Raw genomic sequence first — 144,179 nt, forward strand, 5'->3', positions numbered from 1 at the left:
AGTAAATACTATAAAATGACAAAAAAGTTAACTCATCTGCTTGTTGCCTCCCACATGGTGATGACAGCACATTGCTGTTGTTCACAAAGAAATAGTTCCAGCATTTACTGTACATACACTCAGCGGCCACTTTATTAGGTACACCTTGCTAGTGCCGGGTTAGACCCCCTTTTGCCTTCAGAATTCCCTTAATTCTTCATGGCATAGATTCAACAAGGTGCTGGAAACATTCCTCAGAGATTTTGGTCCACCACATCCCAAAGGTGCTCTTTTGGAGTGAGATCTGGTGACTGTTGAGGCCATTTGAGTACAATGAACTCACTGTCATGTTCTAAAAAACCCCACCCCATAACACCTCCACCACCAGCCTGAACTGTTGATACAAGGCAGGATGGATCCATGCTTTCATGTTTTTTATGCCGAATTCTGACCCTTCTGAATCTGAATGTTGCAGAAGAAATCAGAACTTATCGTCGACATTTTTCCAGTCTTCTACGGTCCAATTTTGGTGAGCCTGTGCGAATTGTAGCCTCAGTTTCCTGTTCTTAGCTGACAGGAGTGGCACCCGGTGTGGTCTTCTGCTGCTATAGGTTAGCTTCAAGGTTCATCGGTTCAGAGATGCTCTTCAGCATACCTCGGTTGTAACAAGTGGTTATTTGAGTTACTGTTGGCCCTTCTCCTCTGACCTCTGCCATCAACAAGGCATTTTCGCCCAGAGAACTGCTGGTCACTGGATATTTTCTGGACCATTCTCTGTAAACCCTAGAGATGGCTGTGTGTGAAAATCCTAGTAGATCAGCAGTTTACTCAGACCAGCCTGCCTGGCGCCAACAACCACGCCATGTTCAAAGTCACTTAAATCACCTTTCTTCCCCATTCTGATGCTCGCTTTGAACTTCAGCAGATCGTCTTGACCATGCCTAAATGCTGCCTTGTGATTGGCTGATTAGATATTTGCATTAATGAGCTGTTGAACAGGTGTACCTAATAAAGAGGCCGGTAAATGGACTGTACTTATATAGAGCTTTTCTAGTCTTTGCGACCACTCAAAGCTGCTTTTACATTACATGTCACATGTCACATTCACCCATTCACGCACACGTTCATACGCTGATGGCAGAGGCTGCTACGTAAAGTGCCCAACTGTCAATCAAATTCATACCCGCTGGCAGCCGTTGGCACTGGGAGCAATTTGGGGTTCAGTGTCTCGCCCAAGGACACTTTGACCTGTAGCCTGAGGGAACTGGGGATCGAACCTCCGACCTTCCGATTGAAAGCCGACACGACTCTACCACTGAGCCACAGCCGCCGGTGAGTGCGCACACACGATCGTTGCATATTAGATTACAGAAGTAATCTGCACTGCTGTCATGGCCAGTGAAGATGTGCATACTGGTATATTTATTTACAAACGTACCTGTAGAGAGGTAAACTGAGGTTGGTACAGCCACTTATAAAAAACAATTTCAATATAAAATACCTTGGTTCAACGGGTTCATTTAGAAACATTTACATAAGCAAACTCATCTAATTTCTCCACATTATAATTGTGTCTGAGGCCTGTATCATCCCTCCCTGCCATTTAACCTTGACAAATGACTTGAAACAGTATGGAGCAGATGCTCGATTTACGACAGACTGATTTCATTCGCTTCACGCGCTCTTCTGACAGAGTGTATGTGAAGGAGAGAGAACATAACTCCCCTGTTGTGTTTGGATAGCGGTGGATGAAATATTAATGCGTCAGTCCTCCAGCATACTTCACATACCTTATATGTTGGAATTTCCAAGCTATAGGCAGAGAGGTTTTGGTATCTTTTGTAACAAATGATACAACAGAGCAGGCCTTTGTGCTCCTCTGCAGCTTTCAGAGGAAATACATTATTAACAGATACAGTGGCTGAGTATTATTTGTTGTTGGATCAGACGCTTCAACAATGAGTCTGATTAAAAAGTCAAATCCCGTCTTTCAGAGCTGAAGTCGTGCGTTTGCTGTATTTAGATTCCAGGTGAATGCTGAGCTGGGCTCGTGTCTCGCTGCAGTTTGTGAACACACAGAAAAAACACATTGTTGGTTGTGGTATTGCTTCTTTTATATTTCATGAAATATGCATCCTGTTGAGTTCTTTCCTTTTTAAATTCCTGGCAGTTTTACAGAGTCAAACAGTGATGATGCAAACACAAGGACAACACTGAACCAGCATACAAACCATAGACAGTTTGGTGAGAGGAATCAAACATGATGTAGCTGAAGAACACAATATGAGTGACCTTAGAGTTATTATAATGACAGAAATCCATCTTCGCTGATTGGACAGACTGCTCCAGTCTGTCTGAGGGTTACATACTCAGAACAGCTGATTAGTTCAGCTACACTCCGTAACACTGCAACTATCACATGGAAAGACAGGAGAAATGAGCGTCCTGCTAAAAATACTGTTGCTCCTGGCCTCCAAAGGGCTGCCAAGTTAGTAGAACAACATGACAGCTCGTTGTCACGCCCAACTCATCAAAAACTGCAGCTTGGTCAGCGGCCCAGCGCTTCCAGCATCATTTCTGAATGCGGCCCTGTAGCTTAATGTTTTGATGTGCCATTGAAGTAGGGTGACAGAGTATACGTACAGAGCGAGGAAGTCAGCCAAGGATGGGGGATAAACAAATAAAATTCTATTATGTAGTCGACCACGGTTTGATTCCCATGTGAAACCAATCATCAAGGTTCGCTATGTTTTGAACAGTTGATTTCTTTTTATCTAATATCATACATTTTATTTCCTCTGTTTTCCCCTGATTAAACTTTCATTTCCAGTTGTTTTCTCAAGATCTCCACTTATTTTTCTCATTATCCGGAGATAACAAAGCTGGTTTTCTCATGATGAATTTTCAACAGGCCATGCTGCCATTGCCCACACTAATGAGGTAAGTTAAGCCTATTTCTTTGTTAGTTTTGTGCTTTTGCAACTCTGGAGATATGAGTTATGATCATCTCGAGCTATCTCAAGATAACGAAATAATAATAATAATAATAATAACGAAATAATACGTCGAGATCTCAAGAAAACAAGCGGAAACTATTCGTTAACACCGGAAAACGGAGTAAATATAATGAATGTCAGTAACTTAACTACGTAACTAGCGTATGCAAGTAAATACTGATTAATACTACACTGATTTGGTGCCTAAACATAACAAACTCGATAACTTAATATTAAAACTGGACATTGCTTATTTATAATCACTAACTTGACAGCTTCGTTTGAAAGCAGTATTGCTAACTTAACCACCAGGCCCTGCACGACTAAGAGTGATGCTAGGTGGTATTTGTGCACCGAGCATCACTATTAGTTGAAATGTTCGGCCACTGACCAAGCTGTCGTATGTCACAAGTAAGTTGTTAGAGTAAACATGTTGCAGCCAAAAGAAGAACTATCAAAATATAAGAAAAGTTATGGGGACAAATTAGCTGATTGGTTTTTGAGAACTAAATGAGAAGATCAAGCTCATGCCTAAATATGGAGCTGGAGTCAGGGCACGGTTAGCTTAGCATTTATAGCTTCTCATCTTTAGAAATGGATTTTTCCCCACATGTTGGACTTTTCTTTTAGCTGAGAAATAATTCATCAGGAGCAGTTTGAGCACTTTCATCTTTCGTTTTCTCTTCGTATGTGACATGAAATCAAATCAAACACTGAAGACGTACAAATTCTCGTAGAATAATCGTGTTGGCTCCATTAGACACAAACATAACAATAATATTTAAAATAATAATCATAATAAAAATAATAATTATAATAATACAAATAGTAATAGATGGAGGAGCCGTGGTGAAGGTTCCCTGCTACAGAGCTGCCTAGCACAGTAATACTGTTAGAGACGGGGACAGGGTGTGCTGTACAGGCAGATAGACAAACACACAGACGGGACAACACACACTATAATACATTCTGGAGTAAAAACACTTCATAATTGTCATCATGCAATAAAAGAATAAAAAAACATGGCACATAGGTGATCATTATCTCAATCAGATACATATCAAATATAGAGACATTTCTTAACAAATATAAAGTTATTGCATTTTCATTATTACTTCATATAAGACACTATATGCAAGGCATACTGTGGAAATCTTCTCTACCCAAAGAGGATTGTGGGTAGTGACTATGTGATTGTCCTTTTCTTATTAAATGGCTTCTAGTTCAAATGTACAGACAGGAAGCATCCCTTTTAATGCTGTGCAGAGCTGCTGTCTCACACAGAGGGAGGCTGATCCAGGGTTTACTAATGTTTTATTACAGAATGCACCGTTCACCTGCTGCTGGTGGCACTTTGTTACATGTGGTGCACATAAGAGACTCCCTGACACTCACTACACGGGGACACTTAAGCTGAGGTCACTGTGATGCATTTACTGCAGGTCTTTATTTATTCACAATTCAGCCTGTGAAACAGTTTAACGTTATCTCACCTTGAATTAAGAGATTATAAATGTATAACAGAGCGTGTGCTTCATAATGCGGGGTGATTACATTGGAAAGATCATGGGTTTATTTATGAGGAAAATCAAATAAACACTTCTTTTAAGGGGCATTATGGGGATTAAAGGCTCTAAATAAAAGTCAGCATATCTTTGTCAGCTTGTCTCTTTCTTTCAAAAGTTCTTTAACTTGATTGAAATGCAGTACTCAATTGGAGGAACACCGATTTAAATACAAATAACTCTTACTTTGCTTTTTTCCAAATCAGATTTTAAATGGCTTCTCCCTTAGGCATCTATGTGCTTCAGCTTATTTCATTACACCATAAAAACAACTTGTACAGTTATAAAGATGGCTGATGCATTGCGATGAACACTTTAATTTTTGCCTTGAAGCTGAATTATCATGGTTTATGCAGTAGCAATCTGACTCTTTAAGGTTTGGCTGCTAACGTTAAAACGTTAAAAGACAGCATCAAGGGCCGTGCTACTTTTTGGCATGTGGTTACAGGTTGCACATGTATTAATTGTGAGCAATTAAATCAATAGTGATGTTCCCCTTTCAATTTTTTTTCCCAGTTGGATAGTTTTCAAATTCTGTAGCGGTGTTAGCATCCTTTTTTTTAATTTTTATAAAAGAGCAATTAGAGAATAGCAAGAAAAACTGAAAACAATTGCTGTAGCCATGATGTCCTATTTTTTAGCTTCTTATCTTGTCAACCTCTGCTGTTTTTCCCTTTCCCAGAATAAACTAATTAGTCGATATATGAAAAAAATGATTAGATAAATTAAAAAAAAAGATTTTAGGTTGAAATGTGGTTTTGAAATGAGCTGAACATAGTGATGATGATTTAATGAGCTCGAATTAATAATGCAGTTGCACCATTAAGTGTTTATCCCTTTAAATTTTCGGTAACAAATTATTCACATTATAAATAATTCACCATGTTCTGATATTTGTTTTTATGTACTTGGAATGTACTTATGTATAATATATTAAAGATGTCTTATGAGCACCACATCAGACAAAGTGCTGCCAGGTATGTTTGTGAGAAAGGTGTCATGTGATCAGGTGAGAGTGACATCAGTTTTGTATCCTAAGTCCCCAATTTCAGCTCCGATCTGCTTCATTCGATCTCTGTGTGAACACAGACTCTGGGCTCCCTTCATATCTGAATCTTTTGATTGACATGCAGGCACTTTGTTTGGTCAGTTTGTAGCTACGGCCCACTTTGGAGGTGGGATTTGTTTCATCTGAGCTGGCTCCGTATATGAGCATGGCGCTAACACTGCTGAGGTTAGAGGTTCAAACACTAGGTCCATAAACACCTCACATGTATATACATCATGCACTGTGCTACAGACGGCGCATGTTTCTAAACTGGAGGCTTAAAAGTGTCACTAAATGCTGATCAGACTCCATCTAAAGTCTGGATGTAGTCACACCAATATGTGGTGTGAGTGTGTGTGGAAGTGTGTGTGGCCGAGGGAATTTCGGGTAATTTGTCAGGCAGATGTGCAGCCAGACTGGGATGTTTTGTCCTTGTCTGTCTCCGTAACGCAGTCGGACACACACACATGCACAAACACACAAATATACACACACACACACACACACACACACAGAATGCCTCTAAATAAGACAGAGTGAGTCATGAAATTTACATTCCCACATAACAGCTTTCAGTGGAGAGAGCTTGCTGCTGGAACTAATGGATAAACACTGCTGGTATGAAGTCAAATGCTTCTTAAAGGTCACACTCACACACACACGTACACACACTCATACACTTCACCGGAGGGAAACCCAGTGAGTAACTCATCCACTGAATAACACTGTTCATACAAAAGCTTTCCACATTAATAGCTTTTCCACCATCTTGATTGTTTGACACGCAGGTGAGCTGATAGGAATGATTGTCGAAAGACGTTGCCGCTGCTTATTCCTGGTTCGCAGCTGCCAGAGCACACTCACCTCCTGACACCCCCGTCATCCCAGGAGAAGGGGGAGAATCTTTGGAACACTCGAGAGTTAGAAACGGAAGGGGTAGATAGACACTCAGAGCTGGTGGAAGACAGGGGCTGCTGCTGCAGCGAGGAGGCCCAGGAGGAAGCACATGCTGGGGGACAGAGGTGAAGGCAGAGAGCCCGCAGAAGAGTGGATGGAGGAGGTTTTGATCTCGGAGGTGAGGAAGGCGGAGAGGGGAACGTGGGAGACCAGAGTGGGGCTGGCATAGTTGATGAGGGAATCGATTTTCTCGGCCTCCTTGCTGCAAGCTTCGATCTGAAAAATACAAGAGAAAACGCAACACTCAGATTTCCAAAATCCCAATCTGACTCAGCACAGGAGACTCGGTTTCTCCACTGATCTTTCATTAGATTTTTAAAGTTTGGTTTTATTATACTTTCATAGACTAAATTAATGTCATCCACCTTTTAAGATGTAAACGAATAGAATAATTTACATATTTCTAATATAAGATGTTATTTTGTGTTAAGAAAAACAATTCCATCCCACACGGCTACACACACCTTTAGTTTGAAATTGCAGTCTGGACAGCAGGCAAATGCAATCCCTGAACTTTCTGGGCCTCTCAGCAAAATATGTTCTCTTTTCCAAGTGAAAAACCTGCACTGACCCAGGACTGCATTGTGTGTATTCCAGAAAGTTTACTTTTATTAGGAACTGTTGTTGTGCAAGAACACAACCAAATTGTGTTACTCTAGTCCTACAGATTTAACATACAACAACTAACAGCCTAACAGCACGGATAAACTACTGCAAAAACATTTTTTCTCTCAAGTGAATTTTGACAGTTAATTAATGCTTTAAGTGCAACAAAAAAATGTGTAAAGCCATGTGGAAATCTGAGTCTGCTGCTGCTGTCTGTGTCTGCCTGCCAGACATACAGAGTGCCCCTAACCCCCAATGATAGTGTGTGATAGTTAAATGAGGACCCATGGCAGACATCAGCTCAATAATTAGTCCCGCCTATTAAAAAATACATCAAAGCAGAATTGAGTGTTGTTGACTGGGGCCCTCAGGACCTCGATACACTGGTATTTTTTAAAAAGCACTACTTAATAAAGAAACAGGAAACAATGATATAAAGCTATTAGGAAAAAGATATATGACAGAATAAAGGATATTTGAGATATGGATAAAGAGTACCTCTTTGGTCTGCAGGGAGCCCAGTAGGAATAGAGTTAATGCAAGTCTAATCCCCTCAGATTAATTTATACAAATTATGGACATTTGTTCTCTTTGGCCATCAGAAATATTAATAGTGGAAAGTGTCAGCATCCCTGTCTAAGAAATGTGTGAGATATCTGTGTAATTATTTGAGTCATTAAACACAGTGCTCAGATGTGATTAGAAAGTAGAAACTTTTTTTTTTGGCACCGCTTTTGTCAACCTGGGGACGAATATTACTTTTCTTCTCAAACACATGGAAGAAGCTGTTGCCTAGTAACAGCTTAACTAAAAGCCCACCAGAAGAGGCTTCCCTCAGCCACCCAGATGAGAGTTTGCTCTGTGCCTTTTTCATGTTTATGCCCATCTTTTTCTTTTGCTCCTTTGAGAGATTCTTTCTGCCTCTCCCTACATTTATCCTGTTTTTCTTGAAATCTTTTCCTTTAAAAAAGGTCGTCATGTTTAATAAGTTTCAAGAATCGTTATTTCAATTTAATATTTTTCAAAAATTAAAAGGGTCCCTTGTGACTTTAGTACAGCAGCTAAATGAGTTTTAATTGACATTATTTTCTTCTTCATATCAGGGATAAATGTTTTTCTTCTCATCCTAACTGAAAAACTAAAATAAATCCCTGGAAAACAAATGACATCCCCCTGTTTAAATAACTTTCATATTGAGGCAGCGAGACAGCGAGGAGCAAACCTGTGGAAGCAAAACTGTGAAATTCATTTTGCACTCCTCCAAAATGTTTTTTTTTGCTCCAAAATGTTTTCATTAGCACACTGATGGAGGCAATGTACCTGAAAACATCTGGGAGAATAAACCTGGCATACGGAAGAGAAACGTTTCCACAAAATATGAACCAATCAAATCAACCGGCTGCCAATTCCACACAGTGTTCTTGGAGACAATTCCTCAAATTAACATCAGATCAGCAATCAGATCAGCCAAACAACTCGGTAAAAAAATCTGGCTCACATTGTTATCGTGTCTCAGCCTGGTGTAAATGAAGTCCGTACAGAGTGACCACATTCTTAAGAAACCAAATCTGACAAAAAAGTTCAAAGGGCACCAAACTCCACCCCTTTTTGCTAGCTGAGCAAGCCGTGCAAATGATACAAGTAGTTGCACTAGCTTGAAAGTCTGTTAAAAAATGAACAGCGTTGCCTTGACCTGACCTGGGATCCACCCATCCATCCATCCATAATCCATCCATCCATTCATAATCCATAATACATAATCCATAATCCATAATCCATAATCCATAATCCATAATCCATCCATCATCCATTCATCATCCATCCATCCATTAATCCATAATCCATTCATCCATCCATCCATGAGGCCAGGTCGCGGTGGCAGCAGGCTAAGCAAGTTAACCCAGACGTCCCTCTCCCCAGCAACGTTCCTCTCCCCAGCAACGTTCCAGCATCTCCTGGGTGGCCCTACACCTACATAATCCCTCCAGTGAGCTCTGGGTCTGCCCCAGGGTCTCTTCCCAGTTGGTTGCGCCTGGAAAACCTCCAGCGGGAGGTACCCAGGAGGCATCTTTATCAGATGCCCAAACCACCCCAACTGGCTCCTTTCGATGCGAAAGAGTAGCAGCTCTAGTTCAAGCTCCCCCCGGATGCCTGAGCTCCTTACCCTAATCTGTAAGGCTGAGCCCGGCCACCCTGCAGAGGAAACTCATTGCCGCTTGTATCTGCAATCTCATTCTTTCGGTCACTACCCAAAGCTTACACCACAGGTGAGAGTTGGAACATAGATCGACTGGGAAATCGAAAGCTTTGCCTTACGGCTCATCTACCTACACCACAATGGTCCAGTACAATGCCTGCATAAGAATTGTGGGAAAGCTTTTTTATACCAAGTGTATCAGCAAAGGTCTAGGGATCAGATGTTGCTATGCTGACACAGATTACATATTAATATCAGTTGTACTGAAAGCTTGGCCAGCAGGCGCAGCAGAATACAATGCTTGCAAAATTGCTGCAGTTTCCAAGCATTTCCATTGCTTTCAAGCTAAAGTTAACCGCAAAAGTGTGTTCTGTTTGCAGTGGCACAAGAAATAAGAACATTACATTTAGCATCTCAAGTGAACAATAATTTTCACCTAAGCTTTTAAGCAGTTAATCGTGCTGTCTTGCTAATTAGCTATTTCAAATATGCTCCAGGACGCCTGTTTTAGGAACTGAACTGAGTTTTAAGGCTCATTAAATGATAAAACGTGCCACAGCTTACCTTATACTTCTAAAAGACATTATCACAAAAGTTGAGCCAAGACCTCTTTTTAGTTTGCCAGCCACAATACTTTCATTGACATTGCGTATGCTGGTCTAAAGCCCTGAGTTGTCAGGGACAAGGGAGACATCATCGAAACAGACTATCTGCCCTTGACTTACAAACACAAACTGAACACGTCATAGATGCAAGAGAAGTCGTCAGGGTATCACTGAAGTGTTGACACAAGTGAAGACTGGGATCTAAAACAGGAGCCTATCCTGTGTCTGGGTTCATGTGTGTTTTTGGACGTAAATGAATGTCAAGACATCTAGTTTGCAAGAGCCCTGAGGGCTAAAGATGCTGACCCTACATCTCGTCCTGCTGCTGACTTTTGTTGCATATCATCCTGTCTCTGGTGATCTCTCTTTGACAGGGCACAGTATGTACAGTGGTAACTTGCTACTATCAGCAGAGTTCACTCCTAACAGCAACATCAGGATCTCTACTGTCCATTGAGGATACTTGTTGAGATCCATACAGATACATGTTTTGTGGGATTGATATTGATGCAGATTTTAGAGTCAGCATTTTCATCCATAAATATCATGAATGCTTGAGCTGGAATTAAATTAGAGCTTCTAAATTTGTAGAACTTGAATTCTCATAATTATGGCAATGCAAAGGTACCAAAGCTGCCTGAACAAAAGACTTTATTCAATTCATCATTATTACACATTGTAAACCAATTCTAGTGCGGCCTACCGGCTGCTCAGCAGCGATACTCTGTAGTTTTTTTTTTTTTAATAACCATTTGTCCTGAACCGTACAACACGTAAACTGCTGTAATCTCGGATTCTCACATTCAGCTGCAAATTCGGCATGACGACGTCATAACGACGTCATAATCTGTGTAGACCTGGCGGTTGTTATCAAGCTGCTCTGCTCCTCAAGCTTGCGTTTAGCTAGCTAGCGCAAAATGGACAGGTTTTTGACAACAAATAGACCGAAGGAGCAGACCAACAGCCCTGCCATGGAGGACTCTGCTGCAAAAAAACCTTAGAACTCATGGCCAACTAAAATCCGAAAATATGAGGCAGCATACATTAAGTATGGCTTTACAGCAATACAGAAAAATGGCCATGATTGTAGAAATGCATCCTCTGTCTAGAGACCCTCTCAAACGAGTGTTTAAAACCTTCGAAACTTCAGCGTCACTTGATGCAAAAACATCCGGCAGAGGCCGATAAAACAGTAGACTAGGTAGGCTCAAGTTTAGGTTCAAATCTTGTTTCAATACAGTAAAAAACACTAAGTATCTGTAAAGTTTGGGCCTTAATGGAATCATTGACAAACCTCTGAGCATCCTGTCCTAATGTCTAATTAATTGCACCCTTAGCTTTGTGAGTTGGTATGTGTTTCAATCTTTCTTAATCACCAATGTCAGTCAATTCATTTCTTTTCATTTGCTCTTCACGGCACATTTATACCTCTTTTCAACAGAACTTTCTTCTTTTAAAATACTGTTGCTGTGAGATCACAGTGTGCCTTGCTTTGTGCGATGGGACAGGAAGACCTTGAGCTAAAAAAAGACGCGGACACTAACAAAAACCGAAACGTCATACCTGCGCAGGCCTCAGACAGGCTCTGTTGGTACCTGTAGAAAGAAGATTCATCTCCTATCGTGAGCTGATTCACAATCCCTGCAGAAACGTCATGACTAATAAATAGCTTTCTTGGTGATACATTTTCTCTTTAATGATCTTGTGAGAATTTAGTATTCTGCTGCCGTTTCTGCTGTTAATAAAAGCTGTTTATGTTTTTGATAGGGGGCTCGAGTGTATGTTTTTCTAAAAAGCTGCCAATTATAAATAAATTGGGTAGAAAATTGTTGAGATGGCTGAGACGGGATGATCAGATGCAGTTGGTTTAGAACTCTGATCAAGTGAATGTTTTTCTTTAAGATGTAGAAGCAGAACATGTGAACACAGAGAGCGACTTGGGAAACCGAGCGGATGTACTGACTGTCTCTAAATGTTTAACTAGTCTAACTCTTTTCTTTTTCATTTCAAAGAGACTCAAGTACACCAAAATTATATAAAAAATAAAGCTTTGAAAGGGGTGAAAAATTGCCTTGATGTTGAAATGTATTGATTTCTGTGTGATGTTGAGTGTTTTTTTTATGATTCCCTCTTTCAAACCAAAACTCAGTTTTATTCTGTCAATATCCTTATTTCTTTGTTACTGTTCTTCTTTATATCCTTCAGCTCTTTCAGCACAGTAACAGTCTATCGGCAGCTTTTGTGTGAAGCGTGTTCAATGCTTTTGGGCATGAACTGATTCGGATCTAAGATTAGATTATATTGCTACCAGCAGCAGCAGAAAAACACCAGCCTGAAGACGTCTCAGCTCCAGATAGATGTAACTTCAGTGTTTTTAACCCACTTACTGGGTGACACATATAGACCTTTTCCAATTAGAATAACCTAACATGATCCCCTGTCAGGACCTGAGGGTACAATAAGGGCGGAAAGGGTTTTTAATTTACAATTAAATCAATTATGAGATTATACCTTCAAGATCACAGATAAAGCATCGACAAGTAGAACATAGTCAAGCTGCTTTCGGTACAGGTGCGGTCTCAGCATAGTGTGTGTTGCTGTGCCTGTGACACAGGTGTGTTTATTTTCCACAACACAGCTTGACACAGCTCATTATTACACTTCATACATTTCATTTTGCACTAGATTAGACTCACTAATTAAAAATTCTTAACCATCAAACTTGTATAGTTGTGTTGTGGAGGTTCACTAATGAAGTTTTTTGTGGCGCTGGAACTGGAAGCAACTGCTTTAACATTCACAAGTGTTTGAAGGATGTTTAGACTTTGCTGGCAGAGTCAAAACATCCTGATGTACAACAAAAGCATTGTTACATAACTGTGATGCAATTATACGTGTTGGTCTTATGTCTGAAAAGGCGCCCAGTCACTCTAACTCAACAGCACAAGATTAAATACAAAAAGGAGACAGAGATGTAAATGCATGTCTGGTTCCTCTGTCTAAAGAGCACTGCGATGCATTTAAAATGAATTCATTATTAACCTTATGCATAAAGAATTAAATCCATTAAAACCAGGAAGTGTAATTGATGAGAAAGCTTTAAATGGTTAATGAGATTCTCGTCACATCAGCATGTTAAACGTTTTTTTCCTCGCACAGGGCGAAAGAGGTGACAGGACATCCTGCACATCCACAGGTAAAATACATTTCCATTCAAAAAGAAACCTAGAGACCAATCACCTTAAAACTAAACACAGATCCATCCAGGATCCAAAATCCATAGTCACATAGTCACACACACCAATAAAATGTTGTGCAGTAAGAGTATCAGAAATCAGTGTCAGCTGTACAAATATGTTCAAAGAAATTTCTGGCAATTGTTTTGGATTATTAAAGGTAACATTGTTACGATAGAGATCCCTATTGATAAAACACCAGTAAATCGCAGCAAATAGATATTGCAATTGCAAGACATATCCAAGAGCTAAAAGGGGGGTGGTTGGTTGGGTGGGTGGTTGGGATGTGTTTAGGCCTACAAATATTTGGCAACCACTTAACGGAAAATATATTAAAGATAAATAAATCTATAAGTTTATAAGTTTTAAAATCAGCAAGAAAATGTAAAAACTGGGTTTTGTAAAAAATGGTGGAATTATAAATGATCATTACTTAAAAAGGTTGAAAAATATTATTATTATTTAACGGGGTGCAATTGGATTGGTGCATACAGATAGAATACAAAAAAAGAACTTTGCTTCTGTACCTTCATTAGTTTAAGTCAGATTGCTTTTGTCCCTTTGTGATGGTTGCACTACTGATAAAGTGTGTCTGTATTTTACACAAATGCCCAGGGGTCACCTGTGTAGTAATATCTATTTACAGATTCTACATAGAAACATAGAACCTAGGCAGGGGCGTGGATTTCTGGGACAAATTTAAATTTGTAGTAGGCTTGTAGTCCAAGTAATATTGACCAATCACGTATCAGCAGGCCGCGGTGTATGCAGGAAAAACAGTCCGTGTGGAGAGCAAAAGCGCAATCCACTGTAATGACATCCCAGCTCCCATCAGCGGCTATCTGACGATGATTTTGCTTCTTATTAATCTTTATAAACAGACATCTGCATGCTCACAGTTAACAATCCGTTCCAGATCTAAAATACGACTTGAGATAAATTCCCTAATGCTGTGTCACGTAAGCCATTCAGCGTTCAGATTTCCCAACTTCCTCGAATGCATCAGATTGATCCGACCTTCATTCAACAAACGAGCATTTTAAAAGTTGTTTTCTTCTCCTCTTGAGGACAGACCTGACAAAGCATCATTTTGACTTTTTACAAATCTGCATCATGATGTTTAAATTTCGACAGAGGTAAGACCCGTTAATTAAAGTAAATCACGAGAACAACAGTTTTTTTTTCTGTAAACAATGCAGCACGTGGAAAAGGAAGTAGTTTATCGCTAACCGTCGGCTACACGCCCTGGCATTTCGTCGTCAGACTATAGCCGATGGTATCCGAGATTGCCTGTGTAGTAAGTATGATTTTTTAACATATGGTGGTATCTGAGATATTTGGTGCTTTTATACACAACTCCAAAGACTACAGTGAATTCAAATGTATAGAAAATTAGATGATGGATTATACTTACATTAAAGTAATTTATGCTTTGTTGCATTAAGGGAATGCATGCACCCTAATAATCATGACAGAGGGGAAAAGAAAAAAAGAATGATCATAAATGGTATATAAATATATAATCATACATTTTTAGGATTGGTGTATGATATTTGTACATACAAGTTGTGCTTTTACATTTTTTAAAACGTATATGCATTATTTATCAACACTATTTAGAATGAGCAACACTAACAATAAAAGAATTCAAATGAAGTTGAAACAGTGAAGTGAGACGTTGAGGGAGACAGATGCGTCCTCCCCCTCAGTTTACCACTGTAATCACTGTAGGCATGAATATTTATGTCCAGAAGGAGGGAGCTGGGTAATTAGCAGAGCTAAACACGGCTGTGTCTGGGAGCTGCTCGCGCCTGTGTGTTTATTTGTGTGTGCATGTGTCAAAAAAAAAGGGAAGATAAAAGAGCTCCTGTTGTAAGACAGACACTGTGCAAAAACTAACTTCTTTGATTATAAATGAATAATATTTATGGTAATGACGTGTATAGCAGATCTCACAGAGTAGCTTGCAGAAAGATTTAAGAGCCAGGGGATCTCCATACATACTCCTAAATTTTTTGTAAATAGAATGGAGGTGACAATTGGAGTCTATCATAGCTGGTAACATCATCTTGTCTTATGCAATCAGTTATGAACACATGTGTGATACTAGTCCAAAATAGTCTTCAGGGCTCCTTAAAACGTTTTTACTGGGAAAATATACTGTATACTCATGTGCACATCAATCTTGGATCCCATCAGCTTTAGTCTGACCAGGATATAGCTTCAGGGGACACCTGTGAACATGCTTGTAGCCAGCGGTTAGCGATAAAAAACGTCTTTTTCTGCGTGTGGCATGGTTTACAGAAAAATAACCTGTTTTTCTTGTGTTTGGCTTTAATTAACGGGTCTTAAGTTTGCCGAAATTTCATCGTAATTATGCAGATTTGTAAAAAGTAAAAATAACTCTTTGTCAGGTCTGTCCTCAAGAGGAGAAGAAAACTACTTTTAAAATGCTTGTTTGTTGAACGGAGGTCGGATGGAGGAAGTTGGGAAATCTGAACACTGAAAGGCTTTCATGACACCACATCAGGGAATCCATATCAAGTTGAATTTAAGATCTAGAACGATTGTTAGCGGTAAGCATGCAGATGCCTACAGATTCTACATTTATATGTAGAATCTGTTAATAGAGATCATGTGCACATTAATCCTAAAGTTAAAGCCAAAGTCACAATAGAATGCAGACCAATCTAAAGATTTTGTGACATCATGTAAAGGGTTTGGATTTGACTGCATTTAGTTGATTAAAGAAAAGTTTTGAAGATGTAAAACCTTTTTTTTTAAACCTAAAGAATATAAACTTTCAAAAGGCTCTATAGTTTTCAACAGCAGTGGTGTGCATTTGTATGTATGCACACACCTGGAAAATAACAACACCTACATCAGATGTTGTTGTTGATTCCAGCTCAGCATTCAACACAATCTCCCCCAAAAAGCTAATCAAATTTATCACTGTGGGCTTCAGTTTCTTACTCTGCAATTGGATATTTGAATTCCTCACAAACCGAGAACAGACCGTTTGGATTACCGGATCCGTCTCCTCAAGTCTAGTGCTCCACACAGGAGCCCCCATAAGCTGTGTGCTGTTTGTTAGTCTCTTTACAGCAGGATTACTAAAACTACAGGCACCATTTTCATAGAACTTGGTGGACGGGTGTAGCAAGAGCTAAGGAAGAATTGAATCAGTTTTGGAACAGATTCATATGCAACTCATGAAAGCAATAATACTGCATTAGACTCATAAACAAGTAAAAATACTCGATCCAACTTATGAAAAAGTCAACACAGATGTTCTTAATGAACTGCCATGTTCATGATTTTATTTTAGTTTGACCATGTGATATTTGAAGATATGTACATGATCATTAAGTGTTTTCTGGTTTCCACAGATGGGTAAAATATTTCTAATTCGGAAAAACTAGTAAATAAACAGCTTAGATGAGGACTATTGGGCTAATAACAACCTGATGATGACATACTTTTCAGGGCTCGACATAAGCACTGGCCCAGTGGCCCCACGGTATGTCCGTAACCCCCGGGCCAGTAGATTTTACATTTAACTGGCCCGGTGTGCCAGTAGGATCCACAAGCAGAGTATATGTAACACAGTAATCTCCATCCGATGTCAGCATCTATGCAGGCACTTTGACTACCGCTGTCAACAACACATTACAGCTAGTTGCTGCACTTGCGACAGAGCAATTGTCATTCTAGAATGCACAAAGTGATGTTAGCAATCTATCGCTGACTAGTAAAATGTTTTAAAAACCCTATACTCCTGGTCAAATGCCAGGAAAAAGGGCAACATTTGGAAAAAAAAGCAGAGTGCACTGGACTATGAAAAAAAGAGGTTTCAATACCGCCACCGGTGTCACGTTCTGCCCCGACATGGATTTTGCTATACCGGAATAAACAGACAAGTTTTCTTTTTTTTTTCTTTTTTCCAACACTTATGACCCATGTATCACCCATAGCACTGTTTCCTACAAATAGAAAAACAGGAAAAGTCCATCTGATATCACATAAGTGCAGCTTTTTATGACAGCACAGAGCTGACTGCTGAACTGACCGCTGTGCATGCAGAGTCTGTATGTCACCTGCCTAAACTGTAAACATGCGCCCGCAGCTGCTGCCACCACAGATGTACCTGTGGGATGATCTAGGCAGACATGCAATTACGTGAGGTGGCTGTAAGTGTGTGTATTCACGTTAACAGCAGTACCTCGTCCTGCTGCAAGTTAACGCTGTTGCTACACAAACGGACCGTTCACGGAGCGGATGTGCTGTGGACTGTTTACTTCTAATGGCAATACCTGCAGCACACACGCACAGCGTGAGGTTAAGATAATCCTTTATTTGTCCCACAATGGGGAAATTTACAGGTTGTGTGTGCTGACAGAAAGTAGGAGACAGTAAGCTTTCATTTAAAAAATTAGTTATTGATGAGCCTCTTTAGCCTATGATTATTTTGGTCCATTTTTAGGGGTTTATTATAGTTACACAATTTTGCACATATTCAGTAAGAAGAACCCTTACATAAGGAGAAACAAAATGTTAAAATAACTGAAATATCAATAATAGCAAATTATTTCAGGGCCAGTAGTTGTAATGGCAGTGAATATGGAAAGTTACTGGCCCAGTGGAAAATTATGCTCATTGTCAACCCCTGCTTTTGTATTATAAAATCAATCCACATATAAAGTGGTTGAACTTGCACGTTTTATGAAAGAAGACTGGACAGTTGACCCTGGTGGAAATCTGTGCTGTGATTGTGCTTCTAGTTTATATACTGTGCGTTTCATTTGAGGGCTACAACTTGGCCTTTGATTCTATAATGCAACCCTGTGTTGTAAAATGATAAATAAACAAGCCTCGAGATTACATAATGCATATTTGGTGCTCTGGTGAGTACCTGGGACAGCAGGAAGTGTAGTTTCAGACAAAATAAACTTCTCTTTAACACACAGGGATGAAATTTGCCTTTACACGATTTTAGTCAACAGGAAACGTACTTAGTATTGCCAGCCTCATGATTTACTGTCCTACAGAGACGACGCAGGTGGACTCGGTTATTTATTTTATCACATATATGACTTACACCAATATAAAGGCACAAACTTCAACTTATTTTTATTAAAAGATGCTACTAAAAACAATTAGCTGGTCTTAGTCTATTATAATATAGTTAATGTGACATTCTGACCAAATACACAACATTGATAATTAATTTAGTCGAGTGACATTTTGCTCAACCGTCCGTTTTTTTGAAACTAATAATTTTTTGTCAAGGTAACTTCAAATAGAACGTCGCCTATTCGCAGTTATTAGTCCCTACTAAATAAATGACCATGAAGGCAAGTATTTTTTACACACACTCATCTTGGTTATAGAAGTGTTAACACACTGCAGTGAAAAAATGATAAAAGCAGACATGACCACGCAAAGTAACAGCTAAATTTATTGTAATGTTGTGTGTGTGTGTGTAAATGTTGTGTGTGTGTTACCTGCAGTGGTGTTGGCTGCTGGTCCACCGGAGCGATGAGGACTACTAGCTCATGGTCGATGCTCAGGTATCCAAAGACGTCACACTGCGGCACTGAGACATGAAGCCGCAGGCTCTGCAGCACGTCATGGACCGTCACTGGCTTGTTCTTATTCAGCTGCGCACAGGGGTTAAAGGTCAAACACAGGGAGGGATCAGACAATATTTCCAAACATTGCTTTCAAATTCTCAAAAAATACAAAAACTTCAAGTTTTCAGCAAATAAATATTTTATGTGAGTTGCCTTTCAATGAGTTATGAAACAAAAAAAGAAATCCTGAATGTAGAGCCGTGCTTCAGAACACACTTCCACCAGGAAACAACCTTTAAAGGCTTCATTTATTATAGTTTTGAAATGTCAACAACTTTTTGGACAAAATTATTTTAATTACAGCCACATAATCGACACAACAACAACAGAAACATTTTTGAAAGAAATTTAAAAAAATAAATAAATCAACATTTAAGAAAAGAAAACTCCACCAGTGCTCCTCTAAAAATGTCAGCATGTTTGGTAATTGAACAACAGAATAAAAGAACATGAGAGACTGTCCGTCTTTATTGACACATTTTTCTTCCTTGTAACAACAACGTACCTACGTTACCCACAGTGCAACCCAAACTGTAAGTTCAGTCAGAGATTTTGATGAATTTTGATGAGTTATGCCTCTTTCTAGCAGGTGTTATTTTGTCTGCCAATTGAGTACCGTCTAATCCTGCTGTACTGTGATGTGATTGGCTGGCACAACTGTGATTTAATTGGCCTGCACTCATTGCCTTTTAAGGTTTTAACCTTTGAGGCTTGCTATCAGTTTAGCTTCTTCTCCCAGGAATCGTGAGATTCCTGGGAGAATGGGTACCAAAACTTCTTAGTTAGGTGTCGGAAATAACCTTGGTTGATGTAAAATATTAAGTCAATGTTGAAGGTTGGGACAGGAAAGTTCTGTGTTTTTGACCTATTGGCTTTCCGAGCAAATCACAGCACAGTGGTACAAGCCAATCACAGCACACAGGGTGGGAATAGGCAGAACTCTACGACACAAAAAAACACATCTTGCAGCAGAGATGAACAGCGACCTATCTAGGTCTGGTGGACAGACTTCTTTCTAACCCCCTACTCATATTGTTTCCAAGTACCAAACTTATGGTCTTCAGTCTCAACCACCTGACTCAAGTGAGTAACTTAAGGCTTTCTACAAGTATCTCACGAATACTGTCATAACTCCCACCTTGGAACCTCCCCTTGACGTGTGAGCTCCAATTCAAACAGCTGAATCATAAAGCTATAATTTGTGACTATATCAATGAATGAATAAAAGACAAATGAATAAGCTGGTGTTATAAAAACACCCTGTTGCAGCATGGACAGGGCAGTGGGCCTCTCACCGGGCCCGAGCTGAAGCTTAAGTGGAGTTAAACTCATACTCTCATGTATCTTAGCAGCTGCAGATCAAATCAGCTCTGCTTGTGTTTGGTATTAACAGGCTTAATGCTGAGTCTTACTATGATGTGCCTGTGCGGAGGATTATAGCCAACTTGACTAACAGCCAAGGGGGCTTTGTTGTTGTATGATTAAGCTGATCAGAATGAGATGCCGAAGGGACTTATTAGCTGCTAACATGTCAGCGTTTAGGCATCAGCGGGCTTCAGGCTTTCCTGCTGTTCAACAGGCTGGGCACACATCCAGTGAGGCTCAGGGGAGGCATGTGAGAGGGAAAATGCAGCCAAAGGTGGAAGGAAGTTAAGACCTGTGTTTATTGTCTAATGAATGTTGAGTCAAACCTTTTTCTTGGGTTATACCTATGGAACTGCAGTACACTGACCTGTAGTCGAAAGTATGCCAGCATACATGCTTTGCAGAGTAAACGCACTTGAATGTTCTCTGCAGCATTCTACTAGTGTTTTTTTCTGCAGAGTAAAAGCATCTTAGCTTGATTTAGGGTAAACTTTACATGTGTAATGCATTCATTCTTCTTTAAACTAATGATGCAGTGATGTAGAGATGAAGTGGAGTAGAAGTACAAAGTATCAGAAAAAAGAAATACTTGAGTAACTCGCATTAAAACTGTACATAAAGACAGTGTTCATGTAATGGTAAATGGACTTAATAGTCTTTGCGACCACTCAGGGCTGCTTTTACACTATGTGTCATATTCACCCATTCACACACACATTCATACACTGATGCTATTTAAAGTGCCTAACTGTCAATCACTTATCACATCCATACCAATTGGCTATGCCACCAGGAGCAATTTGGGGTTTAGTGTCTTGCCCAAGGACACTTCGACACGTAGCCTGGGGGAGCTGGGGATCGAGCGTCCAACCTTCCGATTGAAAGACGACCGACTCTACCACTGAGACACAGCCGCCCTATGTAATGACTCTTGAGTCACTTTACACCATTGCATTCAATTAAAAGAAAAACAACTTGTATAACATTGTAAATGGTCTGCACTAATATAGCACCTTTCTGGTTTTCCAACCGTTTAAAGCACTTTACATTTTACATTCCATGCACCCCACTGACACTCACATTCATACATTTATTCACACACACTTCAACATGGATGGATGACCTGCCCTACATCCTGAGCCACAGCCAACCACTCACTTTCAAACTCTCATTCTTTTGATAGAGTGGGACACCTTGTGATAAAATCTAAATAGAAAAAAGCCTTCATTTAAAGTGTGACCTCCTTTTGATTGTAGACTTAGCATTATGGCAACTCTGTGTGACACTGAACGCTATTAATGTCCAGCCCTTGGCTCAAGGTATTTGTTTGCTTTCATTTTCGACATAGTGTGTGGGATACTTCCAAACTATACACAGCCTACAGTTTAGGTCACGGTAGAAATAAACTGTTTTGCAACCGCATCAACTCCTCTACAGTAGACTGAACAAAAACTTAAGTAACTGCACTATGGCTATACAGAAGTTCACTGTGTGCTTTGGAGTAGATCAGCATGTTGCTGCAGTAGGGGACTGTTTGGATTTATAGCTCTCCCAAGTGGCCAACACCTGTAATTACATCGCATACAGCTGCAGCGTCCAGATGGAGAACACCAATAATCACCATTTAACCAAAATCTGCTTTAATGTTACTGCAGTTAACTATTATTCTGGTACTGAAACTGTAAATAGTGAATGGACTGTACTTATATAGTGCTTTTCTAGTCTTCCGACCACTCAAAGCTGCTTAAACAGTACATGTCACATTCACCCATTCACACACTGATGGCAATGACCTAAGTGCCACTCTCCAATCAGATCTATGCCAATTTATACCGATGGCTGTGCCACCGGGAGTTATTTGGGGTTCAGTGTCTTGCCTAAGGACACTTCGACAACCAACCAACTCTACCACTAAGCCACAGCCACCTCTGCCACTGTACCTGTATACAATTTAAACAATAAAATAATGGAAGACCCCAGTATCTTAGGTGATTTCTTAAATTAACACATTCATCAATACCATGGACAGTGATTAAGGGGCATCTTTGACACATAAGTACCACTACAGCCATACCTTAGAGAAAGTGTTCATCTGCTCTTTGTTCCAGAGGATCTGCAGCATGCTGGCACATATTGGACAACAGGCTCCTGTGAAGAGGTCAGAGGATTATTTCAATTCAACGTTCAGAAATCAACGCAGTTTACACGTGAACACCCAAGTGAGGTGAACATTGCTGTTCTCTGCCAAAATACTCATCCATGACTATCAAGTCTTGAAAAGGTGCTTTTGTCTGTCAGCAGTACACTCACCAGGTGGGGTGACAGGCTGGCAGCCAGGAGCGGACAGAGGTGGGCAGGGAATCCCGCTGCATGCAGAGTCAGAGGCCATGTCCAACACGGCCCCCACAGCGTGGCAGGGGCCCTCGTAATCCAGAGCAACGCGGTCAGAGAAGGCGTCACACACTGTGTTGTAGGTCTCACCATTGTGGCCACAGACTTGTTGAGGCTTCCTACAGGCATCCTGAGAACAGTACACACAAACAATGAATAACCTGCACACATATTTAGCATATTTACGCGATGCATGTTTCTGACAATGTCCTTTCCAATGTTCCTCTTGTGCCTGGAATCTCAAACCTAAGAGGTCCTCGACATTTTTGACCCATCACTTTACAGCCCATTGAGAGTTGAAAAACCTGAGTCTGAAAAACCTTTCAGGCTTCTCAGTAGATTGATGAGCTAAATTTCTCATGTACTGTGGAGGAACTGTCTTCTTTTAATGTTCAATTTTCCAGCATAAGAGTCTAGATCCCTGTTGACTTCATGACACAGTGCATATATCCCAGTCAGATTTACTAAGAATGCATAGTGGCATGGAATTGCTGAAAACGATATGCAGCTGTGGCTCAGAGCGGGCCTTCTCTTAATTGGAATATTAATGGTTAGATTCCAAGTGTCCTTGAAAAAGACACTGCCTTGCTCCAGAAAGCATAGCCATTAGTGTGTGAATGTATTTGAATGTGATTACTTAGGCAGATTGGCACTTTGCATAGCAGCCTCTGCCATCAGTGTTTGAATGTGTGCGTGAAAGGGTGAATATGACATGTAGTGTAAATGTGTGGTCAGAAGAGTAGGAATGCGCTCAATAAGTGCAGTCCATTAACCATTTAAAATGTATCATAGCATTGATTGATCCAGTAGAGAACTGGGTAGGCACGACAGTGACTTATTAAGACTAGTTTGACGTCTTACCTTTGTTAACAGAACCTTCTTTTTATAATTAGGAATGTCTTCTGTAGCTATGCGAACATCACTAATATCAACGTTCCTTTTGCATCTATTCTTTTATTCTACACTAAAAACAGGATTTAACCTACAGTTTCAATTTGCAACCCTTTCTTCTTGTGAAATGAAGTCATTACTTTTGCTATCTGTCACTTCTCTTTTGTCTATCTCACACTGAATTGACTCTGAAGGTAACAGCTAACTGAGGGGATTATCAATCAGTGATGAAGGACTGCGCTCTGTTGAGTGCTTCTGAGATTTAACAACACTGAAGGCAGCAAAGAATGATACAGCAACAGCTACAAGATGAAGACATCAGTCCCTGACCCTCGCTGCCGCCTGCTCCCCTGTGTAACCTACCTGGCAGTGGCCCATGTAGGCCAGGGTTTTCCCGGCTTGCTGCAGCTGGCACAGATTGGCGTGGACCATGCCGTCTGTATCACAGGCCGGATCCACACTGTTCTTATCACAGGATCCTGGCCTGCCAACACACTCGTACTGCGGGCAGTCTGATGAGTCACTCAGACACACACGGTACTTCGGAATGCACCTGAAACACAAACAATATGGTTTTATATATCCCCTCAATACTACTCTCCCTACTTACTTAAAGAGCCAAGTATGAAGTACATACATTCAATAAATAGCATGCATGTTTCCTATGTGCATGACATACACAGCACCTACTATTCACACCCTGAAAATCATCTTTCGGTAAAAATTCTCCAATAAAAGAGCAAAGCAATTAGAGCAAACTCTTTTCATCAAACAAAGAAAGCCTGCCCTATCACCATAGCAACCACCAAGGCTCCACACATACCTCTACTCATTATTGTGTTTGGTCTTTGAACAGAGAGCCAGGAAAAGAGTTTATGAAAGTTTATGCTGTAGGATAACAGACGTCATCATGAGGTGCGAGTGCAGGTGGTAAATCTGCCTGTGTGTGTTTATGTGTGGGAGACAAATGTCTTCCAGATCACATCACCTAGTGGAAAAATAAATTAAACTCTTACTGGAACATTTAAAAAAGGAGGATAAAAGATCATTGTAGTTTAAACATCTAGCTGTATCCAATGCAACCTCTAGTGCAACAGCATGAAAACATAAACATTTACTAATAAATGCCTGCAAGCTAGGAAGCATGGATGTAAACAACGAAGGAATTAAAAATTGTAAATGAGCCGAGGAATCTAACGCATGAAACGTGTTTGTAGGTGATACACACAATATGTCTTCATGACAAACAGTGAATGTAAACATGACTGTATTTGCTAATAAGGAAACTGAGGGTACAAAGCGTACTCTTAATAGACAACCATAAGTGGCTGTCTGGAATTAGTCACTGATTAATGTTTCTATTAAGGTAAGTCTGAGATTTCGTAGTTATTCTAATGATGGTATTAGTGCTGTGGAAATATACATTTTACCATATTTGAGTAAATATGGAGGAAGTGAGTTTGCATTAATAACACAATCAAACAGTAGCATATGATTTTGCAGGAGGTATCTTAGTTATTATGTCTTTAAAAAAAACTCCAGTGAAAATGAAGTGTTTAACCTTGTAAACATTCCATGTGGTGTTTGTCAGGTGCTACAAGACCAAGGACAGGCTGAACAACACGTTTTCAGATTGGCAGGTTTGAGACGTCACAAACCTAAGGAGCCAATCCCGTTAATGGACGGGGTGACGCTATGTATATCATTATGTGCAACCTATGGCAACCACTTCGTTGATGCCCGAGCCCGCTGTAACCTCCGTCGTAATTTTTGCAAACTCACTACTGACTGCTAACGTTGACGTTACTACCACTAATTACTAAATTTCAAGCTAGCTTAGTGTCATCAAGTTGCCACCAAACAAAGGCAGGGACGTGTTTTGTTTTCGCGACGGAGGGGGTGGTTGGAAATGTGCATAGTGGGCGGAGACTATTTAGATTCAGAAATTTTACATGACTGCAGCTGGTCTTTAAATGATGATTTAAAAACGGTAAAAGCTATCAAATAGAGTAAAATGACACAATTACACTTAAGGAAACGTCAACTTAATATATTAAAATGTTTTCTTAGATTTATTTTCCTATCAGGGTGTAAAAGCCCCAGAAACAGCATTCAGACCATAGGTGAGGGGTTAAAAGCTTATGTGGATTGTGGGGGGTGATGATGAACTGTGAATGAAATGAGATAACAAACACATCAGTGATAACAGCTTTGTGGTCAGTCAACCCCCTCTTAGTACAACCCCAGCCACCTGAAACAAAAACCTGGCAGTCAGTCAGATAGAGGAAAAATGGGGCAAAGATGAAAGGGAGGAAATATGCCGTGATAAGTTTTTACACTGACTGTAAAGCTGAGCCTACCTCTGGTTTCTCTGACAGGGTTTGTTGGCACAGGGGTTACTGAGGCGGCACAAGCCAAAGACAAACTGATGGTCCTTGAATCCCATACAGCGAGCCACACAGGCACTGGGGTATGTCCGTCCGTTGGAGGCACACACTGGGACAAAACGGTCTGGACAGCTACAGGGAAGACCTGCAGGAGGATGAGCAAGAGAAAGTGTTCATGTTATCAAATGTGGTTGAATAAATACTCACAGGAGGACTGGGGTACAATGTGAGCTCTGACGTATGGTGTATCAGCCACTAGTAAAGCTACAATATACGCCCTTTAGCTTTATAGGACAATTACCGTTACAATCTGGGTTTTGTATTGTATGACTGTTTTCTGATCCTAGCAAATGCCAATACATCCTGAGTGACATTAATTTTATCAACAAAAACTATGACCAAATATTCGTTACTATATTCTTAAATCTAGCCGCTAAACATGTTGCACCAACGTTGATAAAAAGCACCTTTTATTGAGTAACCTTCTGTCTCTGTCGGTAATGTCATCTGACATATATCACACAATGAGAAATGGACTATATTCATCTATAACTAATTGGAAAAGACACAACAAAAAAAACAGCAACTAAATAACTTTAGCAACTGCTGTGGATGTAACGTTAATGTTGGATTAGTCTACCTTTCACAGGATAAATGTTGACAGTAAGACATCTTAATCTTACTCTACATTTTCAACAAATATCACTTTGTCTGACATTTTAGTTTCTATTCTGAAGATAAACACAGACAAAGAGCAGTATTTAAGTGAATCAGCCTCTGAATGAGTCGCTCCTCTAAAGTGGAGAGAACAGCTATCTGTGGTAATGCTAGGTGAGCAGGAACAAAGAGGTAGATAGAGCAGGTCTGTTCAAATAGACGGAGTTTATAATAATAAATGGATTTACTGTAGAGAGTCAGTCTGAACTCCAGGGCAGATTCAAATCGACACTGTTTCTGTGTGTACAAGTAAACACTGCCTTTTTGTCTAACCTTGAAATATACAAAAAGGGCAACTGTGATCATGGTATTTGTACACAACAAAGAAAGAAGTAATAATCTCGAAGATTTTAATTTAAATAAATGTCTGTTAAGTCACTATCTATCGCCGAATGAAGTAACACAATGGTGATTGAGCCTATGGCCCACTGATGAAAGCCTTTGCTTTTCCTGTATTATGGACTGGGTGTCTCTGGTGACTTTCATGGAAAAAATCACAAGCAGTGCCCAGTTAGTGACACGTTTTCCATCACCCAGCAGTGGTTGGCCTGCCAGAGAGGGTAGGCGGAGCTAATGCAATAAACACACTTCCGGCCTCTGCAAGTGTTGTGAGTAAACAGTAATCTACAATGGCTGAAGAAACAAATAAAAGATGAGACAACTTGGGAAAAAAAATGTGATTCGGTTGGTCCCAGGCTGACTGCCTTAAGTGATACATAATCTGTCCGAATTTCAGGCTAGTTTAAGCCATCAAGTTAACACCCCCATTTTAGCAATTTTCAAATCAGCTCTTACCGGTAAAGTGTCGGCGGTCATCTGAGCCGTCGTAGCTGAGACATTCTCTTGTGGAGCAGATGGTGTCACCAGCGAAGCAGGAGCAGGTGTGGCAGTCTATCATGAAAGACGTCCCGTGGCCTGGTGGAAACACACAACAGCACACATAAAACAACAGAAGAACACATGGACAATATGTTACTGTATGTTGATGATGCAGTGATTTACATCCCAAAATACAGCTTGAAACAAAAGCAGATTGAGAGACATTTGTGGGGATAAAATCAATATTGTTTGTTATCATGAAGGCTGATGAGAAATGGTAATATGGGAAAACATTGGACTTTTTATGAGAAAGCTTTATGGTACATTTTTATTTGCAATTTAATGATGAAGTTACCACACACTGCTACTAGAGAGGATTAATATAGTTCGATCGTTATAGTTTCTATCAGCCCTCTAAAGTGGAATGATTGGGACCATCAGTTGAGGAGACCCAGAGACTTTTACTTCAGCTGCGAGCAAAACAAGAAGTAACACCAAAGCAAGGTTGTAAACTTTAAAACAAAATCTAGTCTCAATGACCTCCACCACAGGATACCTGTGAAGAAAATAAAGAAGGGCAGTATGAGGCTGGACTGCACAAGGCAGGGCAGCTCCCGTGCTGACTGCCAATGAAGTCAGCTTAGCTGCTTTTGAACCCGATGCTGCTACAACTCTGTTTCAGTGTTACTGAGCTTTGTCTAACATCACTGTCAGCAGCCAGGCAGCAGAGATGCAACGATTTTTTATCTGCACCACTATGACCTAGTTTTAATCTGATTGTGCGTAGATATGATAAATAGATAAATATGGGTCCTACAGGTATGATATCATCAAAAGTGAAGTAAAAAAAAAATGCTATGTGGAATGACACCCGTCCACACACCTCGTGTATTGCACATTTAGTGAACCACTATTACATGACTTATTACTAGTTATTGGTGTTTGAGTGATTATTAATTCACTCGCTCCTACACGATAGCAGTGATTTATTACTACCATTAGTGCCCTGGAGGATGGATTTATTTTTTTCACATTAGAAATTCATTCATTTTAAATTCTCTTGGAGCTTTGGGAAAATCTGCTCTCGGAGGAGACAACCTTACTACTAATTCTCCTGTTTGATAAGACAAAGTTTTCTTCTTAAAAACTCCTACTTGTCCTTTGGATACCTTGTGTCTGAAACAAGACAATATGTGATAAAAAAAAAAGGTAGTATTTGTAAATTTTAAATGTACATTTACATTATATTTCTAAATGTAAATTACAAATGAATTTCCCTTTAGGGATCAATAAAGTTATTGTTATTGCTATTGTTATTTAAACAAGTACATTAGGTTAACCGTACAAAAATAAGAGCTCTGTTTGACATGCCCTCTGGTAGAATTACCATTTATTATTTGCATGGTCTAAAATAAGTGAAAACGTGCTTTTACATCTTTTTTATTTCTTATTTGTTGTTGCTAGAAAAAGCAGTCTTGTCAGCTTTTGATGCAAGTTGTTATGCTAACTTACATTATGTGCACTTAGACTTTATGCAATCAAAAGCCCCATTTGTACAGAGAAATAGAATAACACTCTTGATGCCATTTATAGACCACAGTTTTTGTTAATTCCCATCCAGCTATTTAAGCATTGCATTGTTATTGATCTTAATATACATATTGTATGGATGCAGGAAATCTCTGCCTCTTGGCATCATGAAAGACTTTGACATAGCATTTGTAAAGACACACACTAAAGAATTTCAGCCTGGAGGTGATAAGCTTAGAACACAGTAATTCTATAAATACTCATTCTCCTTGAACTTTACTACATTTAAAGTGTTTCAAACTCAAATTCAAATAGACATATTTTGGGCTCATTACAATTTGATTAACAAAAAAGAGCAGTCCAAAAACAGACATCTGTCGGATTAAATGTATTGCACCTGATTTCAGTCAGGGCTTTCACAGCAAAGCACTCAAAGCTTTTCATGATTTTTTTTTCAATACCATGTAACAATTTCTAAACTATTTTTTTTAGTGGATTTTATACAACCCCAATAAAATCCATTTTAGTTTGCAGTTGTTACAAGACAATCTATGGAAAAAATCAAGGTAGGTGATTTCTTATGCAAGGCAATGTAAATATTGAGAGCAGGTGGAAAGTGGAAGCCTGGGTCAGGTGAGCCACAGCTGCGTGCTGTGACTTCACAAAATCTTATCAATGTGAGGTACCCAGGCCACAGGCGGAGACTCTGCCCACAAGTTTCGGGCAGATGGTTTAACAGATGTTCGGCAAGGATTAGTTCCAGTACAGAACTCCCACTAAAACCACAGATTCTGTTTGTGTACTTATTGAACAAATAGATACAAAGTGTGAGCTGGTGAGCTTAAGAGGCGTTTGTGGGTCTATTTTTTTTATTTCAGACTGAGCCAGGCTAGTTGTTGCCCCCTTACAGTTTATGCTAAAGTAATCTACTATGTCCCGTATCCAACTCCATATTTAACACACAAAAACAGTTAACATCAATATAAAAACTCGCTCTTCGCAAAACGCATGTTTCCAAAAACTGCTGTTGTGAGGAGATGCTCCGTCTAAATGTAATAAGCATACATATCTGCAAAAAAAACAAAATCTTACCACACTTATCAGTCATAAATACTATCAGTGATCAGCACCCAACCAATCATTTTACTTCTATTCTAAAATCTTTGCACTATTATTTAACATAAACAAGATTTCTCGAGATCTCGTCAAAAACAAAGCTGGTTTTCCTATTATAACGGATTAATTTGTCCCACTATCTCGAGATAACTAAGCTTGTTTTCTTGTGATAACAGGATAGAAAACAAAACAACAGGCTGGTCACTGTGATATTACAGACCAGGACATGCTATGCTGCCATTGCCCACACTAATGAGGTAAGTTAAGCCTGTTTTTTATGTTCCTTTTGTGCTTTTACAACTCTGGGGTTACGAGTTATGACCATCTGACATTACAGTGGTGCAGCGTTGTAATCTCGAGATAACGTGATTAATGAGTGGAGATCTCAAGAAAACGACCAGAAGTAACTCGCTATCACAGAATAAATGCAGTAAGTAATAAGTATGGATGCATGTCCGCTTCCGTCGGGCTTCCTTAGCTGAGAATGTTTAGAATAATTTAAAATGTTCTTGTTTGGTTAGCCTTGATTTGTGAAGCCTGGTCTTTCAGCAATGTGATACCAGGTACTGCGACAAAATAAGTTTGACTAAAAAATGTCTTACTAAGCCTTTTGACTTCTTACAACATAATTTAAATACTTTAATTAGTTAAAGGGTAATGCTCAGTTGTCATGGAGTAGGTTCATTTGTTATATTAAGCTATTTCTTGCCTTTAAATGGTAGCTAACAGCAGAGCTGTGAGGTATTCATTTGCAAGAAAAAGATTCCAAGATGCAACAAACCAAGAGGCAGAACGTGTCCAGGGATTTATGCTTTATAGGACTTAACCAACAGACCACATTGATTCCACAAGAATAAACGTTTTACTAAATATTCACAGTTATTAAAATTTGCACTTCAGTTCAGCTCACGCCTCCTCCACCAGGCTGCAGTTTAATGAACAAGAATTGTTTCTAACCTTCTGCTACCACATACCATGATGTTTCTTGTTGAAAAAAGTGATGTGGTAATAAAAGCTACAAATCCCTCAAAAACAAATATGTGCTCCTCACAACATGTGTTTTTAGCCCTAAAAGATCAACAACATGTCTGCAAAGCAATATGAATCACATGAACTAGACAGAGGCTTTTATGGATTCTGAAAAGGTAAGTTATATTCTGTGATGTGTCTCTCCCTGCTGTTAGACAACAGGACATTACATTGCCAGACTTTTCAAATGAGTTTGGCTCTACAGAAAACAGAACAGCATGTGTCCAATCCAAACCAAACATCTGTCTTCATTCAGAGTGGAGAAGCTCACTCCTCCTTAGAAGTCCGGGTGAAAACAAACATAAAAGAACAAGGGTGGAAGAGCCATAAACTTGAGAGGGTGAGGGGATCGGGGAGGGGGTGACACACACAGTGAAAGTACAAAGAAGTGTATTCGTCTTTGTAAACAGAGAGAAATACAAATAATTAAATGGAAAATATATGTTAAAGCTATTTTGTTAAATTTTTTGAAGTTTTCACTGTGCTGTCCCTCACTAGCTGTATCAGAAAGAACACTGCATTGACTGACTGCAATGCAGGATGACATCCCAGTCCATATTAACCAGGATTACCGCATTTTTCTGCTGACAAAAACTTTCCCTCTTATAATTATTAAAATTATTACCATGCTAATATATTGCACATGATGGCTTTAATGTTAATTCCAACATTACTTAAAGGTAATAAATCTGAATGAGGTAACACAATGGTGACTGAGCCTATGGCCCATTGATGAAGCCTTTGCATTTGCAGAATTATGGACAGGGTTTCTGGTGTGACTTTGGCGGAAAAAATCCCAAGCGGCGCCCAGTTAGTGACGCGTTTTCCATCAGCCAGCAGTGGTTGGTCTGCCAGAGAGGGTAGGCGGAGCAAAGCGGCTGCTTTTCCGGTCTTTGCAAGTGTTGCGAGTAAACAGTAATCTACTATGGCTGAACAAACAAAGAAAGATCGATGACTACAGATACAACTTCAAAAATAACTGAAAATCCAAAGAAAAAGAAACAAATTGGATGCTCAGAAGAAGGCAAACAGTCTAAAATGGAAGCGAGGAAAATCAAGGTTTACAGCCAACCATGGACATCACACATGCGACACTGTCTGGATATTTGGGAAGCGTGCTCCCGTAATTACCGTTTATCGCGATAGGTGCCGCCAAAGAGAACGAAACTCAGATCATTGAGATTACCACTTTATAGCTTCTGTGAGGAACTTTCGGTTTGTGACGATTTTGGCGCCCCCTGTGGAGAAAGCTGTACGACTTATCTCTTTGCTGATTTTGTCCTGTACATGCTTAAGTGGTGATTTTTAACAAAAAATCGTATCATGCTTTCTTTAACAGTCACTTTAAATTTTTGCTCTGGAAAATGTAAACAAAGGCAGCTACCCCCTGCCAGCGGTTTCAGGAATTCATAATTAATAATCAATGTTGACGCTGATGGTCTGGTTTGCTTTTGTATGCTATATCAAAGTCATCAGAATTAATTTCAGCCTGTTTCATAACTAGTGAAAAACTCCTCACAGGAGCTTTAGGTTGGTATGGAATACTTCTGCCGATTTACATATCTTCTTCAAAAGTAAAAAATCTAAAATTAGAAGTTATGCAGTGGTTTTATAAAATGCACTAAGGATGGTGAAGATAAGAGGATCCAGCAATAAGTGATGACAGCAATGATTCCCCTGTTTGAGGGTATAGGAAATTGGCTGGAGCCTCAGGGTTCTTTCTCAAAAATATTCTGCACACATTCCATATGTCTGCCATGCTACCATAAATCATTGTGCTGTAATGTAAAAAAGAAAACGTCTGATGGAAAAGACAGAAATAATCCAAAAGCTGATATGTGCAGAGCAGCAGGAAGTGTGTCCGACTCTTTATTCTATGACAGGTATTGTATTAAAAAAATGATCCTTTTGTCACACTTTCCGCAGAAGCATAAATGTGCCTGACCAAATATTATGAGATGTCACAAGGTGTCATGTCATTCTTTAACAGCATTTTACCCCAACCATCTGCTGTCTCCAAGTTACGCGGAGTACACAGGTAATACAAATTATTCTTGGGTTCAGGAACGAGGACTTAAGAGTGATGCTGCGTTCATGTCTAATCAAAATTATCTTTTTTTTTTTTGCTTTTATTTATAGGATAGCTGAAGAGAGACAGGAAATATGAGGAATAGAGAGTGGGGGATGACATGAACCAAATGAACAACAGACCGGGAGTCGAAGGACTGTAGCCTCCATACATGGGGCGCCTGCTGTACCAACTGAGCTAAACCAGCGCCCGATTCAAAATTATCTTTACCTCTAAATAGCTTCCTATCAACCTCCAAATCGATATTATGAGTGGTACATTGGACATATGATACCTCTGATAAATGTAATTAATTTAAAGGTATCCACAAAAAAAGAATAATGTAAATGTTCACAAGTCTCCTCTTTACCATCCCACATGACCTGCTCCAGATATTTTAGCCGTTTTCACATATGAACTCCAGGAGTTGAAATCTTATGTTTTGTACAACTAACGGTTCACCCAGACCTCTTAACTTATAATGAAACAACATTAAGAGAGCAGTAGGGGGCTGCTCAACTTGAAATGCATAATTTTTGTCCTAATTTAATTCTAATCTCTACACTAAGTAATGACTAACGACTTACTTACTGCAATGGGTGTCATCAAGGGACTTCATATTACCCGTGGTGGCAAATCCCTCTCATAATTTTTATTCTAGTCACACACTCATTCAATGAAAAATTGAAAAATCTTCTACCGCAGCATTTAAAGTAATAATCTCAAAGATTTTCCTTTTAAATAAATGTCTGTTAAGTCACTATCGCAGAATGAGGTAACACAATGGTGATTGAGCCTAAAAACTCGGCGCCCAGTTAGTTACATTACCGAGCAGTGGTTGGTCTGCCAGATAGGGTAGGTGGAGCTAACGCAACAAACACACTTGCGAGTAAACAAACAATGGCTGAACAAACAAAGAAAAGGTCGACCACTACAGATACAACTTCAAAAATAAGTGAAAATCCTTTGCTCAGATGAAGGCAAATAGTCTAAAAAGGAAAGCGAACGTCAGTGAGGAAAATACAAAAAACAGTTACAACTGGAGCCAACTGTCAAAGTTGGACACGAGCAACACTGTTTGGATATCTGGGAAGTGTGCTCCCACAATTACTGTTTATCGCCATGGGTGCCGCCAAAGAGAATGAAACTGAGATCTTCGAGATTATCACTTCAAGATTTTTTGTCTGCCTTAGAGCAACCTATGGAAAATTTTAACACAGACAGACATAAGGGGGGCCTTACTCTTCCTCTGTCCTCCTACGATGCAGGGCTTGTTGGTGTCCACACAGGGCATCTCCACGCAGTTCTCCAGACGCCCACTGGGACCACAGCTGCAGACCTCAAAGCACCCAGCAGGACCAGTTCGAGTCGGCACCTGGATTCGAGCATCCTGCTGTACCAGAAACTCTGAGGCCTCGCCCAGTTTACAGCCTGAAGACACACACACATGCACACAAACTCAGGATGATTGGCATGCTGCAGTTTTAAGACTCCACAGCAAACATGTACTGAAAAGTGTAGCAAGAGTTAGTCGTACCTGGCACACAGAGGTACGGCTGGCAGTTAAGCTCATCAAGGCACCCCTTCCTGTTGACCTGGCATAGGTGGTTGCTGGGGCAGGGGTTGGGGTTGCATGGATGGATGACCTCCTCGACGATGTTGTTGCCGAGGGAACTGGGGGCTGGAGGGATTGTGTGAAGAGAAAGAGATAGAGAAGATTTAAACCTAATCGTTGTCCTCAATGAAAAGCTGAGGGATGATCAAAATGATTACATCCTGAGCGGGGCGTGTACCAAATCTTTTCACCCTCGATCACAGTTGCTAAGATATATAGAAAAAAGACATATTTGCCTCATGGTGGCCATATGGGAAAAGTCGTCGAAGTCATTAAGGTTCATCCTCTGGTGAACACAAATTTCACATTCTGTCCATTCGACTGTTAAGATATTTACGTCCTGACCAAAGTGTTGGAGCTGTGCTGCTGTGTAACAAAAAATAATTTGATGCAAACATCACCATCATTGTCTGAGCAGAAGAGAGAGCAAATTGTCCCTCTTATCATCACATTCATTGGTAAACACTCTGCTGTAGTATGCAAATCAAAATACATTTAATATAGAAAACATAAAACATTTACCTCAATGATCTTAAATGGTTGTTACTGTCTCACGGTAATAAAGAAGCACCAACAATGCGTTTTGAGTTTCAGAAAAGTTTCTTTGAAAGTGATAAACACAAATAAAGAACTAATCATTTCTCTAAATGTTTTATGCTTTCTCATCTTGATGGCATTATATTTGTTGAAAGGCACATAATAACTTAAATCAGACTCTGCACTTACTTGTGAGTAGTGAAAATATCCTTATTCCACCTCTGCTTTTTGGCCTGTTTTAGCTCATTGTTTTGGTTTATAGGCATATAGGCACTCATGCCTCATGTTGAACTCAACGCATTTAACCGGACCCTCCCTACTCCCACTCTGTCGCGGAGTGAACTCTGTTTGACGTCACACTCAAAGCTGAATACAACGCCAAGCTTTCAGACAAACTCCTCTCACTTTGGCCAAGACAGGAAATGTGTGTAACCATTTACAATAATAATAATAAAAGCTATGTAAATACCAGCGAGGCAGCGTCATTAAACTCACTCCGCATCATGAGGAAAATACATTTCATCCCAAGCTTCCTTTGTGGCTTTTCTTATTTGTAAATATATTTTTCAAACTCAAGTTAATGACCTGATGAGTTTTTACAATGGTCCCTGTTAATATAAACACTTTAAACTTTTCACTTGTTTTTTTTTATAGACGAGAAAACACTTATTAAATCCTGAATGTAACGTTAATTGTAAGACACTGACGTCAGTTAATTATTCCAATGTATCTTAATTAAAGCAGTTCTCGTTTGTACGGGTGATAACACAGAACTTTCACAGCACTGCACCTGGTCAGTAAGTCAGCATCGGTGCAGGCTTGCGCACGAAGTGGAAGTGCGTATGGAGAGGGTGTAGGGAAAGGCCCCTCAAGTAGTAGTCATTGTACTCTTTCTACACCATTAACCAACACGTAGACATGGTTGGGTAAAAGATTTGTGACTGTTGGTCTTAAACTTGTACTAAAGTTTGAGACCAAGAAAAGATAGCAAGGAACTCTGATCGGATTCTTATCTTGCTCTGCGGCTACTAAATATACAAAGACCCAACTGTTAAATTGTCAGTCATAACAGCTTTATTGTCAGTGCTTTGTCTGTCAGCTTCTGAGTGTCTGTGTTCCTCTGCCCCCTGGTGGCCACGGGCGGATTCACCAGCAGATTTGGCTGCATGAACTGTTGAAGGACTGAAAGCAGTACGGATACAAAATTTTACATGGAAGCTGAGTTGTTGTTTTTTTTCACTGTAGCTTGTTGTTATTTCCATCTGAAATGGAGCATCTTTACATCTCACAACAGAAAAAAGCAAATGCTAACTAACAATAAACCTTCAAAGATACTGTAGTCTCTCTGAGGAATATGTACTGTTTGCTGTGACTCACTGAGGTATCTGTGGAGGGGGATGCAGCGTTCAGGGTCATCAATGGGCGACAGCAGCTCACAGATCCTCTCTGGAGTTTGTCCTTCATGGAAACGTTTCCTGTCCCCACACTGGGTCAGGATGTCCACACAATCTGACCTGAGGACAGATAAGAGATAACGGATTCTAAAACACTGCTTAAAACAAATCTTTAAGAATAAATGAACATAAAGCGGTCTTGTGTAACTTCTGTTCATGGCCAACTTCAAGGTGAAGTGGGTTGTTAGCCAGGCAGGGTGCAGAGTGAGAGGTTCTGCACACACACACAGAGCCTGAGGCTGGATGTGGACGACATGTCAGGGTGTAATGTCATCCAAGACAAGTGGGAGATTAAAACCTCAGAGGAAGGCTGTAGTTGACAAACTGCTGAACAAGATTTATAGCCCGGGGGGATGAAGTGCTCTTATGCACACATACACACACACACACACACACACACACACACACACACACACGCCGAACATGACACAGCAGATCCTGGGAGAAGGGCATGGCCTCCGCTTGTCCATCAAATCCCAGGCACATGAATTTATGTTCTCATTGCTCATCACTGACTGCTCAGTTTCATTCTGTGCAGCCGGAGAACAGAGAGGAGGAAAATAATGAGAAAACTATATAAATGAGACATGAACACATGCCAATACAAAATTGAGTCTCAAAAGTTATGCAGAAGATGAATATTTAAAAGTCTTTGCATTCATCCATAAAATGAGTCCCATAGGGGGTGTAGGAGCGCACAAGGTAAAGGCACTGCAATAAAGGCACTGCAATAAAAACACACAGACACAGAACACGTATTGATATCTCTCAGTGTGAATTCAGACCCAACAAGCCGACATGTTCGCGTTTGCATGTTTCCACTTCTTGGATTAACAGATATATTTTAGATTTACTCATTTATTTTCACATCAGAAGTCAAATTTCACATGCTGAGCTGATACCAAAAAAAAGAATACAAATGCAACAATGTCACTGCAGGTGCTATTTAAATTACAGGAGGAAAAATGAGGTCACAAATAAAACAGCAGGTAATTGCAGCTGTAATTATTACTGGTGTGGGAGTAAAAATTACCCACATACGCCCTCCAGTTGGCAATAACATTACTGACCAGTGCAGGTTATGTTAGAGAAATAAATCCAGCCTGCATGGGGCATCTTGTACAGTAAATCTTGTTAAGTGGAATCCTAATAACCATGTGAACCAGCGTGTTTGTCTCTTCCCCTAATCATTCCCTAATGAATTCCCTGACATTTTCACTGAAGCAAGAGACAAGGCGGAACTAAGAACATTAGTAAAGTCCTCATCCCAATAACTTCTTGAGTACAACAACAAATGAAGACATTAACCCCTGTAATGGATGAGTAAGAATGTGTGTTAAGAAAAAATTCAGTGTTGGTTTTAGGTCAACTTTCTTTCATTTCACATTTTATTCTGATTTTGTATTTCTAGTTGCTTAAAGTTCAGCTCCAGTCTAGTTTTAAGACATACAAAATGCTCTGCTTGAAATAATAAATTGTGTCTGATATGTTTTTTCTGCAAAATACATTTAATTAACTTGTAAAAATCGCCCGCCCCCTATGCAAATTTAAAACCAGCCCCTCCGTCGCGACAACAAAACACTCTCGCATACTCACACCATTGTTTAGTGGCCATTTGTTGAAACTTAGCTAGCTTGAAATTTAGTAATTAGTAGTATTAACGTTAACCTTAGTAGTCAGTCGTGAGCAAAAATTACGATTTCAGTTACAGCTGGCTCACGCATCGCCAAAGTGGTTGCCATAGGTTGCACCTAATGATATGCATAACGTCAACCCGTCCATTAATGGGATTGGCTCCATAAATTTGTGACGTCTCAAACCTTGCCAATCTGAAAATGTGTTGTTCAGCCTGTCCTTGGTACACTGCAGCTTAAAATCAGACAGGCCCAGCCCTGGAGATGACTGCTTATGTTGTCCCTGATATGTCTTGTAGCACATGAAAAACACCACATGGAGATGTTAAACACTTGATTTTCACTGGAGGGGGTCTTTAATAAGTTGTCACTTGTATTGTGGTAAGGGACATACTTGCATATGACGCTCCCTCTGGACTTGCTGTGGCAGGGTTTGATCTGCAGGGAACAGGCCACAGCCTTCCACATGTCCGGGAGACACTTCCTGATGTCCAGCACGGGGATGTTCATGAACGGCATCTTGATCGTCCCATTGGACCACAGCTTGATGTCATTCATGGCGCCCTGGTCTGACTGGACGTTACAGCTGCGGAACAGCTCTGTTGGCCTGTGGATAGAGACAGACAGACAAAGGTGACTTTACATGAAGTCAAAGTGAAACAAAAGTTCCTTTGTACCTAAAAGTAAAATCTAAAACATCATATAACACTAGCAACTGGCTGATGGCAGGAAACGTTCTGCTTGCAACGTTAGCCGTGAAACTGTCTGCTCTGCAGACCTTACAGAGCCCCTCTGGGTAATGTGAGGAGTGTTTTCTTCTTCCTCTGCACCAGGAAGTGTCTTTGATGTCTGATTGGTGGGTTTGGTCTCAAGTGAGTCATCTAATTGGTGGTTTGAAGGGAGAAGGTTCCAGGCAGAAGTTATGGGTGTGGTTCCATCATTCCTTTCGCTGCTGATGAGTGGATACTTTGTTTATCTTGCTGAAATTGTTGTGTGTGTGTGTGTGTGTGTGTGTGTGACACTGGAACCTAAACTTAATTTAACCCTAGATTTTCAACAGTGGTTTCTCTCGCAAACCAAAACTAAATGGAGTCATCAGCTGATTCTTATTTAGTTCAGCTCACATCAACGTTCTCGTTCGATTAGTAACGGAGAAAGGATGTCCCAGCAGTTATTTCAGGGCTGCTTCTTCTTTTTTTTGTACTTTACCATACCATACCTTTACCTTAAACTGTATGTTAAGCAGATAACTACACTATGAGTACCTTAAAAGAGAGACTAAAAGTCAACATTATTATCTGCATTTGTATGATTCATTTCATCAAGACCTTAACCTGTACAAACGCAGTAAAACCATTCCAGGCAGCGCTATTAATGTTTTGTATTTTCCAGACCTTGAACTTTTTCCACCTGTGTGAGGCGGCACAAAGTAAGTGGTTGGTACTTTGGTTAACATTGTCTCAGAAGCCCCTTATACACTGCCAGTTAAAGGCGGGATTATTATGCCTCTGTTATGTTTCGTCTTCTATGTAAAACACACAGAGGCGGAATGGTGGGGCGAATTCGTTCCACCTCTGAGATGGCATTGGAGGTTGTAGCAGAGGCGTAACAGAGGCGAAACGGCGACTGTGGAAACAGCGGAGCCGGCAAGGTAGAACCTCGGCGTATGTGTATGTGAAGCACACGCTGTTTGTTAACACCTTGCAAACGCTTTGTAAAAACACGATGGGGCGGCTTTATGCTGGGTGTTGCTTGGTCCAATGTAAAATGGCAAAGGTTGCATAAAAATTGAGTTTCGTTACGCCGCTGAGGCATAAACCGCAGCCTAAAATGAGCTTTAGACTTGAGAATAGAGGTCTGAGAACCTTGTCTGTTCGAATCAGCTGCAGGTTATGCCTTAAATGAGAGAAAGCTAAATATAAATACAGGAATACAAACAATTCTTACAACTTAAATAAGCAATTTTAATGAAACAGTCCCCAGGCAGTAGATGCATTATTACGGTAATTCAAATGCAACAGCACCAGGCTGCAAAAGAATTACCACACACACTTCTAGACACAAAAGAATGGTTGCTTCTAACTTCTGCCTGCTTATGGGGGAGACGTCAGATGAATAGAGCTTATTAACACTGTGTAGCACAGCCTCCTTTCCCTGCTGTGTCACATTTTAAGATATGACAGGATAACTTACAATGTGTAAAACAGTATAATCATGACTGATGCGATCATATTAACAGCTTCCCCTAACTTTTTTTAAAATGACTTGTCACAATCATCATTGTACTAATTAACTGTTTAAAAACCCTCACACCATCTGCCTCTGGCTGGAGATTTTCAGCGCTGTGTGTTAGCATCAATCTGCTCTGACAACACTGTGATTTCCCAAAGAAGCCGATTTGTCATTTGTTGAGTCAGTGTGAAGATGTGTCCCTGTGATAGACTGTTTAAAACAGATGAGACAGTGATGTGACCCGTTGAGAGCAGGCACGCTTGGAGTCACTCACACAGTCTGTGAACACGAGACAGACAGCTATGCACTTTGCACGATTAAGATACAGAGCAGAGAGATCCAGGAGGCAGTGATAGCAGCATGAGAGGCGAGGATGCCAGGCTGTGCACCGTACCTCTAAGTGTGGGCGTTATGAAAGGTAGAAACATTTATAGTTTTATATTTGTGTGCACAATATGTCATTCAAACATATTCAAAAGTGTATGCTTAATTGAAAAGGTGATAAATGATCAATACTGCCCAAATACACCATTAATTTGCTCTATTTGTTACTATTTGCTGTTGTCCTATGAACGACCTAATTTTGAGGGATCCTTAATAAAACCAGCCCCTGAATTGGGACACAGCTGGATTCATTTCTGCAATGAATCTACCTAATAATAGCCTCTAGGTAACAGATAGGCCATCACGTAGTATGTGAAGAATTATCGGCCGGGCCGATTATCTACGCCGATATTCGGCATTTTGACGCATATCGGCATCGCCCTTTTTTTTTATTTTTTATTTTTTAAATCTGACGGGCGATAAGAGTTCATTTCTTTGCTAATTTTATTTAACTTTGTTTTATTTACTTTATAAAACTTCAGGAAGTTATTTATTTATTTATTTCAATTTTCAGATAACTTTATAAGAGATGCTGCTGACCCTGGGAACTCCCTGCGCTTTTTGTTTGTTTGTTTAATAAACATATGCTTAAAGGCATTTAAACAAAGTTAAGTGTTGGAGTTTGTATTATCCAAAATTTTGACGCCAATATTTTAACTTTTACTGCAAATGAATATCGGCTCCAAATATCGGTTATATCCTTGACTAATAATAATCGGTATCGGTATCGACCCTGAAAAACCATATTGGTCTATCTCTAGTGAAGAATCACTGACTGAATGAATGAAAGAATGAATGAATGAATGAATGAATGAGTGATCGAGGTACTTTCAGAACCTGTGAGCTGTGAAAACCATGCAATTTTGGATACAGTACCCATGATAAGAGTTGCCATGATAGATTCAGGTATTCGTTTCTAATTTAAGGTTCAAGGATGTTTGCTTTACACCCACACAGACACAGTAAGACACACGCACACACACAGCTATAAGCCCCATGCACCATCACATTGAAACACCACCTCCACGTCAGTGTTTGTGTTCCATGCTGCTCCCGGCTACACAGCTCAGCGTTTGAACCCCTCAGGGGAGAAGAAATTCATACACGGCTCTCCTGGAGCCCATCAAAGGAAACTCGAAGAGCCTTTTACACAGTTTGTTTGCCTGAACTTCAAATCCCACAATGCCACAGCATGAACTCCATACACCACGATCTGAAACCACAGTTTGTCAAATTATTTTCTTTGTGAGTAACAACAGAAGGCTTTGGGTCCACTTGCAATTTAAACAACACATTCAAATACTTGAGAGGGACACTGCTGCTCGCTCAGAGAGAGGGCTGTTGTTTGAGCTCAGCTCATTTTCAGAAGAGTATGAAAGAGTAAGAAATCACTTAGACATATCTGGTAACAAGAGGATAAATTCTAATGACGTTGTTTATCCTTTGACTTTCTCATCTAGCAAATGCTTAGGTCAAAATGACCCCAAACTAGCAGTTGGTTGTACTGATGTGCCTGAGTGCAGCATTCTAGAGCTGATGGAATGGCTATAGTCTTCTTATACTGGTTTCTTACACGGCTATATTTCTGTTTAGTAGGCCGCTGTTATGAATAACAGAGCGTTGCTACAAATGCAGATCTGAACAAATACTTTGAAGCACTACTCTGCAATTCGCAGAAAGAAGTCTGGTTAATGTTGGTGCCAAAAAAGAATAGAAAAAGAGAACAAAAGTAAGAGAGAGTAAAAGGCAAAAAGAGGACAGAGAAATCAACAAAATTGAAAAAGGCACAATGTCTTTAGATTTTGACAGTAAAAACGGGCTCAGAACCTTTTTTTCTTTGATTGCCGCCTCCACCTAGAGGTGAATTAAATTTTGTTTGTTGTGCTCACGGCAGTAAAAAAAAAAGGAACAGGAAGTGGACAACCAAAACAAAGAACCATTACCAAATTCATCCTGCATCAATTTTATTGTGGTGGACAGACAAAGCTTTGGGGGAAGATTTCTTAATACTTTAAATGTGTATTTTAATGTCGGTACTTGTTATAGGTAAAACTTTTATTTCAGTATTAACATGTCACTTGTATTGTGGTAGTAGTCATACTTAATGAGTATATAAAAACTCACACTATTTGAAGGTGTGGACTCTTTTGCTTGTTTCATGTGTGAGCATATCATACAGCATTTTAATGTAAAACAGCTTCAGTGGTTACATTCTGTATATAGCCTATAAAATGTATAAAATCATACTACCTTATATCGCATGTTTCAACAAACTACACGGTAAAAGTTCACATCTCATCTCATCAGGCCGCTCTATAGTCTCAAGAGGCTGTGAGCGTTTGTGGTTGCCTCACTCACCAAGTGACCTGCAGACTGCTGTGTGTATGTGTGAAGTATATTTCAGTTTGTTTTGATGTGTGCGTGTGTGTGTGTGTGTGTGTGTGTGTGTGTGTGTTAGTGTGACTTCCTATGCAGCCTTTGAAGCCGCTCCATTTGGCCTATGGCCCCATCTGCAGACAGTGTGTAAAACATGCTGCGGTTCTTATAAGTCTAGGGTCACACTGGGTTCAACATAAGTCTGCCTCTTGTTTACCTCTCTGACTGCTTCTTTCCTTCAGGCTATAAAATATGCATTTTCACACAGGAAACAAAAACTCGTTGTAAACACACAGGAAATGCGTGTTCAGAGGCACAGTCAGAGGACTAGGGATTTAATTTCATGATACGAGTAAACTAAGAAAAAATATTTTCTTATATAGACTAAGAGTCAGAGTTTGTGCTGACTGGAATATTATTAGCACAATTTGCTTTGTGAACTTTAAGATGGAGCAGACAGCGGTGGCAAAGTATGCACAATTTATGGTGCTACCACAGTCACAATAACCCTTTGAGCATAGTACTATTAAACTTACTATTAAACTGATGTGTAAAAAAACAAAAGCAGTTAAACCATCAGTTTAAGAGAAAGAGATTAAAGCAGAATCTAGACATAAACAGTGTAATGTCAGTTAAACTGTATAAAATGAAGGTAAGTGAAATTTCATTCAACTATGTGAAATATCTGCACTCTAAATAGTTGAAGCGTCAATCGCCAGTAAAAGGAGATAGCAGTTAAGCTGTAAGTTCTATTTTTAGCTAAGAGACTGAACAAACAGGTCAGTTGAAGTTGAAACAATGGGAGCAGCAGAAAAATCCTTTGTCTTACAAAACAAAAGCAATTCAAATTTAAAAATACTGTGAGTAAATCTGGAAGTTTGTGAAGATTTTGGCGCCCCCTGTGGTACCTCTTATTTCTTGCTGATTTTGTACTGTACATGCTGAAGTGGTAGTTTTTTTTACAAACAACTTCTTTAACAGTCCCATGTATCACTAACTTCAGATTTTTGCCCTGGAAAATGTAAACAAATGGAGTGTGCAGTTAATCGCGTCGTCTGACACCTACTCCCCACCAGCAGTTTCAGGCATTAAAAATAACTACATAGAAATAATCAATCTTGTTGCTGATGCTCTGGTTTGCTTTTGTAGGCCATTAAGAGTAACTGGATGAGTAATTTCAGTCTGTTTCATAACCAGCGAAAAACTCCTCACAGGAGCTTTAATTTCATTTGAAAATTAAAAGTTATATTATAATGTGCTATATCAATAGTAGCACACCTAAAGTTTCTGGTAATTCTCTGCAGCAGTATGATAGATGTAAGATGTGACTCTGAAACTCTGTGGTTGGAGTGCATGTAATTTGTACAGTAGTTGTGTGAATATATTCTTTGTAATTATTTGCTCTTAAAAGCTTCTAGTAAAAAACATGAAATTTGTTGTTGCTGAAGAGGGTATACAACAGGTTGTATTGGTGATTGATAGGCTGAGAAGCAGTAGCCTCCGAAGGCAGCAATAGAAAAGTTTCGAAAAAGCATCTCATAGTGTTGTTTTGGAGAAGGCTGCTATCAGATAATGTCAACATATCATTATTGGATGAAACACTCCTCACAAAGAGATAGGAGCTGGGGAGGAAGCAGGCCAGTATGAAAAACTCCTTTGATTTGAACCCTGCTGAGTATCCAGGAGTCTGACCTGTTGTTGAAGTTGGTGCAGTAGCCGAGATCCTTGCAGCCAAGCTGACACGGTTCTCTGACATCAGCCAGGCAGTTGATGAGCTCCGTCTCCACAGGGTTGTACTCACAGAGCTGGTCAAAGTCCTGCCACGTCTGACTGCCCCAGTTAGTGCTGATCTCCTGACACATGTCCCTGTCAGAGAAGAACAAAGTCTGGGTTAGTACAAGAAAAAAACATTTCACCTCAACCTGTACTCTGTCTCTGAATATCACAGCATTGGATGTCATGTTCTAAGCAGTGTGATACCTGCAGAGCGAGGTGTTAGCCTTGGAGCAGCAGTGCAGCTTGGCACAGTCCATCTTCGCGGGGTGGGGGGTTTCTTCTTCAGGTGGGGAAGGAGGGTGTGCGCTGCCCAGAAAGCACTGCCACATGGGTTCCTGGGGGAGAGGCTGGGAGCCGCACTCCTCGATCAGACCCTCCATGATCTCGTGCTCTGTGCTCATGGTGCGAAGGATGCGCCGGCAAGCCACCTGGCAGTGGGTAGCCTCTGCCCGGTCACAGCAATACAGACCTGGATGGAAAGGACAAATGCACCGTTGAGTGCTGGAAACTGGTACAATATCTAGAAATATATGGCTCAAAAAACATACTTACATATACTGAAATAGACAACTGTATGCAGATTGAAAATATAAATCTATTAAGAGATTACACAGTCCTTTTTCAGTTCCTGATCAGGACAGTCAAATTAAGGATGTAGATGTAGCCTTACATTTTCAGAGGTTGAGTGATCAGTGTGATGGAACATATCTGTGCTTTCTTTTGTCACATTTATAATAGGGGACAACTTGATTTTGATGTCACAGCTCAGGAAGTTGAGAAGTTTCCATGAAATAGTCCCATCCAGAGAGCTGGGGTAAACAGTATTTTCCAGTAGGAGGCTCCAATCTACTGTCTTACACAAGTTAATTTATCATCAGGTTTGATTTATGGAGTGTGGATGGAGTGAGAAATGAAGAAATCAGGAAGGAAAAGTTTCCCATAAGCCTACGAGGTGGTATCAAAAACCCTCATGATTGATTCTCAGTGTATTGCTCCTTCCCAGCTACCACTCCTAATGGGTTTGCATAATGGTTTATGAACTGTTCCATAATAAGTTTTCAATGGAGGCAAATAGTCCCTATGAAACATGGTATATTTTGTAAAACATCTACACTACCAGTCAAAAGTTTGGACACACTTTCCCATTCACTTGTATGAGAAAATATGTCCAAACTTTTTCCTGGTAGTGTAAAATAGAAGCATATCTATTTAGAAAGAAATGTTGATTTTATCTGTCATTTTTTATTCTTAGAGCACAACAAAAACAATTCCATTCACATCAAAAGTATTGTATAAAGGCAGAGGTCACAGACACTCATCTCTAAACGAGGACAAGATTAGCAAAACCTTTGCATGACAAGATACTACTATGTAAAAGTAAAGCCTCTAAACTAATAGCATGATAAACAATGCATCTGTGTTTGACTAATAGATTCACTGCTCCTGTAGTACACAGATTGTGGGGTGTATTAAGTATAGATGGACTTACTGTCTATAGGGCTGCGTATGGGGTAGGACTTGGTGAAGTTGCTGACACAGCTGAGCAGCTGGGCGCTGTGACTCTGACAGTACTCTTTGACAGCGTTGATCTGGGACACGGTGGGGGTCGAGTCCGTCCTGAAGATGGCCTGACAGTACTCCCTACAGGTGGTGTGACGGCCTGCATAGCTGCAGCATGTCGAGCCCACTGGAGGAACATGCACAAAGGTTAAATAGTCTTACATACACACCAGTGCTTTGGAGAGCCTTAAAGTCGATAGGAGGATTCAAAGGTTTAGTTTCCATGTTTAGTTTCCAAAAGGCAACTGGACTTGGATGAAGTTGCCTTTTGGATTAAGCCTTTGAATCACCATGACAAGGATGACCTTTAATGACACATAGATAGGAGCAGATAGGAGGAGTGTTTTGTCATTTGGCCTAATCTAAATATATGCCTAATAATATGACGCTCTGGTGCATAACTCACTCATAATGATGCCTATGAAATGATAATTTTAATGTTGTCGAGTCAGGCAGGCACAACGATATTTTTGGTATGTATAAAGGTGGGCATCTTGTGATTTGGAAGTTGAAAATGGGGATGCATTTGGATGCAAACTAAAAATATACAACCATAAATTTTACTTTTTTGTGCCTACTATATTTCGCTGACAATGACTTGATCCATGTATTGTCGATCCAATTCAAATAAATTGGCATATAAACTCATATTTCATCATTCTTTCGCATCTGCATGAGCAACATTAGACCTCTCAACAGGAAGTTACTGACCTATCATCCCATCAGGCAAATAACAAGGCTCTGCTGTATGTGTGTGTGCATCTGTGAATGTTGTGTATTTACAGTATGTGTGACACGGTGCAAGAATGGGACAGATGGAAAAGGAGAAACAGAGGAAGAATACAAACATGCTCATCTAGTGGTCCAATATTGGTGTGCTTGAGGGTTTTATTTATTTATTTGCCGGAGGGAAAGATGAGTTCAGAGTTTGCAATTGTTGGCTTCTTCACTGTTTACCTTGTGAATGTGTGTGTGTGAGTTGGAACTTACTCTCATTTTTGGTGATGCAGCTGTAGAGGGAGGTCTAAAATGAGAAGAGAAAAAATGTGGTTGACATTGAACCCAGCTATCAGTCATACCTATATTTTAATATACAATCAAGGAAGAAACATAGCAGCCCTGTCAGGATGTTTCATAGAAGTGGCAGAAGAAGCAGAACCACAACTAATGCAATTTGTTTTAGAGGAACTTCATGTATTCAGAGTACTGTTATTAACATTATACCCCTACTCAGTCAGTCAGTTATGTTGGGACTATGATCATTCTGTTCTTTCAGTAAAAAATAAGAACAGTTACAAAATACACATAACAACAGTAGCCTTCAGCTACTAAATCCAGCTTACTTCTCTGAAACTCTTGGGCTTACCTCTGTGACTTTTTTGCATACTTTTGTTATGTCATTTTTAGACGATGCCTGTAAGGGAACAGGAAATGAAATCAAACCAGGTTTCATGAAAACACAGACAGACCTTACTTAAGCATGAGTGAGGTCAAAGCAAAACTTCGGATAGAGCAGTCATTCTTAGGGAAAAGGCTGGGTATCTCACCTGTCTGCATTCCCTGCGACACTCAGCTGAGATAGCCAGCTCACAGCAGCCCAGCCCCACCCAACCGTCTGACTTCCTGGATACACCTAGAGGCAAAACAAACATCACAGAATGGACCTGTTATGTGTGATCATTTGATAGAGGTGAGCTTGTAGAGAAGTGCAATACAAATGTATTTATTGGGAACGATGCTTTTGTCATTTCCAAAGCCTTAAACAAATCCAGTTAAATGTCAAGGACGTATTAAGGCATGGGTAAGTGCTGACAGTCAGCATCAGTACCACTCCTGCTGGTCAATGTAATATTGTTTGAAGTTAACTGCCCTTCATTGACTACATAGTTAATGATAATAAGTAGGATGTTTCCTTGCATTTAGTCAACAACACATTCAAACTGAGCCCCTCCTCCTGGGCTCTTCATCAACAGAAGCTCACTCTCACTCTCTCGTGCGAGAACACGCTCACCCCGCCGAGCTAACACCGACAGCATCACGGTTACCTTTGCGCTAGCATGCTAACTGCCAGTTAGCTTGCCCTACCCGGTTTGAGGCACCTATCTGTCCAACAGAAAGAAGGACAACTCTGCATCACTCTTTCACCATGTTCGCTGGTCTAAATGGGGCCCAGTTGCTAATTTGAACCACTCCATGAAAAGCAAAACAACAGAATAGATGCAGAGGGAAGGGTCTCACAAGGGTCTGCACACACACTCACCAAGACACATACAGAATGTATAGAGGCCCATAAGCGATGATTTCTATTACATCATATTTGAAAAAGTCTATATTTTATTTTTCTAGGAAAATCCTACTTATTATACCTTTAACAAAGTGTTTTCCACTTTGGCCTGCCTGCAGTTGGTATTGTTAAAGTGGCATTGTTACTTAATGGTAGACGTTTGCCATTTTACCCAGTTTACCCATGGAGATAAGAAAACAAGACTATGACCAAAAGCATGTGGTCCTCTTGTGCTCATGTGAGAAGCCAAAACAATTTCTTCCCAGCATCTTGTATTTCTGCTGCACCTATCAACAGCACTTGGATTGTTTGGTAGTTTGTATGTCTCAATGCTGCAGGTAACTAACTAAACAAACAGTGATAAAGATTGAGGGTATTTCGAGCAAATTGTTAGCCTTTTTTATCTTTGTAAATGTTTGTAGTTGTATCAATCTTCTTTGCAGTTTGTTGTATGATAGCTCCAATAAAGGTCAAAAGCTGAGGAGAGTTGGTTTCGCAAGGCAGTTGTTTTTGAGACTTCATCATTGGTAAAGTTATGAACTCTTCATTAAAGTCAGGCTGATATTGGAAAGCAAATTAGAATTCTGACTCAAAGAGCCTCCAGTGTCAATAGGATCTATTGTTTGGAAGTGTTATGATTTGTCACTAAGATACAGATGTGAAACACTGGGTTGGCTCACTAAAGATGGGTGGACATCCAGGACTGGATGTCGTCATGGACATTTAACAAGTAGATTTGTTTTTGCTAAAACACAGGTTGGAAAGTTTTAGAATAATGATTAGGCGTAACTGACACATCAAATTTATTAACTTTCATATTTTACATATGCCAACAACTCTGTGTTTCACTTACAGGAACTGCCAAATTGCAGGTCCAAGTCTGGGATATATGAATGAAAGTCCAGCCAAGTGCTACAGTTTAATTTGTACATGTTATCTGTTAAGTTTCAACAAATTCCACTATATTTTGCAAGAGTTGCCAAAAGGCGCTCTGAGAAGTTAAGGAAATCATTAATTGTGGTTGGCATGTTGGGAGAAGTGGTTACACAAACAGAGTAAATCTCTTAAGGCTGCTGGAATGCAGTGAACTCCAGAGAATCGATGATATCTCAGAGTGTGAGAGCATCTGAGGGAGGATTGTTCCTTAACAGGTTAAATCTTCACAGACTCCTGAGGCTGTCTGGACGCCAGTGTTTAGTGGGTACAGAGAGGTAAGAATAACAATACTTCTTGATCTGGAGGCTATTAGGCTTTTGACAGGTACATTTGTTCCAAGCGCAGACAGCAGGATTTAGGCCTTTGATCCACTGCCTGCTTTCTGCTCTGGTCAGGGCCAGCTCTCCTCACAGCTTTAACAGCTTCACTTGCTTCCATCTTTCCACAACCACACACACACACACACACACACACACACACACACAAGAAGATACAACTTTGTTTGAAAGTCATTTTTCAGGTCAGCTGTAGAGTCAAGGTGTCTCCTTTTGACTTATCGTGTGTGCATTCTGCTTGATATGTCCAGAACTCAGTCAGGAATGTCTTTTAGCTTTGAAGTTAGACTCCAATGTCATTTTTACGACCTTTATATTGCAATATTAAACATTTCACTGCTAAATTCCTGACTATTTCCACCAGCTGTCCTCTAAAGGTGTGTTTCTCTGTTGCAGTCTGTTAAACCAGGTAGAAGTGGTATATTTATTCATTTTTATCTTCTAATTGATTCTCTATTTCCTTGTAAAAGTTAAAGTTAATTTGGATTAAAGATTCTGAATAATCATCTTGAACATCTTGGCTCAGCATCTGACAGAGCTTTGGAAAAATCAAACCCATACGTTTTCTGCAAGTAATAGTTTCATTGACGTGAATAACATTGTCTCTATGCTTAGTGGGACAATATCACAGCATATTTATCCATTTAACACAAAGATATTATCTTTAATTTCACAATCCAAATTATTTCTATTATGTTAACTGTTCTCATGGAGCACAGAGTAAGCTTTTAGTGTGAGGCAAATAAAGAGCAGAGATGCGGGGAGGCGGATCAATGAAAGTAAGATGGTAAACTGGTTTGTATTTAAGGATTTGAAATCCCTTCGTCACTCTCTGATTTACGTGGCTAAGCTCGAGGACATGTCACTCCAACAGAAACATCTCCATATGCACAGTGGGGCACAGATTTTTAGACATGATTTTATTTTAGTGGCGATAGTGAGTTCAATCTCTTAACATCTGTCCAAGAAAAAACAATCAACAATCATCCCTATAATCAATGATGTAGAATCAGTTTACCAATTGGCACAAGCCTAATGCCAAAGCCAGACACGTGTCTCTTACCTGGAAGTGTAGAGTTGATGCACAGCCAAAGTTCATTCTAGAAGACAAGAGATAAAAAAAAGTCAATTACTGTCAAATGTTGAATTAAAGCTTTTACTGTTCTGAAATATAATATATGACACTATAATACCAAATAGTTCTAATTTCTTCTCCACTCTTCTTCTAAAGAATAAAGCAATGCTACTTTCCAGTCAAACCAGTTCTAGTGTATGGATGCGATTAGCTATAAGGCAAAAGTGGTTGAATCAAATTGGGTTTGCAAATGATCACGTGATGCACTGTAACGACATTAAAAGCTTGAGGCATACTTTGTGTGTTCCACCCACTCGCAAAATGGACTGTGGCTTTAATATGTAAGCCATAGTTCCAGGATGGGGCTTTTGAGAATTGAACAGGCTCACCACTAACTATCCGATCAACCACAAATGTTCAAATTAGAGGAAGTCTGGTTGGAGCTGAGGTGGGACAAAGAACTGGAGGACACCATAGCTGAGGCTGAAATTAAAGTGATTCAAGCAACGAAGCTTCTAAATGTTCTGTACCACAATTCAAGCCTCTATCATTTTGAGATCAGATCATTTTAAATCCCAACCAAGACGCACATAGAAGAAGTGACACAATACTTGAAATTAGAAAGTTATACCATAATGTCATTGACATATCGACATAAATTACTCAAAATTGTATTTGGAGGGAAAAGTTAATATGGAGTTTAATATATATTATATGTATAATATATTTAATATAGGACATCTATAAAGTCACAGATGTGGTTAATAGAATTGCATCCTAAAGGCAGCTTCACAATCTGACACACATCTACAAACCTCTGCAATTATGTAACGGTGCACAACTGACCACCTGGTCTTCAAATTTCAAACACCACAACCCATGGTAGTATCATTGTTGCATCTCCCTTTTACCATTGCCTGATGGCGTGTGTGAACAACAGCTGTAATCAGCTGGTGGTCACAGAGAAGAATATTCTTTTGTCTAGGGAAATTGTCACACATCCATCTGTAAATGCTTCTCAATGAAAGGCAGTTTGAAAGTTCAAACAACCAGATGTGTGCCATGCCATGCTGTCACGATATGTTATGACACCAAACAATCACCATTGTACTAAAGAATCTGCTTTTATACCCCCAGCCCCTCCCTTTTACCAAAAACAAGTGCATGTAAGAATATGTTGCATGCACCACAGTACTTAATAATCGAACTTTTGGTGAAGAACAACTTTAAAACATATATCAGAGATTTGGGGAAGTCTAGTGCGCTTGTTCTCGCTCCTTACTGTTGGTACTACTTTTTAAACATTTCTATAACATAAGCACAAACGTTCAGTTATTTTTACATTACATTGTTTACACTTAACAAAACATTATAGGGTTTGAAACTTTACAGTTAATTACTTTTTGATATCACTTTGATGTCCATACTATGGATACACTTGAGAGAAGTACACTGGGTTTGTAGTTTGAGGTAAACTTTTGAATTGATTTTCTTAATTGTCTTTGCACACTTACAGATGATAGACTTTACTTGAACTTTGACTAACATGATAATTTTACATTTAGTAAGTATTCAACAAATTCACTTTGAGTATAGATATAGTTTACTGAACTGTTAATTAAAACAAATATACTTATTCATGGAAATGTTCTTAATATTTTGTATTCAGAAGGTTTTTCTCTGTGTAGATTTGTCCTCAGGCAAACTACACTGCTGGAGTTCAATGGAAACTCCAGCCTGGACAAGAGCACTGGTATGTACAAATTCATCGCTATTGACAGTGCACACACACCCCATTGGCTTCCACATTCAGCCATGGTCGTAAAAACTTTATGGAGTATCACTTCATAACATGAAGGTCCTATGTAAGTAAAGATATCAAATGAATGTACTCAGGGTTACTGTTAGGAGGATATAGTTTTCCGGTATATGATGAGAAACATTCTGTAATGTCACACAAAACAAACATTACATTCCTCGGCTCAAAACAGTGTTGGAAAACAGAAAAACATATGAATCCCATGAAACTTCCGTTGGGTTTGTGGTGAAATGTTGTGGGATTAATCATCACAAACACGCTCTTCTGTCTCCTCTGACTAAGAGACACAGAGACATAGATTGGGACATTGGAAGACACAGAAATAGAAGAGTGGTAGAAAAGAAATCCCTTTCATGCTCTTTTGAAAGTCATTTGTATAAACACACGTCACAGTTAACACCCTGAACCCATGTCTCCTGGCTGGGGAACAAAGGTTCCAGTCAGCGGGCGTCTGCATCATTTATGAGGCAGGCTGAGGAGTAACAGTTTCTTTACATGAAGCATAAACATGATTTGTGACGGAGCAGGGGCCTATAAACTATGAACATCACAGGAAGAATAATGTAGCAGTTTAGACGAGCCCTGTTATCCTCGCAGAGAGCTGGGCCTTTGTTTGTACGTGTCATAAAAGTTTACATTTTTCAATTTTGCTACGGCTGATGAGAATTTAATATCTTTTCTCACAGTTTGAAGTTTTCATCAGGTCAGAAAAGACCTGAATGAAAGTCGTGTGAATAAAGTTAAAACACTATTCAGTATCTGTCCATACTTATAAGGACGTATGGTATGAAATCTTGGTGCCTCACTATCAAAGTGGTTGTTGGATTTAACATTAGGATACTGGCATTGGGGTTTTCTGTTCATTGTTGTATTATGTTCCTGTCAGGCTGCACTAAGGCCACATGATGACACCCAAACCATCTCTGTGACAAATGAGCAAACAAAGTTCAGATTTTATATTCTTTTGTCAAACTACTCTTTTTAGAGTCAAGAAGAAAAATAGAAAAATAAAATATAGACGTTTACAAATATAATATAATATAAATCATCACTTATGGGCCTCTATGCATGTGTGTTGGTGAGTTTGTGTGTAGACCCTTGTGAGCCCCTTCCCTCTGCATCTATTCTGTTGTTTTGCTTTGCACGGGACCTTCTCAGGACGGGCTGTTGTGGTTCCCTGAGCCAATCACAGCGTATAGGTGAGTGTGGGAGTGGTTCAAATTAGCATCTGGGCCCCATTCAGACAGGCAGTTGGCCTTCTTTCTGTTGGACTGGTAAGTGCCTCAAACCAGTTAGGACAAGCTAACCGGCGGTTAGCAGGCTAGCACAACGGTAATCGTGATGTTGTTGGCATGTTCTCGTATGACAGAGTGAGAGTGAGCTTCTGGTGATGTAGAGCCCAGGAGAAGGGGCCCAGTTTGAATGTGTTGTTGACAAAACGCATGGAAGATTTCTACTTATTGTACTTTAAGTAATCATGTGTTGTGTGCTTTTGTTCGGGTTAACACCTTTAGGTAAATGAGTGACATAGTTTCAATGCTTTTCTCAGATTTGTTTGCCTTCCTGTTCTCCTAAGTGTGCAGACATTAGCCTTGTGTTTTCCTTTAAACCTGTAAGAATGACTATTGGCGAGATTTTCAAAAAAAAATGGTGTCGTGCAAATATGCACTGCAGCTTTGGTTTGGTTTGTGGTCACAATCTGTGTGTTAACCTGGCGCAAAATATGGGACCAAAACCAACAACAACTAGTCCTAAACATATGATAAAGTAAATACAGACTAAACTGTACAATCAATTTTTATTAATGTTGAGAATGTTTTGCCTAAAATTCGCTTTTACAAATGAAAATTTTCAATTTGAAGCACCACTTTGTTGATTTACTCTTTAGCAGCAAAGAATGTTAATGGGCAACATACAAACAACAGATAATAATACATGCATGTGTGACTTTATTGGCATGCATGTGCGTCGAGTTTGTACTTAAAATGCATGTAATAACAGCTGAATAAGAATCACGTTCAAATGAGGGCACACATGTAAGACTGCATAACTAATTACTGATGTGTTTCTAATATGCTGCTTGGAGGGAGATGAGACGAGCACCAAACCAACCTCTGCTTTGTAATTAACCATGGTGGGAGGAAGGATTAAGCAACTCTGTGTTTGTGTGTGTGAGACTGCGTGGTTTAACCAGGTGCTCCAGTGTTCCTGTAACCACAACCACTAACCCACTTCCTGTATAAGTCTAATAAGAGAGTTGATACGAATTTTGACTTAACACAGGCCAAGAGCTTAAAAACAGCAACACAACAACAGATATAAAAAACATATTTGCTCAAATGTTTTATTTTTTACCATAATCGCATTAATATCATAAAAACGAATTCATACTGCCAGACATTTTAAAGCACATTCAGTGTTTTCAACTGTGTTGTTTCAGTTTGGATTTTTATAACATGCAGCAATGGAAAAAACAATTTCATCCAGCCAATATAAGAAATTCCTGCATGTTTGAAATAATTAGCTATTAGAAATAGCAACAAAAACTCAGCTCACGATCAAGTTACTAGCTCGTCCTTGAGTTTTCCATCATACAATAGGGCTGTCAACGAATTTGAATATATAACCGAATTGGAATAAGTTATTAACATTCGATGTGAAAAAAATGAGCACTACCGCAGCTGTCTCGCGTGTTCTCACGACTGTCTGCCGTGTTCTCGCGACTGTCTGCCGTGTTCTTGCGACTGTCTCGCGTGTTCTCGTATGCCCGTGCACTCTCTTGGTTACGGAGCATCTTTGAATGCACACAATGTCACTTTATACGATGATACGTTAATAATGAACTTTAGTCTGGCTGAAACGAGCTAAAACAACAACCGTGTGGCGTGTGGTAATGATGGCGGAGAATTTAAATCCCAGCCCTGCCAGAGAGAGAGAGAGAGATTCTCACCCTGAGCATAGCAGACAGGTATAGGTACGTTGATTTTTTCTAAAAGACGTGTATGTTTAAATAACACAGCACAGCTCGCTCGCCGCACTGGATGTCCGTTCTACCGTAATCAAATTATTTTGTTCATTTTGCACGGTGTAGGAAGATGTTGATCTTTTAAAAGGCATGTTTATGTTTAAGTTAATATATCTTTGCAAGTTAGTTTGTCTCTCGTTGTATTGGTATGCCCCCTTGTGGACACATTGCGCAAAAACAGATATTCAAATAGTGTTTTTTTTAAGGAAAAATCGAACGTCTTTTTTGGCCAATTTTGACAGCACTATCATACAATATGGCTTTCGTCAGTGCATGCTGTTTGCTCAATTGTCACAGACCAGTAGATGTTCAATCGTCCTATTACAGGACTTAAAGGATACAGCTGAAGGCTCAGAAACAAGCCAGTTAGCAGAACTTAAGTTGAAACTGTTTTGTAAAATCACTGTTTCCAACATCAAGAAGGGTTGTTCCACTTACATGACCTTTCATTTGTATAGCCTGTGACAGATTCTCCTTGTTACCATGAATCAAATGGTACTCAGCATATGGCAATGAGCCGTTCTCTGTATGTATTCTATAACTGTAATGCTCAGCTTTGTGCACGTTTAAATGCCATGGGAGGGATGTTTCATTGGCGCATTTAACGAAGATTTTTGTGCTCAGAGTAGAAGTTTATCCCTATTTAGTTTTTTAAACCACTTACTAGATGATTAAGAGAGATAAACTTCTAAAGAATTTACCACTCTAGCAGGACCAAAACACCAGAGTTAACCCCTCAGCATATCTAATCATATTTTAACAAGCCAAAGATTGCATATGATTCCATTTAGAGCTTTCTTGACGCACAAATAACAACTTTGAGGAGCAATTTTGGTTGTTTTATTCTCTTGATCCATTTTACTTTGTGAATAATAGCAAAAACATGTTAAGAAGGGAGTAGTCTTGTGTGAATAAAGCTGGTGTTGTTGTAATAGAGGGAGTGGACTCACCATGGACTCTGGACAGTAACCAGGTAACCTCTGGAGGAGATGCTTTAGACGAGACTCACTCTTTATAGTAGCGAGCTGAAAGAAAGGAGCAACATAAGGAATTAACAAACATAGTTTAAATACATGTATGTGTTCCGTGAGCAGGACTTATGAACATGAAAAAGTGTAAAAAAAAAAAAAAAATGATTGAAGGATAGGGTTGGATATTTTATTGTCTTTAAATTCAGATGAGTACCGAACAGAAAGTGAGCTTTATAAAACTGAAGTGAGATGAAATGTCTTGGGTTTTCACGGCTACTCAAGAAAAAATGCTATTTTCTGCATTGCATTTGGGCGTTATGCAAGAACCACTTGTAAACCACAAGCAAATTCCTTCTTAAATGGCAGGTATAAACGATTATGAAAAAGCTTTTCTGCAAATTGCAGGACTCCCGGCTCCTGCCCTTTAGAAAACGTCTTATGACTTCTGTCAATGAAATTTTACACAAGCAAAACAAGCAGCCCCAAACCAGCAGTTTGTTGGTATTGCTTTTGCTAATCATCAAATCTTATGAACAGACAATTCTCATGTGGTATTCATTACGTTTAAGCTATAAGCTAAATTTGTGTGCTGTCATCAGGGTTGGTGGAACTGGATTAACAAACTTCCACCATGTTGCCTGATGATTGCAATTCAAGGCTTGAATGGACATGAAATTCTCCTGGTTGAAGTCCGGGGCAGCTGTGGCTCAGTGGTAGAGTCGGTCGTCTTTCAATCAGAAGGTCGGAGGTTTGATCCCCAGTCTACATGTCGAAGTGTCCTTAGGCAAGACACTTCAACACTGAACCCCAAATTGCTATGCCACCGGGATAATTGACAGTTGTGCACTTTTCGTAGCAGCCTCTGCCATCAGTGTATGAATGTGTGTGTGAATGGGTGAATCTGACATGTAGTGTAAAAGCAGTTTTGAGAGGTCGCAAGACCGGAAAAGCGCTGTACAAGTACAGTCCATTTACCATTTCAACCACCAATACGAGCAATGACAAACTAAACTAAAGACCCAAAGTGCATTTTGTTCAATACACCCAATCAAACTCCAGCACAACCCAATTTGTATCAAAAAATGCACCAAAAAACCAAAATCCTTCACATTGCATGTAAAAAAGTACCGTAGTTTCCAGGAAAAGATACGACTACAAGTGTATTTTATTCTGAAAATTAGCCATTATATAACTATCAGACCTGTATTGACAGCTATGAACCGGGAAATTGTTGGTAAAAAAATGTGGGTAAAAACTAAGCAGAAATATACAGCAATCAATATACAGCATATTTACACATTTAGATTCTAGGTCTATTTTGCCTCTCCTGTGTTTCTAAGACAAGAACATTGCAGATACCTCTTTGAAATTTTAATTTGTAGTGGGGAAAAATACTTAAAGAACCAGCAGCTCCCAACACATCCCTAGGTACGGTGTTTGATGTTCACTTTGATTCATGAGACGGTAAAAAATGTACGTGTTGCACCTTTCCCTGTGTGTTATGTTGTTTTCTCAGAGGAATGTGTTCAGGCCATGGGAAAGTTTTGGATAGTGGAGTCAATCCCAACACTTCTGAGATATGCTCACTTAGACGTCAATAAGGCATCCAAGTTTGTGGTGTGGAATCACACACACACACACACACACACACACACACACGCACACACCAAACCATAACCCATCCAAGTGTTGTGTGAACATACAAGGCGAGAGCCTGGGAGAACGCAGCCACTGCCAACAGTCTCTGGCTGAAGTGTGAAGTCATGAAACCAAGTGAGTGAGATTTACAGCCTCACACACTCAATGGAAGGACTCGATGTTTTTGTGGATCGTGTATTTTCTTCCACAGCTATTAGACATTATGGTGATTCCATTGTATTGTTTGGTGTAGCGCAAAGCAGCTGTTTAACTGAAAAGGCTCCAATAATCCTGTTGTGCACTGCCTTCTCAGAGCCAAACAGCTAAAAGGCACGGTTAGAGATTAGCTGGGGAACATAGTGGAGCATTTACCAGGTTACAGAGACTGATTTATTTTCTAAAAGCACGTAAATATTCAATTTAAATTCATCAGGCAGCGAAAAAACATGACTAAGAAGAATTCTTATATTGCTCTGTAATGCTCTGTCTGCTAGTAATGCTCTGTCTGCTAGTGATTTCTAAAAGAAATAAAGAGGTAATGCAGTTGAAACTTTGTCAGCATCTTAGTCTGCTGGTCTATTGTTTTATCTTGTGACCATATTAAGGTTGGTTGTATTTTGCTTACCATTTCTTATTTGCACCATTTCTCTTTTTTGCTACACATTTGCTTCTGTAACCATCCACTGTCCCCACTAGTTGAATTTAGTTTCTTCTTATCGTTCACCTTTAAATGAAGCTTTGAGGATGTTTAATTTTAGCAGCTATAAAATTAAGTTCTTTCTGTCCCCCCTGTTGATTTGGAGCTAATTCATTTACAGGGACCTCTGCAGGTGCTTGTAATGTGTCTGTAATCAGGTGTTTAAGGACGGTTCTTTGTCTGAGCACACTGAATCAGAGGAATCCAATGCAGATTGACAGTAACTTTATCCAGTCCTTTTCCAAATGCCCTTACATCCCTGCTGAACCGACGGAAAACACAACACCAACCCGAGCGACAGTGATTCGTTGGCAGATAATCAAAGAAGAAATCTCTCTGATGCAACAAAAGACCAACTCTGAAAACCAGCGAGCCAGGCCGGCCATTTGTACGTCTCTCTCAGTCTGCATGAAAGGTGAATAAGTGCTGGCTGGCAGACTGGTGGGCTCTTTCAACAGTGCGAGACTTTTCAAGCAGTGCAAGCTTAGAAAAATTGTTTAAAGCAGCAGTTTCCAAATGTGTGCCATGAAGGCCTTAGAGTTGGCAGCTTTTGAATTATAACAAAGGTTTCTGTGTATGAAGGTATGTCAGACAGGATTAAGTTGGAATGAAATGTCAATTGTATAGAATATTTTAGGAAATGTACAATAAACTAGCATAGTGGTTCTTAAACTGGGGGATGTAGCGCTACTGCAGTGTGGCAGGGACACTCAAAGGGGAGGAATATTAGACAGGCCTGAAGTCGCATGAATTGGATTAATGTTGGGACACAAACAAACAAAAGTACTCTGATGCTTGCAAGAATATCTCCCTAACTTAAATCCTGTGTTTTTTCAATCAAATTTAACACAGTCATAAATACTTTCAAATATATTGTTTGTCATAGGTAAAAGTGAAATTTTTTGAAGGTGCGTAACAACAATAACAAAAGACGTCACACCTGCTGACATTAGTTTTCCATAAAACATGGATGGCTCTCGGGCGTCGGGACTTTGGATGTGCATAAACTTTTGTGCAAGTAAGCGACATCGCCATCAGAGACAGCGAAAACGGACAGAGCTGCAAATTTCTGTTCTGTTTCTCTTGAATATTTTTAAACATACTTCGGTTGTGATAATAGCAATTTGGGTATTTGGCCATCTCTTCACTGCTGCGTGACGTTGTCCTCCATGGTCAAGTGGAAAAAGGAAGTCATCTCCTTCTTCTGCTTCTTTGGAATTACTCCTGGAAATGTTCATATTACCAAGGCAACGACGACCAATTCTGGTTCGAGTGTTCAAATACAAGTCGCATGTTTTGGATTCCGATTTAGTACCACATATTCAAGTAGCCCAGTTCTGAATTTAAAAAATGCGACATCATGCAACTTTTTGCTGTTCACACTGTTTTGAAAAAATCAGATCTGTGTCACATGGGCGGGAAATTGGGACACTTTTAGCTGCAGTATGAATGCAGCCTATGTCATGGCAGAAAGGCAGTCACGGTTAAAGAAACCACTTTAATGCCGGTAGGGAAGAGAAACAAAAAAGGTTCTCAAGTGTTAAAGTCACACACTTTGTTGACCTGTTCATCCACCCAAACCGCCTCCCTACAAGGTATTGTTATTCTACGTTTATAACTATACACTTCTACCACTTCTGCTTCTGACAAAGATATTTAATTTTTTTAAATTGCAATAAGGGATGGAAAAGGGTCACATTAGGCATTATAACTCATGTACCTATGAAGGACTGTCTCTTAAAATCATTGCAAACAACAATGGTCTGGGCTGAACTAAATACAAAAGCAGTCATTTTAAATTCTTGGTGACATCAATTTTGGAGTATCAAGATAAGTAGTTCTAAGACTTTCCTAAAGAATTAACAGTCTCAGTATGCTTCATTTAGCAGGGTCTGAAACCTCTCTTTTTTTCATTATCCAAACTGTCAATCTGACTGTCAAATCAGGCAGCAAATGAGCAGATGTTCAGAAGTGAAAGACTCGACAGATCTCGCTCTCTCTCATTGTGCGCATGACTACTTCTGTCACTTTGCATGTGCAAAACCCTGAATGCATTTGAGAAGCATCTGTCTGACACAACACATCCACACAGAACACTCAGAGATGTGAGGTAGAGTTCATGCAGGAAGTGGGATGCAGCCAGGAAGCTTTGATGACTTTGAGTGGCCACTCAAAGAACAGGTATAAGCCCTTTTAACCTTAACCTTGACGGGGAACTCCATCATCTTACACATCAAAGAGTGTTTCCAGGTGTCGAGCAGTACTACTGCTTATGTGGTGAAAAAAAGTTGTATAACGTCTTTTTTTTTTCTTCAGAGAGCTGAGTGAAATCTGATAATTGTCCTCAAATGATGTCACTTGAGTAAGCATCATTTCATCTGAAGACTACATGTTAAAAAAGTGACCAAACAGTCTAGTCAGAAAGATTGAGTATAGCAGAACTCTGTTGCCTTCTCCTCAACAGTGATGCAGGCTAAAGGCTACATTAGCCGCTACTAGCATGACACACTTCAATCTATGACTTAACTGTCCATTCTCAGGGTTTGGATGCATAATATATGCACCAGATTTGTGTGACAATGGTGTCGTAGTGCAATGCTAAATTATTGGAAACTCTCTTAAGAAAGCTTTGTTTAGCAGTCTGTCCATATTCTTTTTAGGGCTGCATGATAATGGTAAAAACTGTTATTGCGATAACCTTTTGTTCTGCGATTACATTAACATTAGAAAATGGCAAATTTTCCTTTTGCACCAAGCAACACAAAAGTAGCAGCTTGAAAGTGTTAACTTACCTCATTATCTAGCACATCCTGCGATGTGACAATTGCACATGTGCACATCACAATTGCGATGGTTAAACGATTTATCGTTAAGCTCTAATTGTTTTATTTATGGAGCGAAGACTGTGAAGGAATTCAATAAAAGTTGTATATTGGATTTTTTTGGCGACTAGTAACTGAATTGGTATGAGAATAATTTCCATTGAGTAACATGCTGTCTTTCTCTTTTTTACAGAGGAGTACAGAGAGCTGGTTGAATGTACCAGGCCAGCAGTATCAAAGAGCTTGGAACCACATTAGGATCTTTTTCAAGATTCATTAATTTATTCAAATAAGGAAAAAAAATGTTCTTGGAGCCATTATAGTTCTATTTTCAACCACAAGAACCTTTGAAGACCCGCTCATTTTCTGGGTGTAACCAGGCACGAGGCTGCGTCCATTAGAGCTAAAACGGTCCTGGTGATTACAACGTATGCCTGACACCCATCCCCTACACCCCAACACCAAAACACCCACCCACACGCTCAACTTAACTACAACCTTTGAAGGGTATTTTTGGAGCCATTACACTTCTAAAAGGCCATTATCATCTCTTCACCATCTTTTTCATCTCAATCACTCTCATCTCTTCATATTTCTCCCACTTTTTTTATCTTTTGGGATGTCCCTCCCATTTCTCCACTACTTTTTATCCATCTTTATCTTTCATGTCATGTCTTTTCCTGTCTGTTTTCTTCTTTCTTTGGCTAGCAGTGACGTCAACCAATAAGAGCACAATAAGTTCTGTCCAACCTCCCTCTTCAGTGTCCCCCCACTTCAAAAGCAGGAGTAAGGTTTGAACTCTGCCTGTTTGCTTGCAGAGAAAAGCTTCTTTTACGTCTCCTTTATGTCTCTCTGCCGCAAAGAAGGACATGGGGGCTTCAGAGAGAGAGAGGGAGGGAGAGAGAGTGAGAGAGAGAGAGAGAGCATCACCTGCTCCCAATTGAAGCAGGGTGAGACCAAACTTTTATTCTGCACTTCAAAGAGCCAAGAGACAAAAAACTTAACACCACTCCCCTTCAAAAACCTCTATTCATAGGCCGACCATAATGGGCCGAGCAGTTGGCCTGTGTGTGTGTGTGTAAGTGTTTGTGTATTTCTTTGTGTGTGCACGTGGGTTTATACCTGGTCACAAGCTTCTTTGCAAGGCGAGAATTCGGCAGCATGGTGGCAACAGGAGGGATCTGCAGAAAGATGCACCAGGTTAGTTGTGACATTCTAATCAGTGTGTTACCATCAGAGTTTAGAGCATCATCAATAGTGCAAGCTGAAGTTTGTCCTGGGAATCTTATTTATGTTACATAAATTGACCTTCTGTTGTACAAGTCAGATTTTTGCCCAATGCTGGTAAAAGAAGAAATATCTACAGGTCACCAGGCATTTAAGACCCAAATACTTTACATGAAATGTGTCAACTACTTGTCGAGATGCCTTTCCACCCAAAAAACAGAACTATTTTGATCACCAAGGGATCATGTGAGGAAAACAACCGTCAGCAAGTCCACTGAGAATAGCCGGTGTACGTACTAACTTGCACACCGAGAGCTCAGGATGTAAAGACTGACAACTACACCTTGAGGTGGACAGACAGTCCACGCCTTTACTTGAAAAGTTTACCAACTTTTTGTCTGTAAACAGTGTCACGGCTCCTGTTAATCAGATTTAACTGGTCTTTTTAATTTCTTAAACAGTTGCTAGCTACATTACATTTTCAACACAGGTCCGTACGAAACTTCTTGTGGGGATAATAATAATAATAATGAAGTTTATTTGTATAGCACTTATCAAAACACTTTACAAAACATAAAAGCCCAACAATAAAATACATAACAGTGAAGGAATAAAACAGGAAGACACAATAAGACAGGAAGTTATACCGAATAAAACAGGAACTTAAAACCAGTGATTGAGTAAAAAGTTAAGAGGATCAACTTTAAGCAATGGTTGAATACAAAAGCAACACATCAATAAATAAAACACCCAGAATAAAACCTAAAAAAGAAAAGTTACAAGGCCTTTTGATAAAAATATGTCTTCAAAAGTGATTTAAAATAAGATACTGATGTAACAAGTCAGAGTTCCTCAGGCAGGTCATTCCACAGCCGCGGAGCCCGAATGGTTCGCTCGGTCTCCTTTAGTTTTTAAGTGCATGGTGGGAACGTTACCTGCTTGAGGATCTCAGGCAATTAACTCTATCTGTAACATGCTAGGAAGATGAGAACATGACAATACTAGCCAGCCACAATAGGTTGCCAGGCTAACTTTTTTGCTCCATGAGAGCAGGGCTGTTTAAAAATCCATGAAGCAACATAACTAATACGAAGTCAGCAGTGTTTAGATTGTTTGCAACTGGCAGGATTCATGTGCCCAAGTTCACCAATGTGGAACTAAATGCAAACGTGAGTTTACGTGAATGGCCCTTTGAATGTTGAAATGTAAGGTAGCGGACTGATAAAATAGTGTTGACAGTTTATTGGATGACATTTTCTTTCAAAATTACAGAATGCGATAGAAAAAAAGCTATTTGTCTGCAGGGGATCCAGTCCAACTGAGGTGTATATTAGATGCTGCCTTAATCTTTTTGAAGACACGTAAGCATAAACTTCTATTAACTATCCCAACACCCTATGTATGGAATGTTAATCTTGCATATCCAAATGTTGTAGAAGAAGAAACAGCAAGGTTATGCTCCACAAATGGTACACCCCAAAAGTATGTCTCAGGCCAAAACATTGTTAAAGTTAGCTGTAGCTGTATGTACCAGACTCTGTCTCAGAGGTGGCACCAGGGGGAAACATTCACCAAAAATTGCAAAAACTGTGACTGTGTCAAACTGTGGCATATATTTTATCATCCTCTGTTCACACAGAGATCCAGGGCAACATTTACATCATCCATATAAATAATATCTACATGTCTCACAGCTAAGCTACAGTAATAAACACTCACACAGACAGGGGATGTTGGCTAGCAGCTATGCTCCAAACCACAGCCCTGCCCAGGGTTCCAGTAAGTGACTTGGCTCAGTTTGCTGTCAAAAACGGCTTTCACCTCCTCGTAAGTGGACTTTAAAACCAGACACTTTAACACGTTGATACTGAGCCAAAGTCTTCCAGCGAGAAATGGAAAGATTACTCAGACATGCAAGTAGTGGGACAGCGGAAAATCATTGTCTTGTTCATGAATCTCAGTCTCTTCCCCTATCTTTTATTCATGTTAGGCGTAAAAACACAATTCATCCCACAAGTGAAAAAGTTCTCCAATGATTTAGCATCGCACTAATATAACAAGGTTTACCTCATGGACTACTGTGACAAAAAACTGGTGACACTCTGCTGGAAGCACCGCAGACTCCTTCTGATCACTGTCATATTGTTTAAGCAAAAGACACATGAAAGATGTGGTCATTGAATTATCTTGGAGATCACAAATTACTGATCACTTAGAATATAGTCTATGTGGAACTGATATCTTTGCGTTTCTGTTGTCAGAAAAATAGGCCAGTATTAAGTACCTTGTGTAAACTGTCAACAAGTCACACAAGGCGAAGGGTAATTCCAGGGCTACAGCATAAGGACCCTCACTAGAAAGTAGATCTGTGATCTGTAACACTGATTTAAAATAATAGTTTGAAATTATTAACACAGGTCACTGGCTTGAGCCTCTTACTACAGATGACCTTGTGCCAAACCATTTAGAGTAGACTTCCAAATTACTCATAAATATGCCCACTGGTGTTGATAAAAGTCAGTGCCTGACTGAAAAGAAAAGGCAGAGGAAGAATGTGGGATTTTTCTGCGTTTGTTACCTGCATTCATTTGGAAATATACCCACTTTAACGTCTACTACCAAGTATAACCAAATAAAGCATGAAAGAGTGAAGAGTTCAGTTCAGTTCACTTTTGAATGGAAAGCCGAAGTTTCAAACTGTGATGTGGATGGGGGATTGGAAAATAGAAAAAGAAAACAGAGTGCTTCATTTTATTGTTACTAAGTTTTGTCAACCTTTTACCACCCTGGAAAACACTCTCTGTGCTGCAGCATTACTACCTGTGAAGCCTATCTACAATGTTCTGTAGCTGCAGGGCTTTTAAAATTGAACAGACTATCAAGTTAATTACTTTCCTTATCAGGGAGGACATAAATTCTGTGAGGACTTGCAATGCATGTCGGTCAGTTTACTGGAGTTACATAGCAATTACTCCAAACAGGTAGGGCTTTTAATTGTTTTCTATTCCTGTCCTTGTTTGGAGATCTCTCCTGCAGTCACTGCAGCCCCTACAAACCCAGCCAGCAGCCCCTTTGTTACTCTCCTCATATTGATCGTCGCTGGCAGGCTTTATATGAGACTTAAAGGATAGTGATGTACTTGTTGTCAGGCCTGACACAGTCTGACAGAAACCATGACACCCTCTTATCAGTGTCTTCGTGTGTGTGTGTGTGTGTGTGTGTGTGTGTGTGTGTCCAGAAACCCCTCCAGTGCTCTGTCTGCCTGACACAGGGGTTTCTGGATTTCATCACTGAGTCTGTTACACTCATCTTTGATGCTCCAAAGAAGAGCAGGCTTCCCTTTAGTGTGTGTGTGTGTTTGTGTGTGTGTGTGTGTGTGTGTGTGTAATGTAGAGAGTGTGCACAATGAATGGAGTGAGTTTAGATTAAAGTATTGAGATTTATATGGCTGAAAGACTTCTTCGTGTGGTCATACAAGAGTTTCTATCTGCAGATCGTCATGCATGCTGGTTCTCAGTTATTTTGATTTGTCCTCCTTTTTCTGTCTTAAATGTTTAAATCAAAACAAAAATCGGAGTTCTACAAATGGCCACTTAAGGCAGGCTCCAAAAGCAAGACAGCCTGCATAGACACTCTTAAAAAATGCTTTATGTTTCAACTTTACAGCAGAGTTTTAAATGATTACAGCTTTAACCAACAAATTGTTATCTTCTCGTAGCTCATTCCCCCATTAACAGTAACTTTAGGGGTGATTGGGGTTCATCTTTTTGTTACCCATCAAAATTACTCATTTTAAGGTTTAAAGTTATGCATAATAAGTGGAGTAGCTGCTTTAAGTGCCAGTTGGTGCCGCTAGCTGTCCGCTGGCTTTCAGCTAATTTGAGCATCTGCACTTGTAGTGCTAAACTTATCAAACCTGGCTTGTTTCCCATACTTTGGTTACTTTCTGGCGGCCCATCCATGGGAGGTAGGATTGTTTAAAGGTATAATCTTGAAGATTTTCATTTAAACAAATGTCTGTTAAGTCATTATCTATCGCTGAATGTGGTAACACAATGGTGATTGAAGCTATGGCCCATTGATGAAAGCCTACAGCATTTGCAGTATATAGTACTGTATTATTATGGATTGGGTGTCTTTGGCGACATTTGTGGAAAAAATCACAAGCGGCGCCCAGTGAGTGACGCATTTTCCATCACCCAGCAGTGGTTGGTCTGCCAGAGAGGGTAGGCGGAGCAAAGCGGCTGCTTTTCCGCTCTCTGCAAGTGTTGCGAGTAAACAGTAATCTACTATGGCTGAACAAACAAAGAACAGATCAATGACTACAGATACAACTTCAAAAGTAAGTGCAAATCCAAAGAAAAAGAAACAAATTCGACGCTCAGATGAAGGCAAACAGTCTGAAAAGGAAAGCAACCATCAGCGAGGAAAATCAAGAGTTACAACCTTAACAAAGGGAGACAATTGTAGCCGTCTTGTTAAATTGAAAAGTGTACTCTCTCAATTACTGGTTACCGTCAAAAGGTCCGTCAAAGAGAACGAAACTGAATTCTTCGAGATTGAAAAAGACAGTTCATTGAATTCACCCATTGTAGTGCTAAAAAGAACTCCAGTCAGCAACAACCACAAAAGGAATGTAATTCTTTAAGAAACAATGCCCTTAAAAAGCTAATTAACCTTAGCATGGTAATAAATTAGCTTAGGGCATGGGCTGTATAACTTTGATAACTAAGCACTACTTACTCCACTCTAAAAACAAAACAATATAGCGACCGCCACAAAACCAAAGTCCAGGCTGTCAAACGGTAGTCGGCACACCAATGGGTGTTGTCACAGTGGTTACATTTGCTTCTTATATAACATCTATGAGATTTATTTAGCAAGGTCTTGTCTACTTAGACATCCATCAGACACATAACATCTTATTCTTTTGGACTGATTATTGTGTCAACAGGTTAAATAAAAGTCCTTTATCACCCTGGGCTGGCTCTGTTTTGGTCTCCACTGACTCTGAAGATATTTGGCATTTTAGCTGCTAAATGCTTTATTCTGTTCCCCAGGTATCGTTTGATGTTAATGTGGCTAGATAAAAAGAACAGGGCATTTGTGTCTCACAATGAGCAGTAAAAACCGTAGTGATCCTCCAACAAATTTCTTGGCAACCCATCTAACAGCTGTTCAGGCATTTCAACAAAGGGGATCACCAAAAGGGCTGACTGACAAACCCACCTTTCGCATCCCTTGAGCCACGCCGCTAGCATGGCTAAAAATCAAGTTTTGTTGACCTTATTTTGCTGATTTAGTTAATCTGTCGGTGTACTTTCTGGCCCGAATGAACCCATTACAAAAGAACTCCCGCTCTCTCCCTGTCTTTCTCTCCCTCCCTCACACACAGAGAAACAGCTTATTCAAACAATGGCAGGTGACATAATAATTTGAGGGAGGGCGGGGGGATGATGGAGGCCATTCAGTCATGTACAGTATGAGGCCCCTGGCTGGCTGCTAATGAGCGCTGGCCCCATTCTGCCTCAGCATACACACAACAGGAACAAGAACTCCCCCTCAGCTACATTGTTACATTCAGTGGCTGGAATGAAGCACAGCGTAGTCAACCTCTCAGCTGCATTGTTCAACTTCATTCAGCCATTCAAATTGCATTTTATAGTTTCTTGTATAGTACTATATTAAAACCTGTCTGGATACTCTGTGCACAGAGGTGTTACTCATCACTGGGGACTAAAGGGATTTTATATTCTGAAGGTTTTAAAATGACTTTATTGACAGTGCGTCTATACTTGGAGGCACATTGAACTTATCTCAGTGTTGTTCAACACAGGTCTTGTTCGTAGCTTTTTCTACTGGTGATATTGGGTCTTGAATCCTTAGTAACCAGACAGCATACATATTATGTTGTAATTATAGTTTAGTGGAAAGAGGAACGTTAAGACTGTTTCAACTTAGTGGTAAACCTCCATCATGGTATAAACACTAAATACCTAGTTCAGCTTTGACCAACAATACTTCCCACAGTCATGAGGTGTCAAAACAGAAACTTCTTCAAACCAGCTTTCAATTTCAACCATCAAAATCTTGCAGATTTCCCAAGGAAAAAAATTCAAAGAATACACAACATGGCATACTGAGCTCCTCTTTGAGAATGCTATGGTAGCTGCTGGAGTATGGAGAAACAGAATAACCAGTGTGGCACATTTGCCCGCCTCATGAGACTTGATATTTTAACAACTTATAATAATAATAATAATAATAAATGATCCTGGATTTGGTGCATATTCATACAAAACTCCAATTTATACGTAGCTGTACATACAGCCATAAACCCCAGCCTTGTTGTAATGAACTTAAATGACCATTTAAGTAATGAGAATGCAGTCGTAGTACTGCTGCTACATTCAATAGGCATCTTGGTCCTCTTTGCATACACGTGTTTGTTATTGATGAATGTTGGTCTCATGCCTGAAGTTACAACAGCCATCTGACTAGATCAGGCTGGGTAACATTTCCAGAAAACTTCCAACATGAGTCAAGTCTCAACTGCGTGTCATCACAACATCAAGTAAAGAATAATTGGAGAGAAAGTAAATGCATGCTTAAAAATCTGTTATAAATGTATCACTTTTTGTCCACGAACAAAAGCAGCATCAATGTGATGAATTACCGAGCTATTTAACGTTGGGATGATATTTTGTCCTTGCATGCTGCTGACTTTTTGAATAGTGTTGTTTATCCAGAGGTCAACCAGCCCTTAGAATTATCTAATTGAAAAATGTACCAGTAAATACCTGAATGAAATGCCAGCATGAAATGAAATATGCTTTTGTAACCTGAACTATCTCCCTTTGACAATAAATAAACACACAAACCCACTTTGCTCCCAGAGATAAGAGATGTGTCAGCATGAGGTCTCTCCAGGGGGAACATGTGGCACACCTGTGGGGGGTTACTCATAACACCAGGGGGTAAATTGTGTGTTTTGTGTCGGTGTTCAAAGTCCCACCTGCAAATCAGATCAGCAGTGTTTTTCCTTTTAGCACCTCATGGTCGAATTTCAAACCACAAATAACAGCATCAGTCTCACTGTTATCTGGATACACACGGGCCTGCATCACTGCCATGTGTGAAGAGAATCTAACTTCACATCCAAACCATAAACCATCTACAAGACAGAAGAGAGAAACCGGCAACGACAATCGACAATCATGCATGAGAACTCCACATTAAGTCCAAATCTGAACTCTCAGTGGAGCCAATGGTTACATGGATGTGGCGTAAATGTGGTGTAATATTGTGAATGAGGCCAGCTGGTGGCCATTTATGGCCCAAATTGAAACAGGGATATCATTGCTGTGTTCAGAGAGAGAAATATTTGATCCATGATGGAAAACATGACTGTGGTTCCTGTAGAGTGGAAAAATCAGAGGCTGGGACTGCAACAGATTGTGCCTTTGTAAGTTTTGCGCAATGTTTTGCAATTTCTACAGAATGAGATTTTACATCTTATGAATAGATTTAATCAGTGTCAGGCTCACTGTATATTATCACCAAATTACCATTAACAGGAAATAAATAGATGTTTGAGCTAACGTTAGCTTCACAGACAAACATTACGGGCCGCTTTGAAACTCTTAATCCAGAGTTTTTAAGCTGGGAAAATGTGACCTCCAGCTGTCAGTCATTTGACAGTGGTCACTGACTAAAAATGTAACCTCCAGCAGCTTGTTAAGGGATTCCTAAAGAGTTTTTAAACCACGGCAATTGTGATTTAAATTTGCACTAATTTCAATAGAAATTTTGACATAGAAAATAGGAACTCTTAACACTTTTTAGAAACTGTTCCGTCTGGACTATGGACACCTTTTCTTTTTATCTCACAGAAAAAAGCTCTCCTGGATGTAACCCTCTACCTCGTGGGAACATCTTTGCAGAACAAGTTGGGTACAAGTCAAACTCAGTCACATCATCAGCAATTTTAACTGACACTGCTACTTAAGCACAGTTTGATTTACAGCACACATTAACAGCCAACCACAGTCTAATTGATTTAGTAAACTGATTACTGACGGCTCGTCATTCACATTCCATAAAAACATCCACAGTGTTCTTTGGCGTTCACTGCCTGTTGATTACCACTGCAATAGACTACAACTGCATGACCCATATGCCACTCTCACCACACGATACATTATTAAATATTAATCATTGATCATTAAACAGTAATGTGAAACAACAGCCTCCTCAGGCTAAAATATTGGAGAGATTATTGCACTCTCAGAAGAATATGCACAGACATAGTTAGACACTACCTGGAGTACTGAAGCATTTAGTAACTAAAGAAGGATTCAGGATTTGGTGGAGACGAAAACAGAGCCAAAATAAAAATAAATTTTTGCCTATATCGTCAGATGGACCTAAGCGGTCTAATGGCTTGGTTTGTGATTATGGTCAATAAAGTAAATAAACAATTGTGTACACTGACATATAGGCCTATATTGTCCCCTTTTCTTGTCAACATGAGATGCAAACCAATGTATTTTATGTGGGAGCATTCTGTGCCTGTAACACCAAAACCTTTACAAAGATAGTTGACGTAGTACATAAAACTAGTCTAGTAGTCTAAAGCCTCTTTCCCACTGGCCAAAAAATCTGCAAACACCCTGCGGTAGACCAGGGTAATTATCGTCTGGCTCTTATCGGCAATGTTGGGAACACAAAACCCGGGTTGGTGCACTAATCTTTGTCCCCTTTCCGGCGCGATGCTATGACGCGTATTTAAGTTCCGACCGCTGTCGTGTAAATACAGATAAACAACATACAACAGCAAAGTTGTTCTTTGTTTCGTGCAAGATGCAGCAACACTGGCAAGACAGCGAGGTGACAGAGCGTCTTTCGATCCGAGGGGAAGAAGAAATAAGGCGTTAAATCCGGCATGTTTGTGACGTCAGATGGTGACGCAGCAGAAAAGAGACTGAAAGCAGAGACAAGAGACAATCGGCATTTATAAGTGGGTCTTCTCGGGTCTGAAAAATCTGTGTCAACGCACTCATTTTGGTGGGAAAGGGGTATATGTCTACTGGGGTGGCTGTCAGGGGCGATGGATGTCAAACACAGGACTTGCACTTCCCAGAAGATTGGAGTTCTTGTACTGCGACAGAGCTGAAGTCCAAGTTAAATTATTTCAACTGACATAGCCTAAGTAACTTATCTTAAATTCCCTAATGTGACAGGACTTCCTTGTTTTATAGTTTTCTTCTTTAAACATATTTAAATGGAAACTGGGATCTCTGTTCTTGACATTACCGAGTACTTTTGGCACCTAAGCATAACAAAAAGCGGTCAGTTTGGTTACCCAACAACACCAGAAGTCAAGACTTCTGATTTCACACTTGATAGGACAGGAGATGATAAGGGTTCACCTGGGTGAAAAAGAGAGCTTTCTGTCAGAAAGCCCTGAAAGCTGCCGCACAGTTAACTCGTGCCACTACCATGTGATGAAAAGGTAAATGGTAAATAGACTGTACTTATATGGCGCTTTTCTAGCCTTCCGACCAGTCAAAGCGCCTTTACACGACATGTCACCTTCACCCATTCACACATTGATGGCAGAGGCCTAAGTGCCAATCTCCAATCAGTATCTATACATTCATACCCAATGGCTATGTCTTTGGGAGCAATGTGGGGTTCACTGTCTTACCCAAGGATACTTCAACATGTTGACTGTGGCAGTCAGGGATCGAACCCCCAACCTTCCGATTGAGAGACGACCAACTCTACCACAGCCGAGTTACAGCCGCCCCACAGATCATGTTGACATGCAATATCCTTCTAATTAAAATGAAGTTATTTGCTATTTTTGCTGTCACAAGATTTTTTAAATGTCTATGTGCACAATTCAATATATTGTATTTTCAAGACTATTTCACTGACTGCGGTGACAATGGGTTGTATAAACACACACATCACAAACACATCTGCTTGATGTATAACTCAAATGTATCACTCTAGAGACAAAAAAGATAGAATGGTTGTCCAATGTTGAGTAGTACACAAGTGTCAACCTAGTTTTATATAAAACATGAGTAGCACGTATTGTGGAAACTGCTTAATAATGAGCTGTCACAGTACAGGAAAAAGTGAAGTAAACGAAAGTAAACAATTACTACTATGCCAGGGTAGGACCGGAAAGGGACCGGAGCAGGATACAACACATGTAATAAAACTGAGGAGACGCTAAGTAGAAACACAGATTTAAGAATACAGAAGGTTTTTTAATACACTTCAATTTAAAGAGTGCCTGGGTTTTCTGCTTGTACTCTTACCAGTCCAAAACATTGTAGCGTGCAGACTGTTATAGAAAGCTATTTTCTTCAGTGTTGTTTTCCCTCCACTGCAGTGCCACCCATTCGAGGCACTGGGCTGCCCCACTTCAAATGACCGGGATAAAAAGCACTATTTCAGCTATGACAAACAATCTGGAAATAGCAGCCACACTTCTGACTGGGAGCCAGCTGCTGGGACGATAAGGAGAGGAATTTCAGTGCACCCCCTTCTATTTAAATGTAACATTACCCTGGGGTTCCTGCCAGCCTGTTTCCTGTATGTTTATGTTGGAGTGGAGCTAAGGAATGGACACAACGTTGAGCCTTGGTACTCTCAGAAAGAAGTAAATCAGGCTTTTTAAGATGAAAATGACTTTTTGTTCAATGGATTAATAAGCCACTGTAAGTTGTTGATGTGTAAATAGGATAGATGGCAGGGTGTGAAAAGCACAGCATGAAATAAACTGCTGAATATTAATCAAAGAGAAGAATAATCAATCAACAGAGACTGGAGGGCCCCAGCCACAGCAAACAGTATTGTTTTAAATACTGTGTTTTACTATTTTCAAACCCCTCTGAATATCTGGTTTTATTCTCCCCTTGACTTCGGTCTCCACTCTTTGAGTGGTTGCTCATCTAAAACAACTTTTGTTGTGACCTTTATTACACACTATGTAGGCCGATCCTACACAGTAAACATCATGCTTGTTGTTAAAGCAAGGGAAGGCAATTCATTTTACATCCATCCATCCATCCATTTTCTACACCGCCTATCCTGTTCAGGGTCGCGGGGGGCTGGAACCTATTCGAACTAGGAACCCTCTAGCAGTGAGGCAACAGTGCTAACCACTGCACGAATTCATTTTAATGTTTTTTTTTCTCTAAACATCCCAACAGCAATAAATACATCATATGCTCTGACAAAAAAGGTAAAAAAAAACAATAGGGTAACTGCTGCTTTGACAGGCAGGTATTAGGATAAGTCTCTCCAAACATTTCATTTGGACTGAATTAAATGATTGGATGGCTCCTCTCCATGCACCATAAGTGAGCCAGTGCACATTTGTGTTTTAGTGGAATGACTTTCACAGCTTTTATGGTGGATGCTTTCAAAACCTTGCTAACTCTTGCTGTTTATTGCTCCAAAGTTGTCCTAGTTTTAAACTTGTACCACTGTTGCAGTGCTGTAAATTGCAGAGTCAGTATACACGGCATTATCATACTACAGTTAGCCTATTAATTCTAACTGACAAAAGTTGAAGCAGATTTCATTTTTAGCTTGAAGGATTACACTACCTCAATAAAGTTTTAAAGTTTTTGTCAAGGCTGGATTACCAACCAAGAAAAGTGGGGAGCCCCAGACACCCAAGGGCCATTACCGCAGGTTTGTCAAGTAATTGCAAGTTTCCTCTTTCAAGTGAGCCAGGAACATGTAGATTTGAGATATTATTTTTAGGCGATATTGTTGTGACATTTTGCACATTATTAAAAAAAACAAAACAGGGTTTCCTTTTATTCATTTTGCTTAAAGCTATTGAGAAACAGCCAACCGTTGGCAGGTATTACTGGTTATTTAATGGGTCTATGTGTGAAACACAGTATATGACATATATGTGTGTCAGGGTACACTAGATGGATGTTTAGATGTGACAGGATATGAAGTCGTTGCACTGAGAACAGGAAGAACAGGAAGCCAATAGGGGCCTAATAGTACATTTTTGCCCTGAGGACTGCAATGGGTTAATCCCGTCCTGGTCTCTTGGGTACAACTACAGCACATTTTAATACTATCCTTTTAACAATTATTAGTCTGTCCAGTTGATCATGCTGTAAGTTGGAATTGTTATCATTACACTAAGGCCGAACAGGACACAGACAGCAAGTCCAGCAATGTGTCTTTATGTCTGACAACATTCCCAATGCAGATGACAAAATTATTCAGTAAAGATCAACTCACAGTTTTCAGCTTTAAACGTTATGTAGCTCTAAATAAAACTCTAAACATCCATGTATTGCTGCGTGAGTGAAAAGGGACATTAGTGTGTAGGGAGCCATACACACAGCTCCAACTCTCCTTCCTGCATTCCTCAGAGTCGCTGCAGACTCTGTTGGGGGAGAGTTTAATGGGTGGAGGTCAAAGGTCACTTCCTGTGAATTGATTAATTGAGACTTACCATGAGGAGCTGAGCATTAAAGGATCAACAGGGCAATGTTTGGTAGAGAAGAAGAGAGAAGATTCACAAAAAAAATCATTTTTCATTTATAACATTAAGCAGATACATTTCACCTATTTCTTCTTCAACCAGATTATTGTGGCCCATAATGGTCAAGATATTTCTGGGGCTTAAAATAAAAGGGGAGTGATCCCTTTCCCACCAAATAAAGAAGTAAGAAAACTGATTCAACATTTGATTTTTGGTAACATCTGGTGAGACGGAAGGACATACTTGCTTCCATAAGGTTCTCCTGAGTAAAGGCCCTTCAGACCTCTCTGACAGTGTTCTCAGTGGGACACACTGATGAATGGAACATTTACTTGTTCTTGATACAGATATAATATCTTCTGCCAGACGCCTCAGACTAACATCTGTGAGAGAGATATGAGCAGACTTCAGGGAGAGGAGTGTGACCAGCTGATGTCCTGCTCTGTTTAAATACTCTGCTGTGATGGACTCGGTGAAAATAGGATTTTTACAGGACCCGGAGGATCTGTGACTGTTAGTGTAAATGTGTGTATCATTCCCATGGTCATATAAAACTGTGTAATACTTTTCTGGTTAGTTAGGAATGGGAAAGTTAAGGAATCTCACATTATATTGACTTAAAAGGGAAAGACGGCAACAAAAAAAAGCAGATTGCTAAAATGTGCCACTTAACGATGACCGTCAAGAGGTGAGAAAAAAAGGGATGATGTGGAGTGACCATTAGCAAGTCCATCAAGCACAGTGCAGAGCCACAGCTCAGCTGATGTTTATCCTGATCATTAGAAGTTGGTTAACACCTGGAGTAACAATCTGAGCCTGTCAGTGGCAAAAAGAAGCACTTTGGACGTACTATGATCAGGCGCAATTGCCGCAGGGGATTATGTTGCAGCCATTACGGCTGTATCGCGGCTACAGGGGAGGCCATCTACTGGACCGATTCCAAACTTTTTTGTTCCTATGAGTCATTTCGACACCCAAATTTGTAAAAAAAAATAGAGCCCAGGTTTAAAAATACCAAACTTCTCCTTTAACCTGCATTCCTTTTAATGGCCTTCAGGGGGCAGCTCTACTGGTTGCAAAAAGAAGTCCAATGTAATGGAAGCACAAGAGAAGACTTCTTCAATACAACTTGATGTAAATTTTATAAATTATGGTCCCAATAACAGCAGACGATAGAGCACAGTATGCATGAGGTCATAGCCACCTTGTAATTGAAAAGTCGCTACCGAAGCGACCTTTTAAACGTCTTGTTCAACATTCGATTGTACTAAAAGATACTCTTAGGAGTCGCCAGATTATTGTTCTGAAGTTACATCTAATGTAAAGCCAAAAAAAGCAACCCAATCAATATAACAGTAACCAGGAATTACGGATGCAGCTTTGTAACCAAGTGTTTGCTAGCCTCTCTGTCTAAATATGGTATTTTCAGATCCAAAATAACAAAACTCGAGTCATGGTGGCAATGTCTACTTCTTATATACAGCCTGTGTATCAAAAAAAAATCCACAAGCTCAAGTTTCGCCTGGCAGCATAGTCCTAACTGTTGTCTACCTGTCAAGCATGTTGTTTTTTGCCTTAACTTTAACTGGGTCCTTTTAAACAGCAAGTTGAACAATCTTATGTTAGAGTATGCTGCAGTATTTTTGCAGAATTAGGTTTCTACTTGGACAGCAAACGTGACAAGTGAAATTATGTACATTTTTCTTTGCAGTATTAGAACAAATTAATATTTAAAAACCTTCTGTATGTGTATGTGTAGTTTTGTAAGGAGCTGGAGTGACCAGTCCAGCCACATGTTGACCAGGTGTGTACTAGGTAGCTAAGAGATACACACACAAACAACACATCCACAAAGTCTCCAGAACACTTGAATCATATCAGAAAGAGAGCAGATGTCAAACACACACCTCCAGATGGCAGAGTATGTCCTGCCCACTCATTTCATATTCAATTAGCAGAATCAAAGGAGGATGTGGACCTGCCTCACTGTATCCTGTGGGTGTAATGGGACATGACATAATGAGGCACATATGGCCACATGTGTGGAAAAGGGTAAAAGAAGACCGGGGGGTTCAACGTCTCTGTTACATTCAGAAATGCAGGTACATATGCAACATCTAGGCTATTTCAGTCTAAGTTAATCGTTCACTGTTAGGTATGCAACTTAAAACACATTATGGTTGCAGGTTAACATCCCCAGACTTGCTGATGTGAGTGGGCAAACTAACTGTTCCCTCTATCCACTGCTGTTCTTTTCCCCTTAACAAGAACCTGAATCCCCTGCTGCTCCAGTGAAGCTGCTGAGTGATTGAAGGCAGGATACTGTGGCCATAGTGCTACTTGTGCAAGCAAGGCATCACTGTTAAAAAGCCCAGATTCTGATCTACAGCAGAGCCATTTGATCAACAGCAAAAACATGCACACCAGCTTCTTTTATCTGTCACTTTACCAGCACGTCAGGCTGGTATTGTATCCAAGCATTGTGGGCTGGTTTTATGACACAATTACAAGTGTAGAGCATCTCAGACATTCAAAACCTGGTCCAAACTGTAACAGTTTAATCATTTAACAAACAGAAAAAAAACGTTGTCTTTTAGTATTGTGGGAAATGCAGTATAACAAAAACAATGCAAAATTTAATTTGGAATTTAAAAAAGCAGATCATTTTTACTTCCTGTTATTTTTAATTTCCATGTCTCCTTTAAAAACAAACGTTCAACTTACAGACAGACGACATTCTCTGTGTTTTTTTTGGGTTTCAGTCACATCCATGTGAACCCACAGATACAACGTAGCCTATAGCTTAATTGCATAGAAGTGCTTCTGGGAAAGTATTTCTTCCAAACAATTAATTTACGAGAATGCAAAGATACCAAACACAGGGTACTGGAAGAAGAAGAGGAAATGAGCATAGAATGCAATTATACTGGATCAACTTACTTATACATAAATTTTTTTTTAAATAGCTACAGGGCAAACAATTCAGACAATATTTGACTTGACTGTTATAGCCTGAAATCAAAATAGATTTTAGTTCTTGAATATAGTGAATATTTTGTGTATATTTTGGTTGTTGAAAAGGTTGTCACTCATGCATTTAAGTTATAGGCCAAATAGTCATAATACAGTGTAAACATACTCCATTTAAGCACTTTATTCCATGCAACATTTGTTTGAACTCAGTGGAAAAGTTCATTTTTAAAACCATAATGACCTGCATTCCAATGGTGAGTCATTTCAAATTGGTTTGGGCTGCATATTAGGCATTTAGTTTGAACCTATTGTTGCATTAGGAACTTGGCTGAGCTAACGTCTAACTGATGGTTAAAAAGCCTAAAAACTTTGTAGTAAGCAAAAAAAAGGGGGGGGGGTATTTTTAAAGTCTTAATGAGCTTAATTAGGCTAATAGCATTTATTTCACAAGATGTTGATAATCCAGTTATTTATCCAGTCCATTAGACCCCCAAAACATCTGTGAAAAATTGCTGACGAACCCCAGACACTCCACCCTGAAACTGCAAGCAATGTCTCTTACTAATAGTACTTGTTTACTGTCTTTTACTAATAGTACTTGTTTACTGCAAACAAGCAGTCACTTCTTGTGCAACACATTTGGAAAGCAGTCACAAGTAAATCATGATGTCTATTGTTTTGAATAGGATTATTCAAAACATCCTGCTTAACAGCAGGTGCAAGAAGCTGGTTCTAGAGAAAAAGCTCTGATAAACCTACACCACCTGTTTAAGTGGAATAGAAGCTTTGTCTGCATTTAAGTGTTAAACATACTGTATAAAATGCAGTTTTTGTGTGAAAAGAGAGACCTCTTTCAAAAAGTAAAACACCTGAAAAAACAACAAAACTGCATCACAGCCATCATCTGGTACGCATTGGGAAAGACAGTCCGGATAATAAATCCTTATTTCACGGTTGCTATGTCTTCCGAAAACATCAACAAAAATATGCTTTAATGACAACAGCTCTGCTGTGTAATCGGCTTTGTTGGCATGTAAAGGATCGACCACAGAGAAAGTTAAAGCTAAGCTAAGCTTTACTGACAGACAGTCCTTGACCCTGCAGCCTATGTCATCATTCTGAATAATCTGCCCTTAAGTTTGATGAATTATATATTCTGAGGGTCGTAGTGAAAAAGCTCTGTTTGGGAGGGGGGGCAAGCTGTTTTTGTCGTGCATTCACAACCTTAACCTGCTTAATGTGGACGTAATCTAAAATAGCAGAGGTATCGCATGTGGTTCTGATATGCCGCTGACTGTTGTTGTTCCAATATGTTATCAGCAAACCCCAAGTGTATTTAGATATGCAATAGTTAACTTCTCTTTTATTAAATACAAGCTGGTTACACAACTGTTGAGAACATAGCAGCTGCATGAAGTATATTTTACAGTGATTGTAGCAGGTACTTGGTTTTACCTTATAACTCCAACTGGGTTATGATGTAACCTGAACAATGTTTCTGCAGCTACATGCACTCTCGATGTTGTCCTGTTGCCCTGCAAACGTCTGTGCTGTTTACTAGCATGTAAACCTCAACTATGGCGAGACTGCTGATGCTGCCTTGATAGCAGAGTGCTTTGAACTCAGCGTCTCCAGGGAACACAGCGGGTCGGCAGTCTCAGTCAAAGCAAGATTCCCTGTTGTACTAGACTATCCTGAAACTTCCAGTTCCACGTAGAACTTATTTGCCCATAATGAGAAGTTGTCAACCAAAGAACTGACCCGAAATCTTAATTTAACTGGGGTGTATTTCCCTTTTTATATATTTAGATATGAAAAAAAACAAAAGTAACAGGTTGCTGGTTACTATATTTCATAGTCAATTCAACGATCACTATATCAAGGGATGGCCAAGAAATTCAACCGTGTGTACTACACTTTAATCTTGTGTTCACAAAACTATAATTAGGTTTGCGGGACTCAGGCCCATGCCTGCTCAGAGTGGACAAGGAGAGAAAAGGGCTGCCGTTCACTTCCCTCCTTCCCCTCCTCTTCCCCTTCTGCTTTGAGGAGTCAAATTGGTTCCAGATGCATTCTCTCACGGCTAGCCTCCATAACCAAATCGCAACATGAAAGAATTGAAGAGGAGAAGTTTAGCAAAACTCGGAATGTATGGAATTCATATGCAAAATAAGTGGTGGGAGGAAGTTGAAGAAGATGCCATATTCTAAGGGAAAACTGTCTGATCACTTTGCCAGATGGTGCCATTTATCACACCTTTTTGAATTTTCCGAGACCTTTAATACTGCCACAATCTTTTGGAAGACAATGTGCACCCCAAATGAGGATCTAAGAGCTGTGTTTCTTTCATGTTCCTGGCAGATGTGCCAGAAAAAAATCTGTGCAAAGTGATATTTAGCCAGAGCAAATCCACATCCTGCACCCATGTGGACTGAACATCAAAGACCGACCCACCAGCATGTTAGACCAATTTATATCCCTGCCCATGAAGCCCCTTTAAAAACTCGCTTTTGGCCAAAATGATATTAAAGAGTGACAACAGCTGAAGGTCTCTTGGGAAGACGCCTTGCCAAATGGCTCAAGAATGTAGCAACAAAGTACAAAGTTTCAAATCCATGTTGACTTAGCCAATTAACAAGTGAAAGCTATTTCAAGGCCAGTTGTCCTACAGCACCAACACACACCTCTGTGTTTGTCTAAGTCCCTTAGCAAGTCCCACTGAATTAATTAGCACCCTCAAAAGCAAACACACTAGCCATTCAGAGACATTCTGTTTACATGCAGCTTTCTTTTAGTGACCAAACTAAATTCAAAACAACAGGCAATATTAGTTCCTAGTTTTCCTTGTATCTCAATCTTGTGAAACTTAATACAAGGACTAAATCCTTGGTTACACACCTACAGCATTGACACCCACCATATTATAGCCAGCATCTTATTCAGGTAAATGTGTCTTAAAGGGTATGGAACTGCATAATGTATCCCACTGATTCTTAAAATTATGCCAGGTACTTGAAGTAACGGTCCCTTTTTCACTTTTTTCCTATCCGCTATATCAGCCCTTTTTCCTTCCTATCCCCGGCTATTTGCCACACAATGAACCAAGAAAACGTAATCCAACAATACAACAGCCTTACGGCAGCCAAATAACATGGACAGAAACCAAAAGTGTTGACTTTATTTTCACTACGCCACTCTTAAAACTTCAAAGGCTCATTCAAATATTCTCTTGAACGCAACACAGGATGCTAACCCCATACGTCGCGCGACAGATAGAGCGTCGTGCTAACATTCATCCCAACTACGGATCTCCAGAAATGATCGCTGGGCATTTAGACAAAGACAAAACCCTATAAATAAACACTAGAAACCTGATGTGAATGTCAAAGATGCACTCTTCAATTCGGCGAACAATGAATGAACCAAAACTACTAAATTTAAACTTTTACAATTGTTTTTTCTCCCGTTATCCCAACAGTCATATCACACCTAGACTCTTAGGACTCCGGTGGGCGGTAGCTAACGATGTAAACTAGTTAAAGAGTATAGGATTTATAGACAAAAAGCGCTGGCTGCTGGACATGTTATTACCCGAATTCACCAGAGGACTTTAAAGATTCAGAAAACATGTAAATTAATAGTCTTTGAGGGGTTTAAGTCTCCTAATAGGCAATAAGATGTCACGTTATCCATTTTTTGAGTGGAGTTAGGCGTGATGTTCTCCCTACATGGGAGCGAAATCTACCGAGCCAACAGGATGCCAGCTGTCACTGAATCAACAAGTAAGTTCTGACCTGCAGTGTAAAAGACAACAGAATCATTGTTGTACACGTTGTACACCGTTCTGTCAATATTTTATCGAATTAAGTAATGCATGGAAAAACACAGACAGCAATGGTTCATACCGAATTACAGTTGTGAAGTTCAGATCATAGAGACAGACAGACTCACCCTGAGCTCGGAGCGGCTTGCAGTAAAAGTTTACGGCGAGGAAGAAACTGATTATCTGGAAACACACACGCATCTTATTGCAATCCTAAAGTGCATCGTGGACATGAAGACATAGAAAACACTGGTACTGTGACACGCTCCATGGATCCCCTGTTGACTCTCTCTCTCTCTCTCTCTCTCTCTCTCTCTCTGCCCCCGGTTTTGCGTATGGACCGCACAGCACATGCGCAGAACGGAGAGCGCGACCAGTTAACGGTGAAGGAAATTTATGGAACAGTTTTGACAAGTGACACATACCGCCATTGTCTACCTATGGTGGGGTATATTTTTTTGTCTGTAGTAAGAAAAAATGATGTATTAAGTAATAAATGTGTCTCCTGCCACTTTGATATCAATCTTTTCTAATGAAGGTGAGCGCATTCAAACAGAAGTGAGAACATTTTAGCCATAAGAAACAGAGCTTTTTTTTTTTTTTAAATGCCCATGTATGGGGCCCTGAATTTTATGGTTAAAGTTTGGGGTAATTACAGCCCTTGTTAAAGACAGGACATGTTTACTCTATCAGAATTTGAGATCTCATTTACGAGGGAGACCTTGCCAAGATGTCACACAAGTAACTACAAAATATAAATAAATATACAAGACAGGGATACATACATCAAGCACTTTTTTTATTTGTCAGAATTTCTACTATATTTATTACATTTCCTTCTTTAAAAATATCCTTCCACTCAATATAGTGTAGGCACTATGTAAGCTTTCCTGGACATCTTTTAGTCAGATGAGATAAAAAAGAAATATCTATATATATATAATCATTATCTTTAAGAGCAAAGATAACATCTCTTGTCATTAAAAAGCATAGTTACAAAATAAAATGAACTGTACTTATATAGCGCTTTTAAACTACATGTCACATTCATCCTTTCACACACACATTCACACACTGATGGCAAAGACCAAGTGCCAATCTAAAATCAGATCTATGCCCATTCATACCCGACAGCTATGCCTGGGAGCAATTTGGGGGTTCAGTGTCTTGCCCAAGGACATCTCGACATGTGACTGTAGCAGTCAGGGATTGAACCACCGACCTTCCGATTGAGAGACAACTGACACTCTACCACTGAGCCACAGTCGCCCCAGCTGTAGTCAGTACCAACAGTGCACATTTAGGGTATCTTCCGAAATAGAAAGAGTGTAGGTAATTTAATGTTGACAAGAGATGCGGTAGGGCGGACACATTCAAATGCAGTGGATATACTCTGTTAGAGTTGCTTAGTGATGTTGCATATGTTTAGGTTTACCAAGTAAAGTATTCTGTCGAATAGGATTTTTATTGACAACCATAAACCTATAATAAATACATAAATTATGACAATCATTGACATTATTAGCACACATTAGACACATCCTCTAAGAATGAAAGGAGCAGAGTCATTAAACCATTATGGCCTTTAGGGCTTCTGTATTTTAACAGTGAACTGCCTATTAATAAAATTCGAGTTTATTTTCTTTTGTCAAAAGCAAAAATCCTTTTCATACAACTACATCAGAAATTCATTCATTTTCCATACCCACTTAGTCCCATTCAGAGCCACACGGGACCTGGAATCTATGCGCTGGCAGAAAATGCTTTGAAGCACTTTGCACAGGTCCCTATTCAACTAACACAGACACACAAACACATGCACCCACAGGCGATGTCAAGTTTCATGTCTGAAAACTGGAGCACCCAGGGGACACCCACACAAAGCACACAGACAAGGCATGCAATCAGTATAAATATTTCTGCCTTCTGTCACCGTTATACAAAATAGCTTTGTTCATGTTGCATTTGTTTAATAGAGAGAAACATTGCTCATCTGTAGTTGTCTTGATGATTTCCCATGAATCATTGCTATACTACTGAGGCTGTTTGAGAGTCACCGAACACAGGCACAAAGCCAGTGTGAATAATTGAACTGTGAGACATTGAACATTTTGCAGATTTAACACACCAAAGGTTCAGTGAGTTGATGTATCAACCTTCCCTGTATGATGACTATATGTAACTACAGCACATTTCGGAGTTTCTCTTACACCCTACATTAAACACACATTAAATAAAGTATATTTTTGCACATTACATCTATAATGTTTTATGGCATAATGTATCAGAATGTAATCATGTAAAATTCTCAATGAACATAATGATAGACTGAGAGGTAAGATTATGTATTGTCAAGTGAAGTTATGAAGGTGAAGTAATTAAAATATTAGAGATTCAAAATGATGATTTGTTAGTTTATGATATACTTCCTTTTTTTAAGAGTAATGGTGCTCTTTTTGGCTTGTAACACCTGAAAACAAAGCTATGTCTATTAACTGAAGCAGGATATGTACTGTATATGTGTTGGATAATTTTTTTTAAAGTAATTTATACTGTATGAATATGTGTAAAGTATCAAATCTTAAGGCTGAATTGTGTTATTTCTTAATGACCTCATGGCCCTTTTTAGATTTACCCTGTGGCCCATTGGGGCAGTTGTAACCCCCAGGCTGGAAACCAATGTCCAAGAGAGATCAAGAGTTGTGCTTGGTAAGAAATGCTTTATCAAATATGCCCTCCTTAAAACCTAAAACCTAAAGTAGGGATTTTAGAAGTCAGTAAAGCAATGGACGTAATTTCATTGTTTCAAATAAACGTGACTATAACACAATTTTTCTCTTTTTACAATTTCATAAAGCAGACGCTTTTGTCCAAAGTGACGTACATACAGAGAGTTAATACAGCAAAAGAAAGGATCTCGACAGGAGGGAACAAAGTCAGTAAGTGTCAGCAAACAGCTCCAAACACAGGTGCCGACAGGCAGTGCACAGGGGCAATGGAAAGACCAGATTTTTTTTTAAAATCATCATCATTTACAACATCATCAACAAGGTCAATACCATCATCATCATCATCATCATGGATATCCTGATCAACATCAACATCATCATGGATATCCTGATCAACATCAACATCATAATGAATATCCTAATCAACAACATCCTCAGTATAATCATCACCATCAATATCATTAAGTGCACAGGTGTTCATTAAAGAGCCTTTAGCTTTTGCTTAAAGGTGGAAAGGTACTCTGCAAACTGGCGTTTGGTAACTAATTCCATCAACGGGAAACCACTTTTTCTCTGAGCTTTCAACCCCATGTTATGTTCATCACTGGATGGCCTTTGGTTCAGTTGTAGAGAACTTGGGCTATGTGATATCGACATTCCCATCCTACCCTGAAACCATCTTAAATGCCACGACCGCGCAACAAACTACAATCACGGTTGAAGACAGGTAGGTGTGGTCGAAGGATCTGGAAACTAAAGTTGACCATCACCCAAAAAGTTAGTAAGTTCACTTTCTGCTAATTTTCTGGTAATAATATCATTAATAGTAATCTTAATGTATGTCAAAGGTGAAATTATCAGCATGAGAAAATAACCATTCAGGTAAGACTGATATGGTGATTTTCCAACACACGCATCCAGTGACAGGAAGTGTTGTTTTCCAGGGGGGGCCTCCCAGTCTGTCCCCTCTTTGTCCCTCCTAATGCCCGTGTCAACAGGGCCAGGCGGCTTTTTGTGCCACACAGCCGCCAAACAGCAGGGAAATCTCTGTCCAGGGAGACATCCTCTTTTGTAACGGGGCAAAGGTCGTGAGTGAGGAGGATGTCAGGGGCTGGAGTCAGCACTTTGGCCCCATGTGGCTACATCATGCTGTCGGCAGGCATGAATAGTGAGGGGCCACGAGAGAGGGCCCACTGGCAGCACAGAGGAGGAGAATGAATCATTTATTCATACAGATGTACTGAGGTCATCTGGGATACATAGATATTCCTTTGAGTTCAGACATATGACATTGTGCACTGTATACTAATGTATTAAAGTGGTACCCAGTGTAATAGATTGAAATACAATGTATTACATTTACTCTAATGTATCTGCTTGTAATTACTTCCAATTATATGTTATATATAATATTCCTTTAGTAATATTACCTATTACCTGCTGAACCTAATGTGGTATTACATACAACTCTCCACCTCTTAAGCTTTTTATTACCTTCATTTTGTCTTATAATCATCAGAACTGAAACTTTATCAAGTATCGATTTAGGACGAAATCAACCTGTCTCTTATTTTAAATACATATTTTGATTATATATGAGATTACACTACACACTACACCATTAGAGAAGTCAGTGACCTCGCTGTGAGGACCAGCCAGATGAATCCTTTTCAAATGGAAAGCTACCAGTCCAGCATTGATCCAACTTAGGGCGGAGGAGGACATGGCTCAGTTAAGCCTGCAGTACTCATGTCATTGTACTACCACAACATTTTTAAGGTTTGGCAAAAGTTTGAAATTATTTTGAACAGGAATTCCCCTCTTCTGATGCCCCACCAAACCAGCTGTGGTTATTTGCTTTGTATATTCAAGGACATTTAGGTCTATGCAGGGGGGTCTTCGGTTGCGGCATTATTCGCAAGATGCGAACTGTATTTACATGTCACAATTTTGTATTTCTCAGTGATTTTAAAATCCCAGTATGCAAGCGAAGCAGTACATCAGGGACCAGTAGTCGGGAAGAATAAAGTGTCCGTAGAAGAGAGAGTCTCTTGTCTGACCTACAGTACAAACCCTGAGGCCTGAGGCTCCATCCGTCACTAACTGGCCAACTGGCTCCCAGCTTCAGCACAGAGGTCCATTGTCAGGGCAGATGTAGTTAGACATCATGATAAACTCAGTGTTGTTGTTTTCCATTAGTTCTGTCTGTGTCCCCGCTAACCAGATGCTTAATTTCAGTTATAACACAGCTTAACAGATGTCTGCCCTGAAAGTGTGTGTGGTTCGGAATAACACGTAAAGAGCGGATATCAGCTTTTAATTATACTGTGGATGATCCACATTCAATGATGTTCGCCTTTGAAATCAAGAATCTGATGTATTTGTTGGAAAGTGTTTATCTATTCTAAGATGTGCAGTTTGAAACACCACACGCTTACTCACTCCAACTCCATCTGTGATGGAAGTCATAATTGCTTCACAGATAAATTGATTTGATATACTATATATCAGCCAAGAAGTACAAGCTAATTTATGAAATATGTTATTCTAGTCCACCAGAGAGCAATGATTAGTTTTTTTTTCATGCTGTAAAAACAGACAACTTGCACATTTGTTCTTGGTCATAAAACTAATTAACAACTAAAAGGGGTTCTTATTTCTGCTGTGTTTTTAATGAGCTGAAGATGAGCCAATATGTCATTATCAGATTTTCAAACTTAAAGAACTGATACTGGCCTCAAAATTCCAGCACTGATTGGTCTCTAGTACAGTATCCCGAGTTATATAACAGTTAGTTTCAATCAAGTAATTTGATTGGATGTAATAATAAACAATACATTGAGAGTTTCAGGATCTCATGTGTGCTCTGCTTACAGATGGGACAAATCTAGACGTTACTTCTAAAATTCAAGCAAAATAAGAATTTTGAATATATTCATAAGTCTTATCAGTTGTCAAATAAACAACGGAACACTGCAACTCGTAGTAACTAAAGGCAGCTTCTTTTACATAAGCCAACCAGAGTGCAAACTTGTGCTAAGATCAGACAAAGAGAACCAGGCAGCAATCACTGCTGCTAATGGTTGAAGCCAGTAGAAAAGTACCTTCAGCTGCTTCTCCTCAAATGGCCACTTTAACTTAACAAGTAACTCTGGCCCTTTTTGTGTTTCTTGTTTTATTTAGATACTCACCTAGTGTCTCGTTTCAGATCTTCCACTTCATGCCCTCCTGTGTTTCACGCCTGTGATTAGCCTACTCCTACCTAATGTGTTTTACCTGCATCAAATTGTCTCCTCTCACCCATAGCATTTAGTCCCTGTGTTCCTCTCCTTCTGTTCGACTTGTACCTTTGTAACTACGTTGCAGCATTTCCCCTCGTGTATAGTAAGCTTAGTGATCTGACCTTTTTGTGTTTTTTGACCTTGTCTTTTGCCTGATCTGTTTGGATACCTCTGCTTGTGTTTTTAGGTTACCTGTGTACTGACCTGTTTTCTAATTAAACAGTTTTAGATTTTTCAATTTCTGTTTTTGCCTTTGGGTCCTTACCTTGGTTCAGTGTGACATGCTCTCTCCGGCTTAAAAACTGCTGGGTGTTGGATAGCATTTTGTGATTTCCCTGGGATTGCTTCTTGACACATACTGTAGTTCACAACACCAAAGAATATTGCAAATGCAATAGATTTCATTAGTGGGACACAAGATCATCCAACACTGTGTTAACGCATTAGGAATTTATTGAACTCAAAATCTTAGAGATTACTATTTTTTCCAAGTTGCAATTTTAACCATGATTGTTCCATGACCTTGTCGAAAGAACCCGTAATGTTGTGGCATCATGCACATTCTTTACCAAAATATTCACCTTAAAATACATCACACATATAGCTGAAATAGAAATTGTTCCCCAGTTGTAAACAACATTTAAGTGTGTCTGTGTTTTCACAGCCATACTGCCAAAGAGCTCAGGATCTCCAATATAACCTCTAAAGGGTGTGTTCATCAGCTGAAAGCCCTCCATTAGTCCTTTTTGTAATGCATTGAAACGCCTTAGTTCTTCCCATATGTTGACTAGTGAAGGCTTGTTTGAGTGACAGTGAAGGAAGCCTCATTCTCTGTCTTTTCAACAGAGATACTCCACATGACGTGTTGGTGTGTGGGGTTTCCATTCGCACCTATGCAGTAACCAAGCTCAGCGCTATGTTTTTGTGTGTCCCCCAGGCAGCATTGCATGGCTTTTCACCACCTGTCAGTATGGGGAAACACACACACACATGCACACGCACTCACAAACTGACTCAGTCCTGGGTTACAGCAAAGGTGTGAATGGAAACCCTACATTTCCTAAAGCAAAAACAACATCTGTCAAGTACACACTAGCTGCTCATGTACAGTATGTGTTCATGTCAGCTCCATGGTTGAAGTGGCACACAAACACACACACACACACACACACACACACACACACACACACACTCACGCACACATGCACGCATATCCACACTGTAAGACCTCAGAGGTGCCTTGCATGTCAGAGAGGGAGAAAAAGCAGAGAAAGAGAAAAGAGGAGGCTCTGTCAGTGTTTTGGTGTCAGCCATGATGGATGGGAAACAGGAACATATGGTTTGCTATTGTTACCCACTAAACCCCCTTTTGCTATTGGGCTGTTTGCTTGGTTTCCAGGCGCTGAGTTTGACATGGCTGAGATAGACCATGACACACAATGCCATTGAGTAAGAATGAAGGAACATAACATGAGCCACCTGTGGCCCACCATAGAGCCAAGACTGCCAGCTCAGAGCGCTGTGTGGTTGTATTTGTATACTCAGAAAGGATAAATGTCCTCATAAGGGCAGAAACACAAGAGAGTTCTTGATTTAGAGCGACATTATGGTAAAAATACATGTATTTGGACTGACATTTCATATTAAGGCCTATTATGGCCTCCACTTACTAACCTCTTCCGACTATTAAGTGCTTTACACATTGTACATTATGTGGATGACACTAATTCGCACAAACACATTCCTGCACCAAAGAGTTTGCCTTTACTGCAATTTTAGGTTCAGTATCTTGCCCAAGAATACTTTTCATGATATATGCCACTGCCACTCTGCGGCTGACACGTACATTGGGGGGAAGCATTGTCTGTACAAAACAAGAACAATATGGACAGGGTTGATAAACTAGGTGGTAAGATAACTGAGGGAAAAATGTGGGGTATTGCTTACATGACAGACCAGTACACCTTGAATTTAGCTCATATCGAGTGTCTTACAAAAAAACGAAGTGAAATTAGGGCTCTTCTATAGCAACAAATGCAGTTTTTCTTTGTTGCAAGAAAAAAACTCATTCAAGCAACATTTTTATCAGTTATTTGACTACGTTGATATTCTTTATATGCACACTTTACCTACTTCACTGAAAAAGTTGGACTCATTGTACCAGAGGTGGGAGTAAGTCACACATGTACAAGTCACAAGCAAGTCTCAAGTGTTACACTTCAAGTCACAAGCAAGTCTTAAGTCACTGTGGTGAGAACCAAGCAAGTCAAGTCGAGTCATTGCTATAAGTCAAGAAAGTCAAGTCCTTACTCAGCTTGAGTAAGTCACAAATCAAGTCATATGAAATTAGCTCTTGAGTAACGTTAACATTAACAACACTGGCAGCAAAGTGATTCTAACAGAGCGGGGAAAAAATTAAAGTGAACGTAGCCACAACATGCCCGCATAACATTAGTTTACCTGGTTATATGGCCCCTAATCAGTCCCCCGACTGTCTTTTTCAAACACATCTTCTTGATAAAATACATGATTAATTCGAGGCGGGTCTAACACAGCTTAAACTTAATGTTAGCTTTCTAGTTCACCCTTGGCCAGCCGATAAATCAGCTAAACAGACACAATTACATACCTTTCTTTGGGGGTTTTGAAGTGACTGATGAAGTTTGATGTGGTGGTCGTCCTGTCACTTATTTTCGAAGCGCATACTTAACGAACCGCTGTTCTTTTGATTTTATAGTCATCCATTACATACTCCTTAAATCCAAATGTAAAGGTTTTTGGCCATGTTTGCTGCCGCCGGCTTTGCCTCTGCTGCATCCTGTAGTTTGCCAGGTTTGCCCACACTGCACTAAAAATCACCCAATCATGTTTCAAAACTTGCAAATATTTAATTGAAAAAAGGTTATAGGAGGTCATAAAAAGTCAAGTCCTTACGAGTAATCTGTCTCAAGTCTAAGTGAAGTCATGTGACTCGAGTCCCCCACCTCTGCATTGTAACATGCCATGTTGCAATTTGTGTATGGTTTGGGTTTCCGCACCCATCACTGCATCATGTACGAGAGAGTTTGTTTGTCTTCACCATATAATCGTAGGATGGAACATTGATACATCTTTCTTTACAAGGTGATGACATGAACTGCCTTCTTGTTTATGTTGTCTGTTGACTCCTAAAACTTTCAGTGGCTGCAGCCTTCAGTCACATGGACATATCATGTTTGTCATTCCTCGAACTGATTGGTAAAAGTCCTTTTAATGTCTATGCTCCCTCATCGTGGTCTAAGCTGCAGGGTCGCCTTAAACTGGAGCAATTTATTAGCTTGGAATACTATAAAAACAGAATTAAGGATCATTTGATTTGAATGCACCTGTCTTAATACTGAATGCTGTTAAGTTATTGTTAGATTCATTTTTGTCTGTTGTTTGTTCTTCATGTGAAACTTTTCTTGTCTTGGCCAGGACTCCCTTCTAAAAGACATTTTGTATCTCAATGGGAACTAAAAGAGGCATCATATCCATTGTCCCATGCAGCATAAGCTTTAACAAGCTCTGAACTTGGAACTTTACTGAACTTGGCACTCAATATCCTTCGCAGGTTATCACATGTTACTTTTATGATGTATTTATGAGGAATTTGATTCATGTATATTATGTGATGTCCTGTGTAGTTTTTGATGTCTTTATGTATGTTTTTATGCTCTTGGTGGAGCATTGAACCACCAATAAGTGGATGATCTGCTGCCTCCTGAGCCCCTGCAGGCCCTGATATTGATGAACATTTACCGTGTGCTTCAGTTTCAGCTCTCTTATTAACTCTACTTCAAGCAGCTTTAATTTAAAAACTCTGATAAACCAACTAAACACTGCCTGCTCAGCATCAGATATAGATAGCAACAAGAAAGAATAAAGAGTTTACGCAGACCTTTAAACCTGAGAATCTGCTTTGGACGTGTAGGGGTTCTTGTCGTTGTTTAGTTACGGTCAATCAGGTCTGGGTCAGGTACCATTTGAATGCCAGAGATCTAGGTCTCTTTATCATAATGTGTAGAACTTGAGTGAAACTGAGAAGACTTGTGATCAGTTCTGATTACGACAGAATCGTGAAAGTGCTGTGTGTTTAACTTTCATGATGTTCAGGCTGATTTTACTTTACAAGAGTGACATTAAAGTGAAAAAAAATGTTTAGCAGCAGCACCAGCAGGTTTGAGGGGGCAGAGGGGAGGAAAGATGGATACCCTCTTCACTGAGATGAAAAAAGGGAGCTCAAAGAAAAGTGATAAAAGACTTCCAGTAGAAAGTATGCAATTTAGCTTCTAATGAGATGGATGTTTTCCAATGAGTTAGTGAGACAAAATAGAGCCAGGTAGTACACTCACTGATGATAAGTACCTTATACAACCCCACTTTAAAAATACTGAGTTATCTCCAGAGATGTGAACTTGAGACTTGGTGACTTGGACTCGAGTCGACTCGAGTCACTGTTTTGATGACTTGCGACTTGACTTGACAAATAATTAAATGACTTGAGACTCGACTTGGACTTGCAAGTTAATGACTTGAAACTTGACTTGAGCCATGATGACTCGGATGACTTGAGTGTGTTCATAAGTTTGAATGTTAGCTGTTAAATATAAAATGATAAATGTTGATCAGTGTTGTCAAATTTCTGTCTAACTATCAAGTATGTACGCAGCGCAAACCGGGAATGATGATTGGATGACTCAAAAAGCTCCCCGGTATGTGATTGTCATGATTGGAGGACTGGCTGTCAGTCAAACTCCTCGCTATGGCAACATGCAACATCAAAGCCCCCCGCTACCTGATGTTTTTCCCCAAAGAGAAGCCTCATCAGTCGTACTCATTATTACTCAATACTGTCTCAGACCAGACCATCATCATGGCTGCGTCTGTGCCAGATATAATTCACTGTCATACTTTTTGAACAGGTTATATAAATTAGCTAATTATATCATTATTAGACGGGCTACTAACACCTTGTCTTTTCTCTTTATAAAGACCGGATACTACAGGTAAGAGTGCTGGATCTTGGGTGGAAAAAAAGAGCTTTGACTCCGGACTTGACTTGCCTTAACTAAGGACTCGACTTGACTTGACATAACCTGTGACCTGACTTGACTTGCCCAAGAAAAAATCACTCGAGACTTGCTTGAGACTTGGACCAAATGACTTGAGACTTACTTGGGACTTGAGCAAAGATGACTTGGTCACAAAACTGACTATCCCTTTAATCCAATATTTCCTCTGTTTTCTTCAGCACCAACTTGCTATTTTGCATCAGCTAATTGCTAACATTGAAGTTAGCATCTGCTTAACAGAACTTTGAGCTTCAAATTGGTTTGCGAAAAGCCAAAATTAGCACTTGCAAGTTTCACCTTTCACATTTGAACTTTTGATATTGGTTAGCAGAGCTTTAATACTTTAAATTAGTGGTTACCATAAACAAAGCAGAGGAGAGTTATTTTTACTCCTTGCTCCCCACAGTAATCACAGGGAGATGCATGTGCTTACTGTTTGCACGTGTGTTGGGGGGGGGGGGGTCACGGTGGAGCACACCTTGTGGCCATATGTTAACCCAATGCGCTCAGAAATGCCACGCACACATGCACACACAAACATAGGTAAAGCCCGCCCACAGCCCATAATATGGCCTCTGTACTTTGTGGTTACAGGATGCCAATAAATGAGCCAGAACTCTGTGATTGAGTCTCATTTCATCAGATACCAGAATGAGTTGAGGTCGACTCACATGTGCTGCAGCTTCCTGTTCCTGGTCTTATTTGTGGCCGTGCATCAGGATTTGTTTTTAATTCTTTTATGGTTCCAAGTCGACACCGTCGCTGCTGATCTGATTTGAAGGCACTTCAATGAAGCATTTCTCTGTCTGTTTTATGAGTTTGTGAATCTGCTTCTACGGAACAAGATTAAAGTTAAGAAAAAAAATCCGAATCAGAGATATCCTCCTGAATGTTGCAATGATAAGCCAAACATTTTTTTTTCCCCTTTTGCAAACACTTTATATTTCCGCTGGGGTATTTATTAGTCACTGTGATGATTATAGGAAGACATCTGTAAGCAACATGACAAGCTGTTTGGGATTTCCTTCCTCTCCCTGCACACTTAAATGCCATCAGTGCTTGTATTATTATTGGATATATTCTTGGATTATTAAACTAAAAATGTGCATAAACACGTGGAACTCTCATTGATCATAATCGCTTATACAAGACACCTGAGAACTACATTACACTGCACATAGACAATATTACAATTAGACAATTCAGTCACACAAAGCAGTCACCCCACACAGGCTAATTACACTCTCACAAGGATTCTTGAAACAAATCTGAAAGTAGAATTCTAAAGTCTCGAAAAAGATTGTTTCTAATTCTCATTTACTTTGGAGTAAATTGGAGATGTTAACTGAAACCATGCTGTTTGTTACTATTTATTTTTGGTTTTATTTGGTGATAAAACTAAATAACGACAAAGCCATTAATACAGAGATCATGTGTTTGATAAAGTAAATCTCAAACACCACATATGCTTATATGTGAGTTTTCACACTTGATAAACCACGTGTCTGCTTTTATCTTTATCACTTGTTATCTCACACGTGTGTTGCCCACATGTCGAACATAAGATACCTTGAAAATCTGATGATCGCAAAGAGAACATGTGAATTTATCATGTGAAAAATCTGTGTAACACATTTGCATATATTCAAATGTTTTGCGTGAGATGGTGGTTCACAAAGGATAACTAGTTAAAATGTGTTTTGCACAACATGCTAAATTAACATCCAGTTTATTATAAGGCCAACTTAATAAGTAGCATAATTAGCCTGCAAAATTCCTTTACATTTCTTAATACTGATATCAACAGCATGTGGGTTGTCAAGTTGTCATTTTGTGAAAATGAAGGGAGCTTTTTATGGATTATGTTGAATGGGTGATACATGATCTGTCCAAAATGATAAATTCATATTAAAACAGAAAAGTATGAAACAGAATCAATCATGCAAAATGTCCATTGGTCCACCTGCTTGTGCAGTAACCCCACATGGCATTCCGAACTCATGGATAAGATCTGCTGTAGGCTGTTGATGAAAGTATTTACATTTCCTGATCCGAAGTCCTTGTGTCTGGGAGGTCTGTCATCTGACAATATTTCTTTCCACTCAACTCAGTAGAACAACACATGTTCACTTCCTTTTTTCGGATTTGAAGATATACAGTCTGTAACCACTACTAAGTGATGCCAAAGATACCTACAAAGGTAAGGTCAATACTCCCTAACACATACTTTTACTGTAGTCCTAATACATTTTTAATGAAACAATAATTGTAGTCAAAGAGGGAAAAAAAGAACTAAGACATGAAAATGTATGGTACAAATAACAACATAAGGCATAAGCGGACTAAAAACAACAGATAAACATTGATTTACAACACTATTCCTGTCTTACATAACTGATACCACCCTCTTTTGAAGTCCCTTAACGACATTTGACTTTGTTCGCGGCTGATCAAAGCTAAACTCAGAGCACTGCTGCTGAGCTGCTCTCTATAGGCTGCAAACGCAGCATGCATCACTGCTGGCAACATGCCAATCAATGACGTCACTGCAGGCGGTTTCCATTAGCTAAACACCTGCTGTGACATCACTGTAGGTGAGCTCATACCGTAATCTAAACGTATTAGCGAAACAAGGATGCATGATTATGTTGATGGTGTCATTATAAAAACAATAGTGAACAAGGGGGTTATCAGGCTTCAAAAAGGGGGGTATTCAACTATACAGTACCATCAGGCCTGTCAAACATGTCCTTTCTTCGTCTCTATGTCTCGTTTTTCAACAGGCTGGGTTGAAAACATTGAATTCAAACCACATTTTGTATAACTGAGAACAGAAACACAAGTGGCCTACCCTCTCCGTGCGCCTTGTCAGTTGACATTTAGCTAATCCCAGAGAAAAACACAAATAAGCTCTGGCTCCACTTGCAGTGTTGCAATTTGCTTGTTGTTTTTTGTCTCTGTGAAGTGATGTGATTATGTTAATTGATAAATTCATCTGAGAACTGTTCTCCATAAATCTTTCAAAGGGGTGGCGTTACTCAATAAGTTATCATCCAAAACATTTTCGCAACCTCTTATTTGCAGAGTTTTAGATACCAAGTAGGTCCAAACTAGCATACATTGAAAAAACACTGAGTCTCTTTTCTGTCTTTTTTGGGAGGTTGTATCCTCCCTTTATTCTCTACTAGTTAAGATAAATCTTGAGCTTCCTTCATTTAACTAAGCAAAAACATTGTACTAGCTTTGAAAAAGAGTTTAATGGATGATTTCAAACAAACACAAATAAATAAGAAACTAGTAAAACAAAAAAAAATCTGCCATCATTCTCTGTGCTTGACCTTTTCCAGCAGGTCTGAAGCATCATAACTCTCAAGAAACCTCCCAGCACACTGAACATCATGTCGAGGGATTGAATGTTCTGAGGCCCACATCTGCTAATGTGTGTGTGTGAGTGTGTGTGTGGTATGCACGCTTAATAAATACCTCCTTTCATGTGCGTGCAGTTCTCCAAAACAGCAATGTGGGCAGCACATATGTACGTACACATGGCCTTCATTCAGACTGAGGCGACCGTTGGGATCAGAGGCCGTCCACTGCTTTTTACTATTTACAGAGATGAACTACATGTAACTGTCAACTGTTATGCAATACACCCGTAATGAATGTAAGAGCTGGAGGTAGTAGTAGCCAGAGTTATTCAAAACTTGATGCATGCTTGATACCAAAAATCTATATCCATGTTAGCTTTTAGCATGTAGCTTCTCTGCAATAAACATCTGCTTTTCACATTACACACCCAGGCTGTATGTAATTTAAAGAGTTAGGGTAAGGGTTAGGGTTAATTTACATTTGACAAACTGCATCCCTTTATCTGTGTCAGGCCTGGTGTCTTCCATCATCACTTCTAAAAAGTAGTAGCTGAATCTTGTGTTGCTGCTATGCAGGAGAAAGACGGACTGTAGCTCAGCAACTTACCCAGCTAGCAGGGAATGTTCCCAAAACATTGGCTAACATTACCTACAAGTTCTAATTACGTTTAATCTATTTTAATCTAATATTTAATTAACGTTTTAAGGATGTTTATAATTTCAAATAAAGTTCTTTTAACGTTAAACCTTAAACTAAGGGCCCAATCAGACAGAGCGCACCGCACTGCCTTTTTTGTTGAAGCCTACCGTTAAAAAAAAGAGTTCTTAGGACAAAACATTTCCAGCTGGTTATCCAGGTAATTACGTGCAGTATGCTAGTCCTAAAGTCTTAGTCACTTCTGCTGTTGTGCACTTGTTGTACACTTTTGTGTTTTAGTTTTTAGATTTTAAATTAATTGTGATACATACACTGATGACGTTGGCTGCTATAAGAGATGCCAACCTGCCAATCAGGAACTAATCTAATCTGTATCTAATGTTTTTGTTAATAATAAGTTGGCATGAAAAAAAAAATCCACTATGTGAACATTTTGTATGTGGCTGCAGTGTGAGCTGCAGTTTGCACCTTGACAGACCGGGTTGTGTCTGTGGAGGCAGCTGGACCCTCAATATATGACTGACTGTCTGATGGATGGATCTTGTGTAGTCAACATTCAACATTAGCTATTTCTTTTTAAAATAAAGTTATAAAATGTGTTTGATTTGCTGTATATTTCAATTACATTTATTTTGTATTTTGACTTCTATATAAACTACAACCACAGACTGTTTAAAGACTGATGTGTCTAAGATGTGTTTTTTAACAGCTAACATGTTTTCTTGATTGCTAACTAAAATGTAGAAGTGTTCATTATCCATTCAGGTGGTTCAAGGCAGCGGTTGAAAGGGCCTTCAACCTCTACAAAACAGTTTCAGTTTATCATAACATATGACATCAGCAGCATCGTCTGTTATATCCATCCAGTGTAGCAACTAATTCTTCTTACCACAGTCTTTACCCACTTTTTGAAAACATCTATAAAAAGACACTTTTAAGGCCACAATTACCCGTTCTCTGTTCTGTATGTGGCTATATTTAACTCACTAACTGTATAAATAGGGTGGATACAGCTGGCTAAATGTCTGCGTGGAAAACACCCCAACTTTACCTCATGTGTAGATTGAGGATAGTTCATGTTAAATGTCTGTATATATTTCTTGCCTATGAATTGAAGCCTTAAAACCAGTGTTACGTGGGCTAGACAGCAGCCTGGGACAAAGCCAAATAACTTGAGACTTTGAACAACAACAAGCTTTCTTTAGCCTTCTAGCTAACGTCTCCCATGGACACGTGCTAATGTTGTACATTAGCTTATTTTCCTTAAAGACTGACATTTTGGTGTCCTCCTGACAAAGTTAGTCCAATATTAAGCATGCTTTTAGCTATATTTTGGTCTCTTGGGAAAAACATGTGGCTCTTTTGCTGCTAAATGGTAATTGTTCACTAGCCTGTCTTTGTGGTGTTGTGCAGATGGTGCACAGCGGGTTTATTGGAGGTTGTTTGGTACAATGTTGGATAACATTACTTTGAAAAGTAACTTGTTACATTATTGCATTACCTATTGAGAAAAGTAAGGCGTTAGATAACTTGCATGACCAAAAATTAAAACCCTTTTGTGACTTGTTACGCATATGTCAGTCATATTGTCAGGACAGTGTGTAGCCTACTGTACATCCACCTTTGAATGTATTGACTCTGCTGTCATTGCATAGCCTAGATTACAGCCCATCATTTGTAACTCTGCAGCCTAATAACAAGAATGACACAATATAACCTTTACAAATCTTCATTGCGCTAACAATCTGACCGCAAAGTGGCAGAGGCAACAATACAACACGGGCTCTTAGTAGCCACCAGTACGGAGTAGGGCTCTTTGCAGCTGACAAGCACTTCTTCTCCAGACTCAACTTTGCGTCTCTAAAACGAAAAACCTGGTTCACCCTAAACTTTCTTAAATTAAACAGTAACAAAACTGAGGTTCTTCTCATTGGCACCAAATCCACTCTATCCAAAACCAACAGCTTCTCCCTCACTATTTATAACTCCTCCGTTTCACCCTCCACCCAGGTTAAGAGTCTGGGTATCATCCTTGACAGCACACTATCCTTTCAATCCCACATCAATAACATTACCCAGTCTGCCTACTTTCACCTACGAAACTTCCCGTCTGGATTACTGTAACTCCCTCCTCTTCGGCCTCCCTCACAAATCCATCCATAAACTTCAACTGGTCCAGAATTCAGCTGCCAGTATCATTACTCGAACCCCCTCCATCCACCACATCACTCCTGTCCTCCAACAGCTCCACTGGCTCCCGGTTCAGTTCCGTATTCAATTCAAAGTCCTCCTGTTAACATTCAAGGCCATCCACAACCTCGCCCCCCCATATCTGTCCGACCTCCTCCATGTTCCCACTCCCTCCCGCTCCCTCAGATCCTCTTCCTCCTTACACCTTGTCTGTCCCCTCCGCCCGTCTCACCACTATGGGGAGCAGAGCATTCAGACGCTCTGCTCCCCGTCTCTGGAATTCATTACCACCCCAACTCAGAAACATCGATTCATTCCCCGATTTTAAATCACAACTCAAAACACATCTGTTTAAATCTGCCTATTCCGCTAATTGCTTTGTCACTTTTATTGTTTTTTCTCTCTCTATTAATGTGTATTTTGTGTGTATATATATATATATATATATATGGTGTCCTTGAGTGCCGAGAAAGGCGCCTTCAAATAAAATGTATTATTATTATTATTATTATTGTTACTCTCATGGATTACTTTGTAATGCGTTCAACATGTATTCAACACTGTTGATAAAAGCAGCTGGCTGACGCTGCTTAAAACCAATGACTGTATGATGGAAGACGTCTTCTGCTCCTCCTGTTGAACACAAATGCCCCCGGAAGTGGGCGCTGGCATCTTGTGCACTGGAGCGAGGGTCTGTGCTTTAGGGACACTTGGACATAAATCAGCATGATAAGAACTAACAATAATGCCATGCCATGTTTGTAAAAAAAAAATTATTTGACACACATATACATATATATATACATATATATATATTTATGTTTTATAGTTTGACTAACGTCCCATCTGTTAGCATGCAGGAGGCCGGCTTTATGACCTAAACTGTAGCCAGTCAGCAGGGGTGTTTGAGCTGTTTTGGCTTCACTTTTGGGGAGCTGTCATGTTGTCGATCTTTTTATACAGTCTATGCTTGAAACTGGTTAAAGAGTGCATAGATCATAACAGAAAGTATGTGGGCAATAACACCAAAACATTAAGCTGAAAGATGCTGAAAAACTTTGCAACGCTAAGAGAACTGCAGAGGGAGCAGAATCATTTTTTGTGGGTTTGACATTACACGTGCTACCTTTTACTTTACGCCTACCTGTAGTCATTGTATCAATTTTTATTATAAAACCTTACCTGCAACCTAACGTCAGCAGTCTTCTACTGTATTGTTGGTTTAGTGGTATCTTATATTTATTTTTGTTTTCCCTAGAATCTACTATAGTTATTGTAAATAGCTGTGCCCACATTGTCATACTTATGCAAGTAAGCGCTACAGTTGCTTTGAAGCTGTGCACCATTTCTTCTCAGCCAAACCCCGATCCTCAGGGCTGCCCTCCATGACAGCACATGAACTGTAATTTCGAGCTAAAACTGGTATGATACAAACCACCGAAGAAGAAAAAATATTTAGAACCAGCACTCAGTTTGTGGTGTGAGGCCATGCCATGCCACTATAACCCAGAAATAACACAAAGATTTGATTTAGACAAATGTGTTGTTGTTTTTTTAACTCTGCATTCTTTTGTTTGTTCTCAGCAGAGGTCAGAGAGAGGAATGCAGAGTTTGGACCAGCAGAAGGATTTTCAGAAACCTCTAACTTTTCATCAACTGAGATCAAATCAGAGCTCCATTTTACATTTGCATAATGGTTTAAAGTGCATGCTGTCAACATCAAGGTGAATGTATTTTCAGTCAAATCCGACCATGGCTTAACACAAAGTCGTGTCATTCACCATCAACCCGCTTCCCTGAAATTAACGATGCAGCAACCACATTTATACAAGTACGTTTGACACTCACAAAGACTTTTTGATGTTCGTATGTTCAGATCAAAAAGGTCCTATGGCTGACTATACTATTTACAATAAGCTGTTTTTATTTTACTGTATATTAGAGATGCATTTTGAACACACCTACATGTGTTTGTATAAATGCATATGTAAAACTACCACTGTGCTGCTTTTATGTGTCAGAAAACCAAAGGCAAATCTAACATCTGTGAGTCCAGATTTCTTTTCTAGTAACAGTTGGTATTTTGCTGCTGCAGTTACAGTCTGCATCTTTTCCCTCGTGGCAGGAGGTGTTCTTCAAGCCCCATTCTCCGCTCAATCATCTGTCACTCATTATGACAAACGGTCCGCTCTGAAACAGCTTCTCCGCTGAGGCTGAGGTAAGTGGCAGCTGCAAAGCCTCCCCAGCAGGGAGTTTGTATTTGTGCTTCTCTTTGTTGTTGCTGCTGCTACTATTTTTTTCTGCTGCTGGTGGTACACTTTAACACAAAATGGCCTGTGCAAATGACACATTGTGAGGACATTTGTTGATGTGCCTTCTATAGGAGCTGTAGTCTAACATCAACTACAAAAAATCAAATCGATGCTGCATGTGGACTTTCACTTAAAGAGTGCTGTTCTTTCTGTCTCGTGAAATTCAAAATCAAATAAGCTCTTTGGCGTGAATGTTAAAGTCTCATAGCTGCCAAGGCTTAATTATATGTTATTGGATAATCACATTTCACACACAAGAAAACAGAATAACAAAATAACAAATAGACTTTAAACATACACAAACACAAAATGACAAAGAAGGAGGCGAACCATGTGTCTTCTCTTTAATTATGGCAGGCAAATACTTTTTTTTGGCAGCCAAGAGAGAGAAATTGCTGCTTTTTTCCCGAGGTGAATTTCCCCCCTTTTTGTGTGTGGAGGATATCTGGCCTTGTGAAAGCTATCTTTTCTTAGTTCAGATTACCAGCCTCACTCAATGAGGACATGAAGCTATGTTTATTTGTTTTTGTCTTCTGAATTTTCATGTAGTTTAGAAAAATGCAGAGGAGGGTAATGTCAGCAGATACCTCTAATGTCACAGCCAATCAAGCACCCCATCATATTCTAAAGGACAACATAAAAACAAAACAAATGGAGAAACAAAGGTACAAAACAAGTATTTTCAAGGAGGCCTGATGAGTTTAAGTGGACCCATGGAGCGTACTGGCAGCAAGGTTGGTTAATTTTTCCTGCCCCAAAACTTTCTGCACACAAGATTATCATTATTAACATTATTCCCTGAGGATGAATAAAATTCACTTTTATCATTTCTGATGGCAAGAACATAATACTTTACTGAGGTTCTCAAATCTCCTGGTTACTCAGTTGTGAGGAAGATAAAATGATGCACTGTCGTGGAGCCTGGCATTTTAATTCCTTTCTTGCACACTACCCAACATTTAAAAAACAAGACCAAAACCTAGTATGTGGCTGACCGCATCAGGTCAATGTGCGCTTTTGTGGGTAAAGTGTTACAAGGACTGTCCTTATGAGGCCGATGACAACGTGTTTGAAAGCCGGTGCGTGCTGCGGATGTAGGTTAGTATTAGCCTCTCTGCACTGGCTTCCTGTAAAATCTAGAATAGAATTTAAAATCCTTCTTCTTACTTACACAGCTCTTAATGGTCTAGAACATTGCGCTCCCAGGATGCAGGTCTGCTTGTGGTACCTAAAGTCTCTAAGAGTAGTGTGGGAGGTAGAGCCTTCAATTACCAGGCCCCCCTCCTCTGGAACAATCTACCAGTCAAGGTCCGGGAGACAGACACCCTCTCTTCTTTTAAGAGTAGACTTAAAACTTTCCTCTTTGATACAGCTTATAGTTAGGGCTGGCTCAGGCTTGGACAAGCCCATAGTTATGCTGCTATAGGTTTAGACTGCCGGGATCTGACACACCAAGCTCCTCTCTCTCTCTCTCTCTCTCTGTCTTTCTCTCTGTGTGTGTTTCTTTGTCTCTGTCTCTCTCCCTCTCTCTCTCTGTCTCTCTCATATTAATGCAGCTCATTAACTCTGTATCTTCTGGTCCCATTAACGTTACTAACCATATATCTTCCCGGGAGTTCTTTTGCTCCCTTGTACTGTAGGTTCCTGGAGATCGTTGCTGCAGACTACCTGCTGCTGTGGACCTGCTCAACTGCAACAACTACTAACATCAGTCTCCCCCAAAGTATCATTATTGTTGCTGCCAATGCTAATAGTAGAATTGTTGACTTCAACTGTTACAATTCCGATTACTACAGCCTTTATCATTACTCCGCTTCTCGCGCTAATTTATTTTTTCCAAATTTTCACACTAGTGTACCACTATTATTGGCATTGTAACCATAAGTATGTATTACCTGTTGTTGATGTAACAAGGACATATGTTGTTGTTGTAACAAGAACATATGTTGTTGTTGCTCTCTTTGCCTGTCTCTATCCTGCATCTCCTTCTATCCCATTTTCGGCCCATCCAGTCGAGGCAGATGGCTGTTCAACATGAGTCTGGTTCTGCTCGAGGTTTCTGCCTGTTAAAAGGACGTTTTTTCTTGCCAATGTGCCGAATATTGCTAAGTGCTACTCATGGTGATTCATGTTGGGCCTCTCTTTAAATAACATAACAAAGAGTCGCTCTAGACCTGCTCTTTTTGTAAAGTGTCTCGAGATAACTCTGGTTAGGATTTGGCGCCATACAAATAAAATTTGATTGATTGATTGATTGAGGCGAAGGCACCGGACAAGCAGTATCCAGAAGTAAGAAAGCAGAAAGTATCCAGAGTAGACAGAGAGTCGCATCAGCAGAGGTCCAATATGCTCCATGATCTTCCATCCAAGTTATGTGTTGGAAGCAGGTAAAATGGGCAAGCATAAGGATGTGAGCAACTTTGACAAGGGCCAAATTGTGATGGCTAGATGACTGGGTAAGAGCATCTCCAAAACTGCAGCTCTTGTGGGGTGTTCCCAGTCTGCAGTGGTCAGTGCCTACCAAACATGGTCCAGGGAAGGAAAACGGGTGAACCAGCGACACTTTCTAGCTTACCGTCTTGCGTCAAAGATTTGTGCATGCATCAACAATTCAGCCACAAGCGTCATAGCAACGGCCCTGACAACGGCACATTGATTGATTGACACACATACAGACAAGTACGTGTTGAATTCAGATGTGTTTGTGTTTTTTGAGGTTCTGGGTCAAGGCTCATTGATTCGTGCGTTGAGTGAAGGTTGGCCCGTGTGGTCCGTTCCAACAGAAGAGCTACTGAAGCTCAAACTGCTGGAAAAGTTAATGCTGGTTCTGATAGAAAGGTGTCAGAACACACAGAGCATCACAGTTTGTTGTGTGTTGGGCTGGGTAGCCACAGACCGGTCAGGGTGCCCTTGCTGACCCCTGTCCAACGCTGAAAGCGCCTACAATGGCCACCTGAGCATCAGATCTGGACCACGAAGCAAAGGAAGAAGGTGGCCTGGTCTGATGAATCATGTTTCCTCTTACATCATTTGGATGGCCATGTGCGTGTGCATCACCTGAGGAAGACATGGCACCAGGATGCACTATGGAAAATGGATTGTACTTATATAGTGCTTTTCTAGTCTTTACAACCACTCAAAGCTGCTTTTTACACTACATGTCTCATTCACCAACATTCAGCCTAAGTGCCAATCTCCAATCAGATCTATCCATTCATACCTGATGGCTATGCCACCAGGAGCAGTGCCCAAGGACACTTCGACATGTGACTTTAGCAGTCAGGGATCGAACCCCCAACCTTTCGATTGAGAGACAACCGACTCTACCACTGAACCACAGCTGCTGCATATGGGAAGAAGGCAAGCTGGTGGAGGCAGTGTGACGCTTTGGGCAATGTTGGTGCTGCCATTCATGTGGATGTTTCTTTGACACGTATACCACCTACCTTAACAGTTTTGCAGACAAAGTACACCCCTTCATATTTGTATTCCCTAATGGCAGTGACCTCTTTCAGCAGGATAATCCACCCTGCCACACTGCAAAAATGATTCAGGAATAGTTTGAATTAAGACAATGAGTTCAAGGTGTTGACTTGGCCTCTAAATTCCTCAGATCTCAATCCAATTGAGCATCTGTTGGATGTGCTGGACAAACAAGTCTGATCCGTAGTGGCCCCACCTTGCAACTTACAGGACTTAAAGGATCTGCTGCTAACGTCTTGGTGCCAGATACCACAGCACAACTTCGGAGGTCTAGTGGAGTCCATGCCTCGATGGTCGGTATATGTATATGCTCAACTTCTTCTTGACAGAAAACTATTCTCCAGGGGTATCACACAGCTCGATATGAGACAGCATGTAAGATGATCATTTCTCTTACATCGAAGCAGAAAAAGTAAAACCAACCTAACCACAGGGAATTATATTACAGACATACAATATTTATGCAAGATATTTTGCAAAAAGTAAATTTCAGTATGCAAAAATGTAATTAGGGTTTTTCATTTGCTAACAAGTTACTCTTTGAACAGCCTACCTGAAGTGAAAGTAATATTCCTTTGGTAGACTGTGCAGCACATTTCATGATGGGAACTGCACAGTTCATAGCTTGCATTGATCAAGCCATCAGCATTGCCCTGGAAATTACATTGCTTTTGACTTTATACAACCACAACCCAGCACATTGGAATACACCCCAGACTTTACTCTGCTTCGCTACAGTCTGGTAACCATATTTTGGAACCGTCTGAGCTCATAGAGGAGCAAGCTGAATTTGTAATTCAGAAGATTTTGTAGCAATATGAGTTGTATCGACTTGATTAAGACAAACGTGACAGAAATCAAACTTACACGTGAATTGATTTGGGACCAATAGATTCAATCTAGGTGTTGAAAATGTATGATTATATAAAAATGTTTATAACTTTAGAGCATGACCAACATATGTGCAATTACTTTCTCTTGTGATTTTGCAAAACAATTAATAAATATTTACATAAATTGCATCAAGAAATAGTTGCAGGGAAATGTGTTGGCTTCTTTGATACTTGATTTTTATGCTTGAACTTAAAAATGTTGCCTGCAGATGTTGGCTTTTCTGGCATTCACTCTGCCTAAATATGTACATATAATGCATGTCATTTTCTTCACAGCTGTGCTCCTATACATCTAAGCCCCCTTTAAAGGGCCAGACAGTGTAAACAGAGGCTCCAGTTGAGTTTGTCCAGGAGAAACAAACGTGCTTGTCCCCCCATGTGCCTGATCAAAGCCAGAGTGAGTGGAAACGAAAACAGATAAAAAGACAGACAGAGGTTGAAGGAAAAATCTCAAAAACAGCAAGCTGAAAATAACACATTCATCACCGTTTCAGCCCCAGCTGTGGATGCACTGGAATTAATCAGGAGTACAAAGTCATGCAGAAACAACATGCAGTCTATGATGCGGGCCGAAAGAGGCCTGTTTAACGTCAACTAAATCTTGCTGTGTTTACGGCCTGGGTTTAAACACTGTGACATTTCCCAAATACACCTGATCTGATGGCATTATGCAATCTTTCTTTGATTGGCAGGAAGGGGAAGACATCATATCAAAATGTCCATCCAACTAAACTGTTCTTTGAGGTGGGACATATATTTTATAACAATCAGGTCTTAGTTTTGCAATTAAGTGTCATGTCCCAAGTCAACACCAACAAGTTCCAAGCTAATGAGGGTAAATCCCAAATCAAGTCTCAATTTAAGATCAATGAGTAAACATCAACACATTCAAAGTTTGGACCAACATTCCATGTCAAGAGCAACTAGTTCTAAGTCAACAAAGGCAAGTCCCAAGTCAAGAACAGTAACATCCAAATCAAAAACAAATAGTTCTCTAATAGTTAAAGCACAAATTTAAGACTGACAAATTCCAAATCAACAGCAACATATCCAACGTCAAGGGCAACACATTCAAAATCGGGACCAACAACTTCCAGGTTGAATGAAAAAGCTCTACGTCAAAATGGGCAAGTCTCAAGTCATGACCAACAAATGACAAGTCAAGAACAGCAAGTCCCAAGTCAAGGGCGACATGTCCAAAATTGGGACCAACAACTTCCTTATCCAGGCCAGCAAGTTCTAAGTCAAGACCAACAAGTCCCAAGTTAACAACAACACATCAAACGTTCGGACCAATGACTTCCCTGTCAAGGGCAACAAGTTCTAAGTCAAGACCAACAAGACCCAAATTAATGACAACGCGTCAAACATCAGGAACTAGTGTTGTGACGTTCGCGAACGGTCCAATCCTTTTGAACGGCTCTTTGGTGTGAACGACAGGGACCGAGTTGTAGGTGAGAGCTGTTCTTCATGTAGTTGGGCTTAGAATTTAGAAGAACAAATCCCAAATCAACAGCAACTCAAAGTCAAGGGCAACCAATTCAAACTCTGAAACAAGACAAATTCCTTGTATGCGTTAACCTACTTGGCAATAAACTTGATTCTAATTCCATGTCAAAGACAACAAATTCTGAGTTAACAAGACCATGAACATGACAGCTCAAGACCAACAAGTCCCCAGTCAAGGGCAACGTGTCCAAAGTTCGGTATAACAACTTCCATGTCAGGAGCAAGAAGTTCTAAGTCAACAAGGACAAGTCCCAAGTCAAAAACAGTAAGTCCCAAGTCAGGGCCAACAAATACTTAGTCAACATGTCAAGGGCCAAGTCAATTTCCTGGTTGAGACAAGTAAGCCCAAAATCAAGGACCAAGTCACATGACCCTTCTCTCTATGGGAAGCAGTGGAAACCATGCCAGCAAACTGCCCCCAGCATGAGAGATCTCCAATATCCCCTCACTCGAGGGGTAAAGCAGTCAGATTTTCTTTCACAAATTGTTAACTGTAAATTCCAGGTCAAATCCAAAGTCAAGACAGACAGGTCTTAGTCATGTCCTAAGTCAAGGTCAATAAACCTCAAGCCAAGCTATAGTTCTTCACTTTGTGTTTTGAATCTCAAAAAAGTCACAATTTGTCTGCCTGCTGGTCTGCACTCCAGATACTGCTCACGTAATGTGTTCGGCTGCTGTTGGATTGATAAAAAGGATAGCTGCTGTCAGGAAGGTGAAGAAGGGAAATTGACATCTGGGTTTGGGGAGAACATCAAGTGATTCCAAGGCTTAAATCCAAGTGTAGACATAAGGACAAGCCAAATTCAAGTTGCTTTCAAAGAGTCTCAAGTCACTTGATTTTAGACCATGTGTCCATGTCATGTAACTAAAGTTCACAACCTCTGCTGTTTGACGCCTCATTCTTTTCAACTTCATCCACATTACTGTGAATATGACCTCAAATACTACTTTATGTTATGTCACAGGTGTACTGATTTGGTATGCACAAGTCTATAGCTGGTTTTGTGACAACAAAACAAAAGCAAATGGGGCAACACATAAGCAGATGGCAGATGTATGTGTGAGGGAATACTATGTGTGTGTGTGTGTGTGTGTGTGTGTGTGTGTGTGTGTGTGTGTGTGTATGTGTGGAGGGGGGTTAGGGTATAAAACTTTAATTACAATAGCATCATAGTAGGCATCACAGCTGTGAGTAAATCAAAATCAAGCATGAAACCATACATCCAAAAATAGACTTAACAGGCTATACCTCTATAACCCTTGGACACACACACATTAAGCCTGCATGAGTCAAAGTGGAAGGATTAGATAAGAGTCTCACTCCTGGCACTGACTTGCTGTATGTGTCCTGTATGTATGCTGGAGTTCTGGAAAAAGTTAGGAAACTCTTCCGCTTCGATCTGTTCAACATGGATGAAGCAACTTGTGTGAAAAGCCATGTTTTAATCAGTGAGACTGGTGTTGAGTTTCATGTAGTTTTTCTTATTTGAAGCTTGGAGGATTTTCAGGGATTGGGTCTGTGACTCAAATGTTCAAAAGGTCTTTCAGGAGAGGAAAAGGTCTTAAGTATTATCCAAACTTCAACTATTGCTTGCTAGAAGGTGTTACAAATTACGACAGCTGATGCTGATTAATCCTGAAAATATAACCTTGAAACGCTATGCAAGATCAATGAACAGTGTTCCAACAAACACAATTAACAGTTTCTCCTAGAACACTTGAAGGAGACTGTTTCTGTTAGCAGAGTTTGTGTTCTCATTCCAGGCACAGCAAGAACTCCGATTAATTACACACACAAACAAATAATAGAGCCAAACCCAAAGCAATATCCATTGGTGTCCAAGTAATGTTATACTGTTAAGTCTCTCTTCAATGCGGGTGTTTACGACCACAAAAGCTCAAAAGCACAACAGAGTTTTGCATTGCTAACATTTGGAACATTATGCTGCTTTGGGAAAACTTCTAAAAGTAAACTATTTCAAACAGTAATAGATAGGGATTAACAAGTTGGTTTATTGGTTTGGATAAACTTGTGGAAAGTGTTGATCAGTTCACTCTGTATTGTGGTTAACTGACTAAATGCAAGTTTTTGAGAAGATGCATCCCTAAAGAGAATATTCAATTTAAAGGATGAAAACCCCTGTGTGTCCTAAAAGAACTGAAATGTTTACTTATATAAAATTGTATTTTGGCTTACACACTAAAGGTGGTGATACACATATCAACTTTGACATCAACGTCAACAGACAACATCAGTGTTCAATGTTGACTGTACACTTTTATATTAAAAAAGGTCAACCTCCTCTGATCTGGAAATGTCAGACTGTCAGGTTCCGATAAATATAGTTATTTTTAAAAAAACTAGCTATCACAACTCATAATGCCAGGAAACCATCATTGGATTAGAGTAGGGCAGAAGCCCTGCGTCAATATTCAGTATTCTGATTGCAATTACCTCAGTTGTAACATTAAATTATATATATATCTTTAGGGGGAAGAGTGCCCTGTAGTCTGCCTATGGACTGCAGTTGTTGGGTCCTGACGTTGACAGAATTTAGACAAATGGACAGAGAGTTGGAGAGCATCTAGGCCTCTTGGCATTTTACTTCAGTTAATAGTTGATTACAAGTGAATCGATTAATAGATGATAAAAAACAATTCAACATCTAAAAAACAGGATGACAGGAAAGACACCTAACCCTGTTGTAGACCTAATAAAAAAACAAAACACTAATTTAAAAAATGTAGTACAACGTTATTGCTGCAAATACAGAAATATATTTACAAGAATTACTGCCATGGTTTCAGTGTAGTTGAAAAGTGATTCATTTGTATTTTAGATAGACTTGACTCCTGGAACTATAGTTTTAGGATATACTTAAGACTTACTATAATACATGTTTTTTTCATGGATTTCTTAATTTTTCAAATTTTACTTTAAATATTCATTGGTAAAATTAGTTGAACTATATTGTAACTTTAATATATATATTACGAATGAAGATGGTTAACATTTTGCATGAAATGACTGTACCACTGTGCCAACCATAAGACGGTCTTGGTTCCCTCTAGTTGTCAGATAGTATACTACAGGAATAACTCTGTTTAGTAACAAAGAGGGGAGTTAGATGGAACGAGTAAACGTTGTTGGTAACTTTTTATATGATCAAAACATTGATTTAAAATCCTAATGTATACTGAACTTTTAGGATATTTATCTATGACTGTATGATGACAATAGGTTATTGGAGTCTAATAATAATTGCTAAATTAACTCTTTGGACCTTTTAGGGCTGCTGTAGGATTAGGCTTTTTTAAATTGTATTTCCACATGTTTGAGAAAGGGGTAAACAAAGTATTACACACAGTATAAAATTAGGATGAAGATATAAAAAAAGGCTGTTTCATAAAGGAAGATTATGGTAAGTGGCTACATTACCCACATGTTATACTAAGAGGGCTCTCAAATGGGGTCCAGGGACCTCAAGGACTACTGCAGTGTGTTCCCGTGGTCCCCAAGACAAATCTTGGTTATCCCTCAGTAACAGAATAAATGTTTTTGTATTTCACTGGTTTCAAACACTTACTGTAATTAGACAACTCGATAAAAATCTGTAAAATACGGTGGAAATATGGCGGGTCCTTGACGTTAAAAGAACCACCAAATGGCCAAAGTTCTGATAGCTTTGCTATTTGTCAGTCCTTTTAGTGTTCCAAAATACAGTTTAATTTTATTCTTTAAGTGTTGAATATTGGGTTTCCTTTCAGACCATTTGCATTTATACATATGCAATTCCCCATGTAGAAGGAGGAGGTTTAAAAAAAGATAGCATTTCTGTCCAGATCATTTTTCCCATAAAAAAGAACATCTCTTTTCAGTAAATAAATATTGGTTCCACATAACATCAAATACATCAATACATTCAATCAAGAGGAATTTCGCATAAATGCATTCATAAAATAAATTAAGAACAGTTTCTCAGACAGTTTTACAGAACACACAGGATTCAGAAAGATAATTTCTATATTCTTTATATAAAGCAATTTGTTGGCTAGATTAAATGAATCATTTTAAAATAAAATTAAGAGATTTTGTTGTTAACTGTTTCATATTTTGTATTACAGTGAGTCCAGACAAAATCCCAATTAATATTGTCAAACTGATTATCCAAATAATGTTTGCTACGAGGAGTTGCAGGGCTTCCATGAAGATTGTGTTGTGTTAGGACAGTTACATATCGCCGTGGACAACGTGATGACGTAGTAACTTACGTACGGCTCAGTTGCGCAACTACTTCTGGGTAACGTCGTCTGTCCTGCACGTTGACATTGGGATAGTAACCTGACAGAAAGCAGAAAGCACTTCTCAGCTGACTTTTCTATCAGGTAAGTTTGTTATCTCTGTCACTTTCACGATGTTTTCATCCTACTGTGGTTTAAGTGAATAAACGGCAGCTTAAAGAAGTTTTCCGAATGTACTGTCAACCCCATTAAATCTTTAACCAAAGACGACAGTAGACATATAAGCTAACGTTAGCATAGTTGCTAGGTAGACCGGCTAACGGTGAATATGAGTATCAAATGCTAGTATTGACTTGGCGTGATGTGCAGACGGCTTTGCAATTTCGTTTTACTTAATTATACCACAGAATAACACATATGGTGGGGGATTCGGGGGTCTCGTAACTACCCGGCTATTAGCCAGCGTTACTCGGTTAGCTAGGCGCAGCTCACTTCCATTGAAGCTATCAGGCTAGGGTTAATCGTGAGGTCAAATAAGGATACCGTCGGTTAACCTGTTCAGCTTACTGCAGTATAACACTAACACGTGACGTTTATATTAGCCATAGGAACTCTCTTCAAAAGGAAAGTGTCAATTTACACATTTACCTCAGCCTAACCTTAGCTTACTTACATCATGCTCTGCTCTGTCGAGGCTAGCTATCTTAGGTCTATTAGGTGAGTAATTGTTGCTATAATGCAGTTCCCTATCTGCCGTCGAGGATTTCCAAGGGGCAGAACATTGTTCACATGCATGATATTTGTGTCAAATAGATCCTTATGTAGTCTCTTGTACAAGTTTCGAACACCTGCAGACTACAGGCAGATACCAAGTCCCAGATTTTACTACCAGTTATCTACAACAGTGTGTCTGACATGAAGTTAGGACAATCTAATTGTCTTGCTTGTGATTTCCACATTGCACAGGGCAGGATGGGAGCCTCCTTGTCCACACCTGCTGCTCCAACTGTCAGGGCAGAGGCCATGATGGCCACCCCTCCTCAGGGCTGCCCCATGCACCAAGAAGCCCAGCCTGTTAAAGGTGACGATAAATGATAATGCTTTTAACTGTTCTGCTGTTATGTCAATATATTATGATGTATAATCTAATTTTATTTTTAATTATGGTTGTTTAATTTGTTGTTAACATATTATTTGTTTGTTTCTTAGTGTCTCCACCTTCAGAGTGTCCCATGCATCAAGCTCAGCCTGTAAAAGGTATAGGCCTACATTTTACCATCTGTGCAATGCAGTTCTTTTACATTATTGAAGGCAAATAGATTTAAGTATTAGCCTTGTACTGTGGTGGGTTTTGTACCCATTATGCCTCAATCAGTTGTCTTGTTTCCTGTAGTGTCTCCTCCATCAGAGTGTCCGATGCATCAACCAGCAGCAGGTCCAGCTCACCAGGACCGGGCCTATGAGTATGTGGAGTGTCCCATGAAAGGCGGGAACAGTGACATCGACCCGGCAAACATGGTACCTGCACTGCTGTAGTGGAGGAAAAGAGAGAGACGAGGCTGTGTGGATGAGGAAGAGAGTTAAAATACAGTATGAAAGCCAAGCAGAAATAAATTGTCAGTCTTGAAAGTCTTCAGTCTTTTGACCACCACTTGGACAGGATTGCAATTTGTTTCTTGCACAATAAAAGATTAAACACAAAAAGGATTACAACTCACAAACACACAATTGTTTATAGAGACTATCTTGTTTGTTGCGTTCTTTAAAATATAAAATATTTTCTGTTAGTTCAGTGGTAATCATGCCCATACTCAGTTGGTCCTATTTGGGGCCTGAATTTGCTCTCTCTTGGATAAGTAATGTATCTCTGTTGTCCTGTGTCTGAATCCTGAATTTAGGTTGCCATACCTGTCACATATCTAATCATAATCGGCACATTTTTAGAGATAAAAGTGTAGATTATGTTGATTTTATATTTTTTATTTATTTCTTTATTTTTACCCCGTGTGTGCACAGATGCCCCCTCCTAACCAAAAGCCAGCCCCGGACCAACCTTTCAGCCTGTCTGTCTCCAGAGAGGAGTCAACCATACCTCGTCACAACACGGAGAACAACTGGGTTTACCCGTCTGAGCAGATGTTCTGGAACGCCATGCTACGGAAAGGGTTAGTCCATACTGTAAAGCCCTGTTATGCCAGTTCATCACCAGATGGGTAAAAATATAACACAGAAGTAGGCAAGAATAGCAAACTTAATGGTGCACATGTAAAGGAAAACTTTAGAGGTCACAGTAAAACACAAGTTTTGTGAAAGCCATGGTTTGTAGAGGTCAGCAAACATTTTTTTATGCATTCCACTCTTCATCCACTGTGGTTACAACTTAAAGGGAAACATGACGCTCTCTGTTACTGTTTTGTGCCAAAGCTTTCCTTAAGTAAATGTTTTGTAATTTATATTTTGCAAGTTAAAAGATGTACACGAGGTTTGACATTGTCAAAGGTAATTTAACTAGATTTTTTTTTGGCATTTTATGATTAATTGCTAATGCTATTTAACCATGAGTTTGTTGATTACATTGACACACTTATTTAGAAGGGAGTAGATAGCAGTGTAGAGGCAGAAAAGAAACTCTTTTGTTTGTGCTGCAGGTGGCGCTGGCGGGAGGATGACCTTGCTGCTCAAGATATGACCAACATCATTAATATCCACAACAAGAATAATGAGCAGGCCTGGCACGAGATCCTGAAATGGGAGGCAATGCATGCACAGTAAGTGAACACCAACTAGCCAAAAGACTTTTATTCCCTTTCTAACCATTCTGAAACAAATCCTCCCATTAAAAACTACAATTAAAGTAGCATCTAATGTAAATAACTCTATACGCATCAACATCACTACAACATATTGTCTGTCCTTTAAATGGTCTGCTTGAACACCATTGTATTGTGAGTTAATTGACTGTTTGTCTTGTTTTTTCTTACAGGGAATGTCCATGCGGGCCGACCTTGAAGAGGTTTGGTGGTAAAGCTAAAGAGTTCTCACCCAGGGCTCGCTTACGCCACTGGATGGGGTGAGCTCCTTCACATGCCCGAATTTCAGTCATAACTTGGATGTCCACCTCAAAAATGCAGTTAATTTCCGTAAATGAATCTTAATTAACCTTAATTTCTAATTTTTTTTGCACTAATATAGAACCATTTTTTTACATTCTCAGCCAAAACTATAATTTTTATGGTGTGTCAATCTAAAATATTAGAAAGTAATGGCAACCCCATCTTTTGCTCAGTGCTCCCAGGATTTTGTAAATTGCAGCAATTAATATCACAGAAATCCTCAAATCAGCTGATGCTGTCAAAAGCAGCCTGACCAGGAGCGAACATGATATGATTTATGATAAACAGTCCATCATAAGATGTAAGTTGGTGAAGAAAAGTTGGTATGTTAAACTTCAAATGAAACATTTTTTTAAATTCCTAAAGCCAGAAACATTGTTTAACATTTCATGTCAACATCATATCAAATCTAAAACCACAGTGGAGTGGACTAGATCGTCAATAGTTTAAGTGGTGGTTTGTAATTTATGTTTAGATGTTATGCTACTTTCACTGTTGGGTGCTACAGCTGCTGTACTGGCTTATATGTGTGTGTTCCTTTTTTATTTCTGTTTCATGCAAAACATCTAGCTTATCTCGGATGGCATTAAAGGACACAACTATTTAAAAAAAAAAAAAGAAATTACAACTTACATAGAACTTGCATATGCCGGTAATAGATACATATGTGAAATAAAAAAATGGTTATATATTCTTTCAAATTACATATTTAAAGTTACTTATTCACATGTAGGCAACAACTGTACAATATGTCAGTACGAATATTGTACAGTGTAATATGTGCAAGGGGAAAATTAGAATTTATAACAATAATCAAAGTGCCATAACAGAAGAAAGAACATTACACCAATAGTATTCGAACACCATTGGTGTATGTCATCAAAAAGTGGTTGCTACTGTTGTTTGTCAGTGGAACACAGTAGCAGCATACCATTATACAATTATATGTGCCAGAGAAACACAAGTGACATACTGCTAGAACAGCAGTTTAACACCAATTGTCAGCTGTGGCTCCTTCAGAATTGGTGTATAACACTATAAATGAGTGGCAGACCATCCCTCTTTACACCGCTTGCTCGATTACCATCAATACAATCTGATGTTAGTGATGTCAAAACTCAGATGCCAACAGACACTGTCATTTTGTACATGTTTGCTTCCATTGCAGCTTTAAAGCACAACATACCAGTCTCTGATATCTAATATGTAAAGGTACTAACTTCTGACGCTTCTCACTCTCATTAGCTATGAGCTGCCTTTTGACCGCCACGACTGGATCATTGACCGCTGTGGGAAGGAGGTGCGCTACGTCATCGACTATTACGACGGTGAAATAGACAAAGATACCTACAAGTTCTCCATCCTGGATGTACGCCCCGCCTTCGATTCTATAGATGCCGTCTGGGATCGCATGAAGGTGGCCTGGTGGCGCTGGACCTCCTAAAGGAGTCAGACAATTACACACACACACAAATATGTATAGGTCACACATACAATGACTGTGAAACTGGCACTCCTCATTTCAGCTTACTACATGATGTGTGGTGGTGTGAAAAGAACCATAAACAAGACTCATGAAGAAAAAGAAATTGACTTATACTATGTTAGTTAGACTGTTTGGTCATATGAAGCTTTATCTGCTAATTATATTGTCATCAATGTAAAGTGTCATTTTAAGTTCATATTGCAGCTCACTGGTCTCTCAAACAGAATCTAAGCCTCTTGGCTCGTGTCTTAGAAGTGTCTGTCGAACAGGTCACATGTGGCTCAAGCTCTGTCTGAGAAACTGCCTTCACTCTGCTCTTACTTCAGATATATATAAAAGAACTCATGTTAAGGAACCCTCCACAAATCATACAAAGTTGACCATAGGAGTTATTTATTAATGCCTTCAGTGGCTCTGGTGGAGCGTTGTCAAGTCAAAGAAAATAACCCTGATGACCTCATTACGACATCATCAGGGTTATCTCAGTTTGTAGGCCTGGAGACTACAAATTCATAACAGAAAATCTGCATTTTAAAATGCATGGCCACCAAGGGCTGAAAGATGTGATTATGTGGCTTTGTGGGAAATGTGGCATCCATCATCCATTTTTATTATATCTTGCACTCTAGCAGTGCATTAATGGAAAGTCAATACCACTGAGGCAGGAGAACCCCTTTAAGTTGAAAGTTCAGATTCCTCGAATTTTTCGTGCATCTAAAAAAGAGTTGTTAATCTGCTGTACTGCAGAGTATTGCTTCTAAATTAAAATATGTTATATGGCAGCTTTGTAATAATTGATGCGTCTTTTGAAGCATTTACAACAGACATAAAATCCAGAGAAGTGCAATGCCACAACATTTTAAGATGATTAAAATTGCATATGAGACAAAACCTCTAAAGGTAATATTTGATATGTTAACTTTGATTTTTAATAGCTGTTAAGGGGACAGAAAACACAATCTGGTAACTGTAACGTACAAATGTACACAACCTTCCTTAAATTTCTGTTTTTTACGTAAATGGCCCAAAAATGTTTCCAGAAACAACCTGCAGTGTTGGAATCCTTCAGGCAGACTGAAGCTTGTTCAGAGTGCACCAACAATTCCAGTGGCAGTTTGAGTTGAGAACACTTAGTGACCCTGTTCACTTGTCTTACTTCTCAGTGCTGTATCTCCTCAGATCCATCCTGTCAGGTTTTCTGGAGCACAGTGAAGAGGTTTTGAATTGACAGGAAAACTGTAATTGGTGAGATGATTGTGTAGTGGGTTATGGGTGTGTTGGTCTAGTTTGATGGACCTTCAGGTGATATAGTTATATTTTTTTAAAAGGACATGGATGGATATGAGCCTTGCTATTAAACTCTGGTCACACTTTTCCCTTTCCCTTCTTGTTGTGGTTATTTAGCCCCGTCTTCCTCAGTTGGATTTTGAGAGCTGATGCTTGTGAGGAGAAATTCATTGCTGACTCCATTTCACAAACTTAATCATGTTCTTGCAGCATATATCGTAAACTGTTCATTTCCCGGTTAATGATGAAAAGGGATAAAAGTTTCTCAGTTAATCTGAAATGTTATGTATCAGATATGCTTGGGTTTTTTTTTTGCTCTTGCATTGTTTAAGAAATGTTTCTCTCCAGCTTCCTCAAAACTGTCAGATTGCTTTGTTTCAGCTCTGGTATAAAATTTATTTTGCGCAGATATCCATTTGTATTTATTGTTAAATGAATGAGTGTCAACATCTGTGTTCAGAATCTTGATGCTTTTATTTCTTTGATGCTTTCGTTCCCAGATAACGTGTTGATTTTACTAGCTCTGGTGGTAAACTAAACTATCAATAAAGCTGGTTGTCTTCTGCCTCTAAATATTTGCCTCCATCTTCAAAAGATGCAAACACTACATGGCCAAAACCTAGCAGGGATTTGCAACAAATGATGTTGGGCATGAGACCTAGCTCACAGTTGGTGTTCAAGGTAATTCAAAGTGTACTGGATTGAGTTGAGGTCAAAGCTCTGTGCAGGCTTGTCAAGTATTTCCCTAGCAAACTGTGAGTTTCTTTCTTAAAGCTGCCTATGTGCATGGTAGAACACTTGTGCTGAAGTGGGGATGGGACAAACACTGTTGAAAGTAGTAATAACACAAAAAGCAGCTATAGGTCACCCTGTCTATAGAGTGCATTTTTATCACCATCTGCTGGGCGTTGTGCTGAATTGCACCTAGTTTTTATAATTCTCCTGTCAGTATTTTGTCTCGACTTTGCTGCCCGATAAACCTAAAACAGGGTTAACCTACTTTACAACCTACTTTAACCTAACTTAAATAAAAATACAGACCCGAGACATCAAGTACTGATGGCTTAAGACAGGAAAAGATGAAACTGTAATGTTCAAGTCAAAGATTATTGAACTTGTATGGAACATTCATTATTTTAGTCAAAATCATCAAAACCTCAACATAAAAAAAGCAAAAGATACGGGGTTTTTTTGTGTTTTAATGTAGTTGTTATAAGTTCAGAAATGTAGCATACATGTACAAGAAGCAACATCACAATAAACATTAACATCAAATGAAAGTATAAAAATAAACCACCCAAAAAATCTTGGGAAAATATGAGAATTTGCATAAAATATTTTATTAGTTTGATTGTTATACTTGTGATATTCACACACACACACACGCACGCACGCACACACACACACATACACACACACACACACACACACACACACACACACACACACACACACACACACACACACACACACACTTTTTGTCTTTGTCGATTCAATTTTAAAGCCGAACACAAGAGGGAGGTATTTCACAAGAATTGGCTTTAATGATTTGTAGGAGAACATCACAATAAAAGCATCCCACATTAACAAATTCTGATGTTCTGTCATGAGTCCATTTGGTTTGGATGAGTGCTCTACCTTTTACATATTTATGACATTACTGTGTAACTTTATTTATCATACAGACCTTAACGCTTTTTCTTTTTCTTTATCTTTGTCACTTTTTATTTTTTCAGCAGTGAGAATACCTCCTTTTTTTTTTTTTTTATTTAACTAAGAATTTAATAAATTTCAAAGCCTGTCATTAACAGAAAACCTATTTAGAAATTTGCTCGATATTTTCAGAGATGTAAGAACCTGACAGCGAGGTGGAGTCCCTGACGGTTACCTGGCAACTGCTCCAGGCCAAGAAAAAAAAGAAGACGTTTTTTTATGGATTAAGTGAATGAGACATGATGTGTTAATTAGTGAGCTTTAGAGCTGCTGGTAGATGTGTTTTGTTACCTTTGCTTACCCCCTACTTTAAGCTTTTACTACTACACAGGCATGAGGTTGAAAGTAAATGAGTGCATTTCCTAAAACGCTGAACTATTCCTTTTAGGCAAGTGAGCTGATGTGTGTGGTGCAGGTTTTATAATGCATTTGTATATATATTAAAGGCTATGTATTGGTAGAATCCACAAGTTCCTTTCTGCCCACAGATAATGGAAAATGCTCTTCCTCTTTAAAATGACTTTTTGTTCTTCAGTTCACTTAAAGAAGAAATTATGCAGGCAGGCTCCGAGAGTTATTTTCTCTCTGTCCTCAAATGCCTTTTGTCCACAGAGCACATATGGCTGCATTGAATTTCTGATCAGCTATGGGTTATTCATGTAGGTGGATAGAGCGAGAGCCGAAAGCATAGTGAGGGCGGCGAACACAACATGTCTCGTGGCTGCTGCATTGCATTCTGGTCTATTAAGGCTCCTGTCAGTGGAGAAGCAGGTCCCTCTGCCTCTTGACTGATGGATTCCTGCCCGTATGATTGTTAAACGTCAGCGCATAAGGAAAACATCTGTCTTTAAATCTAAAGGGGGCTGACACCTGATATTTACAGTCCATGCTGAAGACAACGTGATGTCTCAACATGACGTGTCATCAGCTATAATTGGCAAATCATTCGTCAGAACAAGAGCAGAACGGATCTGTGATGCATCATACATTTGGGTGGATTTTTCCTTTAAATACATGACTGTGTGGGTCGACCGCAGAGCCATGCGTATGTTGCCTGAAATAATGTGTGCATGTTGATTTCCCAAGTGTTTCAGAGGGGGCAGATAGCTGCACAGCACACAGCAGATGTCCAAACAGCCCCTGGCATTCCATGTGAAAGTCAGATATTTTAACATATCTGCTCTCTGCAGTCACCATTTCCATACCAAAGAAGGGCCTTTCAAGCCCTGTGTCTGCCACCAGCCACCCACTACCCCACCATTACCCAGCTCCGTCCACAAGTCTACTCACTATCAGCGTCAGGAATCATTTTGTCGGAGAGAGAGGCTGCTCTGTTTGCCGTTTTCTTTGACAGGGTGTGTTTGCTGGTTTATCTGCTAATCAGTGTGAATATGCAATCATTCAGTTGTCTTTGTGTGTGGAGGTATTGTCAATGTCAATTCTAAAATGCTTCTTGCTCAAGCTATTATAATAGCTCTGTATCGATTTGAAACAGCTTGCAGAGGAGAGGCGAATATATTGCTTCCAGGTTAATCTCAGTTATTATGATTTGGACATGCTCTTTTAAATAAAGCCATAAAAGTGAATCATGAAGCTGGTAAGGTCTTGGAGCCAAAACTGTGGCGTAATTGCAAGTAGAGGAAGAGTACCCTCCAATATTGTGAGAGAAACTCAGAGCAAGGCTAATGACCACATCCATTATTAATGGAACTTACAAATGTAATAAATCACTTTCATGGATTATTGTTTCCTAGACATAGAAGATGATGCACTGTGATATGGCCTTATTTATTTTATACTGATGCAAACTTCCTTCACTTCAAATGTGTAACAGACAGCTTCCGCCTTAAAGAATCACCTCTGGGTTGAAGGGACTCCAGAGTTGCCCTGGATGAGGGTAGGTGCGGGAATCTGAGCTGACGGCCGAGCGTCGCTTCTTTGGTGTGTTCCCTGGAGAACGAGAGAGTCACCTCTACATGCCTGTCACAGGAAAAAGGCTGTCACAGGAAAAAGGCTGTTGTTTGTTCTTATGAACTAAGCTACTTTTCAGAGTATGTGGCCCTGGAATGTCTCAGCAAAACCCTAAAAAAAGGTCCCCCCCAGTGACTATAATTCTGCAGGTCAATCTAAACAATCACTGGTAATTTTGGAGGGAGGAATAGCCTGCCCGATCTGAAGCCTATAGGTGTTTTGTGCTAGTCATGGATTGGCTATTACAATCACCATACTCGGAGATTTGGCCAGTAATTGATCTGTGCTTGTTGTGGCAGGAAGCTAAGAATCAGAAGAGGAGGAGGAGGAAGCCGTCTGAAGGAGTAGGCCTCCAGGCTTGTAAGCGCAGGCGTCCCTTGAAGCAGCAGACAGGTCCTGAGTGTCCAGGAGGGCTGCTTGTGTGTGGAATGAAGACTTGGATAATATTGTGAGGGACATTCAGTTGAGCCCGTAAAAGTTCTGGCTGGTACATGACTCAGGATGGAAAAGCAGGGCTTGCTCAGGCTGTTTTTAGCAGATGAGGAGAACTACTGACCCGAAGAGGGGATATAGCCAGTGGAAAGTACAGTTAAAGTTACTCAAAACATACCAAGATCCCCAAGATCCAGGGGAAGCCTCACCCATATCCTAGACAGAGGTCCCCTTGAGAGTCATGAAGCTCCTTAGTGCCAAGGGTTCATGTGCTGATGTGATTCAACCTGAGATGCGGAAGACTCTGGATGTTTTTTGGGCCATGGTTGACAGCCCTCTTCCGTGTTTCATGCTCGTCAGGGACAGTGCCTTTGAAGTTAAAGACTTGGGTGGTGGTACCCATTTTTTAAAAAGGGGGCCCTCAAAGTGTACTCATGTTATTGCGACCAGTTCTTTACTCCCGCAGGGCTTAGGGGTGGGGGCGTTCTTGAGTTGGAAAAGGCCTATGACTGTGTCTACCAGAGAGGAGCATAGAGTTCCAGGCCACGCTATAAGCCAAACATCTTCTCAGTGTGGGTCGGCTTCCAGCTAAAGTGAGGGGTGTGTTTGGTTTGGAAACCTCAGAATTTTGCCTCGGCTGGTAAGTGTGAAGTGATCAGAGTCAACGACTACAAATCTAAGGCAATAGTTCTCTGCCAGAAAAATGGTGGACTACTTCTTTCTGGTCGGGAATTAATTACTGCCTCAAGTGAAGAATTTCTCAGGACTTGTTCACAAGTGAGTGTAACATCGACAGATGGATTGAAGCAGCATAAGCAGTAAGGCGGGCATTGTACAGAATGTTTTGTGTATGGAGGTCGTTGAGCTGCAATACAAGCGGCCAAAATGGGCTTCCTTCACAGGGCGCTTGGGCTTAGCCTGAGAGAAGGAGCTCAGACATCTGGAGAGAGGAGCTAGCAGAGTTTGTTCACAGATGTAATTAGGATTGCTCCTGGGCATTGCCAACTGGGAGGAGACCCCAAGATAGACACAGAGGTCCCTGGAGGGATTACATATCTAATGTGGCCTAGTATACTCTAGGGGGAGCTGGAAAATGTTGCTGGGGAGAGGGACATCTGGACTAAATTGCTAAGCCTTCTGCCACCGCATATAGCAATTTGGTAGTATAGCATGTAGCGGCTAATGTGACAGACATTTGTAGTTAGTGGACCAGGAGTCGCTGTAGCAACTAGATAGTGAACATAGTGCAGCGTTTAGAAGTAGCAAAGAATTTATATTTTCACAAAAGAAGATCAATGGAGAGTGATATTTACATTCATCAGGTTGACACAAACACCCAAAAGGAACATTAACATTGCTCCGTGTCTTCTGGCAAAACACTAATGCATTTGTCATATTAGCTTAATAATAATATGTCACTGTTGCGTTTGCAGCTTGTTCTGCTGCCGTCAGTGGTCTAAAATCAGTGAAAGGCTCCATTCCCCTACATAGGTGTGCAACCAGTTGACAACAAGAGCCAGGCCTGTGCAGGATCAATTACTGCACAATGCCTGCCAGTACGATTTCTGTATACTCTGACAACAGTGACCTCATAGATCAAGGCGGCTGCAGTTTTAATAAATCTCTTATAGATTTCAGGTATGATTGGCCCTTGGAAGAATTTTTCTTTTCCCTTCCAGGTGTAAGTTCATTTATCCGAACTTTGCACCTTGGTCTTCGCCACCTCTAATAGCAAACGCCTGGTTTGCTTTTGTGACTTCCTCCTGCTGCAACCAACTGCTCTCATCCACTTTCCAGGCGAGGTGAAAATCAGCTCAAACAGTCCTTTTAAAAAGCTGCACACCTACAGGTGTTTCCACTTCACTCCCAATTAAATTCCTTTTGAGGATGGTGTGTGTAAACACTCTTCATGACTGACACCGTTCTGACCCTCTGATTAAATTCTTACACTTTTCTTCTTTTTATTAGCTGATGAAGCTTTGTGACCTGTATCTCCAACCAGCTCCACCTGAGATGAGTAATAAACAGAGGACTGAAAGGAAACACCTGTGTGGGTGCACAGTGTCTTTTATAATATGTTTGGTTAGAGTTTACTGTACCTATAATAAGGACTAGTTTCTTTTTTGTGAACAAATTCACACAGTTTTATTAAGAACAATTTTTCATCCTGATTATGAATATCAGATAAAGCAGGATTTAACACAAGATTGAACATTTCTATCAGGCAGCTTCACTTTTTAACATAAGCTTTAACCATAAACTTAAAGCTTAAACTTTCATTTTATATTAAGACTAAAATGTAAATGAGAGAAGCTTTATGAACAACAAATCAATTAATATTACAAGGCTGTTAATATAAAGAATTGAAAAAGAATTGAACAATTCAGAGCATGTGGATTAAGAAAAACAGAAAATCATTATACAGTTAAACATGCAGATAAGTATCCCTGCAGTTATGTAAGTAGGCTTTTAAACTGAAGAGAGTCATGTGGCAAAGCGTGTTTCAATTCATGGAAAGTTAATGAATTTTTCATTCTCTATTTATTTTTAATCGACTTGGATCTATTGTTGGCATAAAGACTCCACTTCCATAATCTTGTTAACTCTTACTTTTAATACTTTCTTTCCTTTCTAATGATTCCCTTAGGTTGAATGTTTTTTTGAGCTGTCGATGCTATATCTATGGCCATGTATTTGTTTATTCAACATGCATTAAGAGCAAAATGAGAAATCAGCAAACCGTGTAAGACTCATATTTAGTGATCCTCTGAAAATGAAGTAAATTTTTCACTAGCTGCTGTTATAAATATCCTTTTTGAAGACTGTGAGAAGTTACTGCCAAATTTACCAACTTGGAATCAGTGTAGTGGAAGCCTATGAAAATGAAGGATTTTATTATCCCTGGTTATTTTTACAGTCATGTCCCCTTAACTGACACACTGCCTGCCTCAGCTGATGGCTCGACTTAAGTGAGCTTTTCCTCCCCCCCCCCCTGTATATTTACAGACTGTAGCTTCTCAGGATACATGAGTTTTCTCAAGATACACAAACACCTGCAATCATGTCGGATAGAGTTTTAGAAACAACTATGTTATTTTTATTTTAAAGCAGAAAAAAACAATGGATGTGCTGTGCAGTGTTCCTAGTGGGTGAGTCAATGAGGGTTTATCAGTGTTAAATAGTTAGTTAGATTCTAGATCCATCCATCCCTCCATCCATTCTACACCTGACCTACAGGTGGAGAGCATGGCTTACAAAAATAATATCTAAAAATAAATTATTTTTTGATTCAGATTATTGTCTGGCACTTTGCTCATTAGCTGAAAGAAAATGCTTAAGGAGGGAAAAACAGCAGCACAAAGCTCTGTGGGAGGCCAATTCTCCAAAGAATACACTGAACTCAGTGGATGACAGAAGAGTTTGGTGGGCTAATTGGCTCTCCACAAAGGTGAAAGCTTGTTTTGTTTTGTTAATTAGGGGGAAGGAAAGTTAAGTAAAACAAAGTTTTATTTAAAAAAACAACAAATACAACCAAATTGATGATAATAACATTTTTATGTTCACATTGGAATAACCAATTACGTGTGTTACTAATAATGTATTCATATTTTGTCATCTTGTACATTGATTGGAATTTGATCTGATGGCTGGTGTTTTTCTTCTCGTACTTTAGAGCCAGGCTTGGTGTCCTCCCGCGCAGACCTCTTCCACCTTGCCACCTCCATGGCCTCCTTAACTGCATGTGGCTTCATGCCCTGTGGCCATATTTTGCTCCGAACGTAAACACTTCTGTATTAAAGCTTTGCTACCAAAGCCATGAGAATTCGTACCTGTTTAATTGATGCCTTTTCTGAAGTGCCCTGAGGCAAAATGTGTGGGGTTCTCAGCCAGCTAAGGAATGGGACCCCACTCAGCAATGCAACCGCTGTAGGTGGTGCAGCTACATTATTAAGGAGCAGCTGGGTCTGACAGTAGGGCTACTGGGAAGGAGTCTCTGTCATCTGTGAAGATGGTTAAGTCTGCATCCTATCAGTTTGTTACCACAGAGGCTCTGTTGGTTTATTTCTTCTTTCTCGTCAAGGACTGCAAACTAAGTGTCCTGCAAACTTTTGAGATGAATTGTAAAATAATCTACTATTGCAACACAATGACGATTAACAATGTGACAGACTGGTGTAAAGAATAGTTATGGGAACATTCACTGATAAGCAATGGCTTGCTAATCTTTCATGCAACATCAGACATTAGATTGTTTTCCGGGAAACTGCAACCACAGCTGCAAAAAGAAGTACAAATGGAGAAGAGGATTTCAGTTGCAGTTTTGTACATCGCAAGGTATGCAGCCTTCAAAAAATTGTCTCAGGTGTTTGGTATTGGCAAACAAATACTGTTTTGGAGAAACAATGGTTGAGCAGGTCTCCCAGTAGTTGGAAGATTGATGGTTCAATCCAGTCCAGTTTCTGAAGCTCCTAAAGGTAAAGCCATTGGTGTGAGTGTGTGAATGGCTGTCTTAGATTTGATTTTGATGGTCATCTTTGCATGTTGCATGGCAGGTTCTCCCATCATTGTATAAATAACTGTAAATAAATGGGCTATCAGTTCAGTCCTCTTACAATTTGTAGTGCTAAGCAAACTTCAGTACCGTTTCACTAGTTTGCATCAAGGAGACTGACTGTGGGATGTGGGGGTGCTCTCATGTACCCATAACTGCCCCCCTCCCACAACTTAAAGGTATAATAAATAGGATTTTTCCTTGCATTTTGTCAACAACACATTCAAACTGGGACCGTCCTCCTGAGCTCTTCATCACCAGAAGCTCATTCTCACTCTCTCGCGCGAGAACCCGCCCACCCCGCCGAGCTAACACTGACAGCATCACGGTTACCTTTGTGCTAGCATGCTAACCGCCAGTTACCTTTTGCGCTAGCATGCTAACTGCCGGTTACTTTTGCGCTACCATGCTAAACGCCGGTTAGCTTTGCACTAGCATGCTAACCACCGGTTGGCTTGTCCTACCTGGTTTGAGGCACCTACCTGTAAAACAGAAATAAGGCCAACTCTGCCTCGCTCTTTCACCATGTTCGACGGTCTGAATGGGGCTCAGTTGCTTATTTGAACCACTCCCACACTCACCTATACGCTTTGATTGTCTCAGGGAACCCCAACAGCACAATCCTGAAAACATCCCGTACAAAGCAAAACAACAGAATAGATGCAGAGGGAAGAGTCTCACAAGGGTCTGCACGAAAGGTTAATGTACGGTACGTCTTTTGAGGTATATTGGGTTTCTAATATGGGTACAGTTAATACACTGTACATCTCTTGAAAAACATTTGTAATAAAGTTGTTGTTTATGTTATCTTTGATAGTAAAATGGGTATTAGGCTGTGGTACAGATCAACATAGTAACATTGAGGAACTGAAAAAGGTACAGGGGATCTGGGGTAAGTGGCTGACAAGGAAATGAGCTGCAGGTGAGAAATGGTTGGAAAAATCAGATGACAGGAATAAAACGACTGCAGGTATTGAGGATCGGATTCGAGTGGCAGGATCAGCTAGGGAACAACAATGAACCTAAGCAAGCGAGAATGGGACTGGAGAGGAGGAACAGGGAGACAGACTAGACACAATTGTTACACAGAATTAGCCAGTTAGTACCAGGCAGCTTAAGCTGCTAATGAAAGGGTAGCTTTAGAACAGCCGCATTCATTAAAGACTGAAGTCAGATTGCTGAATCCATTGTTCCTAAAAGTTATTGCTACATCAGCGATGGCATCCACTGTAGAGTCAGCGAGGTTCTTCTCTGTTGTAATCAAGCTCGGAGTCCAACATGGAACCTTCACCAGGAGGGACAGTTGGTCTCCAAGCATCCTGTGTAACTCCTTGTCAAAAAGGACAGCTTATTCTGTCCTTACTCGACTTGTTGTTCAAGTCCATGGCTTTTCAAAAATCAATTTGCGTTTGATTTTGTTGCCATTGCCAGCCCAGATGTAAATCAGAAGTGTTTTCTCTGTACTTCCACTTGTTTCACACTTGAGTACATGCTTTCGCTTCTGCAGAAGACGACAGTTTGTTTTTTTAACTTGGCCAAGGACACCTACGCTTACACAATGTAACAATGTGGTCTGAGAGAGAGAATTCAGATCTCATATCTTTCCTTAGTGACTTGGGTGCATTCAGACCTGCACTTAGAGCCGTCCACTTGTGATCCAATCACCACGGAAGCATGGTAATGACAGGTGTAAATGCTGTTGACAGCTCTGGAGAAAGCTATTAAGTGGAACAAAAAAAAAAACAGTTTTCTGCTACAAAAGACATGAAGGTCATGTTATAGTAAATAAGGTCATGTCATTATATATTTAAATCTTTGAGTTTTTGGATTTGGGTTCCACGTAGAACCATTGAAAACTGGCCCAGGACAGGGAAACAAGCGTGCCCGTCAGACTGTTGGTGTCAATATCAGACCCTATGTTTCCTGTCTGTCACAGTTTGCTTCCATGTCCACATCCTGGCATACAGATTCCATCCAAATTGACATGGGAACTTATTTTTCCCTTCAGTAAATGGGGCATTTTTTATTACCTTTAGTTCATGGAACTAATATGGTCAAGCCAATCAAAAGGTGGCACTCACCCTCCTGGTTGAAACCCAACAGATTAATTAAAAATCGTGTCAGTGTGAGACAGAGAGAACAGTATCCAAACACAGCGGCAGACAGAGTGAAGGCAGAGTTAACTGAGCAGTGATGGAGGGAGGCAAAAAGAGATGGAGTGCTAGATGAAATAGAAGTAGACGGCTCAAATGGAGCCGATAGCTTCATCACACATCTCCTCGGGGACGTAATCAGTCCTGCTCCAATTTGGCGTACGCCGCTTATCGCACTACCGGGAGCCATGACCCACCGACTTTTACGGTGTGGTCGACTGGCAAATGGAGAGATAGGCCCCATCTGTCTGCCAATGTCTTTTAATGAGCGCGCCGATAAACAGCGAGGAGGAGGACAGGAGCTGAGGCCCTTTATAATTACTTCTCCAATGATCACCCTATTTCATCCTGTATACCAGATCAATATTACAAGACATGGCCTTGATGACTTACAAAGTCACTTAATCTCACTTGATACTGCCTTCACTGAGGGAGGATGGGGGAGGCCTTTGTACGGGGAGGAATGGCTGAACAGGAGGGAAGGAAAGGGAAAAAAAGTAACTAAAGGGGGTAAAATAGAGGTCCGGTGGTTTCCTGTGATAAATCTTGATCGTTGATCAAGTGCAATGAAACGAGGCCATACAATTAAACAAATGAGGAGGAGAAGGAGAACATTTAGGGAAATAGGAGGGAAACACATCGGCAAATCTACAAGTAAAGTAGGTAGTAGATCAGTGAGAAGACACTGTAGAGTTAGGAGCATGTTAACTGAGAGAAGATCAGGCCTGAAATAATATTTGTTGCGTCATTTTGAAAAAGAAATTGTTCAAAATGATTAGAAACTTTGGTTTGTATGCCATTTGTAGTGAATCAGGAGGGTATGCTCCCTGTCATCAACAACCTGAAGATTCTGGACCATTTTATTGGACACTTTGCACTTGGCCTTAGAAAGCTTACCATACACCACCAGAATAAAATATGATGGAATCACAGTGAAATTCTAAAATATATCTGCACCAAAATGCTGGATTGGCTGGATTCATTTTCAGCTCATCAAAAAAGATACCAGGACAAAGACAACTCAACATAAAAATGGAGTCCTTGACATGCCAAAGATAGTGGGTAGACTTGCCTCCAGTACTAAAACTCTTCATATCATCCAAAAAGTAGAGCAGCAGCACACACCTCCAAGTACACTTCACCTCATGGGAGAGAATCTCCACTCCTGCGGTGGTTGTAGAAACAGTAATTAGACAGCAATGTTCCAGTGAACAATACCAGAAGCATAAGACAAGGCCTAACAAACTGTATACCCACTACACATGCGACTATTCATTAATGTACTCTATTTTTCTTCATATTCCAATTTGCTGTCACTATGACCCCTATTCTTTGCCTATGCATGCATGATGAGCGGTGTATTCACGCAGCGTCCATTCACATCACAGTTAGCCATTGTTTCTGCTCAAGCAGAAACCGCTTGTCTGGCAAGCACTAATTACATCCTTGATTAGGAGGAGATGCAATGAAAGAAATAGAGCTCTCAGTTAGAGAAAGGAGAGGTAACCTCAACGCCCTGCTTCTTTGTTTGGAGGAACCAAGATACTCACTGGTGACTAAGGTGTGTGTGTACATGTGTGTGTCTGTGTGTCACACAGAAAGCAAGCATTTGTTTGTATGCTACTAATGTATTCTATGATGTGCCATTTTAAAAGTGTGTGTGTGTGTGTGTGTGTGTGTGTGCGCGTGTTTGTGTGTCTTGGAAGGCATATTGTATGTCGTTTCTTCTGTGTTTATTATGTGACACAAACTGGCCACGAAATGTTTTCCCCCCATACACATCTTTGGAAACAGAATGGCTGTAAACTTTGTGGAGGAACAGAAAAAAGGCTCTTTTTTTCCATCACAATTCATCCACTTGGTCCAAAAAGATTTGGGAAGTCCAGAAAAGCCATATGATTGAATTATTATATCCCAATTATGTGTAGAGGGGAGCAGCATGGTGGTGAAGTCGATCTTCAGTGCAAGAAGGTTGTGGGTTTGAGACACAGACTGTATAAAAAGATGGACGACATGACAGCTCCCTAAAAGTGAAGCCAAATCATCTCTGTCACCCCCTGCTGACTGGCTGCAGTATAGGTCATAAAGCCCGCCTCCTCCATGTTAACAGATAGGACATGGGTCAAACTATGAAATCAAAATACATGCCAGATATTTTTTTTTCAAACATGGCTTCTGTCATTATAGTTAGTTCTTATCATGCTGATTTACATCCAAGTGTTCATTTTTCTGAAAAGTTTAGTTTTAATTTGTTATTTGATGCTGTAAAAATGATGATTGACAGCTCTGTTGACCAATACGGCTCCTGCAGCCAATCAGTTCCGGATTAGCAGATTGGAGGACGATCCGCGAGAAGAAACGTAACAAAAACAATCACTACAGTCATTGAAGTTTACATACCTGTGTACGTTAACCTCAGACCAACGCAAATAAGCTGTTCTGTTGATAAATACACTGCCGTGCGGGATCCTTGTTGTTTTTTCAGTAAATTAAGTGTGTGTTTTGGTTAGCCGAAGTGGCTACGGCCGCTTCAACCGCCGATCTCTACTGCGTAGTCTCTGGCTCCAAATGACGTCACCATCGCAAGATGGCAGCGCCTATCGCAGGGGCTATTTTGGCATCACTTTCATACAATGAGAGCAGATGGAGACGCGTCGTCCATCTATATATGCAGTCATTAGTTTGAGCTGGCATACTGGTACCTTTTTGTGAGCAGTTTGTATGGTCTCCTTATAACAGTTCAAAAACAGGTTAGGCCAACTGGGTCAAACATAGGTTTGAATGTGAGTGTGAATGGTTCCCTGTCTCTATGTCTCAGCCCTGTGATCAACTGGCGACCTGTCTGGGTTGTAACCCACCTTTCGCTCAATGTCAGCTTTGATCTGCTCCATCCCTCTGAGACCCTCTAAGGATAACCAGTATAGATAATAGTTTGTTGTGTGCAGGGAGCCAGACGTAAGACAGGCAGCTCTGGCAGTCAGACAGCTAAAGTCTCAGATGTGCATACTCATCCGGAGAATGACTCTATTGAGCGCTCAATTAGCATAAAAGTTGTAAAGCCCCAAAGCTGAGGCTTTGTCATTGACTTTAATAGGATGCAGTCTCAGGTTCTTCTTAACACTGTTTTTTTATGTTCTAATTTCTGGTGTTAAGAGTCTTAAAAAACAACATATAGAAGTGGTAAGGTATCCATATGGATATGAGTTCAGGTTCATCCAAAAAGCCATATACGAAAATATTACGGAATATTATCACAAGCTGAAATGAAACTTTTATAAAGAAAAAATAAAAAAAGACAAGGGGCCGTGTTTTAATCGATGACCAATGAAAAGCAGTGTAAGTTGGTCAATCTGCTGTTTCAGTTCATGTATGCGCAGCAGCACAAGGTACAAAAGAGCAGAAGTGGAATATAGATCCAAGGCTGAGATGATAAACTGACTCGCTGTCGGACAATTACATGATTTGTTTCATTGCACCGAAACACCTGAGCCAATCATAGCAACAATGGCTCAACAAATGAAAAATCAGCTCATGTTGTTGCCTTCTTCTGTAAGTAAGGATCAGTAATAGCATATTCTCTGTCACCAGTATCGCAAATTGAGGCTATGGCATTAACTGTAGAACGTCAATACTGGGGGAGGAGGGGCAATAACAGGAACATCTTAAAATGTAATACTATCAATTCTTTCCCCACCCAGAACACAGCAAATACAGGATGGACTTTTCCCTTCAGTTGAATTGGGCTTAAGTACGTAAGGTTTATTAAAGGACATTTCCCTCTTCGCCATTTAAAGTGTTCCAGAATAACTGCAATGTTATTTCTGGTAGGTTAAGTGGGAAAGTTCCTGAGCGGGGAAGTGTAAGTGAAGTGATTTGTAAGTATCTGAGGTTCAGCCATGCTAGAAATTGTAACCAGTCTTTCACTAAAAAAATGTTCTTTCTTATTTCCTAAGAAACACAAAAGCATCCTTTATGGAAGGATTGGAGATCCAGAAGTTTGCTTCATCAATGGAGAACAATTAACCATCCTAACTATAGTGTTAGACTTGTTTTCAAAGATTTCTGCAGAAAGTAAAGTAGTAAGTCAGGAATATCAACAACAAGGCTTTTTGTAATTCAAGGGGTGTAAATTTAATAATTGGGCTGGAAAGACAAATGGTCTATCTCGGTGGTTCCCAACCTGGGGTCCAGGCCCCGAGCGAGTCTTTGTCTGCACTGACATTGTAAAGATTAGATTTGCAAATGTTGAATACAATCATTAAAAGGACTTTTTGTCCGCATTCAAATATAGTAGCTACTTTGTAGGCCACACCTCTGCGAACCATAGGCTGATTTGTGTTAATTTTTGCCAATAAAGATTTGGAATGCATCACTTCATTGTTTTGGTGTACGTTTGTGCGGGCTGGGGGGGCTCAGCCTTACAAGCAAGGGGGGCTCCAAGGAAAAAAGGTTGGGAACCACTGATCCATCTGGTCAGTTTTAAGTTCAGGTACAGGTTTGGTCTCCTGAATGTAGTTGATAACAGCCCAGTGTGTTCTACATGACATCCATGTTTCCTTATCAGATTATGTTAAGTTTGATGAAAAAGTACTGCAAGCCGAAATGGTAAATGTACCGCACTTATTTAGGGTTTTTCTTGTCTTCTGACCACTTACAGCTTTACACTACATGTCAGCATTCACCCTTTCACACACACATTCATACACTAATATTGTGCCATGCAGGCAACTGATGAAGTAATCATTCAAACAGATTCATAGGGCGTAGGCGATGCTTTTGGGAGTAACTTGGGGTTCAGTATCTCATGTAACTGAAACATTAAATGGCAATGTAATTGGCCTTCCAATTGGAGGACAACCCACTCTACCTCTGAGCCACAGTAACCTCTATTGTTTTTCATAAAAAGGATGTTTAGTGCCGTATTAAGGCAAAAGCAATACTAAACATGAGAACTATACTTTTTATGTCCCTCATTAAAATGTCTACATTACATAACACATAGAAGCCAATCTGAAATAACGAATAAAAGCAATGGACCTGTGTAAATTTCACCATGATATTAGCCAAATGTTGCTTTAGATATATCTGCAATGCAAATACACAGTATACACACAGAGGACTGCTTCCCAAAAGCTAACAAGACACCCAGGGTAACGTAGCTGTGTGCATTATGCAGTCTGTTTGCTTTTTATATGCTTTTTTGCAGACCTCTTGGCTTTTATCTTGTCACACTGGTCTCTGGCACAATCAGGGAGCAATACCTTTGTAAGAGGGCCTTGAAAGAACAAGCAACAATAGCAGCAATTCAGTTCAACTTTGCACACTGCAAATGTTAGATGTCCCTCCATCATCAAAGACAGACACACTGCATGTGTATAAAGTGCTTCAGACATGAGAGGAAATGGCAAAGGCACTTGCCCAGTATGCTAATCAAATTCTAGCGATTTAGTATTCCCCGCTGCTGCTTGAGGGATTTTTTCCTAGATTAAAATATAAAAAGAAAACATGATTGTGCCCCCCACACCTGATTTGCTGAAAACTTTAAACTCCTAATCAAATCCTGCATCACCTGATGCAGCATCTCGAGCACGCTCCAAGTATTAATTTCACTAATACAGAGGGATGGTGGAATATCATGGGAGGATATTGGAAAATAATTTCTTGCTTGGTTATTCATTGCAGAATTCATTAAAATCCAATTTTGTGAAATTGAAATAAAAACAGCCATTTGCTGTGATAGACTGGCATGCTACAGCAGCAAATATGAGGATGTGGGTGCAGGGTGATGGGGTGGGGGCTGCGGGGGTTGGTGTGTTAATAAAAGATGGAGAAGGGAAGGGGGAGAGGACAACACAACAAAGACTATAAGAAGGAACAAAAATAGACAAATATTATTGATATCTTGCTATTCTTAAAGTTGAGGGCTGCCTAGGATTTTCCTCACTTTCTGAGCAATGCATTTTGGGAGAGGCTCCAAACTTCTGGAAATGTTATTTTTCTTACTCAGTACATAAACACACTTTACATGTCACCATCACTTCCTTCCTCTTAGCCTTCAGAGTACCAAACCAGAGGGGCCCTGTTTCTATTAGCGCTTAATGCTAGCCACCGCTTCCCCACATTAGCTGCTGTACACACTCCTAATTGCCAGAACAGCGGGGCTGCATTAGCTCATTAGCATGCTGCACCACATGCTCAAAATAAAGGCAGAGACACAGACAACGCGCCTGTGATTAAGCTAGAATGGTTGTTCTGTGCCAAAAATGTACAGCCTAGCAATTAAATCAAAGAGGTTGGCTGTGCCGACTGTAGTGGAGTAAAAGCAGATATTTTTGAATCTGTGTGTGTGATGCTAGTGTATTATGCTAATGCAAAAATGCTAATGCCGTCTCTTTGTATCTATAAATGTGCCCATTTTCATGCTAAACAAATGCAAATATTGAGTGTTTATGGAAACTGACTTGGCCACTAGAAATGTGTTCTTTGCAGCATCATAACTGACACGCATCTACATAACCCACAGTGGCCTCCACCATCACCTATTCAGTGACACACCAGGTAATGTTATGAAGATTGAATCTGTTTTATTGAAGATTTAAATGAATTTCATGTCAGTCAGTCCAGATTGTTTATGTCACTGTCAGGAAGGAACTGCAATTACAGCGTGCATCAGTATGACAAGAGGACCTTCAATATAAAACAAGAGGCTACAGCTCCATGTCCATCCAATCCATCAGAAAACACATTTTCAATGCATTGATGAGTTGCATTGGGTGTGAACCACAGGAACAGGGCAGAATAAATTGTATTAAAAGAAGTAATGTCTCTAGCTGAGAAGATCAAAGCTAACCTACCCAAAGCGTTAGTATGCAAGAGCTGCCATTTTTTGCCCCTACGGTTTGGGAGTACAATTCACTTTCTTGCCGGCGACTATCAATCAATCGATTAATCAATCAATCTTTGATTATATAGAGCAAAATCAATACAACAGTTACTGCTGATATGATACTTTATTTATACAAATGATCAAGACTATCCATCAATCCATCCATTATTGATACCGCTTATCCTGTTCAGGGATGTGGGGTGCTAGAGCCTATCCCAGCTGTCATTGGGCGAGACTGATCACCAGTCAGTCACTGCCCTGTGCAACAGCGCTAACATATGCATCACAGTGCATCCCCTGATCAAAACTATACTCTTTAAAATTGAATTTACAGAGACCCAACAGTCCACCATGAGACAGCACTAGGCGGCAAGGACAGCCGTCTGCATGGACCAGCAGAGGCGAAAAGGCGGTCAGTGATATATTCTTGTCTGGACTTTTGCATGCTCACGCTGTTTTTATTTCTTTGCAGTCAATGTCCTCCTCCATAAGATGTGTTCTGAGAGAATACAGAACTAAAACAGATAAGAGTCAGGAAGAGTTTGCCTTCAATAACCCCTTGCCATGAAACATTCTGCGCTTCTTGTGGGAAGTCGTTCCTGAAGGAACAAGGGGTTCAGTGCACGGAGTGACAATTTAACAAATGCTCCCCCTATAGAAGTCAGTATAACATATTCAGTTTTTCAAAGCTGTAATTTATAGGTAAAAAGCTCCACAATGTTGCTAAAACTGTTAAATTAAATATCAACAGGGCGCTGGTTTAGCTCAGTTGGTTTAGCAGGCGCCCCATGTATAAAGGCTAAAGTCCTAAAAAACAACCATTAAACACCATAAATTACTGAATTCTTTTTTATTTTTGGGAGCATTGGTTAACATTAGGCTAAGTGACATCAAAGTGTGGCTTTTTTTTCTTTCCAAAACCATCGTCGTCTTGTGACGATAGCTGGTTCTTAAAGGTATAATCTCAAAGATTTTCACATAAATAAATGTCTGTTAAGTCACTATCTATAACCGAATGAGGTAACTCAATGGTGATAGAGCCTATGGCCCACTGATGAAAGCCTTTGCATTTGCAGTATATAGTATTATTATGGACTGGGTGTATGTGGTGACATTCGTGGAAAAAATCACAAATGGCGCCCAGTTAGTGATGCATTTTGAGAGGGTAGGCAGAGCTAAGTGGCTGCTTTTCCGGCCTCTGCAAGTGTTGTGAGTAAACAGTAATCTACTATGGCTGAACAAACATCGATGACTACAGATACAACTTGAAAAAAAAGTGAAAATCCAAAGAAAAAGATACAAATTCGACACTCGACATTCAATGAAGGCAAACAGAAGGAAGGAAAAAGGAAAGCGGCCAACAGCGCAAAATCAAGAGTTACAATCGTAACAAAGAGAGCCAACCATAGACGTCTGGTTGAAGTGGGAAGTGTCCTCCCGCATTTACCGTTTATCGCCAAAGGTGCCGCCAAAGAGAACGCAACAGTAGTCTTCGAGATTATACCTTTAAAGTAAACACAAAAGAACAGGGATTTCTTTGTCTTTAGTCTTCTTGGAGTGGAAGAAAGTAAAATTTGTTCACAATGGTAAAACAAAGGGGTTACAGCAAACTCATGTAAGGAGGAATACACCAGCTGAGGCTGGCATTGTACATGTAGATAACTGATTTCAATGCTAAAAGTGTGTCATTCAGTCCACTTTGGTCTAGACTGAAATACTGCAACAACTTTGTGATGAATTGCAGTGAAGTTTTTAAACAAACTTTCAAACCCCCCAAAGGAGAAATTTTACTTTGTTGATTACCTGACATTTCTTCTTGTGCCACTGACAGGTCAAAATATTGTTTTGCCAAATACCTCGATTTATTGAGAAATACCTAACTAATGATTTCTATCAGCCGAAGCAGAAAGTTTTGCTAATTTTGCGATGATCATTACCTAAAATAAGATGGTGAACATGGTAAATATTGTACCTAATGAACATCAGCATCTTAACAGTGTCATTAATTGTGTGCTGCTGTTAGCATTTAGCTTGATGAAAGATGAGTTGATGAAGTTTTTCCAAAAGCATCGTATCACTTTGATTATCAGGCCATCATCATACTATCTAACATGTTTCATAATCCAAGCAACCCTTCAACCATGATTTGCATAGGCTCGCCCCACAGTCTGACATGCAGTGGACCTCATCATTGTTATTGCAGTGTGTATAGCCCTTTCACTCTTTGCTTATTTACAACCTGTCTGACTCTGTTCCCAGATCCCACTAATTACTTTGGCCAAAGCTTCACATAAAAGTTGCAGTAAATCAGAGCCATACAGATCTGAAGTGGAGTCAATATGGAGACCAGCACAGCAGTTAATTTGAAAGGCAGGCTGCACAGCCACCACCTCCTCCTCAGTCCTGTGTTGTTTAGGATGCTGTGAGCTGATAGGACTGAAGAGTGTCTGGTCCTCAGCCAGCTTCCAGTGGGGTCAATCAGAGTGGACTGACACAGGGTCAGCACCACGCTCACACGCCGCTCTCCCCGGCCTTCATTAATATTATTTTCCTGCAGAGCAGTGTCGCTGGCTAGTTGCTCTCTATCACGCTTCACATTTCAATGAGGGCTACCTTGTTGTATTTTAGGTGTATATTTTAGAGGGCAGATCATTCATTTTTGATGAAGAGCTTTGATATGCACATGAAAGCTTGGATGGAAAACGAAGTTGGGCTGTAACAGAGCCATCGTAAGCCCAGTGCTGGGTCTGCATACCTGCAGGATTGGAAGGATGGTGGGTGCAGGAATACTTAAAAAGACATCACATGCGATAATGTTCACAGGAAAATTTCAATTCAGTGGTGGCTCTTATAGAAATATTTGTGTATTGCAAAAAGAACATTTATTTCCAGGCAAACATTTGCTCTGTGTGCATTTGTACAGTTGCATTTGTGTTAAGTCTACAAGTATCACAGCTGTCGTCCTCTGAAAAACATTTTTCTTTTACTTTTTCCAAAAGCATTTTCCAAAGCAAACAGTTGTGTTGTATATTTGCTGAATGTTTCCGCTGTTCAAAGACGTGTCCTTCTGCGGGAATATAAATGCTGAATATCAATGTTGACCCAAGACACAAACTCAGACATGATGCAAATGAGAATTTTAAAGCTGATAGATGCTAATGGAAAACCAAGTTCAATACTGAATAAATTAAAGACTTAAATACATATATTATCATATATCTTAAATAAAGATCAGATATAATGAATAACCATGAAATTGTTAAATAATCCAACAACTTCATCTTTATAGTCACTTTTTATGACAAAGTCTTTGTCTGTACATTAAAACAAACATGTTTATCTGCTCATTCCGACAAAGAAAAAAAAAAAGGTTACTTTTAAATGACTGTCCCCCAAAAACAAGGGTCTCAGACCATATTACCAACAGCCAGATGCGGCCTGGTTGTTTTCTCTTAGGTGGACCCCCCCTGGGAGAAAGAGGCTTTCTCCTTACAGCTGCAACACTTAGCACTCACTTTAAAATTTACAGAATGACACCCAATTGTCCAGAACACGCAAACATTGTCTTTGCTCCAGGTCAAGCTCTCCTGCAAGCTAAAAAAAGGGACACATATGGTTTCAGTTGCCCTGTGCTGCGGCGTTCAAAAAGTCAAGTTGGAGGTATTTTTATTATTGGCAGGGAGTTTGAAACCCATGTTTCAAGACCTGTGCTTCTAGCATTTCAAAATAAAAGACCCTAACACAAAGTTACACAAGCAGTCACAACTATTAAAATTGTCACAAATAATCATTATACATATACTGTTACCGTGGCACCTAACAAGAGGTCAATAAACCCCAAGAGGATGCCATCAAAGTGTGGAACAAAGAAGAGAAAATTCTGCTACAAGAAACTCTTTTTTAACCCATTCTTTTTTGCAAAAATGGCTTCACCTGTTTGAGAAGGTTTAACTACTTACAACTTACAGACACATGCAGCTGCTGCAGAGGGGTTGTGAATGAGCTCTGCAGTGCTACGAAGAATCACACACCGATAAGATTGGAAACCAGTGGTAGCAATAACAAAGTCAATATTGAAAACTGCTAATAAGAGGCAAAAACTGTATTTAAACGAAATAGATACAGAACTCTCTAATACTAATTCAATCCATCCCTGTCAGATACAAATCCAGAACATCATACTTCAGTGAATGCAACAGTCACATTGACGCCTTTTTAAAAATCCTTGAGCAGTGGACATGGAAGCTCTGGCTCTGTGACTTGCTTTGAGGAGAAATATCAGTTTTAGTATCTAGCTGTTGGCAACAGAACCCTTAACCCTGACAGTGTCAGTGCTTTGCTCTGAACTGCTAAATCAAACACTGAGTTATTTGCGGAACAGATTGCTCCTTCCTGACACCTGAGAAGCCTTTAAAAGAATCTAGTTTGACCAGAGTGAAATTAGCCTTTGACACAGTGCTAGGCTGCATGTTTGACCCCCTGATTCAAGATGAATCCTGCCCAATTAAAGGCCCTGCAGGCCAGGAGCGCCGAGCCGCCACTAGAGGCTGCTGTTGCACTGTGCAGGAGCAGTGATTGTCCGGAGCCGTCAGAGGTGTGGGAGGTCCCTGTCAGCGCTCATCTCCGCCTGCTGTTCTATAGAAACGCAAGTTAATGAAAGTGGAGAGAGAGATTATGTTGAGCATTACATTTAATTGGACTTCTTTAAATAACACTGGGACATTTGTGTTCCACTGACAATGAATGTGTGTGTGTTTGTGTGGTTGTTACTCAGCGCACATGTTTCCTTGCATCTGCGTGCGATAACCTTTGTGTTGCTACATGTTTGTCACACACGCACAGGAATATATGCATGTCCTTGGTTGTTTGTGTGCATATCAGTCTGTTCGGTGCAACATAATTTCCATTTGGTGACGTGTTGTTCCAGAAGCAACAGTAAGGGAAGGTAAGAGCATAAACGTGAATAATAGAGGTGTTATGAGAACATGTAGCAATCTCTTTAAACACAATGTGAGCTGGAATTAGACTGCACTCCTTATTGATCTGTTGCTTTAATGTTCTTAAGATGCTCCTGCGTCTCATAATATGCTTCATGTCATTTTATGTATAAACTTCTTACTTGGTTTAATTGTCTCAGGTGTTTGTAATTTGACGTCTTTGTCGGCTCGTTGTTACAGCCTGTGACTTCATTTGATTTCAATTAGTGACGTGTTCATCCTCGCATTTTGGTGCAATTTACTGTATGGCATCTTGTCAAATACAGTTTGCAGCTTTCATTTCTCAAACACATTAACACCTCAGGGTATTAAAGGGGCTTTTTCCTTCTGAAGGTGCAACAGAATACGGAGCAGGCAGACAACAGGGAGGGTTAACGTGCTGCTCATACAGGGGGACGATGTGTCATCGCTGTGTGGTGAGCACCATCAGAAGCAGAGGTGGACAGAGAGAGGAAGGAGACGATATGCTTTCTGCATTACATGTACGTCATATAGACGTAAAGAAAAAGACTACATTTAAAAAATGACACTACTTAGAAGACTTTACATTATTACTTATTTCTCTTCAAGGTCCATTTAATTGTTTTTTGGAGCTTTCAATCGTGTCACATGACTTTTTTGTCACCTTTGTCCAAGCTGAGGAATTAAAGATTTTCAGTCACCATGGACGTTCTTAGAAAAAAATGAATGTTTGAGCATTTCATGAAAAAGGCAGACCTTGATGTGAGCTAGATAATGACAAGAGAAACAACAGAATCAGTCATAGGCCGATAATAAATGGGATGAATAAATAGGGCGGCTGTGGCTCAGTGGTAGAGTCGGTCGCCTCTCAATCGGCAGGTTGGGAGTTCGACTGCTACAGTCTACATGTCGAAATGTCCTTGGGCAAGACACTGAACCTCACATTGCTCCTATCCTTTAGTGTATGAATGTGCATTGATCCTGATTGGAAATTGGCACTTGGGCCTCTGCCATCAGTGGTGTGAGTGAGTGTGAGAGGGTGAATTTGACATGTAGTGTAAAAGCGTGTTTGGAAGACTAGAAAAGCGCTTTATAAGTGCAGCCTGTTTAAAAAAAAATAAAAATCAGCTTAACAGATTTGTCTGTTCCTTTTTTTATGTAATGTTTTCTTTTTAATTGTGAATGCTGGATAGTTTCTACCACTAAAAATAATTACAACTTAATTTTTTAAAGCACTTTTAAAAGTTCCAGTGTGCTCTAATGAATAAAAAATGCAGTCAAAATGAAAGTTAATTCTTGATTTAGTTGTGAGGCTTTCGGTCATATCACATGAGCTTCATCAGCAGTTTGCTAGTTTAAGTGGTCAGGATGAACAAAAGGAATATTGGAGACTGCGTGTCTCCCGGGGGGCGGAGCCTGATGTTTCCGGGCCTATAGCTACAAATAGCAGCTATATGCACTATTTGTAAGCCGTTTGAGAGAAAATAATGCATAAAAAACTGGTACACGACACCCACAAAGCCCTCCATAACCAGGCCCCTCCATACTTCACAGATCTGCTCCATTGCCATACTCCCTCCCGCAGCCTCTGCTCCTCTGACGCAAACCTCCTCTCTCCGCCACCTCGAACCAAGCACCAACCTGGGGTGACAGAGCATTCTCCATAGCTGCCCCCTCCCTCTGGAACTCTCTACCCTAACACATCCGAGACTGTACCGACCTGACTTTCCTTCAAATCTCTGATCGAGACGCACCTTTTTAGAACTGCTTTTAACCTCTGATGCTGATTTTTTTCATTGTTTTAATAGTTCCTCTTATTGTGTTTATTCTGTTCTTATTTTGTTTCTTTAGTTGTTTTTAATGATGTAAAGTGACTTTGAGTACCATGAAAAGCGCTATATGAATAAAATGTTTTATTCTTAAAATGTATTATGAGCCTACATCCCATTATGTAAGTAATCTTTCTCCAACAGTCTTCATCATGATGAATCCACCACACTACATGTTAAGAATGACCAATTTTCAATTTCAAAGTGTTAACATTTCTGATCACAAACTGAAGCTGCAAAAAGATTCAATGCATCTCTTCCGCTCCTGCTCTCCTTCACTCCTCTGTTCTTCTTTCTCCTCACATTTTAATCTCTTATCCCTCCGCCTCTTCACCTGCTTTCCCCTCAAGTTTCCAAATCTTATCTTCTATTCTCTCCCTTATTCATCTCCTCATGTTCTCTTTCACTCTTTTCTTCTTCTCTCTACCTCACTCCTCAAATTCAGACTTCCACTTCTGCCCTCTTCTCACCAATTCTCCACTCCTCTCCTCTTAGCTCCTCATTATACATTTCTCTCCTCTCTCCTCTCTCCCTCTCTTACCTTCTACTTTTCACTCCATTTTCACTCCCCTCTTAAGCTCTCCTTCCTTTTTTAGTCCTGCTTCCTTTCTCCAGCTCTCCTTTCCTTTCCTCTTCACCCTCTCACTCATTTCCCCTCCTGACTTTTTTTTTCTCTTAACATTGTCTCTCCTCCACCTATGTCCCACGGATGTATGAGGAGATCTGGAAACAGCAGTGGCAGGGGCACATGTGAGCTTCTCAGTGGCACGTGTGGCCAAAAAGGTTTGACTAAATTACCGGGATCAGGTAGCCCACAGAGCACGTGTTGCATTTTTGGCTCTGGCGCATGATGGCTAAATAAATCTGGATTTGCCTGTCAGTTTTGCCGAATAAAAGTAGAGTGAAGCACGAATTTGCCAATTTTCATAATGGAAAGTTCATTTAGCAAAAAGAAAAAATCTCCCCTGATTTGCAGCCGTCATACGGTTTGGTCGCTCTGTCATGGCTTCAAGGTGCACTTCCAACTTAAAGTAATAATTAAAGATTTTAATTTCAATAAATGTCTGTTAAGTCACTGTCTATAGTGTCTATCGCCCACTGATGAAAGCCTTTGCATTTGCAGAATTATGGACGTGGTGCGTTTTCCATCACCCAGCAGTGGTTGGTCTGCGGAG

At 39.9% G+C, this 144,179-nt stretch overlaps 2 protein-coding genes across 2 annotated transcripts; one reads left to right on the top strand and one right to left on the bottom strand.

Moving 5' to 3' along the window:
• Positions 1-2,080: 2,080 nt before the first annotated feature.
• On the bottom strand, positions 2,081-83,067 carry reck (reversion-inducing-cysteine-rich protein with kazal motifs). Its single transcript, XM_069667713.1, has 21 exons — positions 82,995-83,067; positions 63,428-63,486; positions 57,128-57,202; positions 51,322-51,358; positions 48,251-48,336; positions 48,070-48,117; positions 47,694-47,727; positions 46,633-46,830; positions 45,348-45,612; positions 45,060-45,233; positions 38,770-38,982; positions 36,665-36,801; positions 34,673-34,816; positions 34,378-34,566; positions 27,369-27,488; positions 25,830-26,001; positions 23,833-24,022; positions 22,498-22,708; positions 22,262-22,335; positions 18,694-18,849; positions 2,081-6,761 (listed from the first exon to the last, which is right to left on the bottom strand). Exons 1-21 carry the CDS (start codon positions 83,065-83,067, stop codon positions 6,537-6,539), a joined length of 2,880 nt encoding a protein of 959 aa, XP_069523814.1. The 3' UTR covers positions 2,081-6,536.
• Positions 83,068-112,682: 29,615 nt separating this feature from the next.
• hccsb (holocytochrome c synthase b) lies at positions 112,683-119,083 on the top strand. Its single transcript, XM_069667265.1, has 8 exons — positions 112,683-112,768; positions 113,591-113,705; positions 113,834-113,881; positions 114,018-114,142; positions 114,641-114,789; positions 115,273-115,392; positions 115,608-115,694; positions 116,983-119,083. The coding sequence occupies exons 2-8, from the start codon at positions 113,597-113,599 to the stop codon at positions 117,179-117,181; spliced, it is 837 nt and encodes a 278-aa protein (XP_069523366.1). The 5' UTR covers positions 112,683-112,768; positions 113,591-113,596; the 3' UTR covers positions 117,182-119,083.
• The last annotated feature ends 25,096 nt before the right edge of the window (positions 119,084-144,179 follow it).

The sequence above is a fragment of the Semicossyphus pulcher genome, unplaced genomic scaffold (assembly GCF_022749685.1).
Source record: "Semicossyphus pulcher isolate SPU_LCO1_2020_fin unplaced genomic scaffold, fSemPul1.0.p SCAF_18, whole genome shotgun sequence".
Taxonomy (NCBI): Eukaryota; Metazoa; Chordata; class Actinopteri; order Labriformes; family Labridae; genus Semicossyphus; species Semicossyphus pulcher.

Excerpts from the sequence above, each read along its gene's own strand:
- reck (XM_069667713.1), bottom strand. The coding sequence starts at position 83,067 with ATGCGTGTGTGTTTCCAGATAATCAGTTTCTTCCTCGCCGTAAACTTT. Across the intron at positions 22,709-23,832 it reads CCTACATGGGCCACTGCCAG|GATGCCTGTAGGAAGCCTCA; the intron begins GTAGGTTACACA and ends TACTGTTCTCAG. Across the intron at positions 22,336-22,497 it reads CCAGCCTGTCACCCCACCTG|GAGCCTGTTGTCCAATATGT; the intron begins GTGAGTGTACTG and ends ACCTCTTCACAG.
- hccsb (XM_069667265.1), top strand. The coding sequence starts at position 113,597 with ATGGGAGCCTCCTTGTCCACACCTGCTGCTCCAACTGTCAGGGCAGAG. Across the intron at positions 113,706-113,833 it reads AGAAGCCCAGCCTGTTAAAG|TGTCTCCACCTTCAGAGTGT; the intron begins GTGACGATAAAT and ends TTTGTTTCTTAG. Across the intron at positions 115,393-115,607 it reads TGGGAGGCAATGCATGCACA|GGAATGTCCATGCGGGCCGA; the intron begins GTAAGTGAACAC and ends TTTTTCTTACAG.